We start from the raw sequence: 144,179 nt of genomic DNA, 5'->3' as shown, positions 1-144,179 counted from the left end.
TCCATACTTCTCCTTCTGTCATAGCACGGTTCCACTCTTCATCGTCTTCAATAAGTCCTAATGTTAAGCATGCACTTCGATAGGTATCATGTAATATTCCATTTATAGTTCTTAGATTCTCAAAACTTGTAGCTCCTTTGACTGTTATCAATAACAATCGAAGATGAAATAATTCTATTTGACTTGGGCTAGTTGAATACATTCTCCCAATTACATTAAATTGTTTTTGGCGTGGATGCCATGATATATTTTGTCCTGTGTTTTTAAAAACATAATATTCTGGAATTTCAGCATAAGTGTACATTTTCGCTGTTTGATCTCGTTGATTCCCTGGTAGAAATTCGACGTCGGGCCCGACTTAATATCGACATAACGTGTTTAACCTAAAAATTTTTCCCTATGCTTATACATGTTATCTCGATATTAAGTCGGGCCCGACGTCGATTTGACGGAGCATTTCTACCAGAGTTTAAAGAAAAATAATCCATAAGCATTGTTTGCTGATCCATAGCTGTGCGTAAAGACTCTTCTTCTGCTTCATCATTTATAGTCACAGTCTGCTGATTCGGTAAATGTACTGGCAAGCGTGCGATTGAATGACTTTTTTCTTGTAATGGTCTTCCATAAATTCTAACATGACTAACATATCTAGTTTCTATATGGTTACTGATTTCATCGTGATCAATACGATTGTTCACAGAATGAGTATCATCAGTAGAATTGGTAATTACAATTGAGGCTGCATCATGTCCTTTATATATATATTTATACAAATATTTAATAGCTTTTATACTTGATACTATGACAATTAAACATTAATAATAATATAGGATTATATGGAACCACATATTGGTTATCAATACTGCCTCCTGCTGGAGATTCAAAAACACCAGTTCTACGACGATAAGTAGGGTATCCATTTTCGTCTATTAATGTATCAGGTTGAAATTTTTTAAATAATTACATTTTTCATCTTTACACCAACTACCACATGGTCCATGATTCATGTTCTTCATTACAATATTGTAAATATTAATATTTCCAGTTTGATCTGGGATTTCTGCTGAAATATATTCATCAACAATAGTTGCTGTTGTTATTTTACTATTTTGTTTTAGAGTAAATAAAGCATGCACATGGAGTAAACCTCGTTTTTGATATTCTACAGCATAAACGTAGGCTTGTATTTCTCCAAAAAGATTTTCTTTAACTATTTTTTTTATCAGTTCATTTTTTTTTATTTCGAAAACCCGAGAAACTATGTCTGGCCTATCCGAAGCTGTTTGACCATCTAACAAATTTTCTTTTATTTCTCTCCAATTAGGGTTACACGTCATAGTTATGAATAGATCAGGTTTTCCAAATTTTCTTACAATAGCCATCGCATCTTGATAGTGTTGAAGCATATTACGTGGAGATCCTGTGAAAGTCGAAGGCAAAATTACAATTTTTCCAACACTACCATTTGTTTCATTTGCCTTATTTCGTAAATGATCAATTAATCCTTGATAAGTATCAGCTCGAATTTTTTTTTGGTTTAATCTACAAAAATTTATCCTATCTTTTTCAATTTTCACATAGTTATCAACCAACCATTGCTGAAATAATCTTCCAGCCAATAAAAATACATTATCATTCCTAGTTGCCATTCTATATTTAATATATGCTGTACGTGAAACTCTTTTCGATCTATTTACACATGGAATATCTTTATGCCATCCTCTTGTACCATAAGGATATAGTAGTGGATAAACCCATGGTTCTACGTTTGGATTCATAGTGCTCACAAATTCCAGTTTTTTTGTATTTTTATTATGTATTGACACATATGATTCTGGAATATCTCCGTTAGCAGTTGTAGAAAATATTGCTGCAACTTCATTAATTCTCTGCACATTGTAACGCCTGTCATCCATACCAGATTTTGTTGTGAATAATAATTGCATCTCTAGCTCTACTTCTTCATTATTAATTAACATTGCTTGTTGTAGTTCTTTATGCATCATTCTATATGACTGAGCAAATATATTAATCTCACGAAGGCAGTTACCCGAAGCACCAATAATCTCTCTATTCAAAGAAGAATAATTGTTAAATTTAGATCGTACATCAGTTGCTTCATTCTGATCAACAATAAAAAGTTGACCGAATGAAGGAACATCACCTTCACTTGGGTATAAAGATGTATTTATTTGATAGTAAATTTGACCTTGAACTTTGAAACAATATGGCCCAGCCCGATTATTAGAGCTAAATTCTACTAAATTAGCATTAAAAGATGCGAATCCCAAAACATTATTATTATTATATATTATACTATCGAATGCGTTCGAAAAAATTTCTAGAAAATTCATGAGAGCGATTGAATAAACTTTAAATTAAAAGTAGTGGATCAGGCAACGGATCAAGATACCCTTTCCCGTGGCTACAGCAGTCGTTAAATGAATTTATTTTTCTAGCTACTTCTTCAGCTTGAAAATGTTTTGCACCACAATGCTTACATATGATATTCATTTCTCCAATATAAAATTCTCGAACATCCTCAATATTGTATTTCGTAGAAGATAAAAGCAAAGCAATTTTTTGAGTGCGTTTCCTTTGGGCAACATTATTTCTTAAACGTTTTAGTGTTCGAAATTCTTGCTCATCTTCGATAGAACGTTTCACATCATTTGCAGGCATTTTTTCAAATTTCTTTAAATTAATTGAAAGCAGTATTATTTCAAAGCAATATATTCAATAACATCAAAATTAAAAATTAATTTCAAATAATTAAAAATGATCAATAATTAAATTCTCGACTTAATAATCTCATTCAAAAATCTGCAAAAAAATTTATATATCCCCAGGTAGAAATCTAATGTCTATTCGATGTCGGTTCGACGTCGTTTCAGACTTTTTTTTAAAATATTCACTTGTATTGAATTTTGATAGATGGCAGTAGAGTCAAGTTCTATATATATATAGATGGAGAAGGCAATTTTTTTATTAGCAATATCATTATAAGCGATAAATTAAAAAAAACATGCCATAACCTCAAATGTATTTTATTTATTTGTAAAAAATGAAAATGGCCAAGGAAAAGCAGCAGCTTCGGGGCTAGGGAATTAAGGTTTTAAAAAAATTATGTGTGAAGCAACATTATGTCCTTGAAACATAATTTTTTGGCAACCTCAATTCCTTAGATACATCTTTCCCTTAGCTGCTGCTTTTCCTTGACCATTTTTATTTTTTAAAAATACAATTCCATGTATTTTATTTATTAAAAAATAAAAATGGCCAAGGAGAAGCAGTAGCTAAGGAAAAGATGGGGCTAAGGAATTAAGGTTGTCAAAAAATTATTTTTAAAGCAACATTATGTCCTCGAAAAATAATTTTTTGGCAACCTTAATTCCTTAGCTACATCTTTTCCTTAGCTACTGCTTTCCCTTAGCCATTTTTATTTTTCAAAAATAAATAAAATACATGTAAATTTAAATAAATATGAAAGTAAATAAATCTGATGAAAATCACTCACTCTGCCATCTACTAAGCCCTATCATAAGTATTTTAATATTATATCCGTATGACACTGCGTGTCGAAAATCAACACTAAATTCTATCTGGGTCATATATTTCTTCCAAACATTTTTGAATAAATTATAGGCTAGTTGGTAAAAAATTAAACTGAAAATTGAAAAACACTGTCTTACAGCTGGTATATTTTGTGTTAATGTTATATTAATTACAGGCTAGCTTGTAACAAATTAAAAGAGAGGAATAAAGCTGTAAGTCAAGAATAAAGTTTGCCTTTGCTTACAGCCGATATATTTTATTTAAATTTCATATCTTACTGACAGGTTAGCTTGTAATAAATTAGAATAAAAAGAAAAGTTTTAAGTCGAGGACAGGTGAATTCCTCTATTTACAGCTAATATATTTTATTCAAATTTTATAAATCAGTTACATGCTAGCCTGTTATAAACTGAAGTCAATAAACAAAGCTGTCAGTCAAGAGTAGGTGTATTTGTGGATACTTTCCTCCACTTACAGCTAACATATGTTATTTCGATTTATGTTATTTTTTTTTATTAATAGCAGGCTAGCTGATTATAAAAAAAGGAAAGTAAAAAAAGTAAGCTGTCAGTCGAGGGTATGTCGATTCTTTAAGAATTTTCTCCGCTTACAGCTGACATATATTTTTTCAATTTTTTTTATATTTAAATATATTACTGGCGAGCTTGTAATTAATTCAAGTAATAAAAAAAGATCTGGTAACGTTTGTTGGGGCGTGTGGCCCGCGTTACCGTTGAAAATTAAAAATTTTCAATACTACGGCTAGGGCCGTGTTAAATTTTATCTCTCAAATGGTTTTTAAAAGTAACAATACAATAATAGTACATTTTTTTTTATTTTTCTGAAAATCGACTTTTTTTTTTTTTTTCGTTCAAGTTAAGGCAAGCTATAACTTCTGTTAGAATCAACGGAATGACTTCATATTAAGCTCAAAAAACGTGGTTTTTAAAACTCTATCGCCCCTCAAGGAGTTTATCCTGATTCCAATAGTCAATTTTTTTCTATTTTTGAAACAAAAGAGACAAAAATATTTCAAAAATTCTATTTTTTACTATTTTATGAAAACTATAATTTTTTTTGACAAAAGCTTCGACTAAAAGTTGTAGGATTTTATCACACATGCTTTTTAAGTCTTATACAAAGTATCTAGGACGATTTTCTCGAAAGTTAGAGCGTTTTTCAGAAATTACTCGAAAACTAGGAATGCGATAACTTTTGATAAAAATGTAGTAGAGACTTCGTATTAGGCTCAAACAACGCGTCTTTTGAAATTCCATCGCCCTCCATGAGAAAGAGCATTATCTGTTGAGTCACTTTTTTTTTTTTTTTAAAAAAATAAATTTAAAAAAAAAAAAAAAACGGTTTTTTTAAATTTTTATGAAAAATCTGATTCATAGATCAAAATTTTTTCAGAGAGGCGATAGAATTTTCGAATACGCATGTTTTAAGCCTAATATGAAGTCTCTAACACCATTTCATCATGAGTTATCGTTTGCCTAAAAAATGAAAACGACACAAGCTATAACTCAAAATAGAGTAGTCGCAAAGGTTTCATATTAGGCTTAAAATAATCGTTTTTCAAAATTCTATAACTTTTTCGAATAAATTTCTATCGTACAAATAGTATTTTTCGTGCAAAAAAAAAAAAAAAAAATGGCCGAATAGATAATGTTTTTTTTTCATTAGGGCGATAGAATTTCCAGAGCTGCTCCTTTTGAGCCAAATCCGAAGTCTTTACGACAATTAGTTCAGAAGTTATGAACGTTTTTTTTTTTGGGGGATAAATCCAATACTGCGGCTGAGCCTTTCGGCTCCTAGCCTCCGTAAAAAAAAAAAATTTAATTAAAACTCAAAGCTTACAAAAAAACTGCTTTTTTAAGAAGAGGTTACTATGTTTTCTCAAATCTCAGTTATGCTTCGTTATTTTTCATTCATAAAATTCAAATAGTTTGATTTAATGTGATTCTGTTATCATCAATTGTGTATCAAAATTTTTTGAAATCGTATTGTCTGGATAACAGTATTATTTATGTTCATGTAAAATTCGTTTAATGTAATAAAATTTAGGTAAAACAAATTATTTTTTCTTTTTCTGTTTCATTTGAAATTATTCAATTAAAAAAAAAAATATTAATAAACAAACATTGCTATGGCCACCAGATTTAAATTTTGTTGAAAAATAAAAATCAATTCAACACAATAACAATAAATTCCATTTATTTAATCAAAGTTCAATCTAAATATACATAAATCATTATTAATTATTTTTTTTTCTTTTAATAAAATTTTTTTTTCCACCATTTAATTTGGAAGATTCTCCTTTACAGTTTTTCACCTCCATTTTTTCTGAAACTTTTTATTATCATTATTATTATACAAAGTAAATTATTTACTGAATCATATTTAAATATATCAATATACCTTCAATCTCTGACGATTCATTTGTATCATTTTCTGTAAATAAAAAAATGAATTATTATTATTATTATTTTTATTATTATTATTATTATTATTATTATTATTTTTCTATGCTTTCAATTCTAAAATTAAAATCCTCTAAATACCTATCAGAGCCACTTGATTTTATTTTTTCCCTTATAAAAAACTTCTGTTCAATTCAATTTATGGTTCGTTTAGAATACTATTTCGGGTACGAATATTTGGATACCTGCTTAAAGAATTAACAATCAAACAACAAACAAATCTGATCTTGCTAAATTTTAAAAATAGTATAATTTACTGCATAATAAATTTACATCAGAATAGTTTCTGTTTATTTTAAATTCATCTATCACAAGTCAATTAATTTTTCTCATCTGGTTCTTAAAATTCTCTACATTAATGGTATTAAAATCATATAAATTTACAAGCAATTGTCTGTATGCAACTTCGTTGTATTTAGACCATAAAGATTACAAGGAATTAGTATGGGGGGATGATATTTATCACCCATCATAAGTCAGTCACACTCATGAGTTACAGCTGTATTAAAATTAACAGATACTAAATCAAGTAAACATTAATAACAATTTAGAATAATGTCAACTTGTTGAAGTTGAAGACCCAAAGCAAATATGATGGTATTTGATGTGTTAAGGTTGCTTACAAGGGACATAGTCGTACTATTATTTAGGCTTGGAGGACTCGTATACCACTACGTTTATTTTGTGGCCCCTCTTTAAAAATTGGAAGTGTCTATTGGCACGGAACCGCAGGCGGTGTAAACCCGCATGCGGTCTTAAATGACGGTACGATATGGTAATTAAAAAAAAACACCGTATACGGTATAGGAACGTACTCTTGTGAGAACAGTACTGTACTTCAGAACTGAGTACGGTACATAACACGTACGGTTACATTATATTTTATTTGCTAAATGCGTCATACGGCTTGACAGGTTATATGGTTGAAAATCATTAAACATGAACGACAACCAGTACATTTATAATAAAAAACAATTCAACAGCTATGAAGATGTGGAATATAACATGGAACAATATTAATATTATACAATTGTCAATAAGTGCAAGAAGTGTTTGCTAAACGTCGAACAAAGACAATTCCTAAATCAAATCTGGAAGTTTGGAATAAAGAGTTACGCTACACTGAAATTTTATACGTGTGTAAATTTGATGGAAAAAGCTATGAAGATAATAAAAAAAAGGGTGTTCGTTTAAATACAAGGTAATTATATTTGATTCAGAAAATTATTTTTATTTCTTCATTGCATATTTTATTTACTCTCATTCGTTAAGACAATTATAATAATTGTATTTTTTGGGTTATTTTTTGATAGGACTCGTAAAGTTGAGTGTCCAGCATTTATCAAATTTTGTATTTCATCTTGCAAAAAATTCTTGGTCATTACGGAATATCAACCTAATCATCAGAGTCATGAGCATTCAAAGGTATTCATTTTCATATATAAAAAAGTTCAAACATATAATCTAGACTTTTTGATTATAAGATTAATAGTTTATTACATGATACGAGAAACCGCTTACGGTGTATATACTCCGTAAACGGTATACCCAGTCACTTCATTGACGGGTAGATACCGTAAACGGTTTTGATAGTTTTAAAATTTGCTAAACCGTATATACCGTACACGGTGTATGTGCTCCATTTTTTTAAATTAAAATAAGGTTCTTAAAAATTGAAACAACATTTAAATATTATTGTTGAGAAATTGATTAATTAATAATGAAAATTTGATTTAAAGATTGTTTGCTTAAAAAATAAAACAAAAAGTCGAATAATTGAACTGTTGGCGGTATATACCGTACACGGTGTATCAGTAGAAAAATGGATTGAATTTTTTACTAGAATTTATGATAAATAAAAAAAAGAAAGGAAAAAAGAGAAAATATATAATTTAAAAAATTAAAAAAATAAAACCGCTTGCGGTATATACCGTGCACGGTGTGCTTGCTGTAATTTTTTTATATTTTTTTTAAAAATATTCAATGAAGTTTATGAAAGTTTAAACAACATTCAAATATAATTGTTGAATAATCAATCAATTACTGATAAAAATTTAATTTAAAGATATTGTTCGTTTAAAAAATAAAACAAAGAGTCGAGTAATTAAACCGTCTGCGGTATACACTGTAAAAAATTTTTAGCTGCAGCAACGAGCTGGATAGCTGTCTCTCCTATCCACGGCTAACTAACCTTTGGATAGTTAGCAGAGGATTGTTATTTTGGCAATCCACATTTGACAGCTTACGATTCTTGTGAAAACAGCGTGCCTACTCGTTACATTAGCTACACTTTGGATAGCTGTGGTAGCTATCCAAAGCCTGACAAGCTGGTATCGCTGTAGTAGCTATTTAGGCTATTTAGGATTGCGTATATGCATAACTCTAAGTATATAGACATACGAAGTACAAACAATATATTAATGTACATTTACTAATTTTTAAAATTATTATCTAATTAATTTTATACTAAATTTGATGCACCAAATAAACGCCAACTTGAATACAAAATCTTATGCTAAATTTTTAATAACTATATGGATTATTTTAGTCATTGTTAATAATAATTTGGTGCATCTGTCAAAAAAGAGAGGTTATGAACACAACAGCTGTTGACATTGAGATTATGTCGAACCTGACGAGTTGGTTAGCCACGCTAGCTACCCAGTCGGCTGGAATAACTAACCGATTGTCTTTTTAATATATCGGGCTTGATTATTCAATCAACTATCCTTTTTTAACTATCCAAACGCCTCGTGACTGCAGCTAAAAATTTTTTTCCGTGTATACCGCGCACGGTGTATCAGTAGAAAAATAAATCGAATTTTTTACCATTGTTTGTAATAAATTAAAAAAAGAAAGAAAACATAATTAAAAAAGTTATAAAAATAAAACCGCTTGCGGTATATATATTGTGCACGGTGTCCTTGCTTTACACTTCTTTGAATATTTTTTTTAAATATAAAATAAGGTTTTTATAAATTTGTATATGTACTGTGGATGATGCACCCAGTCTATTGATTGACAAGTAGATACCGTGAACGCTTTTAGATTTTTATTAAGTAAAAAATGTATTCTTTTTTTCAGAATTTTTTTGAATATCTGCGCAGACTATCTTTGGACGAAAAGAATGAAGTAATTAAATTGCTAAAGTTACAATGTAACCACAAACTTTTACAAAAACACATTCTTGATGAATTTGGTAAAAATGTAACACTTAAAGATATAACAAATTTACAAAGTATTTTACATCGATCTGAGAATCTACAAGAAGCAACCCAATTGTTGAAAGCAAAAGGTATACTCTTTTTATCCATTAATAAAACGATTGTCAAAAATGATTTTATTTTCTATAAGTAGATATTTATTATGGAAAACTATTTTATTATCTTGAACAATTTTTTAGGTGCTTATACACAAATTCGGGCCATCAATAATCAATTGAAAGCAGTGTATTTTCCTACACCAGATATGAAGTCGAAATTCAGTGCTTGGCCGGATATACTATTCATCGATTGTACATATAAATTACTCAAGTCTGACTTATCAGTGTTATTAATAGCCGTTGAAGATTCAGTTGGGGCCACTGAAATTGTAGGTGTTGGTCTTCTTGCTGGTGAAGATGCTGACAATTTTGAATGGTGTTTTAATTGTTTTAAAAATGATAATTTGTCAGCATGTTCACGAATCAATTGTATTATGACAGATAAAGACATGACCATGAGAGCTGCTCTTGGTGTAGTTTTTCAAGAAATACCGTTATATTTGTGCTCATTTCATACACTTCAAACGTTTTCTCGTGAAATTACATGTGAAAAAAGAAAAATATCAAAACAAATCAAAACCAAATGCTTAGAATATATGCAGAAAATGACCTATAGTAAAAGTGAAAATGAATATCAAAGACTATATGAAGAGTTTATAAATTTCGCTCCTTTATCTGTCAAATCATATTTTGACAAATGTTGGCATCCAATTAAAGATCAGTGGACATATTCACTTATAAGTGGACTATTACTTATAAGTTATTAGTAATCTATAAATTGCTTAACGATAATATTCAAATGTTGTTTCAACTATGAAAGACATTATTTGAAAAAAAACCATAGAACAAGCATACCGTGTAAGGTATATATATATATATATATATCCAGTGGTGGTTTCGGGGACATTTTTTTTTTTTGCGATTTTATTCAGTAATTGAACTTTGTACATCAATGTACATTCATGTATAAGACGATTTTATTGTATACACCAAAATAAAAAAATTTTCATCGATTGGTACTTTTGAGGACTATCGTTATGACACTGTTTCAACCCTTCACTTACCTTATTTATTCGAATCCTTTGTATTTTAGTATTGTGTTGGCATGAATTTAGAAGGTACAAAAAATAGAAGTAGTAAATTTTACATTTTTAATACATAAAATTTAAGATTTGACACAAGTCCTCAAAACAACCGATGCATCAAGAATTTATCTATGTAATGGTGGTTTCGAGGACTTTTCTTTTCAAATTTTAAATATCCTTTTAATATAACCCAATGACTGTTTTTACGGTGGCAATAGTCCTTATATCTATTGATTAATACTTATATTGAATATCAATTCACAAAATGTATCAGGGACATATGATAAGACTTTTTTGTTATCGTTTTAACTTGATGTCCCCAAAACCTCCGATAGATTTTTTTAAAAAACTATGTAATGGAGGTTTCAAGGACTTTTCTTTTAAAAATTCACTTATCTTCTTAAAATAACTCAATGACGGTTTAACGGCAGCAAAAGTCCTTATATCTATTGATTAATACTTATATTGAATAATGATTCATAAAATGTATCAGAGCCATATGATAGGACTTCTTCATTATCATTTTAACTTGATGTCCCCAAAACCTCCGATAGATTTTTTTGAAAAAACTATGTAATGGAGGTTTCAAGGACTTTTTTTTAAAAAATTCACTTATCTTTTTAAAATAACTCAATGACTGTTTTGACGGTGGCAATAGTCCTTATATCTATTGATTAATACTTATATTGAATGACAATTCACAAAATGTATCAGGGACATATGATAAGACTCCTTTGTTATCGTTTTAACTTTATGTCCCCAAAACCTCCGATAGATTTTTTTAAAAAACTATGTAATGGAGGTTTCAAGGACTTTCCTTTTAAAAATTTACTTATCTCCTTAAAATAACTCAATGACGGCTTAACGGCGGCAAAAGTCCTTATATCTATTGATTAATACTTATATTGAATAATGATTCATAAAATGTATCAGAGCCATATGATAGGACTTCTTTATTATCATTTTAACTTGATGTCCCCAAAACCTCCGATAGATTTTTTTAAAAAAACTATGTAATGGAGGTTTCAAGGACTTTTCTTTCAAAAATTCAATTATCACTTTAATTCAACCCAATGACTGCCTTGACGGTTGCAATATTTCTTATATATGTTGATTATTACTTATATTGAATGACAATTTATAAAATGTGTTAGGGCCATATGATAGGACTTGAAAATAAAACACTATTTATTATCTTACATGATGTCCTCGAACCCTTTTATTATATTTTTTTATCCGGATTATGTTGGTCGTTCTGAAGACTTTTCATAGAACTTAAACGATTTAATGATAGAAAATAGAGTACAGAGTTATGACTGTTTGGAATACGTGTATAACATCATCTATTTCTACGAAGTGGACTGAATCCGAGAAACTGGAAAAATATCAGAGAAAAACGGAAAAAGATCATAGAATAAAAGAAATATTAGAAGAAAAATTTTTGAACTTGCAATTAAAGAGTTCTGAGAGTAAACATACAATGCGGCCATTTTTTAAGACATACTTAACGATTGTATGAATTTCAGTATGGGCTTCATGTTCCTAAAAGCACTAACGGAAGAAGTTTATGGTTTGGTACGTTCCGTAGACACCAAGAAAAATCAAGTAGAACTTGTAACAAAGACAACAGACTTTCTCTAAATACCTACTGTCTATAACAAATAGTTTCAGTTATTGCTATCGAAAATAATTCAGTTTCGGTTTTCCCGAAGGTATCTAAGAATTTCTAATGCGACTAAATTAAGGCGGTATCTCGTTGTTCAGGCTACTGGTTCAAAGTAATCAATCATTTCTAAGGTTCCGGAAAACCGGAAAAAATGGTCTCAACTTTCTATGTTAAAAGAATACAAAACGACCGTCTTCCAAATCAACGCGATTTTCGTCGGAGAATTTCCTTATATTTTGGTTTTATGTGATAGTCCTTATGATTTGATTCGTCGAATAAATTATTAAAACTATAATAAATTACAGTGTAGAAGAATGGCCTTATTTCGAGTTTGAAATATTTATTTTATAATTTCCGGTATAGGCTGCAAGTCCCTAAAACCACCGTTCTACGAATAAAAAACTTTCGCAGTATGGTGGTTTTGAGGACGTCTCAAAATTACGTCGTTAATTCCGTTTTGATTCAAGTATGGTTTAAGATTATCAGAAAAGTTCTACTCTAAAATTTCCAAATCCGCACGTTTCGTGGACACCAAGAAAAATTACGTAGAACTTGTAACAAAGACAACGGTCTTTCTCTAAATACCTACTGTCTAACAAATAGATTGCTATCGACACGAATTCAGATTCGGTTTTCCTGAAGGTATCTAAGAATTTTTGATGCTATTCAATCAAGGCGGTATCTCGTTGTTCAGGCTATTGTTTCGAGGTGATTAATCATTTCGGAGGTTCTGGAAAACCGGAAATAATGGTCTCAACTTTCCATGTTAAAAGAATACAGAACGACCGTCTTTCCAGTCAACGCGTTTTTCGTCGGAGCATTTCCTTATATTTTGGTTTTATGTGATTGTCCTTATGATTCGATTCGTTCAATAAATTATTAAAACTATGATAAATTACAGTGTAGAAGAATGGCCTTATTTCAAGTTTGAAATATTTATTTTATACTTTCCGATATAGGCTGCAAGTCCCTAAAACCACCGTTCTACGAATAAAAAACTTTCGCAGTATGGTGGTTTTGAGGACGTCTCAAAATTACGTCGTTAATTCCGTTTTGATTCAAGTATGGTTTAAGATTATCAGAAAGGTTCTACTATGAAATTTCCAAATCCGCACGTTTCGTGGACACCAAGAAAAATTACGTAGAACTTGTAACAAAGACAACGGTCTTTCTCTAAATACCTACTGTCTAACAAATAGATTCAGTTATTGCTATCGAAACGAATTCAGTTTCGGTTTTCCCGAAGGTATCTAAGAATTTCTAATGCGACTAAATTAAGGCGGTATCTCGTTGTTCAGGCTACTGGTTCAAAGTAATCAATCATTTCTAAGATCCTGAAACCCGGAAAAAATTGTCTAAACTTTCCATGTTAAAAGAATACAGAACGACCGTCTTTTCAGTCAACGCGTTTTTCGTCGGAGGATTTCCTTATCTTTTGGTTTTATGTGATTGTCCTTATGATTCGATTCGTCCAAAAAATAATTAAAACTATAATAAATTACAGTGTAGAAGAATGGCCTCATTTCAAGTTTCAAAGATTTATTTTATAATTTTCGGTATAAACTGCAAGTCCTCAAAACTACCGTTCTATGGATAAAAAACTTTCGTAGTATGGTGGTTTTGAGGACGTCCCAAAATTACGTCGTTAATTCCGTTTTGATTCAAGTATGGTTTGAGATTATCAGAAAACTTCCATGAAATTTCCAAATCCGCTTGTTCCGTGGACACCAAGAAAAATTTAGTAGAACTTGTAAAGAAGAAAACGGTCTTTCTCTGAATACCTACTGTCTAACAAATAGTTTCAGTTTTTGCTATCGAAAATAATTCAGTTTCGGTTTTCCCGAAGGTATCTAAGAATTTCTAATGCTACTAAATTAAGGCGGTATCTCGTTGCTAAGGCTACTGGTTCAAAGTGATCAATCATTTCTAAGATCCTGAAACCCGGAAAAAATTGTCTCAACTTTCCATGTTAAAAGAATCCAGAACGACCAGTCAACGCGTTTTTCGTTGGAGAATTTCCTTATATTTTTGTTTCATGTGATATTCCTTATGATTAAATTCGTCCAATAAATTATTAAAACTATAACAAATTATAGTGCAGAAGAATGGCCTCATTTCAAGTTTCAAAGATTCATTTTATAATTTTCGGTATAGGCTGCAAGTCCTCAAAACCACCGTTCTACGAATAAAAAACTTTCGTAGTATGGTGGTTTTGAGGACGTCTCAAAATTACGTCGTTGATTCCGTTTTGATTTGAGTATGGTTTGAGATTGTCAGAAAGGTTCTATGAAATTTCCAAACCCGCACGTTCTGTCGACACCAAGAAAGTTTAAGTAGAACTTGTAACATAGACAACGGTCTTTCTCTAAATCTTACTGTCTAACAAATAGTTTCAGTTATTGTTATCAAAACGAATTAAGTTTCGGTTTTCCCGACGGTATCTAAGAATTTCTAATGCTACTAAATTAAGGCGGTATCTCGTTGTTCAGGCTACTGATTCAAGGTGATCAATCATTTCTGAGGTTTCGGAAAACCGGTAAAAATTGTCTCAACTTTCCATGTCGAAAAAATACAGAACGACCGTCTTTGCAGTCAACGCGTTTTTCGTCGGAGAATTTCCTTATATTCTGGTCTCGTGTGATAGTCTTTAGGATTTGATTTGTCAAATAAATTATGAAAACTATAACAAGTTACAGTGTAGAAGAATGGCTCCATTTTAAGTTTGTAAGATTAATTTTATAATTTCCGGTATAGGCTGCAAGTCCTCAAAACCACCGTTCTACGACTAAAAAAATTTTGTAGTATGGTGGTTTTGAGGACGTTTTGAAAATACGTCGTTAATTCCGTTTATATTTGAGTACACGGAGAAAAAAAAACGACAAATATTGTTGAGAAAACAGGACAAAAATTGTCGTGCCGCACAACAAAGTAGAGGCGAAGTTGAAACTCTATAATATTTGTTCTGCCGGTAGTACAGTTTTTGTTCATCTGGCAGAGTAATAATTACCGTGCTGTTCAACAAAATTTGTCATGCTCCAAACAAAAATTGATAGACATACAACAAAATTTATTATGCTTCAAACAAAAACTGTTGAACATACAACAATTTTTGTATTTAGTTTAATAATTTTTATTTTTCCACATAACAAAAATTCTAAAACCATATTAAATTTTTTTTTTTTTCAAAATTACGAAATAAATTTTCATTATGATAATTAATAAGAAGGATGAAAACAATTAAGGAACAAATTAATTCAAATTAATGCTTTGATTTATTTTTCATATTTATAATTATTAAAGATTAAAATAAAAAATCTCTGCATTAAAATGACAGATGCAGGTTATATTTGTCATTTTCATATAATTTCATACTTTATTGTTAATGTGATTTGTTAAATATCAAGTTTGGTTATTTATCTAGTTGCTCACAAATATTTTAGTTTATAATTCAATGATTAAAATGTTATTAAAACTTGACATCTTGGGATTAATTAATTTATTTTTAAAACGTCAGTCACACCAAAGCTGATCTCAACTTAGACTGACTTAGAAAATTCCACACCATGCCATGTAGATATACCGAGGCACACAAACAAGACCGAGTCTTACCGATAACACCCGAAAATCAAATTGTTGTGCAGCACGGTAATATTTGCCTTGAAACTGGACAATATTTATTGAGCAGCCGAACAAATATTATCAAGCAACACAACAAATATTATTGGATGGTAAAAATTGTTGTGCAGCTAAATAAAATTTGTTCAACGATACAATAAAATTTGTTGTAGCACAACAAATTTTGTTTAACGATAGAACAATTTTTGTTGCAGCACAACAAAAAGCGACAGGATAGGATTTCGCCTCTAGTTTGTTGTGCTCTCACAACAATTTTTGTGGTTTTTTTTTCTCAGTGTATCGTTTGAGATTATCAGAAAGGTTCTATGAAATTTCTAAACCTCTACGTTCTGTGGACACAAAGAAAGCTTCAGTAGAACTCGTAACAAATATAATATCTTTTTATTATTCAAATTTTAGCATATGTCCTCGAAACAACCATTCCACAATTTCAAAAATTGTATGTCACGGTGCTTTCGAGGACTTTCAACAATTATTTGATGAACAATTTTTTTTTTGTGTTTTCCGAAAAAACTTGTTGTTATGTCTTATAGATTACAGATATCCGTAAAGATTCTTAAAAACGAGTACACTATTCCTGCGTATTCCTGTGCATTTTCTATTTTTACAGAATGTCTTCAAAACTGCCAATAGCTGGAGATACGAAATCCGTAAAATGGTGGTTTTGGGGACATTTAGATTAAAGTAGAATCGAAAGTTATTATCCAGTCGACTGCAATTTCAACGATGAATTTCATGAAAAGGGAAGAATCTTATTGAGAACTGCCAGAAAATTCATATCGAAATTCATAAATTCGACTGTTCCATCGAATTGAGGTTCCAAAAATTAAGTCCTCAAAACTGCCTCTGTGTGAAAAAAAAGGTAGTTATTGGTGGTTTCGGGGACATGCAATATTAAAACAGATATAATTATGTTAAATGTTATTATAAAGCATAGTGATATTTTCTTTATACTGAAAGTTCACTGAGAACATGTTTGTAGTTTGAATTGAATCGTAAAAATGCATTTAGCGCAGTAATGTTGCTTTTTTATCAAAAGTCCTTGAAACCTCCAGTAGATCGAAAAATGATGTTCTTGGAATGGAGGTTTCAGGGACACACGAAAAAATTCTTATTTTGGTAAATAATTGAATTTTTTCATCGAATCATTACTATTTATAGTTTAAGATGGAATCAATTGAAGATAAATCGGTCGTAATACCTACTTCACATTTCAATTTATGAAAATTATACCTGGTAAAATAAAAAGTCCTCAAAACCAGCAAAGCATATTTTTCAAATGGGGTTTTGAGGACCGTCCTCAAAACCACCATTAACTGAGATGTTGTTTTGGGGACCGTCCTCAAAACCACCAAATGTCCTCAAAACCACCATTGTATATATGAAGTAGTCCCCGAAACCACCACTGTATGTATAAATATATATAAATATATATAAATATATATATAACGTGAAAAATTAAAGATGGATATGGAACAAGAAGACTACCGTGAAGTTCTTGGCGTAGGTAGAAGGTTCAACTCTCTCGAACAATTTCAGATTAAGCTCGATAAATATGTCACAGAATATGACTTGAAATTAAACAAAAAAAAACACAAAAAAACTTGCGACGTTTTATTCAAATGGTAAAACTGTCGATTTAATAAGAACTAAAGGCTATAATCCAGAATTAGAATATAAAAAAATACAATATAGCTGAAAATTATGCAATGAAAAGTAAGTACATATTATTTCAATTATTGAAACGAATAAATTAATAAGTTATAATCAATCAAAAAAGAATAACTATAAATAAATTGATAGATGTGTTTAATTAATGTAATAATGAATTTTTGATTAACATATTGCTGATTTAAAAAAAAGCAGTCTGATAAGTAGAAAAACCGTTAGCAAATACACCGTGCACGGTGTATTCACTCTACTTTTTTTCTAACATTTTTCTAGTATCAAATACAACTTTTCAAACTTATTTTATAAAAAATATCTAATGATAGAATTTTCAAAATTTATTATTTAATATCATATATCATTGAACTACATTTTTATATTATATACCGTGCACGGTGTTCTTTCTCTATTTTTTTGATTTTTTTAATTTTTTATTATTAAATATTAATGTAAAAAGTTTAAAAATTTTTTGATTGTTAATGTTAAGTAAATGATTATTTATTAATAACTGTTTGAATAATATATTATTCAATTAAAAGATACAACAGTCCGTCGAGTAGTTAAACCGCTCGCGGTATATATACCGTGCACGGTGTGCTTGCTTTGTATTTTTTTTTTTTAAATATTTTTTTCAAATGTTCAATGAGGTTTATGAAAGTTTAAACAACATTTAAATATTTTTCTTAAATAATTTATTATATAGTAATGAATGTTTATTCGATATTTTGTTTATTTAAAAAATAAAACAGTCCAAAAAATAGTTTAACCATTGGCGGTATACACCGTTTACGGTGTACTTGCTGTACTTTTTTTATATTTTTTTAAAATATTCAATGAAGTTTATGAAAGTTTAAACAACATTCAAATATAATTGTTGAATAATCAATCAATTACTGATAAAAATTTAATTTAGAGATATTGTTCGTTTGAAAAATAAAACAAAGAGTCGAGTAATTAAACCGTCTGCGGTATATACCGTGCACGGTGTATCAGTAGAAAAATAAATCGAATTTTTTACCATTGTTTATAATAAATTAAAAAAAGAAAGAAAACATAATGTTACTGTCAAGTAAATGATTATATATTAATAATTGTTTGATCAATATTCAGTATTAATATACAATATTATTAATATTCAGTTAAAAAGTAAAACAGCCCGACGAGTATAGCTATACCGTTGGTGGTATATACCGTACACGGTGTATCAGTAGAAAAATGGAGTGAATTTTTCACTAGAATTTATGATAAATAAAAAAAAGAAAGAAAGAAAGAGAAAATATATAATTAAAAAAATTAAAAAAACAAAACCGCTTGCGGTATATACCGTGCACGGTGTGCTTGCTGTAATTTTTTTATATTTTTTTTTAAATATTCAATGAGGTTTATGAAAGTTTAAACAACATTCAAATATCATCGTTGAATAATCAATCAATTACTGATAAAAATTTAATTTAGAGATATTGTTTGTTTGAAAAATAAAACAAAGAGTCGAGTAATTAAACCGTCTGCGGTATATACCGTACACGGTGTATCAGTAGAAAAATAAATCGAATTTTTTACCATTGTTTATAATAAATTAAAAAAGAAAGAAAACATAATGTTAATGTCAAGTAAATGATTATATATTAATAAATGTTTGATCAATATTCAGTATTAATATACAATATTATTAATATTCAGTTAAAAAGTAAAACAGCCCGACGAGTAGCTATACCGTTGGTGTACTCGCTTTATTTTTATATTTTTTTATATTTCTTCTCAATACCAAAAAAGTAATTAATATTAATTAATAACTATACATATTACTAATACATATTAATATTATTAAGATTTACGATAGTTTAAACAGCATTTATTTTTGTTTATAGTTCGGGTCAACCTTGTCCTTTCCGAATAAAACTAGTGGCCAAACTTGAAGATGAAGAGGGTGAAAAAAGATCATGGCTAGAAGTAACTCACCATAGTGACCATGATGCTCACAATCACCTTATATTGGGAATCAACATTCGTGATGACGTAGATTTGAATGCTGAAGGTTAGCAACTACATTTTTTTGATTGTGTTTAAAATAAAAAATTTAGGCGTCATTTATTCTAATTTTTTTTTTATTTTTCAGATAATTTACAGAAAGAATTTAAAAATAAAAAAAAGATAGTTGATAGTATGATGAAAAAATATTCGCAACATTTTGAATCAATAATATACACAAATTTTGAATCAAAATTTGAAATCCTGGAAATTGTGATGAATTATTGGGAAAAGAATCAACACCAAAATATTTTAGAATTGTTGAGGACATATAAATCACCAAATGCTGATGTTGTTAATGATAATAATGATGATAATGTTGATAATAGAAACAGTGAGTTTGATGATGAAAACATTGATGAATCCACGTTATCAAATAACACCAGTTTATCTTTGGATACTGAAGATCAACAAGTATCAACTAAATTACTTATTTTAGAAAAACCAAATGATAATAAAGATGATAATGTAAATTCAATTTTGTCATCAAATGAATCTGGTGAAAATGGAAAATTAAAGAGTAATAAAAACAGAAAAATGAGTATGTCTTGTGAAGATCTTCGATCACTCGAACCAAAGACGAAAAAAAGTAGAAATAGCATTTCTATGGAAGACATTTCAAAAATTATTTTGCCCAATAAATTTAAAAATAAAGGTCGACCAAAAAACACAACATTAAAAAATGTAATTGGTCTGAATAAAAAACTTCCAGAAGTTTCAAAGCAAAAATTTATTGATAAAAACGAAAAAAACCAAGTACAAGATATGTTCAGATGGTTGAACGTGCCACAAGTTATCATCAATAAAGTGATGAGAGGCACAATATGATTCCATATGCTTACCTGAATTGTCAGATGCATTTGACAATGAGGTCGTGAATACAAAATTATTAAAGAACTACATGACTTCCCAGACATACAAAAATTTTCTCAAGCAATTAACAAAATTAAAGAAAAAAAAAAATAATACATGTGTCATTTGTCATAATAATGAAAAAGACATGATGACATTATGTGATGGATGCTTGATATGGTATCATTTAAAATGTGTCGGTCTGATTACACCACCAGCCGAAAAATTAGATTGGTTTTGTTACCAGTGCTTGTTATAGATTAAAGAAGCACAGAATACGAAGTAATTTGAAAAAAAATATAAAAATAAAACCGATGGCGGATTACACCGTGCACGGTGTGCGTGCTCTATTTTTTTATTTTTTTTTCAATTCGAAATAACGTGCTTAAAAGTTAAAACAACATTTATATATCATTGTTAAGTAATTTATAAATTACTAATAACAATTTAATTTATCGGTTGTTTATTTAAAAAATAAAACAATGAGATCAGTAATTAAACCGTTGGCGGTATACACCGTACACGGTGTACTTGCTCTATTTTTTTTTATTATTATATATGTTTTTTTATAAAATATTGGTATAAAAGGTTAAACAAATATTTAATTATCAATGTTATGTAAATGATTATATATTAATAACTGATCGATTAATATAATGTTCATTTAAAAAAAAAAACACGTCAGACTAGAAGTTGAATCGTTGGTGGTAAATACCGTTCACGGTGTGCGTGTTCTATTATTATTTTATTTTTTTTTTATATTATTTTTCTATTATTATTAAATAATTTATTAATCAGAAATAACAATTAAATTCAAAGGTGTGTTTACTAAATGTCATCAATGGATGTTTAACTGATATATTGTTCAATAAAAAAAAAGCAGTCTGATGAGTGAGTAAACCGTCGGCGGTATATACCGTACACGGTGTGCTTACTCTAATTTTTTTAACAATTAATGAGATTTTTCAATGTTTAAACATATTGACGTATTATTGTTAAGTAATTTATTATATAGTCATGACTGCTCATTTGATATGTTGCTTTTTCAAAAAATAAAACAGTCCGACAAGTAATTAAACCGTTGGTGGTATATACCGTATACGGTGTGCCTGCTCGATTTTTATTTTATTTTTTTTATATTATTTTTTAATTTCAAATAAGGTTCTTGAAGGCTAAAACAATATTTAAATATTATTGTTAAGTAATTTATAGATTAATAATTATAATCCAATCAATATACTGTTGATTGAAAAAAAAGCACTCCGAAAACAAAAGAAAAAAAAAACCGTTTGTGTATACACCGTGTACGGTGTATTTGCTCTTTTTTTATTTCTGATATTTTTTTCATATCAAGAAAAGTTTGAAAATTTTCTTATATAAAAAATATTTGATGATAAAATTTCTAAAATTTATCATTTAATATTATATATCATTTAAATACTTTCTTATGCGATCAACCGTGCACGGTGTGCTTGCTCAATTTTTGTTCTATTTAATTTTTTTAAATATTTAATGAGGTTTCTGAATGTTTAAACAACATCAATAAACACTGTGCATTTCTTTGTTTTGTTTTTTTTACTTAATGATAATTTTTGAAATTTGTCAGTTGTTTAAAATTTAAAAATAATTCAAGAATAAAACTATCAGATTAATAGAAATGTTGTGAAATTACTATAAAATTATTTGACCTCTATTTAAAATTGTTTGTGTTTTTATTAATTAAATAAAAAAAACTTTTATACCGTAGATGGAGCCACTAGTTATCGCATTGAGCAACTAATATATAAAGTAACCGTACGTGTTCTGTACCGTACTCAGTTCTGAAGTACAGTACTGTTTTCACAAGAGTACGTTCCTATACCGTATACGGTGTTTTTTTCAAATTACCATATCGTACCGTCATTTAAGACCGCATGCGGGTTTACACCGCCTGCAGTTCCGTGCCAATAGACACTTCCTTAAAAATTTTGTTACGCCTTTGTCTTAAAAATCGTAGTGTGTGTGTAAACAGATAGGCACCAACACTATTCCAGCAAGCAAAGTGGAAATCGGGAGACACTGTATTTTTTTATATACTACTACTACTACAACGCATCATTGTGTATGTCACGTTGGTGTATAACGCCCCGCTCGGCAAGTGAAAAGTAAACAAGGAGAAGAGAGCAGTGTTGCCGGATCGCAATTCTCTCATGTCCTCTCGTTGCGAGAAAGACGAAAATTTCAAAATTTAACATTAAATATCTTTAAAAATCAACGTCAGAAAAAATTCAAATTTTTTTATCGTATTCGTCTTGCCAAGCACTACAATTTGATAGTAACTTGAAAATTTTTTAGTGAAAAATGAACTCGTTAAAAATAAAAATGTACGGTATATCAACTTATAGTCCTATCTTCGCGTATAAAAGTTGTCAACTTTAACATTAATTATCTCAAAAAAACGACGTCAGAAAAAATGGAAAAAAATTGAGAGCATAGATATTTATTTCATTTGAAAAATGAGCCAAAAAAAAAAAAATTGAGTGACGATTTAATTATTTATAAGCAACCTTATTATAAAGTACATGATCCCGGTTGTTTAAAAAGTGAGAGATATTAAAATCACCTGTTATTATACTATTTAAAAGGTATGTTCCAAGATAATTGAATAAGTCAGTAAATATTTTATTGTTGCTATTGACAACTGATGGTAGTAATCAAATGACAAATATTTGAATAAAAACATTATGTACAACGTAATGTGTGCAATCAAATTCAGATGATAGAGATGAAGTAAGCAATTGCTGTTGTTTATTATTGTTAACACTTCTTGCATTTTGATGATATATAAAACTTTTTGTTATGTTGTACAGCTGATGCTTTTATCAAATTACCTGAAAAATGAGAAGTATTGTTATTTTGTACTATATTATTATTGTTGTGAACAGAAAAACTAGCTGGTATCTTACTAATTGTGTTTGCAGATTGATTAATAGGAGTTGTAGTAGAGTTGAATAATATAACAGTTGTCATAGATGATTGGTGATAAATAAATGGCAGTAGTGAGTTTGATGTTATTGGCTTTGCTGTTGCTGTTGTTGATTTTGACTGTTGAGTGATCGTTTTAGGACTATCTTGAATTTTCCACGAATTAGTTCGACAACCTTAGTGCTGTCTCGTGAAGCACGAAGTTGTTGTAATAACTCTTTCCTCTGCTGTTGTTGGTATGTCGTGAGATTTTCGTCTTGTTCAACCAGCTAGTTTTTTCATCTCGAGAGCCAAATATAAATTCTGTTCAACAATATCAAAAGCATTTATACTATTAAAATACATTTTTATTATTCTTGGCTTATTAGTACTATTGCTATTATCATTGTTAATATTATTGTGATTATTATTACTATTATTGTTAACAGTAATAATGATCTACTAAATGTAAAATCGACTTTTTTACATTTAGGACTGTTGAAGGAGATAATATTCAAGAATTCTTTAATCTCACCAACACCATTGTTCTTACTGTCACCAATTGAAACATTTGGACCACCAAATTCAGACAATCCAGAGATAATTTAGTAAGACATACAATTTAGTCTTCCATTTAATTCCTTCTTTATAGTGCTGACATGTTGTTTATCTAAATTATCAAGACTATCTATTCTTGATGTGACATTTTGTAAATTAGTGTCATATCTATTAATACTATTTTTACACGCTTCAAGTCTAGAAATCAATGTGTTTGAGATATCATTGATGTGCTCATGAAATTGCCCTATTTTATCTTCAATCATCACATTCAATTCATCTTTTAATTCATCACGTTTCATGTTTCGAACACTTTATTCATCATCAATTAATTTCATCATCTTATCTCGTAATTGATTATAATTTTCAGCTTGCACATTCAGTTTATCATTAATTAATTTCTTTAATTTATTTTGCTCACTTATGTAAGGTTATACTGACTGTCAAGTGACCCCTTCTGCTGAAGTGAGTATCGACTATATACAGCCATGCACATAATTAAAGCGAGTTGTAATTCATTCGATCCTCTAAATACTCTTCATTATACAAATTAAAATAGTTATCGGCACTGTTGCAATAGACGTCATTACCCGCATTGTTGTCTTGTATAGTTGAAGGTGCAGTTTTATACTACAAATTTCATTCCTTTTGATTAAGAATCATCATATATATCATTATAATTATAAATTTTATAATACTTTTAATGATTCGAATAACAGATGTTTTATTTATTACACAAAAACGCGAGGTTGGTCACATTTGTATCTGGTAGATTTTTATTTCAATAAATTTCATGCTGTAAAATAGTTTAAATTTCGAATAAAAACAATACCTAAGTAACACAATGCCATCTAAAAAATATCTGAACAATATCTGTAAAAAGATACTGATATTTGAAAGATATCTACAAAGTCAGCTAAAAGATGAATTAAAGCTGTTCAACGTTCAGCCAAAAGATATCTTCCAAAGATAACACTTGAATATAACGAAATAATTAATACTACTATATTACTAACGTCCTATGTTCTCAATAAGTGGTTTAGACGAATAGGCAAGAGTACAGACGATATCGTCGTTCCTTTCGCTCTTTGTCCAAAAACAACGTGCGGATCTGGTACTTGAAGTAATTGGGAGACACTCACGCTATTGCAAAGTTTATTTAAGGAATTCGAATATATTAAATTTATAAAAAATATATGAGTTCATGAAAAATAGTAATTTAAAAACAAAAATAGAATATATTAATTATGTAATGAATAAAAAAAATATAATCATTTCTAATTTAAAATCACATTTATATTTTTGATCACATGTAATTAAAAGTGTTTATAAATCAAAATGTGATCAATAAATAAATAACATAGTGTGATCATAAATATAAATGTGATTTTAAATTAAAAATGATTATTTTGTTATGATTAGTGTGAGTGCTGTGTGTGAGAGTTTGCAGCATTCATCCAGCGAATTTATGATTGAGCTACATTTTCCGTTTGAATTTTGAATTATTAAAAAAAACAAAAACATCTTAATCCATGGCGCGTAAACACACACGTGGATTCAGATTTCAGACGCCATGATAATAATAATTTTTGACGCTCGATTCTGATTGGTCAACTTAAAACGTTAATAACTCAGGCCAAAACCGTCGTAGACTCAAAATTTAAAAACATTTACTATTTAAAATTTCACGTACAATCTCGTGGTATACCTACTGTTCGCTACTTACGCTTCATCCTGTATAGATGGGTTTTTCTGATAATTGTTTAGCTACATCAAATAATTTAATATTCAAATATGAATCAATAATGTAATTGATCAATTGCTTACGCTAATTATCAATTATATCTTGAGTCGAAATATGTTCATTCATGATTGCATTATCAAATGAAAAAACCGCCCGACGAAAAATTTTAACTGCTCAAATATTTTCGATATTATTCTTTAAACTATTGCGATCATTTTCACGTACAATGCTTTCAGAGAGTTTACAGATCAAACGAACGTCTTCAGATGGGTTTATATAAGGGCCTTTTTTTTCAATTGTGATAAAGACGGCTTTTTTTCTTCAACTAAATGATTTTGACGAAATTCACAATCAATAACTGACTTAAGAAGTTTGTACGATACATAGCCAGCAATATGAAGGACAGTGTCCTCAACAAACGGTGATAACCGAATTTGTCGTAAAATATAGTAATGATCGAATTCAATGTCAGATAGCAATTAATCGTAATCACCAAGGGGGTACTTGGTATGCTTCTTTCTTGATAAAACATCTAAGATACTGACATTATCGAAAATACAAGTACAATTTTCAAATTCTTTTAACTCATGCCTTACTTATAAACGTTTATAAGCAGTTTCGAATTGCAGAGCATTTGGATTATTAATAAATCCACCATGACTTCTTATAGCTGGAAAAAATGTTTCAATATAATCTTGAGGTAGTTTAAAAGTTAATAGATAAGACAGGCCTAAAGCTTTTAATTTTTCAAACAGTGAGAAATTATAAATCAAATCAATAATAAGACCTAGAAAACCAATTTTTCTTCTTGATTATGAAATAGGATTTCCAGATTCATCCTTTAAACTTTCAATATATTTTATAAAAAATATGGCATGTTTTTTTAATCATATATAATTCTCGTCATTTAAAGGGCAGTCAAATTCTTGTTTAGAGAAAGATTTTTGCAGTTAAGTATATCAGCAATATCATTAAAATTTCAACAAAAAATTGCTGTGGCTGTGCAGTAACGAAATTTTGCTTAAATCAATAGATCTCGATGATCTCGTACATAAAACAAAGATTTGCTCACACTGCAACTGAGTGTTTGCACAGCTAATGCTACATTCATTTTATTATATGAGTAATTCATGTGTTATCTTCGTAATTTATTAGCAGCTCCTATTTTTTTTTCGCACTGTAGCTCATGTAAATGTTTGATAAATAGTTAACCAATCGTGTCCCCCTTCATTGTTTTAAGAATTTTCTTGTCACCTAACGTAGTCACAATTAATTTGTTATCGTGGCAAAAACCGCTAAAAACATAACATAATTCTTTTGTAACTGAATGTTTAAAATAAAGCTGTAAGTATGGTGTACCATATTCAAAATAAACTCCCAGTTCTTCGCACAAAGAGTAATTAGTTCAAGACCTGTCATAAGTAACCAGACCAGAAAGTAACAGGAAAAACATTGCACTTATGTTCATGTAATAGTATTAATGCGGTTTGTAGTGAATTTGATCGATTAATACCAGTTACCCCATTCACTAGAAAATAACCAACTGGAATTTTCCAATTTTCCGTCATAGATTCAGCCATAAATCATAATGCATTTTCTGGTAGTTCTGGATCACCTTCTTCACTAGTAAGCTTGATGTGTAGGCTGATGTGTAGGCTTTCTAAAGTACCAAAATCAATACCCACGGAAAACTGACCAGAATGTTTGTCAAAATTTACTTCTTCTTTCAAAGAAATTCCATGATTAATTACATTAATTATCACTGGCTCAATTGCTACTCGTAATTTAAGAGTAGCTAGAGCTTCTTTTGTAAAATCAGGTGATCCATCAATTACCTCATACCATTTCCTAATAGTTGATGCATGTGGAAGTTTATTATTAAATATTCTTCGAACAGAATTATAAGCTTTTGGAGAGTAAAAATGCAATGTAAATGCAAAGTTTCGAATATTATTTTTGCATAGACTTTTATTTTCACAAAAATCTAAAATGATAATTAAAAAAAAAAAAAAATAATATTTTTGAATGGGGGTAGAAAATATTACCAATAACAGTAGAAACAAGTAAAGAACTAGAATATTCGTATGAGCCACGTGTTACTCATGTCCAGGTTGTAAATTTGGCTTGCTCATTTGTCATCACCAATGTCATAGCTTTATTTAGTGCTTCCGGTACAGTTTTACCTCCTTGGATTATTATTTTTTTACCCAATCAGCTGTTTAAATACAACATAGCCATTAGATACAACAATATAGCCATTGAAAATAAATTAATAAAAATAAAAATTGTAGAGGAATTTAAGAATTTGAGATTCACCAGGTTGTGGATTTTGTGCAAGATTATCTTGAGCTTTATTAGTATATATTAAATAATGACGATTATGTTAAGCAATTAATGATGGAGTTTGTACAAATGATTTTTAAAATGTCTGCTTATTCAAAACCAAGCACATCAACAGGTGCAGGAGTATTAATGGTACCTGTTCCAGGAGTAAACGGTGATAGATGGATAGGAGAATCGAGTGATAACATATTTGTCCAGCTTGGACTTGACAGTGAGCATGTTAATTTATTTTTTACTGAGAAGCGTTTACTATAAACTATCATTTATTAACAGTGTATATAATTTTTTTTATAGATTATCAATGGTTACCTTTCACACTAGCATTGAAGAATATGTTTTTTCCTAAATTGAATATTTTTACCTTGATCAAGTTCTGATCCAGAATGGATCAGGCTATCTCTTTTAAGGATGTAATAAGGCTAGCTGGATCCAAAATGGATAAATAGAAGAGTATCAAATTGACTTCTTTAAATTTTACAAATTGCCTGATCAGGATAGCATCAGGCTATCTGTATTTTATCCTTAATAGGGATAGCCTGATTTATTCTGGATAAAGACTGGATCAAGAAAAGGATATTGAATTTATTTTTTTTTCAAATAATTTTTTCTTGATCCAGTCTTGTTTCAGAATAAATCAGGCTATCCCTATTAAGGATAAAATAGAGATGGCCTGATGCTATCCTGACCAGGCAATTTGTAGAACCTATGAGGACAAAAAGTTAGTACGAATTATCGAATGCCTCAATGGCCGAGTGTGTCAAGTACTAGCGTTGTAACCCCGGTCGTAGCAATAATTAGTTAGGTAAATTATCAGTTAGGTCAGTTTGTAATTATGAGTAATAAAAGTTTATCCGTATTCTGTTAAGCGTTAGTTTTCAAATTAAAAAAAAAAATAAATTTGAAATTGATCGTGACTTATCGTTGGATCTCTCGTTAAGGCTCTCTCGGTATCAGAAGTTAAGTCCTGGTGAAACTCTGTCCGAATTTCCAATGACAGACTAATACTAATGATCACGCTATATGGTTCTCTTATTATAATAATAACAATCATTATATTCTCACTACGCAATGTGTATGTGATGGTTAGACCATCATCACTCATAACTGTGTATGTGTGAGTTCACGAATGGATCGCTATAAATAATAACAAAAATAATAATATTGAGATATATTATTATTGCAATGGCAACGTATGTGTAAGACCTGGTCACGATCGATCGCTGTATGGTTCCCTGAACAGAATACTCATTTCATGTGTAGAATATTTGCTCCCACACTTGTGATACTTGTGACGTCAGTATTTTCCTATAGTATAGTCGCAATGTAATATAGGCGTATGTAACACACTATACTTCGTTCACGTTTCATAATCCAATCAGGTTGACCGCGCCCCTCTACCATTTCTAAGACTGAGTTAGGTTCCCGTTTTGTTCTCGTGACTCCCACGGTTATTGGCTTACGAGATAACCAACATGGCTCCACCCCTCCCCCCGGTAATTATGAGGAGGATGGTGAGAAATCCTCGTTGCTAACCTTGGGCCTTGGCCAATAGCTTTCGCCGTGCAGGTCAGAAAATCGCTTACAATATACATACCTTTGATATTCTTTGAACAAATTTTATTTTTCTGGCAAAATTTCACAATCATAAATATTGTTTTTATTATTTAAAAAAAAACAAGACTATGATTCGTACTATCATTTATGTGTCACTATGTTAATTTATATATGTCAGGATTAAGTTAACACTAACTCCGGCCAATACGAACAGATGGTGTGACAGTTTGGAGTTAACTTAACCCTCGTAACTCTAAGCACGCTGAATTGCCATTACGAACGGACCCCTGGTGTAACTACGAAAAAGCTATCGGAAAGTAGTGTTGCTGCGATAGATGATAATCACGATAGATAATACGATAATGCAGACTTTTATCGTGACGATATGACGATACGATACGACAATTCCCTCACGATATTTACCATACTGCGCTAATATCTTAAAAAAATTAATTTTTTCTTCAATTTTAGAAATTTCAATGAAAAAATATTAATATTATTAGACCCATACTTTCGAAGAGCTATTATGTGTCACTGATTTTCATTATTTTCTTAACAGAGTGCTATCTACTAGTTTAAAATAACTTGAGCTACAACAAATCATGTTTATATTTTAATTTATTTGAAAGTAAACAAAAAAAACAGTGTTTTGTAATTGACAATCCAAACAGATTAAATCAAATAAAAAATTTTGACGATAATATTTATATGTATTTATATTCAAAAATTTATTTATAGTTATGTCCAGCAGGATAAATTCCAGCACTATGACGACAAAATGAATATTATATTATTGAATAAATATAATATTATAATTAATTAATTCTATAAAATATAATATTAAATTATCCAAAAGAATATTGTCATATTTACGATTTTTTCGTAATATTAACAAAAAAATCGCCATATCCACGATAATTCCGTATTATTGACAAAAATATCGTCGATATTATCGACGATAATTTCGACAATAGTCACGACATTGACGATCAAGAGGCACGGTAGTGCCTCGCGTCAAGTATGAGAAAAAAAAAAAAAGTGGGAGAAACGAGATTTAACTACCGTGTCTATATATTATCGACACAAAGCTAACCCTAACCCTCCAATTTCTCGGGAAATTATTTTAAAATATGATTGATCAGATAAATATATTATGTCTTCTGATCATTTTATTAAATCAATATCACACTTTTTTATAAAAAAAAAACAGATTTTTTAGATGTATACTTTTCTTTTAAACTTCAAAATCATTTTCAGAAATTGCGCTTTTCTTGAATTTCTTATAAAACCTTACCGCACTCTGACAAACATTATAAAACCAAAATCAGATCAAAGCATTATGGCTGCCAAGTCCAGAGCAATTCACAACCTTATAAAATAAAAATTGAGCAATAATAGTAGAATGGTGTGAAAGAACCTTTATTTATATCATATACAGTATTCAATATCGCATCGTTGGTGCTACAGTATTCAATATCGCAGCGATGGTGCGCGCGCCATATGCCATTGGGATATGGGCGCGAATCCTGCTCATCAGGTGTGCTAATGTACTAATATACAACATACACATGCTTGCTGATAAACGTAACCTTTTATTTATACATCCTTTTGTCTTTATCGTGCCTTTGTTTCTTGTGCCTTTTGTAATATATTATTTGATTGATGTGAAAAATATTCTGTCTTCTGATCATCTTATAAATTAATTGAAACTTTTTAATAAAAATAAAAACAGATTTTTAAGATGTATACTTTTTTTAAAAACTTTAAAATCATTTTCAGAAATTGCGTTTTTCTTGAAGATTATTTAAAACCTTACTGCACTCTGACAAACATTATAAAACCAAATCATAGAAAGCAATATGGTTTCCAAATCCAGAGCAATTTGACAACATCATAAAAATAAAATTGTGCGAGGTAATAGTAGATGGTGTGGGAAACCTTTATATTTACTTCAGTATCCAATATCGCATCTATGGCGCAAATTGAATAATGATACTTTAAGCTATGTTTCCAAGTCACATGTTATTGTTTATTTCTCTTTCCATCAAGTTTAATGAGTTTTTTTTGTTACATCATATGTGAACTAAAATATAAAATTATAAATTCAATACACACATCTGCGTGTAGGCTAGCACTAGGTGCTTTTAGAAGCAGCCCTAACGTCACTGTCTTAACAGAAGCTGGACAATTACCTCTTGATCTAAGAAAAATAAAAATAAACTTGAAATATTTAGCTTCTCTAAAAAATACACCAACCTCCATTATAAAACTAAATGACCTACCTAGGCTTCCTAATGAAACACACTTCAACAAAAAATCCAACCTTCCTCTACCTTACCTCATACGATCAAAAAAAAACCTACTGGCACTCAACACTATCACAGACATCAACAGCACTTATATATATCTCAAAAACATACTTCTACTTCCCCCATGGCAAACAATATCCATCACAGTCAACTTATCAATTTATAACCAAACATCCTCAAAAAGACACACTCCTTCCTCCACTTACAAAGCATTATATCTGGAAATGATCAATAATTACACAGACTGTACTAAAATTTTTACTGATGGATCTAAATTTGATGGTAACAGTGGGTGTGCGATAACCATTAATGATGAAGTCTACCAATTTAAACTTCCATCAACCTACTCAGCATTTTCTTGTGAAGCATTTGCCATACTTGAAGCAATAAAAACATTTCAAACCCTACCCGAACACTCTGCAATCATTTTCACTGACTCACTCTCTACACTCTCAGCACTCATTAATTACAAACACACTCACCCGATCATTCACAATATCCTCATGGAAATAAACCACACACAACTCATACAAAAAAAAAACATCACCTTGGCTTGGATCCCGTCTCACCAAGGAATAAAAGGCAACGAAACTGTAGACTCTAAAGCTAAAGAAGCAGCAACACATGGTACCTACTACCCACAAGCACCACTGTCACTAGACGATTACAAACTAACTATCTACAAGGCAATCACAACAAAATGGAATACAATCTGGAAAAATAACAAAACAAAACTCAATGAAATACGAGACAACATATGGGATCATCCAGAACTACCAAGGTCTCGTCATGAACAAACGACCATAACGAGACTCAGGATTGGGCACACCAGACTAACCCATGAATACCTCATGGCTGGCAACGCAACACCACCGCTATGTAACCAATGCAACACCAACTTGACTGCTAAACACCTGCTCAACGACTGTCTTAAACTTCAAAGCTCCAGGGTGGACTGTGGACTCCCTGACAACATCAAAGATACTCTCAATGGCTCAACCGACTGGAAAAAAATTATATGCTTCCTAAAAAACAACAAACTCGATAATCGTATTTAAAAAACAAAGAAAAAAATTGTACTCAAGTAAAGTTAATAGTTAAAACTTAAAAAAAAAAAAAAAAAAAAAATCAAATGTAAATATCTCTTAAAACCAACGTAGTCGCTCATGACCTTGTTGTTAATGCGACGCTAAATAAATTAAAAAAAAAAAAAAAAAAAAAAAAAAAAAATATAAAATATTTTTATTTACGAAAGGATTTATTTTTGAATTTTTAAATCATCTGCCAGAAGCATCGGTCTATAGAGCAAGAAAGCTAACATATTTAGATGGTGTGAAAAAATCTTTGTATATGTCAGTATAGTATTCAATATCGCATCGATGGTGCGCGCGCCATATGTTGTTGGGATATAGGCGCGAATCTCAGGTCTGTAAAGTTAGCACATACATTAGAGCACATGCCAGTCATGCTAATTATGGTAATATATACAACATACACATGTTTGCTGATGAACGTAACCTGTTGTTTATATAGCTTTCCGTTTTTATTGTGCTTTTGGGAATATATATATATATATATATAATTATATATATGTTCCTTATATAAAAAGGACAGTTGTCATCGATCTTCCTAAGATTTGATTGGTTATTTGGTTCTCTTTGTCATTCTCATGTCATTTGTCATTCTGTCTTTGTCGGTTGTTAATGAAATAAATAAACAAATTTTCTTTCTCAGTCACTCACATTTTTTTTTTTTTTCCTGTCGTTAAGGTAATCAATAAATTTATTTGTTTATATATTTTGAAATCAAAATTTGACAGATCGCTTGAACAAAAAATAGTCTTTAAATTATAATAACTGTTTTTATTGATAATAAATGAACTGATTTATATATAACTTTATTAATATGATGATGGAAAAATCAATAGGCTTATGTACAAGAAAATAAAAGTATGTATCTATATAATATCCACATACATTCTATTTAGAAAGAAAAAAAAAAAAAAAAAGGGAATCATTTTATTCACAATTTTATTGACAATTGAGAATGTAATCATTCTATTTTGACAAAAAAGTAGAATATATATACATATATACATGTCTCTTTAAGTAAAAAAACTGATTATTTCAGTATAACTATTGATAAATATATGACTGTTATAATTTATTGATGGAACTGGTCATGTTGATATGATTAATGGCATAGGTGTTCATTTTTATAATTTCTTCTTTCACATCTTATAAATAATTCACGAAAATGAGTAATGTCACACTTTGTTTAGAAGTTGTGGTGAATTATGTAATGAAAAGAAATTGAAACAAATAAAATGAGGATTCGAAACTTTAAAGGTAATAATATGTTGGTGTTGTCTTGATATTAGTCATGATCTCACTAAAATTTCATTGGAAAATGTTTATTAGTCTTACAAGATTTTTATGTATCTAAGCTAAGCAATTTTTTTGAAGAAGTTCTTTGAGAGAAGTTAAGGTTTTCTTCATCAATTCTTGATCAGGCTGGCCTTATTAAGGATAAGTTAAGGTTTTCTCGATCAATTCTTGATCAGGCTGGCCTTATTAAGGATGAGTTAAGGGTTCCTTGATCCAATCTTGATCGAGTTATTCTTAATCAAGCATCTTGATCAAATATTGATCAAATTTCGATCAGGCTTCCAGTGTTAAGGGAACATTGATCAAGTCTCAATCAAGACTTGAAGTCAAATCGGGCTAGCCTGACCAGATTTCCACTCGGGATCATATTTATAAAGAAGAATTTTTTTTTTTAAAAATACTTAAGAACATAATAATTCGCTCTGTGTGAATGAATGATTAATTAATCAAAAATATACATACCCCTGAAAACGGTATAGTAAAATAGAAAATGTTTGAAGTAAGCACAAAAATGTTATAAAGAAATGGATTTTTTTTCGACAAAGGTTGCCGGAAATTTCATTGTTTTATAAATTATATATTATTAGTGAAAATATAATGTCGAAATTTTTTTGAAAATTAATAATCAACATAAATGAAAAATAATTGAAAAAGAAGATTTTAGAATAGGCGCATGATTTTTCAGATCTTTAGTTTATGATTTGACAAATGGCTCAAGAAAAACGAAATATTAGCCACTTTTTGAATTTATTTTATCTACAAGTCGTGGTAAATATAAAACTGCATAAAATAAAGAGTTATAATCATTTCATGAAATTGTTTGGAGATTTTTATTGAGGGTGAGTTTGAAGTCTCAGATTCATAGTTTCACAAAAATTCTATTTAAAAATATATGTTTTATGTACATGACTTGAAGCAGGAAACGTCGTATTTCGTGTACAAGTTATAGCAAATATAAAAAAGAGTCAAAATTGATTTTAAAATTTTTTAGGATAGAAGTACTGCACGGACAAAAATGAAAATGAAAATTTATCATAAAAAAATTGTATAATTAATATTTTACGGAGGAAAAGAAGAATCTAAGGACAAAATCAAATAAAAATTACCTATTAATAAAATGAAAAAACGGAGACGTGTTTTTATATTTTTTTAATATGAATTTTACAATTTAAAAAAATAAAACACAAGCTTAACCATATTAATTTATAAAATTTACATTTTTTCTTTCCTGTAGTTTTTTTCATGAGGTGTTTTTTGAATATAGGAATCATGATTTCAGGAAAATTCTATTTAGAAATATTTTATTATGAACAAGAGTAATTTTGAAATGAATGTTTAATTAATTAATTGGGAATTGCATCACAGAAATAAAAGAATCGAAAATAAAGTGATCGAGACTTTGATGAATAAAGTATTATCGGTAAATTATGAGAAGGGTTTTTTAAAAGATATAAGAAAACATAATTATAGTTTGCTCTTTTTGTAACTGAATGATTAAGTTATCAAAAATACTCAGCCATGAAAAACTGAATAGTAAAATAAAAAATATTCGAACTAAACATCCACAAAAATGTCATAAAGAAATGAGTTTTGCTTCAACAGTGGCTGTACGAATTTGTTTAAACTCTATCTTTTTTAAAAATTGTCTTTTATTCGTGTGAACAGAGTGTTGTTTTTTTTTTAAAATGATTACTAAATAACAATGAAAATAATTGAAACATAAATGTGAATTACTATTTTTACAAAATAGCTCAATGAATAATGACATCAAGAGAAAGTATGATTGTGATAATATTTTTTAAAAAACTATCTTCTCATTTTTATAAGAAAAACAGGCGCGCGAAACGCGCCCAGTGATCTCGTATTATATAAAAAATATTCATAATTATATATTTATTTGGTTTAAATTTGGATATTAATTGTGAAGGTAATCAATATTATAATAATACAATAAATAAATAAAATCAATATAGATTGATGCATATAGTAATTAAGTATTGTGTGCAATTGTGTGATATTTTGGAGACAATTCATTTTCATTTACAAATGAAAAACAATAGAAGAAAAGAATGAAATTAAATGTAACCAGTGCAATAAAATTTTTAGTGAAAAAAGTAGTCTTTATGCTTATACGAGTTGAATTCATAAAATTGAGCTGGTTAAGACAATAACTGAAAACGAAACTTGTGTATACTGTGATGAAAAATATGCAAATAAAACAAACTTGTATTATCTCTATTCACATTTTCATCAAGTCTCAGATTATCAAACTATGAATTGTCCATTCGTAGGTTGTGATGAATCTGTAAATATATAAGTATACTTATTCAAAACTGAGAAAACGCATTTGAAACAAGCATCATTATCCAGTGAAGATGGAAGAATTCGCTTTTCTTAATGATGATAGTGATTACAATGTTATTTGTTCATTAATTCATTTAATTAATAATAATTAGTGTGATATTTTCTAATATAAATTATATTTATTCATTGTAAAATATATTATTTATACAGATTTCATGGATTGGAAGGGTATAGAGTTGAAACTAAAAAGGCTGCACCTTTATAATAAAAGATACGAAGAGCAGAGTTTTGGGTACTTCCAACACCAAAAGACAATACATCTGCAATTGCAACTTTAAAAAAATTCAAAACCACTGTATGTCCATCTATGATGGATGTTACAAGTGTTAAAGATCCTGACAATAATAATCAAAGTAAGGGTGCGAACTCACGACAAGCTAAAATTTCCGATTATAAACATGGCGGCTATAAAAATAACTAAAAAGTAACTAAATTCACTAAATTATCACTGAATTAAGTACTATCTACTGAAGCAACTGCACACCCGTGGCGTCTCTCCGTGACTGCAGAAAAGCTTGACACCACCAAGCTTGTTCTAAAATCACGGATTCGCGATAAATTTAGTAAATTTAGTTACTTTTTTGGTGATTTTTATAACTGCCATTTTTGCAAGCGGAAATTTTAGCTTGTCGTGAGTTCGCACCCTAAAATTGATGTCAAGTATTGGTTATTTGATTGTAGAAAACCTTAAATTTTCCAAAAAAAAATTTAAATCTTTTAATACCAAATAAAAATAACACATTCATTTTACAAGAACTTATTGATCAATCACTATCATTGTGGCACAAAGGGGTTTAATACATGTGTCGATTGTTTTAGATCAACGAAAATTCTAAGAAAGATTGAGGTCCTCAAAATTAATGATATCATTGTTTTAGACCAATAAATTTAAATGGTCAAGTAAAAATGATAATTGCTTAATCAAAGTAATACCCACTTCTAAAATTCTCATTTGTGGTTCTACCAAGGCGGCTAGAAAGAAGGAGAGTCAACTCCGTACATTGGAAATGGGACAAAATATGTCCTGTACCTCGAGCTTCTCAAATTTGCCAATTTGGCGCTGATTGGGTTCTACGTATAAAGTTAGTTATTTCGTCAGTTATTTCCGCAAGAATACTAGCTGGATAAAAATTGATAATTTGTTCGTTGCTAGCAAAAACATATACTTTTTAATATTATCGTTTTTTCTATCGAATGATTAAAGGACTTTACAAAAAGATGTGATATCTAAACAAAAAAAGAAACACAGTTTTTTTTACAAAAAGGAGCGTCAAGTATTCGAAATCCCCACTAATTATGTGATTATAGTAATTTTATTTTATATTGATATTTATTAATTTTTAAGATACAAAAAGATATAATACCAAAATAAGTCAAGAAGGAAATATTAAACGCATATAATTAAGTCTTAATCTTTGACAAAATTTTATACTTGACCCCGCCCGGTTCTTCCCAAATAAAATTTAAAGACTTTAACACCAATGCAGATCTACTGAAATTTAGTAGTCGTTCTACATAAATGTATGCGCAGTCACAACCTCGCGACTTTATTATAGTAGTTTCATATACAAGAGACAAGAATAGAGCGTGACAAGTGTGATTTTTTTGAAAATCTATGAAAAGTATTTGAATTATATTAAATTAATGTCTTAGAGCTCAAACGCACGACAAGCTAACTTTTGCATGTAAACATGGCTTACGTAATTCTGAGTGATCTAAGCATGCGCAACACGTAAAATTACTAGAAAAACCACGATGGCTGGGGACATATTACTAGTTTTATGGGACTTAGGACGGCCATGTTTACAAGTTCGACACAACCCAACTCGTTGCGCGTGCTCAGTGCGCTTTACAAGCAAACGTTAGCTTGTCGTGAGTTAAAGCTCTAACTTGTTACACATGCTAGTGCGCTTTACAACCAAAACTAGGCTTATCGTGAGTTTATACCCTTAGCTTATTAGCATTGTAACTGAATTCAAGTATAATTTTTGGTGATATCTGGGAAAATTGCATAGTGGACACCACCTTTTACACTGTAAAATATATATTCGGCGCTCGTGTCATATTGTGTCATACGCATTCATTATTGAATTGTTGATTGACGAAAAAAGTATATACATTATACATGTATATATATATATATATATATATTTTTAAACATGCCGGAAAGTTAACAAGATTGTACGCTGCCAGTCCTAAGCCTAGATAAAATGTGAAGGGTACATATTTATAATAAAGAATAATTGGAAAATACCATTAACTCTGTTGTCGAGACGTGTGTAGGCTTTAAATTTTATTTGGGAAGAACCGGGCGGGGTCGAGTATAAAATTTTGTCAAAGATTAAGACTTAATTATATGCGTTTAATATTTCCTTCTTGACTTATTTTGGTATTATATCTTTTTGTATCTTAAAAATTAATAAATATCAATATAAAATAAAATTACTATAATCACATAATTAGTGGGGATTTCGAATACTTGACGCTCCTTTTTGTAAAAAAAACTGTGTTTCTTTTTTTGTTTAGATACTATAATGTCTAGATTATCTTATCGTATCGTATCGCGACAATACTAGCGGTAAGAGTATTAAAAATAAAAGAAAAGCAAAAAAAGATCAAAAAAGCGGAAGAAGACCTGATGGCTGGAAGGTATTTGAATACGTAGCGTATTTTGAACTGGAGTGCTATTCTTTATCCAATGTTGCGGGAACTGTTGCGGGCCCCACAACATCTATTCGCCGGCATGAATTTTCGCGGTGACATAGAAAAGTGAAGTCTTTTTAACATTTTCTATGTAAATCGAACAAATTTTGGTAGAATAGGTTGGGAAAATATGGAATATGATAAATTCACATGAAAAATATTGAGGAACGACTTTACTTTTCCATGTCACCGCAAAATTTTAAGTTTTTTGCCGCAAAATTTTAAGTTTTTTGCCGCAAAAACGGGCCTAGTTTTTTTTGGCAATCCATACACGGAGAAAAATTTTCACTCAATTTTACTATGGTGCCACATTACCATAGACCTATCTTTTGACTATAAAAAAATTTACTATCATTTTAACGAAAAAAAACAAATGTTGTCGTGAAAAATTAAAATATACCATATCAATTTTGTCATGTTTTTTTTTGCTATTTCCCGATGAAAAAATTACAACACATAAAGAAATGTTTACAGAAACCAAATTTAAACACACGTGGATTCAGACGCCGTAATGATAATGATTCTCGACGCTTGATTCTAATTGGTCAACTTGAAACGTTAATAACTCAGGCACAATCTTGTAGTATACCTACTGTTCGCGACTTACGAGTCACCCTGTATAATCGATACCTATAGTGTTTAGTTCAGTTAATATCAAGTCAATATCAAACGCCTGTTGCATCGATTTTATTAATATTACATCAGAAATCTACGTCATCAATCTTCTACTATCATCAACATCTGGCGCTAGTGCTGGCAATTTTACAAGTTGGTCAACATTATTTACTCTGCCACTTTACTGTATTCTACCTTACCAACACCACTCAACCATACCATCCCGAGATGAAATTTTGTCTGTGAAAACAGCCTCTAATAGTCTCTTCAAGCCTATAACTGTCTTCAACTAGTCTCTCTCTTACTGCGAACTCTGAAATTTTCTCTGCTTAATCTCTGTAGCCTCTACAAAAAATTTTTTCAGAGACAGTCAATTTGTGCAAGACTCTAGAACAGAGAGAGGTGTCTCTGCAATCTCTGACAATCTCTAATCTGTCTCTGAAAGTCTCTACAATTTTTAACTTTCAAAATAATTAATTTTTTTTCAAAGTTTAAAAATTACAGAGACTCGTAGAGGCAAGTTTCTCGAGCAAGGTAGCAACAACTTCAACTTTTAAAATCACAGAGCCTCCCAGAGACAAATAAGAGGGAAGAACTATATAAGCTAAATATAAATTAAACAGCCGTATCACCTAAAGTTCAAATAGCTGAGTGTGTTAAGGCCCTTGTTTAGTAATCGAAAGGCTGAGGGTTCGCGTCCGACTAGAGGTAATTAATTAGGTCTCGTTTTCTGTGTAATTCTTTCTTCCAATTCATTGAATCAGTCTCGCCAATATTTATAGTAATAATAAAATCGAGTCTAAAAAATTTTTTTAAAAAGTTTTTTTTTTTTTTTTAAATTTATAATAATATTTAATATTCCGTTATAGACCAAGCATAATGCTTAACTATGAATAGTTATTCTTTTTATATAGTCTAACAAAGTGACCACTGGCCAGGATTGAATCTAAAATAGGGACTCGATTGCAGAGGCAATCATCTCTGTATCACGCAGATAATATTTTAGAACTTTTCAGAGGCTATTATGTCTGATCGAGAGGCAGCCTCTGAACTTCCTCTAATTTGGCCACTTTAGAGACAGTGTTTAGAGGCTGCAGAGTTTTCAAAGGCTGTTTTCAGAGATAAAATTTCATCTCGGGTATACTACTGTTTTTTATAATTCTGTCAAACGACAGCTGTATACCACCATGGACACAAACATCAACAACAACAATGTCCAGTGTGGGCGATGCAAGTCAAAAATTGCGGGTAAAAATATCAAATGTGATAATAGTTTTTGCAGAACACCAATTCACCCTGGTTGTGCATCACGATCAATGAATAATGGATACACTGCATGACACGTCTGCAAATCATCCAGTGCCAACACAACACTGACACCAACAGCTTCTGATACGAATCAAACTCAATTTGAGTTTGATACTTCCAAGTATCAAATTGATTTTGACATAAAAATAAATGAGCTGACCAAGAATCTTGAGACCAAAATATTAGCCATGCGTGATGAAAATATAAAGATTGGCAACGACATCAAACAAATGTGTCAAACAGCCATGCGAGATAAAAGCATGAAGATTGGTAATAAAATCAAGCAAATGTGTGAGACACTCAATAGTACAGCTGCAGCAATGAATTCACACTGAGAAGCTATCGGTGACCTCCAGCAAAAAGTTGCTTACAACACCAATTACATCACAACGATTAAACAAGATCTTCAAAATACCTCAAGACTCACAATCTCAGAGATTGAAGACAGGCTTAATCGTAAAAACAACCTGCTAATCTTTAACCTCAATGAGTCTTTGGCTGCAACACCTGCTAAACGTCAAGCTGATGAAAATCACAACATTCTGCAGTTAATTCAATCTACTGGCTCTGAACCAATGATAGCCTCATCCAATAATATCAAGATTATAGGAATAGGAAAAATATAATAATCCTGGCAAACCCAGACCATTGAAAATCATTTGTAACAGTCCTGGAGAATGTGACATGTTGTTACAGGAGGTAATGCAACTGGAAATGATGCCACGAACGATGAACCAACTATCGAAAGCTATTTTCACCAAGAACAAAACTGTCATGCAGCAAAAAAACTACCAGCAGATAAAAATCTCGATGAGTCAACGTCTAGCTGCTGGAGAAACGAATCTTTGCATTAGAGAGGTAAAAGGGCTCTATGTCATCAAGCAAAACACGTTAGATCCAACTCATTACCCCGTCAACAACAAACTCAAAAACAATTACAACATCAACTTCAACAATCTCAGCACGATCCTCATAGCAGCGTCATTGATAATGAGGGCTGATACCGAACTCAGGCCCGAGCACCCCATGGTTCCTCCCGTGGCGGCTTATTGCAGATTATGGCCATTATGATCATCCGAATTTTTATTTTTTTTTTGACTCATTTCGTATAGTTTTGCCAAAATCGAAATAAGGGACTTAGTTTTTTTTCGTAAATTTTTTTTTTTTTTCCAAGTTTTTTGAAGTAAAAAATATAGCTAAGGGAAATAATGTAGATATTGATCGTTTGGCTATAATTAAAGCTAAGTAAAAAATTTAGCTAAGTGAAAAATCTAGCTAGGTTAAAAATTTTGCTAAGTAAAATAATGCAGATATTGATTGTTTGGCTAAAATTACAGCTAAGTAAAAAATCTAGCTAAGTAAAATAATGTAGATATTGATTGTGTGGCTAAAATTACAGCTAAGTAAAAAATCTAGCTAAGTAAAATAATGTAGATATTGATTGATTGGCTAGAATTACAGCTAAGTAAAAAATCTAGCTAAGTAAAAAATTTTGCTGGTAAAATAATGTAGATATCTAAGTTTTGTTTTTTGTAAAATTTAATTTTTTTTTCTAAGTCCATCATTTTCACTTGGCAAAACTAGACGAAACTAGGCAATAAATAAAAATGACAACGGACGGTCATGCAAGCCAGAATAAACGATAAGTCACGTTCCGCACCCCTGGAGCGCTTGGGCCTGAGTTCGGACGTTGCCATAATGAGCGTCAGCTGATCATATGACTGATTATATGACTGTCATCTACTCTTATATTCTATTTTTTTTTTCATTTTATATCTTGGATTATGAATCCATCTGTATACAATTATACTTTGTCACTTTATTCTAAATTGATTGTTAATTTACTTTATAATTCAATATTGCTAATCATACGTGGTTCTTATAATGAAATATCTGATTTTCCATCATCGTTTTGCATCACAGCGTCACACATACAATTTGTATATGTTTAAAATGAAGAAAGAAAAGAAAGTATAAAGAAAAATAATTAAAACTTTTTATTTTGTATCTCAATATTTATATATATTTTAATTAGTAATTTGTATATGTCGTATTTTGTATTTATTGTAAATTTTATATTTTATCAAGAACCATTTCTAATCAACATATATCTCACATTGCTTCATATATATTCAAACAATCACCTATAGTTCATCAAATCATGTATCTGTCATGTGCCACCATGAAGTGTGTCATATGCAATCACCTGAACTTCAATTTTATCTTATTCTGTATCACTCGAATGTCATGTGGATAATTGCTTTTGACAAAAAAAAATCAAATAATGAAACAAGAATTTTTTTTTTTTTTTTTTATCAAAAACTATTTCGCCTCGAGGGATAATTTTTCAATGCGGCTCTAGAATTTTTGAAAACGCTTTTTTTAAGTCTAAGATGACGTCTCTGCGATGATCCTATCGAGAGTTCCCGAATTTATAATTTTTGCAATATTTGGTTTTTACACGATATCGTCTCATTAACATAATCCTAGGGAGGTTATGGTAGGCCTATAAGAAACGTCTTTTAAATAGCTTTCACCCACCTACAAAATTACTTTTTATTTAGTTATATTTTTTTGTAAAAAAAAAAAAAACTAAAAATAAAAAAAAACGTTAATGAGTCAGGCACAAAGCGTCATAGACCCAAAATTTAAAAACATTTACTATTTAAAATTTCACGTACAATCTCGTAGTATACCTAATGTTCGCGACTTACGATACATCCTGTATAGATGAATTTAGATGTATTTATTTATTAATTTATGTATTATTATTATTATATACGAGACTGAGCGCCCATTTGAGCGGTCGTTTTTATTTAACTTGAATGTCGATGTCATATGTTTGAAAATAGTTAGGTTTTTCCGTATGTTTTTTTTTATATACATATGATAATTAGTAGCATAATAATTAATTGTATCCGTAGCTTTTTTCATTTAACTGTACATATATCGTCGCATTAAAAGATAAAGGGCGTAAGTGCCAAAAATGTCAATTTTAAAGGAAGAAGGGCGTAAGTGCAAATTTATTAATTTTTGGGTTTTTCATCTAATTTTAAGGCTTTAAAAAAAAAAAAAGAAAAAGGGCGTAACAACCTTTTATAAAGGATGAAAGGCGTATGTCCAGGGACTTACGCCTTTTGTCCATTATCAAAATGATTTTTGATAGAAGATGAAGGGCGTATGTCCAAGGATTTACGCCTTTTTTCCGTTATCAAAATAATTTTTGATAAAAGATGAAGGGCGTATTTCCAATTTTATTTTCAATTTATTCAAAGGTAGTGTTTTTAAATTATTGATTATTTATTCATAATTATCAATAAATAAATGACCAGTCTAAGTATAGCCTTTGAATAAATTGAAAATAAAATTGGAAATACGCCCTTCATCTTTTATCAAAAATTATTTTGATAACGGAAAGAAGGCGTAAATCCTTGTTGTTACACCCTTTTCCTTTTTTTTTTTTTTTAAGCTTTGAAATCACATGAAAAACCTAAAAATAAATAAATTTGTATTTACGCCCTTTTTCCTTGAATAAAAAAAAAAATTTCAAAAATGGCACTTACGCCCTTCATCCTTTTGCGACGATATATAAAAATGATTAAACAAAAATAAATATGATGAATATTCCAATATTCAGTGCGAATATTTTATAATATCATTTATACTAATTCTAAAAGAGTGACAGTTTTTTATCTTTCACTCAAATCATTAATATCTATATAAAGTTTTATTTCAATAAATAATTTCAATAATTTAATTTTAATTGAAATGGATCAACACTTATGATGTCATATATTAAAAAAATAGGCTCGAAGACACACCTTTCTTTTAAATTCATTTGTTTTCTAAATATCAAACTTTGCAATGAAAAGAATTATAAGTCGAACTAGTTGGAAGTATCATCTTAGTTGTCATCACATATAAATTCTAAATTCTTAAATTATAATAATCATCTCAACTTTTAACAGACTGTATTTTTATTATTTTTAATGTTGATATCTAACTTAATTAAATAAATTTTCGTATTTTTAATAGCATTATACGATCTGTATGTTGATAGTAAAACTTACCACCCGGGAAGTTCGAAAAACTTAATAAACAATTTTATTTTTAAATGTTACTATCATTGTATCGCACCACGTATCCAAATATACCACGATAATTTCACAAGGGTTGTAAGGCCTTATGTTTGATACAGGGTTATCAAAGGATGTGGAGGATAGGTTGTAACTTGAAATAATAGGAATAACACTTTAAATAAATCCAAACACTGTGGCTTAAATTCTATTAATATATTCACTTTATTATTTCACTAAAATTATAATTAATTGTATTGTATATTGTATATTGAGTTGACTCTAACAAGTGTTGTCATGGACAGACACTACTATTTTATATTGTGAGTATAAAGAAATCCCGTTGTACGCGAATCAATATTAATTAGAGATGTTACGTAAACGAGTGTTGAAGAGCAACTGATTTCTCAGTTTGTTGAAAATTGTTAAGTCCAAAAAATGGGTGTGTACTTAGTTAAAAAATTATTTTAATTGGTCAAAAATTAGTTCAAGAGAAGGTAAAAAACTAGGCGTAGGTGGTGAGATTTTTAGACATAAAATTGGGCCTTGTGTGGTCCAAAGGGTGACATAAAAAATACCATGTGTAAACAAAAAATATAGATTTTACGACCGGAAAGTCCAAGACGTTTTTCATGAATTTAGTTTATTTTAAAAGTTATAAATTTACTTTTTTATTGTCGATTTTACGATCATTCTGTGTATCGAAAATACGTTAGTGCAGTTGTTTGACAGATGTGAGATTTTCTCTAATCCTTGACGAATAATGTTTTTAAAAAATATGTTATAATAGTACCAAAGAGAAACTTGAGTTTATGGTTTTATTTGTTACGTGATTTTTACTCAAAAAATCTATGCATGAGTTGACCATGTGTGGGAATATTCGAGTTTGTAAAAAGCTATTAAAAAGTACATAAATTAAATCGTTGTTTAAAATATTTTAGAAAAAATATAAACCAAAATTGTTAGTCATATGTTATTTGAAATTGTATGATCTCGTGATCTAGCCATAAAAAACAGAGTAATGTTTAAAACTTATCAACTTATTGTATAGAGTTTAAAAAATAAAAAGAATAAAAATCTGGTCAGTCTGGGACCGACAGACATGTGGTTCGACCCGGAACAATCATTATCTTTGAAAACTGATTTTTCTGTGACATAAAATGTAGTTATATATCTTCATATATAATGATCCAGCTAGATAAAAATATCATCAATCTTTAACGTCTGGTTCTTTTTTTACTTTAGTCATTTTCATTTTCTTGGTCTTCATGGTCTTGAACGTTTGGTACTTCTCTAATTTGGTTTTTAATGTCTTGTTCAATCTCATCTTCATCACGATCAAGTCTATATATGATTTCTCGTGCATCAGGAGTACTAGATATATTTCCTATAATACCGATGGCTTCTGAATGTACTTGACTTGGTATTTCATACATCAAACTCTGAATAACACCCCAATGAACCTCACTTTCATAAGGGTATTTCATGTCTAGTGCATAGAAGGATTTAAAAACAACGTCCAATCTAGTCAAAAAATCTGGAAATTTCCATCTCACATTGTTGATGCAGCAAATGTATTCTTTCAAATGATTCCAATCAACACCAACGACAACCAAAATTGATTGTAAATCTTTGTTTATACTTTTTTAATATTGAGATCTTGCACTGATTGCTTCATCAACAGCATCAGCAGTCTACAAATATGATAAATTATTATGATTATTATTATGAGTATTGTTTTCAATTGTATGAAGTATTATTATAATTGTATCATTATGATACTCTATATTACCTGAACGTGAAAAATCATGCTTTTGTGCACATCGACAACTGTTGTTTTTTTTCCTGTTTGCTCTACCATGTGGTGGCATGAGAAAACTTAGCATTTTTATTTTTGATGCATTTTTTATGTCTACATTTTTTGTTCTTGAAATGATTGATTTTTTCAATTCATTTATATCTTGTGCCCATTTAAGTTGTTCGCTTTCATTTTTCTGTGATCTTATAACTTCTAGTTTGTGAATGAGCTGGTCTAGCTTTTCAATTGTAAAATTACAAGCATCAGGATACTAGGCATAAAAATCAAGCTTAATGAGTTGGTATCCAGATGGATATTTTAAGCTAGGCTTTTATTGAAAAAATCTTCTTCTGGAAGAAAATCACCTCCCTGGTGGAAATATTTCTCCGGAATTTCTCCGGATTGCTCCGGAATTGCTCCGGATTATTCCGGAATTGGCCCACTTAGAAAAAATTCGAAAAAATACGAAAAATCGGTTGCAATTCCAAAATACTCGAATTCCTGTGTAAAATGAAGGAAAAAAAATGACCGAAAAATTTTAATGGGCCAATTCCGGAATTTTACGGAGTATTTCCGGACTTTTACGGAGTGTTTCCGGACTTTTACGGAGTTTTTCGGAATTTTACGGAGTGTTTCCGGAATTTTACGGAGTTTTTCCGGAGTTTTACGGAGAAATTATTTCCACCAGGGCTGGCTTACGTTTTTCTCTTTTTTTAGGTAATTAATTTGATTGCAAATCTTTTTTACGTAGAAATCGTGTTACTGTTCAAGCTCTCTCAACTCGATCCCAAGGTTCACACGTATTTTCATCAATGAAGTTTTTATTTGATAGTACATCTTCATCTACAAGGAAAAAAAAAATACGAAGATAATAAATTTTAATTCTTGAGAATAAAAATATTCAGTTAGAATTACAGATAAAAATGAATTTAAAAATAATTACCAGGTTGTTCTTCAGCTATTATTGGTTCTATCGATTTCCTGATGTTTGATATCTCTTGCTTTTTATTTTCAACACAGTTCCATAAAGAACCAGAATAACCACCCTCAGGCGATTTTTGAAAGTAAGCTTCCGGCTTTTTATCAACAAATGTATCACAAATTTTTTTATACATCATGATTATATCAGTCACACTCAGTCTAAAATCCAAAATTAAAAAAAAAATTACTATGATATGAATAATAGCTGGTATTATATTAAAAATTAAAAATATTAATGTTAATTTCTTTTAATAGTATACTTCGTACTTGGGATTAATTTTTAATCCAGCATCAGCAACAGCTCTTGATATAAAAATTTGATCCCTGTGGTTCCTTGGGAACTGGTGTGGGGTGGAATTAGTGTAACTTTTAAAAATTGATTTTCCTAATGGTCCAGTTTCATTTATTACACTTTTTATATTCATAGCTTCAATGAAACTAACAGCCTCTGCACGTGAGTAATGTTATGCTTGTATGATTATTACATTTCCATTCTCTTCTAATTATTTTTTGACAATAAAAAAAATTAATTAAGATTTTTCATATTTAATACACCTGTGTTCAGTTGTTATTCTATAATTAAAAAAAAATACTAAATACTTGTACGACGTTCAATTATTTCAATTGACCTACTTATTATCATATCATAATATCAATAAATCAACATAAATTGTCTTTAACGTGTTAACTGTTGCTAGTAATTTAAATAAAATTAATTAACCACTTCCTTTGTTGGTTTACAGATAAATACGTTGAAACCACTGAAAAAATATCACTGGCAAATTCGTTGCTCAAGAAATTAAAATCAACATCACTGTTTCTTGTACTGGAGATATCAAAAGGCATCCATTTAACTATTTGATTTATTTTTTCAGTTTTTAAGTCAATATTTCCAACACAAATTCTCCATCGTTATTCAACTTATTTTTTACATTTTAATTTTAAATTCACAATCATGTACATTTGTCCAATATGTAAAGTTTCTTCGTGGTCCTCAAAAGACAGAATTGGTATTTTAGGACATGTCAAATCTTATCATAAAAAGTCTCCTGGATCCGGTGAGTGTCCATACGAAAATTGTATGCAAACGTACATATTCATACTTATTCAAGACTCGTTGAAAAAGTTCACGTCCCTAATCAATCAGCATCCAATCCACATGATACAAAACGTAAAATTATCCAAGATACAGTACCACCTGCCAAGAAAATCTGTTTGAATCATCCTGACATAGTAATTGAAAAACATTCAACAGGTCCACAGAACAAAGAACTTCTTCCATCAAATATTTTTCTTTTTCAAATTTTACTGATAAATCGTTGCCATTTAATACCGAGCTGTTAGATTTTAAATATAAATAATCCGAAAGAGCAGCCCACACTGGGAAAATTTTTAGTTAAAAATAAATAAGATTGTTCTTAATTTTAGCAGAAAACTGCTTGGCAAAAAGTGGTTTAAAATAAAAAAAAAAAGTAGCGTGTTGCGAGTACGCGCGGGGGAAGTGAAACTTCTTTCAGAGTAGTTTTATGTCACGCTGAATATTAATAATAATAATAATAATAATAATAATAATAATAATAATAATATTAATCCTGACAATAATATTCGAATATAAATATTATTAGTTAATAATAATTATTAGTATTTATATTTCGAATATTATTATTATAAATTTTATTATTTATATCGTCACATTAATGGAAGAAGGGCGTAAGTGCCATTTTTAGGAATTTTTTTTTTCTAAAAGAAAAAGAGCGTGAGTGCGAATTTATAAATTTTCGGGCTTTTCATCTAATTTTAAGGCTTAAAGAAAAAAAAAAAGTGCGTATGTTCAGGGACTTACGCCTTTTTTCCATTCTCAAAATCATTTTTAATAAAAGATGAAGATTTGTAATTATTTTTATGTTTTTCGTATTGATAATAAATTATGTATAATTATCAGTATACAATCAATAATTTAAAAAATCCTGCCATTAAATAAATTTCAAATAAAATTGAAAATATGCCTTTCGTCTTTTATCAAAAATTATTTTGATAACGGGAAAAAAGGCGTAAATCCTTGGACATACGCCCTTTATCCTTTATCAAAGGTTGTTACGACCATTTTCCCTTTTTTTTTAAGTATTAAAATTAGTCGAATAACCCGAAAATTTATAAATTTGCACTTACGCCCTTTTTCCTTTAAAATTGACGTTTTTGGCACTTCATTCTTTAATGCGACAATATAATTGATACCATCGATATTATTACTAATATTATATTGATATTATTGTTAACATAATATTATTGGAGTTATTATTATTTATAATAATATTATTCATATATAACCATAGTATAAATAAAATAATAATTTCAAAAATATCATCGATAATAATAATATCAATATAATATGAGTAATAATAACAATAATATTATCGATTTATAATAATATCAGTGATATTAATAATATAAATAATAACATTGACAATAACATTCATATATAAATATTGATAATTATTAGTATTTATATTCAAAATATTATTATTATAAATATTATTATTAATATCAATACTATTGTAAATAATTGGTAATATTATCAAAATTATTGTTGTTATAATTATCATTTATATATATTTATAATAATTTTATTGTTATTATAATAATGATTCTTTAAACCCGCGAGATAACTATTGCTTGATACGTTCAAATGAATTTTTTTTTAAAATCAATTATTTAAGTATTAAACTCAGTTGAACTGTTTAATAATATTTAAATAAATAAACAAACAAAAAGTCGCACACGCATACACACATAGCAGCTGACGCTCCGAGTTTATACGCTATATATAGTGCATGTATAGGGATCTGACCTATGGGCGGGGTTTGGTCGCTCACGCACACATTTATTGTGTAAAAGCTTATCTTTGAGGTAATATGGCGCATTCCAGACCGTTTTACTATAGTATGCTATCGTCAACAAACTATACCATAAAAAATTTTTTCATGTAGTTTCAATGGTCTGGAAATAGTTCACTGTGCGCCACCAGATGCCATGGTGAATAGGTCAGATCCCTATGCTTGCCGGCTTCCCTTCTCTTTATGTAATTCTCCTCTCTTTATCCGCTTGCGACCGAGCGTATAGCAGAAAGTATACGAGAGAACGTCTACAAGAGGAAGGGAGTATACGGGAGAATGTCTGCAAGAGAGTATACGCGAGAGTAAACGCGAGAGTAAACGCCAGAGTATACGCGAGCGCGTAACGCTAGCAGGGCCTCGAATTTTTTTGCTACCCTCCGTAAAGAAGTTTCACTTCAAAAAATTATTTATTTTAAACAAAAAATGATTTGTTTAGAAAAAAAAAAAATTATCGTTTAAAATAATAATTTGTTTATAACATTCAGACAGAGTCTTGTTAGAAACAATAAACGGTTTGAGTCGAGCAAAAAAACTGCTAAACGTGAACCCCACTACTCCTTGACACGAGCACTATTATGATTATTATATTCCATAAGGTTCTCGTTACGAACGACAGAGGGATTTTTTTAAGCAAAACCTGCTAAACGTAAACCCAGTACTCCTTGTCACGAACACTAATACGATTATTATAATAGAGTAGCGTCTCACTTTAAACGACAGAAAGATTTTTTTAAGGTAAACACCACATGGTATTTGATTTAAACAATGGCTATTTGTGAAAAGAAAATTGTCTTTTGTTAAAACGATATACTGTTTGTTTCAAATGACAGATGACTCAATAAAAACAATAAAAGTAATGAATTAAGAAAAATTAAATTTTGTTATAAACAAAAAGGGCTTTGAAAGAATCGATGTTTCGTTTGATACAAACAGTTTTATCTATTAATCAAACTAATATTCTGTTGGAAATGTGAAAAAAAAAATTTAATTTTTTTTATATTGAATTATTTATATTGAAACAACAAACAACATTGACGTTAAAAAAAAAGGGGAAAACGGTTTGGTTGAAATATTATACAAAAATAGAAACTGTTCCGATGGCCTGCGTTCTTGAAAATTATTTGGAATTACCGAACGTTTTCGGAATAGTCATGCAATCATTAAATAAATCTCCGGATAGTCAACGAGTATCCTCAGTGATTGATGGAACAGTTTTTCAAAAAAAAAAAAAAAAGAGTGTCCGCATGATATAGTGATTCCATTGAGTGTTTATTTCGACGATTTTGAAGTGAAAACACTTTGGGGTCACATTAAAAAAAAAATAGGGGCCATTTATTATAGACTCAGTTGTCTATAATATATCAATAGAAAATATATCTCTCGGGATAATAAAGTTTGGCACCTGTATATTCTGCTAAGAAAATTTTTTTTTCATAAGAATGGCCCCGAGTTTTACGCCACATGATATTACATTACTTAATGACCTGCTTGAAGAGCACCATAAATTGTATATAGATTTAAACTTTGTTCATTTAAAACCCAAGCATCACTTTCTGCTACATTATTCACGAGCTATGTTAATGTTAGGACCATTAAGATATAATTCAGCAATCCGGGGCGAAGCAGTCCACCGAAATAGTATTAGGTATTCTAAAGTTGCATTGTCAGGAACTAATACGTGCCATACTTTGGCTCTAAAATACCAATTGAATTTAGCATGCACATTTATTACTCAAAAAATTATGACCAACTATTCATCAGTAAAATTGAAACAAAATATCCATTTAAAAAATTTTGATGATTTTAGAAAATTGAGTAACGTGAGTCCAATATCTGAAAATGACGAAGTTAATTTGTTGTCTGAAGTTGACTATAATGGTACACTGTACAGAAAAGACATTTCTGTTATTACAGATATTGATAACAAAAATCCAGTATTTGCAGAAATCCAACATTTGATAGAATTCAATAATTCAATTTATTTTATTGTGAAAGGGTTGGAGACATATTTAGATGAGCATATCCAAGCCTATGTTGTACTGGACACGCAAAAATGGCTCATTGTCGAATACAAAAGTTTAACCGATTACATGCCTTATTACCCACAATTTATTGATTTAGCAATAGAAAGAAATGACAGAAATAAAATTACAAACGAAAACAATAATATAGTATTGGAAAAATAGTATATTGTGTAACAAGAGTGGTAAGGTGTGTTTTATGAAATGGTGTGCGCACGCACCATCTCATAACACACACACTTACCACTCGAGTTACACACGATATTTTATACCATGAATGCAATTGTAAACGAGATTTTACGTGCCACAAACCTAGACTTGTCACATGTTGTAAATGTTAGTTGTCATAATTGTAGTATGTTATTTGTCTTAAAAAAAAATAATAATAATAATAAAATTATTAAATATTAAAAAACAATAGATAAATTAACATACACGTCGTGGATCCCGAAGGGGGGGTCAGCATAAGAAAAAAACACATCCAATATAATTCAAATAAAAAGTATTTGAAGTTTAAAATATTTACTAAAATTAAAAATATATATCTGACCTGATATGATAGAAAATAAAACCATATTAAAACTATATTATATTTTAATTTAAATTATTTAGAATAAAAAAATTGATTAATTAATAATCAAACTGTAAAATAGAATTAAATTTGAATTAAAAATCAATAACAAGTAATAAGAAATACCATTAAAAAAAAAAAAACTTCAAGAATACAAACAGCCTGTCACAAATATACCACATTCTTAGGTTAGAAATATTAAACCAAAAAAGAAAATTGAAAAAAAATCAAAAAAATATTGTAATATTAAATATTATTATTAACAATTATTATTTTTACATATCTTGACACACAAATATTTATTATTAGGTGTATCATTTAAAATACAATTATCCATTGACGTAGATTATTCTGATTCTGTCATCTTGGACAATCTTGGATGACTTAAATTGAGTGTATGTGTTTTTTTTTTTTTGAAGTGAAACTTCTTTAGAATGGGCAGTAAAAAAAAAAACAAAAGATGGATGCAACGAAAGTAACGGTATGAAGGTAAGTAATTTTAAATTATTTTTTATCTTGTTTTATTTATTTATTTCCTTGACAACGATACAAAAAAATTTGTTTAAAATTTGTTTCAAAATTTTAGTTTCATGAAAGATTCAAGAGACAAAGGTGAATATTGAAGTTAAAACTTTTATTATATACAATATATAATTTATTATATTATTTTTTATTAAATAATGAGTATTTAAAATTAATCTGTTGAATGAACAAATAATACACAAGATAATGGTTATTCAAGTGCTTGAGATAATATGACAGCAACATCATAATCACAATACCGAACAACATTAAATAATATGTGGATGAAATGTGGTACCACGTGAACGTAAAGATAGTAAAGATGGTATTTCAGATTGGATAGGATTCCAAGAAACATTTAATGAAATTGAAATATTATCAGAAAAATGTGACAAATGTACTGGTAATCCTAAATCAGTAAAAATTAAAATACGACCAGGTGCTATACCAATGTCTGATAATTTTGATGAGACTTGTACTGGTGGTTATAATATTATTTTTAAACAAATAATGAGTATCTAAAATAAATCTGTTAAATAAACAATTAATACACAAGATAGTAGTTATTTAAGTGCTTGACATAATACAACAGTAACATCATAATCACAATACCAAACCACAATAAATAATATATGTGGATAAAATGTATGTAATATATGTGGATAAAATATATGTGGATAATATAGTAAAGATGGTATTTTAGATTTTATAGGAATTCAAGAAACAATTAATGACATTGAAATATTATCAGAAAAATGTGACAAATGTACTGGTAATCCTAAATCAGTAAAATTTAAAATAGGACCAGGTGCTATACCAATGTCTGGTAATTTTCATGAGACTTGTACTGGTAGTTGTAATAATATTTTAAATCAAATAATGAGTATTTGAAATGAATCTGTCCAATAATCAAATAATACACAAGATAGTGGTTATTCAAGTGCTTGTGCTTGTTATGATTGTGCTTGTCATGATCGAAATAAATTCAAGATCTTGAATGAATTTGTAAAGGACAAAAAAATGGAACGGATGATTAAATATTGAATCATTCAATGAAACAACAACAGGAGTAAATAATAATTTGATAAATGATGTACCAAGTGGAAATCAAAATAACAACAACAATATTGATCATATATAAACAACAGCAATCATAATAGAACAAATACACAGTGGTGGTGGTGGCGGCGATGATGCACCATCGTGTGTTTGTCGTTAATTCGCTCATAAAAAAGATGTTGAAAAAATCGATCAATATTTGACATTAAATTTTTTTAACATCAAATAGTTCGTTCTGTTTTTTTTTTTTTTTTTTATTCAAATATTGAGGAGATAGCTACTAAATTAAAATCAAATTTATTTCAATTATAATTTGTATTAATTTTATTTATAATTTTCAGGCTGTAACATGTCAGATTACGAGGCTGAAATTGACTCAATATTCAATAATATTGGAAGCTTAAGTCATCTAAAGTTGATATATCGGGAAAATATTAAAAGATATCATCTCGACAAAAATCCTGAAGATAAAAGAGCAACTGAAAAAACTCAGTATTTCATGAATATATATACATAAAATAAAAAGTATACATGAAATAGTAATAGAAGTGTTTGGCTGACTAGTTGTTCAATAAATAAATATTTATATAAAACTAGCTGATTAACCCGGCTTTGCTCGGGATTATTTTGACAATTTTTGAATGTCATCATTTGTTTAAAAAAAATTGGAGCTAGCTAGCTTGAAATAATATTCCCAACTTACGATTGAGAGTTGAATATATATTTCCCGTTATTCAATTTATGAGTTTTTGGTTGCAAATGAAAGCCGGAAAAATCATCTATTCCGATGAATTTTCCAGAATTTTCGTGCTCATTTTTTTTTTAGATAATTGATATCAAAACTGGAAACTTCAACACCTAGGAATAGGTACAGAACACATATTAACGCTTGTAGTTGAAAGAATTTTTATCAATTATTGCTGAGTCAACTATCAATTTGTTCTACTTAACAATACGGATTATTAAAGAAGTTATAGATCCCTTTTCTCCTAGGGATTCAGTGGACATATAATTTTGAATAGTGCTGTTCCTTGTTTCTTTGCTGTAGTAGTATGTGTGTGTCTATCCAGATAGATTACAGACACATATACTCCTAAGAACCTGCTAGTATAGTGGTTATACTTTGGACAGGGGGGCATTGAAAATATTTTCTATAACCATATGTAGAATACCCCTCTCGGACCAAAACTTTGTTAGACAATGGAATTTACTTTCAACCGTAATTATTTAAATAAAATTAACTTTTTTTGAATGAAATAATACGGTATAATGATAATTATTAAATAATTTCGCACTGCTAATTTTATTATCATTAAAGACAGAATTAATGGAAAATCTAAATCAAGGTTATCCATTAAATAAATTAGTACGTACTCACTGACTGAATTTTATTATTCTTAACGTTAAAAATATTTTTATTTTAATACACAGTTGATTTTATATTAACATAACACATTTCCTTTGAACCGAATATTTACCAAAGTTTTTAAGCTTGCCCTGGTAGAAATATTTTTCCAACTTTCTTCGCCTTTTTTCCAACTTTCTCCACTTTTTGTCCAACTTTCTCTACCTTTTTACAAAAATGACCCATGGTCCGAAAAAAGTTGGAAGAAAGTTGGAGAAATATTTCTACCAGGGAGCATCTTTATTTTGACCTACACTTCTATTAATCTATCGGCTTGATGATTTCTAAGCTAGTTGGTTTAAAAATATTATTGTTAATTTTTTTTCAATTTTTTGATTATGTTAAAAAGCAAATAGATAAATCATTTGGGACTATAGGGCGTTATCTCTCTTTTTTCAACTCTGTGATTGTATCTATAAGTGCATAGCAGCCACTACCGAAGCGCCGCTTGTTGACTTGGGTGCGTAACGGGCTATAATTAATAACTCGGTTGTTTATTAAGATAGGAAATTAAATAAACGCCTATAACGATCTGCGAGATAAGCTCTTTGATTTAAAAAAAAAATCACGATGATCGGTTGGGTAGTTGCTGAGATTATTTTTAATTTGGCTTTGCTTGGGATTATTTTTACAATTTCAGAGATGTTATCATTTGTTTAAAAGAATTAAAGACTTGCTAGCTCTAAATAATATTCCTATTCCAAACTTGAGGTTGAAAGTTAAATAAATTTTCCGTTATTTAATTTTCGATTTTTTGGTGGCAAATAAAAGTGTATTTTTTTTCAATTTTCCTGCTAGTTTTTTTTTTAGATAATGAATGTCAAAGTTGACGACTTCAAGTACACATAAGAATAGGGGCAGAATACATATTTACGCTTGTCATTAAAAAAATTTTTACTACTACTATTTTTTAATTATCAGTTTGTTTTTCTTTACAATGCGGATGACATACACTGAGAGAAAAAGTTGCTAAAATATAGAAAAATTTTGCTTGAAAGTTTTAGGCTTTGATTTAAAAAAAAAATGTATTAAATTGAGCATAATATTTTTTAATTAAAGCAATTTATTTGCTTTAATTTAAGACAGTTTTTTTTTTATTTAAAAGAAAACAGAATTAATTTAAGAGAAACTTTGCTAAAAAGGAAGCAAAAATATCCTTTAAATCAAGCGAATAAGCGGTCTAGTTAAGACAAAAGTTGCTAAAATTAAATGACATTTGATTTTATTTAATGGGTAAATCGTTTAATTTAAGGATAATATTGATTGAATTAATAGAAAATTGTTTTTATACAAATGATAAATGAATTAATTTAAAAAAATTATGAATCAATTCAAGACAAAAAGCGATCTAGTTAAGACACAAGTTGCTAAAATTAAGCGACATTTCATTTAATTTAATGGGTAAGTCGTTTAACTTGAGGAAATTATCGATTAATTTGAAAAAATTATGAATCAATTTAAAGCAGAAAAGCGTTCTAATCAAGACAAAAGTTGCTAAAATTGAGCGACATTTCTTTTAATTTAATGGTTAAGTCGTTTAATTTGAGGATAATATTGATTAAGTTAATAGAAAATTGTTTTTATACAAATAAAAAATGGATTAATTCAAAAAAATTATGAATCAATTTAAAACAAGAAGCGATCTAGTTAAGACACAAGTTGCTAAAATTAAGCAACATTTCATTTAATTTAATGGTTAAGTCGTTTAATTTAAGGAAGTTATAGATTAAATTAATAGAAAATTGTTTTTATTTTTGATTGAAAGAAATGAAAATAAAAAAAAAAATTATTTTTTTATTTTTTCTTTTTTTTCAGGACTTATTTTATTTTACACTCGAAGATTCAATTGTTTTTTTTTTTTTTTTTTTTGTCCTAACCAATCCTCGAACCTCTGCCTAATCTAAACCTATCTAAACCTATACTTTTAAAAGCCAGTGCGTTACCCCCTGAACCATCGCGCGTTAACGTATCAGAGACAAAATTATGAGGCCCTTGAATCAAAAGTTTCATCACATCCCGATAGGCTGGTTGGTTTTATTTTTTTAAAATTAATTCATTTATCATTTGTATAAAAACAATTTTCTATTAATTTAATCAATATTATCCTTAAATTAAACGATTTACCCATTAAATAAAATCAAATGTCATTTAATTTTAGCAACTTTTGTCTTAACTAGACCACTTATTCGCTTGATTTAAAGGATATTTTTGCTTCCTTTTTAGCAAAGTTTCTCTTAAATTAATTCTGTTTTCTTTTAAATAAAAAAAAAACTGTCTTAAATTAAAGCAAATAAATTGCTTTAATTAAAAAATATTATGCTCAATTTAATACATTTTTTTTTTAAATCAAAGCCTAAAACTTTCAAGCAAAATTTTGCTATATTTAAGCAACTTTTCTCTTAAATACAAACATTTTTTTTCTCAGTGTACTATTGGATCCAAACTTTGTTCGACGATGGGGTTTACTTTCAACCTTAATTATTTAAATGGAATTTTCTTTTTCAATTTTTTGAATGAATTAATAATGTATGATGATATCTATTAAATAATTTCGCGTTGTCATTTTCATTATCGTTCAAAACAGAATAGGAAATCTAAACCAAGGTTATCCAACAAAGAAATTATTATGTACTGACGGACTAAATTTCATTATTTTGAACGTTAACATTTTCATTTTATTACACATTTTCTATTGATAACACATATCATTTAAACCGAATATTTACCAAAATTCTTAAGCTTGTTGTGACCTACACTTATTTTTATTTATCGGCCTGATAATTCCTAAGCTAATATTATTGTTAATTTTTTTTCAATTTTTCGATTATGTTTAAATGCAAATATAGATAAATCATTTGGGACTATAGCGCGTTCTCTCTCTTTTTCCACCTCTGTGATTGTATGAGTGTAAAGCACCTACTACCAAAGCGCCGGCTGTTGCCTCTGCCGCGTAACAGGCTATTATTTATAATAAATAATAACTCGGTTGTTTATTAAGATATGAAATCGAATAAACGCCTATCACGATCTCCGCGATAAGCTCTTTGATTTGAAGAAAAAATCACAATGATCGGTTCGGTAGTTGCTGAGAACATTACCAACGAAGTTTTTCATTTTCACATTTATATATATAGATTACAATATTCTGTGTTGAGTTTTTGAATTAGAATTTCATTTACATAGAACCTTAATATTATAACTAATCAATAAATTCAAAAATTTCTATCATAATTGTTAATAGCTGAATGAACATAATAGTACACTCGGAAGGAGAGCGAAAAAGACAACTAGTCAAAAATATATTAATGCAACGAGAGATCTTCCAATTACTATTTATAAAAATTACTAAAGAAGTTTCACTTCCCTGTGCGTACAATAACACACATCTTTTTTTTTATATCATATGTGTATGTGTGTGATACTACGTCGTTGGAATCGAGGCTTAATACTGAACTAGATGCAAAAAATACCCGTTGAGGGCGCAAAAAACAGAGGCACTTTTCGGTTATTCCACGACTATTTCGGTTATTCCACGATCATTTCGGTTACTTCACGATCATTTCGGTTACTCCACGACTGTTTCAGTTACAATTCTATAAACGTCAATTTACCTCACCGTTAGGGCGCGTGTAAAATCGAGTTTACAATGCATGAGTGGTATAAAAAAAGTAATAGCTCGTAAATTTATATGAATTTAAAATTCCGCATAAATTTTGAAAAACACTAGAATAAAACAATTATTGAATTGTCTTTTAGTTTGTAATTTGTTGTTTTTTTATTTGCTAATTTTTACATCAAGATATGTGAAACATAATTGATGAGACTGTTCTAAATCTATACTTAAAATTATGACTTTTCTATCAATTAAATTGGTTATCAATAATAAAAATAGAAAAAGTACAATCAGTGTTTAATTTGTTTAAAAAAAACTGATAAAAATGTTATAAATTTAAACTCATGAATATTTAATGTTGGTTATGTGAGGGTAGATCATAAATAATAACAAGTAGAATTTAATATTATTGGTTACGTTTATTTAATTAGCAGTCAGAGAATATATAATGCGAGGCAAGAGTGTAAAGTGCACGGCGGCTGGAACTGGAATGAGTATATTATATAGGGGTGCATATAGTGTGTGTGTAGTGTATGGTTGTGTATGTTTGTTTAGTGTCAGCCTGTAAGTTAAGATTTGTGTCCGGTAGTGTAGCAGTTGTAAATATATTTAGTCAGGGACGTGTCATCAGACTTTGTATCTCCAACATTTAAAAATAAATATAATTTGACAAAACGTTAAAAAAAATTAAATTAACATACAAAATAACATACAATTAAAATACATAAAAATTTCAAGAAATAAGTTTAATTAGAAAAAAAAATATAGATATATAAGCTTGTTGTAAACAATAATAAAAGTGTATAAATGTTGAAAATAAAATTAAAAAATCATTAATTGCTTACCTGTTCTTTGTTGAAAATTGATTTAAAAATAAATGAAATATATAATTTAACTTGTATTTCTATACCACCTGTAGCCCTATTTTGGTAGCAATACTACTGGTCTTATACAAATGAATAAATGAATATACAAGAAAAAATATTTGAAAAAAAAAAAAAATATTACTCATATTAAATTATTGGTTTAATTTCAATTTAAAATACCGACTGTCCCATTTTAATTGGATAATGGATTTTTCTTGAAAAATATAGCTCAAATTGAAAAATGATTCAAGTAAAAGTTGTAGGGTTCGGAGGGGGACCTGAAAAAAAAAAAAAAAAAATTCAAAAAATTCAAAATGGCGGAGTTTTAGGTATGAGCATAGTTTTTTTAATGAACTTTTTTTTTTTTTTTTGCACCAAAATGTTTCTTACATCAAAACTAACACTTTTTATTTGAAAAATTTTTCGATAAAATCACTGTTTTTTTGGCCCGATTTTATCTGTCGATGGATTTTCCTCAAAAAAAAAATGGCTTTGATTTGAAAATGATATTTGGAAAAGTTGTAGCGTTTAGGAAGACAAACACGAAAAAAAAAAAATTTGGTGAAAAATTTAAAATGGCGGAGTGAGAAGCATGGATAAAAAAAATGGACTTAGCCAAAAAATTTTATTCAGAAAAGTGTTAATCTTGATGCGAACCATTTTTTAGTAAAAAAAAAATTACACCTAACCTCAAAAAAAAAGATGTTCATACTTTCAACTCCGCCATTTTGAACTTTTAAAAAAATTTTTTTTTCTTTTCGTGTTTGTCTTCCTGAACGCTACAACTTTTCTGAATATCATTTTTCAATTTGAGCCATATTTTTTGAGGAAAATCCATCAATAGACAAAATTGGGCCGAAAAAAAAAGTGATTTTATCGAAAAACTTTTCACGTAAAAAGTGTTAGTTTTGATGTAAAAATTATTTTGGTACAAAAAAAAAATATAGTATTCACTTGAAAAAACTTAGTTCATACCTGAAACTCCGCCATTTTGAATTTTTTGATTTTTTTTTTTTTTTTCCAAGTCCCCCGCCAAACCCTACAACTTTTACTTGAATCATTTTATGATTCGAGCCATATTTTTCGAGAAAAATCGATTATCCAATTAAAATGGGACAGTCTGTATAATCGTTTTTTTATTAAAAAGATAAATGAGAAAAAAAGCAATATAATATTATCAATACCTGTGACATTAAAAAAAAAAATGACCTCGTTTCTACTAGTAGATAAAAAAATTTTGTTAAATAGCACGGCAATTATTACTCTACCAGATGAACAAAAGCTGTACTATCGGCAGAACAAATATTGTAGAGTTTCAATTTCGCCTCTACTTTGCTGTGCAGCACAACAATTTTTTTCCTGTTCAATTCTTCTTCTTCTTCCGATGGCTTTGATTGAAGTATATAAGTGATTCAAAATTTTTTTTTTTTTGACTTGAATCAAGATTTGTAATAATCAAATTGAATCAAAGAAATATGTGATCGAGAATTTTTTTTTTTTATAACAAGATATATTATTATTTTCAAACAAACTGTTTTTAACTTTTTTCAAATGTTTTCTTTTCCAAGACAAATAAATATATTAAAAAGCATTTTTTGTCTTGATTTCGACAAAAAAAATTTTATAGTTGCTGAAAAAGACCATAAGAACTATGGATAAAAGCGAAAAGATCGTACATGAAATGAAGAAATACTTGACAAAATTTTATTTTAAATAAAATATGCATTGAGCGTCGTTTATGTTGGCTGGATACGTTAAATATGTTAGCTGTTAAACGTGTAAATGGTTATCATGAGATATCTGAAATCTTCTTGCTCATATGCAAAAGAAAAAAAATATCTAATTGTAAGGACCTTATATTTTACAGACATATCGAATCGAATCGTCTCTCCTACTCTCTGAAAAAATTTTTATTCGAAATCATGGGAGAATTTTTCTTGACAACAAAATGCTTGGGAATACGAAAAAAATTGTTTTCCATAAATACAAAGTATTTGTATCGAGAAACACATGAAGTCTCCATTTGAATACACTTTTGGTCAAATCAATCAAAAATTTGTTTATTTTAGACAAGACACTTGCATTGAGAAGAAAATTTCTCACAGAATATTGTGAAAATGAAAAGAAATCTGCATAATTTTAATTGAATATCAAGAATTATAATTTTTTAATCGATTTTAACAAATGTTTCATCAAATCAAGATTGTTGTGTTTATGAGAATTTTTTTTTTTCAATTTTAAGTTTTTGTTCCCACAGTACATTTTTCGAACAGCAAGAAGATAGTAATCTAGTATTTAAAAGTTTTATTAGCGCTTAGTTAAAAAATTTATTCTTGCTGATGAATAATTATCTACCTTGAGAAATAAGGATTTTGATCTAATACATTAACTACTTTGACTGTAAAGGGTATTAGTATATGGTCCACTGTAAATAGATGAACCGGTAGTGGAAACATTTTTATGTCGCCGTCTTGACAAAAGGATAACGATAACGACTATTACCACTGCCATCAGTATGAGTCCAGCAATGGCTATTCCAATCGCAAAACTCCGTTGGGAGATGCAAATACTATCATCATTGAGAGTCTAAAAAGAAAAAAAATTAGCTATTTATAATCAAACCCCGGTAGCTTTTAACTTACTCTTTCACGAGATACTTCATTATTTGAATCCGTTCTCCCACTTATATCAGATGCTTCGTTCACATATAATCCACTATAAACTTCAATCGTTGCTGGTGTACCATCAAGGCTGAGGCTATCTTTTGTTTCATCTAAGATTCGTTCACTTGTTTGTCTTCGTTTTCGAATTTCGTTACATGAAGGTAACTGGAAAACATGCATTTTTAAACACTTTTTCGACTGAAATATATTAGAGCGTTAAGCATTAAATAAAGACATACCACTTCTGAACAGCCACCATTATGATTTGTGCAAAGTTTTACATTGCATTGGTAATACACGCTTGCTGTATAAGGAAATTTGTGAGCTTGGAAATTTACTCTTGCTTCTGATTTGTCCTGACTGTAAGTGAATCGGCCCATGATTTCACTATCCACTGGGCAACTGTCATAAATAAATAAAAGAATAAATAAATAAAATGAACATATACAAATAAATCGAAAGAAGTTTTACCCTTCGTTATTGATTAGTTTTTGTTCACCCCATCCAAGACCATCCCGAACAATGCAATCGGAAACTTCTAATCCAAAGTTGTCTTGTTTGTCAATACTTATAACAAGGCTTAAAGGATCACCAATTTCTACATTCTCAGCAACATGATAACCTGTTGGATCACTCGAAAAGATTTTCATGGTGCAACCTGGCATTGGGGCAGTCGCCTATACACAGAAAGATAAACAATGATCCAACGATTTTTTATCATAAATTGTTATCAAAAAAGTCTTGGATTATTATATTATGAAATAACTAAAAAGACTAGGAATACACGGAAACCTGCCATATTTTGTTTGTTTCATAATGCAGATACACGGAGAAAAATTTTCAGTGGATTTTACTACGGTACCACATCACTGAAGGTATATCTTCTGACTATTGAAATATTTGCTATCATTCTAACGAGAAAAAACTATTCTTGTTTTAAAAAATTAAAAGATACTAATGCAATTTTATAATGTTTTTTTTTTTGCTATTTCCCGATGAAAAAATTACAACTCATAAAGAAACTTTAACAAAAGCCAAATTTAAAAGTTAAAATAATCTAGCTTAAAAATTGCATTACATCACAGCTAAAAAAAATTTTTTATTTTAAAACCTGGTTTAAAAACCTGGTTAATGTAGACAGAATTAAAATGATCCTCTTAAAATTAACCGTGTACTATAATTAAAATTTCATTTTCTTGGAAATCCTGTAGGTGTCACTGACAAATACAAAGCAACATGGTTGAAATTATAATGGGCCATAGCAAAAATTAATTAGGGACTCAGAAATATTAAGTGCCGTCATTTTTTAGTTGACTGAGCAGGCGTGACTTTGCTTATTCACAAATTGTTAATTTATAACGAACAAAATTTATTTCCCACATGCGATGTCGTGGCGCAGTGGATAACACGTTGAATTTCCATACGAAACACATGAGGTTCAAGTCTCGGTCAGGGTCAGTTTTAGATTAAAGTTTTTAATTTTCGTCACAAGTGATTTTTATTATTGTGGTCGTCCGAAAATTAGAAAAATATTGAAACGACGTCAAAATGCAACAAGATTTTATTTTTATCGAATTGAAAATTGTTTAACTGCTGTTTTTTAACATTTTTAAATTGTTTTCAAACAGAGCAAACATATAGCAGCTATATTTAGGTGTTTTTTGCTTGAAACACAAATCATATCAACGTTAATGAAAGGAAGCAAACTATCAATAACTGTTATGTAAAATTCAATCAATTTTTTATTTTAAATATTGCTATATTAATAAAAATTAATGAATTTCAGATATTCAAAAAATATGATAGTGCTCATCTTGAGAGCGACAAGTGATCTGATTTTCGTTCGATATCAGAAGATGCCCTGTGAGCTTAAATTGTTTTTAACATAATTTTCAAGGAATTTCAAAATCACTGTTGCCAGTAATAAATTCCGAACGATCATTTACACTTTACCCTTCAAACCACTCACACAGATTTTAGGCCTGAAAAAACTTAACGATTATATAAACGTTGAGATTAATGAAAATCTGCTTATAAAGTATGATTATATGAATGAGTATTTATCAAAATTTACCTGAAGAGGGAGTGACTGAAGCTTTGCGGCATGTGTTTGGTCATTTGAGATGAGTTTGTCGCGAGTCTGGTAACGACATCTAACATGAAAACCTTTTCCTTGATTCGTGATCAGCTTCAAATGAGGCTGCACGACAATTGTATTGAAATATTCAATACCTCCGTCTTCCTAAATAAAAGAAAAAACTGTCAATAAAGACGAAGTCAATTATTTTTATAAAAATAGTCGAAACTACGAAGTTCAGCTGTTATAAGTTGACCGTCATTAAAATAAAATTCAGTTTGTAGCGAGATAGAATATTTGATGTCTCCCACCACACTGGCATGTCATGTGACATAGTCAGTGAGGTGTTAGCTATGTATCTATGTATGGGTAGGAGAACCCTCACTCTGTTTTGTTGCGTGAGACTCTGCTCTCTTCGCTTCTAGTCCGGCCACCGAGCCAAACGGTGCGTCGGAACTATACTCATAAATTTGTATTGGTGATGTGGCTATGCCACCTCACAACCAGTAATATATATATTGTGTCTCGTTAAATTATTATAGTCTAATTGTTAAATAAATTGTTTCATTATTATTAATATTTAAATATAAATTTCGTGTCTATCTTTTAAATTATTGTTTGAATTTGAATTAAATGTAAAATAAGTAAAGTGAGGATCTACACTTTACAAGTTCATATTTATTAAGTGATACACGTGATCAATTTTTAAATCAAATCCTCAACCTTTTCATTACATCTACCCTCTCTTCAATACCACATTCCATTCTTGCTTAACAGTCCTTATGGCCTACATAACCGTTTTGCTCATCCCAGTAATTCTCTATCTTTTTTCCTGTTCTTACAAATCGATATAATCTCTCATAGTTATTTTAAATAATTCTCTTATTCATTTCTTTTCTTTTCTTTTCGATCCACTTACAGGTACATACCTTTTCTATTTTTGTTATTATTTCATCTTTGTCCTCTATTTTAATAGTATATTTCGTTACAAGTGCCCATTCAGAGAGTGTGCTCTCAACGAATTTGGGGGGGGCAAGCACGAGCCTTGGTGAGTGTTTCCCCTCCAAATGAGTTGTGAGCGGGCTCTCTGATTGGGCACATGTAACGAACTATATTTTATGTTACTAGGGACAGTGGTAATAATGTGTGAATTTCTAAAAAGCGCACTACCACTCTTACGCTTTGGAAATTCACACATTATTCCCACTGCCCTTGTAACATAAATATTATTTTGCATACTTCCATTCAATTCGTCTAACCCTCTAAAAAATTTTTTTCCCATTTGGTCGTACTATTATCTATGATCCATCCACACTCTCTTCTCAAACATGTTTTTGGTAATCTGCTGTCATCCATTTCTAGTATTTTCTTCTTATCATTTTTTCTTGTATCGTTTCAATAACCAATTGAACCAAGGCTAATTGCGAGCTCGATTCTATGTCGAAAAAAATAGATAAAAAATGCCTAAATTCAAAACTTTTTTGTTAAAAAAAATGATATTAAAAATAATAAGGCTAACAATACTTATAACTAAAAAAATAATAAATTGAATCATTTCTTAGGTGTTTTCTTGTTTAACCCGATTCAACCTCGATTCAACCTCGTTTCGACGTTGAATCGATGCTAAAACGAGTTACCAAAAAAAATAAACGAAAAATGCCTAGATTTTTCTATTTATTAAGTTAATAATAAGAGTTTCATTCAGAATGATTGCTACTGATAATTGTGACCAAAGTAATAATAATTTGTATCAATTTTCGGGTGTTATTATCTGACCCAATACATCCTCAATTCAACCTCGCGGAAAAAAATTAATGAAAAATACCATTGTATGTAAAAAATGTTTCGGAATGTGAAAATTAAAACAGCAACCATACAAACATAGTAAGTATTTTTCTTTATAATTATTAAAATCAACAAAAATAGAAAAAACCACATGATAAATAATTTTTTAAAAAAAAGTGTTGCCTGTTAATTTACTTAGCTGAAGAAAATAACTGGTAAGCAACATCTTTTCCTTAGACATTTGGCAATATAGCTTTTTATTTGTTTAAATAAATTAAAAGCTATAGAAAAAATGACTAAGGAATGGATGAAGCTTAGCAATTAAGGCAGAAGAAATCAATTCGTGAGCAACATTCTTTTCTTAGCCATTTTTCCTATAGCTTTTAATTTGTTTAAATACTCAAAAATCTATCAACAAACGGCTAAAGAAAGAGTGTTGCTTACCAATCAATTTTTAAAGAATTGATCTAGTTAAAGAAATTAACTGGCAAGTGACAGTTTAAAAGAAGTAACAGATTTACTTGTTTAAAGCAGTGATCCTGATTGATTCAAACGTGCTGTTACCTTTTTCTAGAAGTTTTTTTCTTGTTAAAAGCCACTTTGTCGCTTAAAACGAGAAGCTATTCCCTTATGATAATCATAATAGTGCTTGTGTCAAGAATTTATATGGTTTATAACTAGAAGTATTCTTCTTGACACAAACCAATTATAGCATGAAACAAGAAACTATCTGAATGATTTAATGTTGTTTCAAACAAGAACTTTATCTTTCTCCATACGAACACATTTTTTCGTAATTCAAACCATATTTTTTTTTTTTTAACCAACTTTTTGCCAAGAAGTATTCTTCTGTCGACAAGAAAATTTTTTCTTGACTTTAGAAAAAAATTCTTTCAATGTAACTTCTTTTTCAAGAAGCAAAAGATGTAAAATAAGAAATATAAATCAAAAAAATTAAGGCGTTTTCCTACGATAGTTTGTAAATTCAATTCTGTAGTTGTGATAAAACTGCCTCACTTTTTTTTTTTTATTCATATTTTTGGCCTCTTGAAAATGGCCTTTAAAAAAAGGTCATTTTTTTTTGGCCTCTTAAAAATGGCTTTTAGATAAAAGCCATTTTTTTTGGTTGCTTAAAAATGGCCTTGTATTTTTGACCTAAAGAAATTCTCTCATGTTGTTGGCTTCTTGAAAAATGGCTTCACGTTTTTTGCCCAAGAAATTATTTATTTAAAGGCCATTTTCAAGAAGCCAAAAAAAATATCTTCTATTTGAAGGCCATTTTCAAGAGACCATTTTAAAGAGGCCATTTTTTGAGGCCATTCTTCCGATGTACGAGGTTCAGATCGTCTTTTTTTCTAACTATAATTCACCATGTAGCCATGGTGCTTACGGCAATTTGAAATAACAGACGAACTTCCCGAGCCTATTTATTAATAACAATATATATCTAATTTATTTGAATGATTTTTGACAGACATGAAAGTTATTGTCAACTTACGAGCTCTGATGGCATGGTGTTGCAGGATCTCAGTGGAAGATGATATATTATTGGTGTTGGTTGATTCTGAAATTCTTGCAAACAGGAACTATTTTTTGATAATCCTCTGGGATATACAAGGCCATGGAAATCAGTGTTTCGTTCTGTTGATATGGAGACAACAATGAACTCACTTTCACACTGAATTTGAACCGTATTTGCTACAGCAAGTGGTGCTGGAATTTGATAAAACGATAGAATTAGAGTTGAACAATTTCGAGACTAAGATTTCAACAAATACAAAAATAAACATCATTAATACTTTAAGTAAATTTGTACGAATTTTTCAATTTGATTAGACATTTTTTTTTTTCTTCTAAGCACCTTTCTGTTTTCAAAAAACTAATGAATTTAAAATAAAATTTGCTGAATGGAAAGCAATCTTATCCGTCAAAGCAAGAGACATATGGATCGATTTCAATAAAGAATATGTCGATTTGGAACAAAATTGATTATCTTCGAATGGTACATGAATGAGTTTAAAAACAATTCAAAGAAATGAGTGTTTAAATAAAGATAAAAATTTGATAGAATGAAATGACATTTGATTTAACCTCAAAAATGAGTCGTGCGATTTAAGGAAGTTATACATCAATTTAAAAGAAAAATGATTGACTTCAAATCATCGATGATGTGAGCTGCCACTGCCACCATTTATACAGACTGTCCCATTTTAATTGGATAATGGATTTTTCTTGAAAATTATAGCTCAAATTGAAAAATGATTCAAGTAAAAGTTGTAGGGTTTGGAGGGGGACCCATAAAAAAAAACAAAAAAAATTCAAAAAATTCAAAATGGCGGAGTTTTAGGTATGAACATAGTTTTTTTTAATGGATACTGTATTTTTTTTTTGCACCAAAATGTTTCTTACATCAAAACTAACACTTTTTATTCGAAAAGTTTTTCGATAAAATCACTTTTTTTTTCGGCCCAATTTTGTCTGTTGATAGATTTTTCTCGAAAAATATGGCTCAAATTTAAAAATGATATTCAGAAAAGTTGTAGCGTTCAGGAAGACAAACACGAGAAGAAAAAAAAAATTTTCAAAAAGTTCAAAATGGCGGAGTTTAAAGTATGAACATCTTTTTTTTGAGGTTAGGTGTAATTTTTTTTTACAAAAATTGCTCCGCACTTCAAGTATTTTTGTCACTTTTTTCTAAATAAAATTTTTTGGCTAAGTCCATTTTTTTTATCCATGCTTCTCACTCCGCCATTTTGAATTTTTTACCAAATTTTTTTTTTTTTCCGTGTTTGTCTTCCTAAACGCTACAACTTTTCCAAATATCATTTTCAAATTAAAGCCATTTTTTTTTGAGGAAAATCTACAACAGATAAAATCGGGCCGAAAAAAAAGTGATTTTATCGAAAAATTTTTCAAATAAAAATTGTTAGTTTTGGAGTGTAATGTCCGGCGGTAAGTCGCACTAATTTTTTTATTATTTTCCTTTCTATTATTATAAATATTAAATATTCAGGGTACTTTTTAATACCCCTAGCTCCATCTTACAGATCGTCAAGTTACAATATTTAAGGGAGCTAGAGGTTTTGCACCCCCAACAAACCACTTGAGCCGGCACTATTGCCAAGCGCATCTACCGCCAATTTTATTTTGGAAAATTAAATATAAATTAATAAAATGAGTGATATCGACAGAATCCTAAAAATATAGGGATTCTCTCGGTACCACTCATGTCATAATTAGACAAGTAGAAGTAATTTTAATTAAAGTTGGAAAATCTTAAGATTTTCCTCAACCAATAGGAAATAGTCGACAGAAGGAAAGTGGAATTGGACCAAGGAGGAAAACCGAACATCCCCGAAGGATCCCCACCTACCCTTATGTTCTGAGGGCATCGAGCGAGATCGATCGCTAGATCTCGGTCACTCGGTCAGAGTTAGTTCCTTGACCTACACCAGCTCTTCCAGCTCTAACTAGCATAGGCACTTTGCCTCGTCGCATTTTAATTGCTCTAAAAAACTTAGAATATTTTCTACAAATCAGCACAACTGTAAGTTATACTTATTCGATATTTCATTGATTATTTTATCAATTTATTGTTTCAATAATATTTAAGTAACATTTGGTTACTTAAATCAGTAATTTAAATTCATTAAATCACTTACACATTTAACTTGAAATAAATTACGACCGCATGGTCTAAAATTTTCTTGCTTGAGTAAATTAAATTTAAAGCACGTATTGTGGTGCATTTTCTAATCAAATAAATATTGAATAGAATAAATTACATTTTTGCGATAATAAATAATCAATTATTTATTTAAAATAATTAAATATTTAATTATACAAATTTACGACCTCGTGGTCAGCCATTCAACAGTGAATACAATTTATAAAATACAGTAAAAAGTCTCGTATAATAATTTTATTTTAAATTCAAATAAAAGTAACATTTATTGTGATTTTATTGTAAAGTCAGTGCTACGTTCATGTCTACAATTTGACATAATTTAATCGTCGATCACATACAACCAACTTGTATAATTACATTGTACTACAATTAAATAAAATATATATATATATATATATATATTTTTGTACATCATTACTGGCGATATTGTAACCAAGCCAACCTGTCAATTTTGCGAGCGTCTCCGAGGTCAAGCCAAGGTACACGCCGTCACTAGATTGCTAGATTAAATCACCGACAATCAATGTAAGTACTTTTCTTTAAATAAATTTTGTTCAGTGTTTGTTCTGTGAATTTATGACAAGTGTAAAAATATTAATATTGTAAAAGCCAAGCGTCATCGTAGCGTCAATGTAGAGTCAGTGATTTGATTAATTAATTGACTGGATTGCTTCTCAATCCCGTCGCTTGTATTTCGGCCGTCGTAATTTGAATATTAACCGGGCCATTCGCAATTTTAATATTTCTCTGTCTCTGACTCCGTCACGACCGCATGGCTTTAGGTTCTCTCTTTTCGACGCGACGCGCGAGTAAAATTTAATTGGGTTACATATTTTTATAATTGTTTTTGTATCGTATTTTCATGTAATAGCAACAGGGTAATTTACAAATAAATTGTGCTCCGAATTTTTACCGAATTTACAAGTGTTATTTAAAATTATTTCTACCGCATTATTGTGTTATATTTTCGCGTATTTTTCAGGTTCCTTTTTACCTCTCCCTACATTACGCATTTCCGTCTCCCTACCATTCTTATGCGCCATTGTTGCGCAGGAAAAACAGGGTTAATTAAATTACATATCTAGTTGGATTATTTTACAGGGCAATACTGATTGTCTAATAAATGATCCGGCTACGATATTTCAGGAGTAAGAAACATTTTGGAGCAAAAAAAAAATACAGTATCCATTTTAAAAAAGTATGTTCATACCTGAAACTCCGCCATTTTGAATTTTTTGAATTTTTTTTTTTTTTTTTTATGGGTCCCCCTCCAAACCATACAACTTTTACTTGAATCATTTTTCAATTTGAGCTATATTTTTCAAGAAAAATTCATTATCTAATTAAAATGGGACAGTCTGTATGTTTGCATGCACAAGAGACTTGTATTTACAGTGACTAAAGACGGCGCATACGTTTGCTACGGACTTACGGTCGCAGTGGCAGCTCACAATTTGTTAATTGATTAATAACTTGGTTAATTATTGCTTAAAAAATTAAAAAATTTAAGAAAAACTTCTCGATAGATGAACAATGTTGCCACTGAGTGGCAATATTAAGGGTCTTCGATTCTTGGCGATTTTTTAAGTACTCGAGTACTGGATTGAGTCATATCGAGTACAAGTATCCGATTCTTTTCAGAGCCGCTTAATCGATTCACGATTTTTTTTCACCGAATGTCGCTAAAAGAATCGGTCTTGTCTTTCGCCCTTACGAAGCGCATTATTCTAGGTTTGTATAAACCTAGGCCATCTTTTGTATTTATTTTAAACTCTTTTTTAATATAAAATAAAAAAAGAAAAAAATTAGAAAGAAACAACAAAGTTCGTCGACACTTGATGATTGGGGATCGGCTTCTGACACTTCTCATATAAATAATAAATATTAATATTAAATAATACATATTAATATAAATATAAATATTAATATTATTTAAAATTTAATATTTAATAAATAATAATAATATTTAATTATTTATTATTAATATTTATAATATTCTCTTTTTTAACATCATATTTTTCATTCAATTTCATTCGTTTTTTTTTCTATTAATATTGTGTATACATAAAAAATAATGTATGATTAAAAAAATTAATAAAAAAATAATTATAATAACACGATTTTTTAATCGATTCTTTATGAATCGAGTACTTTTTGTGGCGATATATCGGCTACCCGATTTTTACAAAAAAAGAATCGATTCTCGAAGATCAAAGAACCCTATTATAGTATAACTGATGATATCAATATGATATTTATAATAATAATATCGATCATATTGCGATAATATCCAAAATATAAATACTGATAATATTATCAATATTATATCGTTATTGATATTATTATTATTATTATTGATACCATTGATATTATAAATTTTTGATATTATTAAAATTATTATCAATATTATTATTATTCATATAATTATCGTTATTATTATTATTCACACTATGAATATATATAAATGATAATAATAACAACAATAATTTTAATAATATTCATTTATTTATTTATTTATTTATTTTATTAAAACAGTAACTCAACAGGGTGAATATTATCAATTATTAACAATATCTATAATAATAATATTTAAAATATAAATACTAATAATTACTAATATTTATATTTGAATATTATTAACAGTACTATTATTATTTTCATTATTATAATTAATAATCTATATCGATATTAATAATATTAATATCAATGATTTTATTATTATCGATGATATATTATTGAAATTATATCCATAGCATGAATTAATATATATTAATGACAATTATTTCATGATATTATACAGAATAAAAATGTCAATAATCATTTTGATATCATTATAAATTAGGAATAATATCAATATATATTAGGCATGATATAAATGATATTAATTTTATTAATAATAACATTTATAATAATAATTGTTGAAATATGAATACTAATAATTATTAATATTTATACTTGAATATTAATGTCAGTATTGATCTTATCATTATCAATATTATATCGATATTATTATTATTATTAATATGATTCATACCATTGATATTAATACTAATATTATATTGATATTATTAAAATTATTGTTGTACTTTTTATTTATACTATCATTATAGATATCAATAATATTATTATAAATAATAATAATTTCAATAATATTATAAAAAATAATAATATCAATTTAATGATAGTAATAATATCATTGGTATTCATTATAGTCATAATAATAATATCGATATTAATAATAAAATAATAATTATAATAATAATATCAATAACATAAATATACTAATAATAATTTTCAATTGAGAATATGTATTCATTTATAATTTTTTGATTCATTATTTTCATAAGTGCTGCGAACCGATCAGCTACACTATTGGCAACGCACACACACACACACACACATTCATTCAAAGCATATCTCTTTTCTCGCTCGTAGCCACTCACTCACTCACTCTTATTAGTTATATGGGAAAACGCTTATATGCTTGCTCCGAGCATTACATGGCCGACACACTGTTTTTTATTTTCACTACCCTGCGTAAAGAAGTTTCACTTCAAAAAAATAACATAATGTTCATAGATGACTCTTTCAGAGCCTTCTCATTTCATTTCTTCAATGGACTATAATAAAAAAGTTGAAAAAATTCATCCTATTAATATTAATATATTATTAAAATTTATATTTAAATGAAGGAAAATGATTACTAAAACATTTAAAACACTTTATCAGTACTTAATTGCAATTATTTTTCCCTGTACGACCACTTTATTTATAAGCGTTCCGTAACTAGTACTTACACGGTCCGAAACTACGGCACCAGATTTTCAATCGTTCCGTAACTCGACCATTGTGCAAAAATCATTATAAAATCATAAACAAATCATTATAAATAATCCATTATATTTATTTACTACTTATATTTTTTTTTAATAACTTTAAAGACTATTTTAATGAAAAAAATAAATAAATATATAGAAATTTATTATTTTTGTAGTTTTATAAGTCGCTTTAAACAAGAATTTCCCTTAAGCGTTCCGAAACCTGGCCCGTGACCTAATTCGCGGCTCAGTGGAGAAATCGTTAGGTTCAAAATATCGTGGTTGCGTTGGTCAAGTTTGTTTGTAAAAGTCATAATCGAACAAATATTTGTATTCGGAGGGGTTCTCTGAGGCCTATGTTCTCAGAAAATGCTCAACCGATCATTATGATTTGTTTTTTAATCAAAAAGCTTATAACGGAGATGGTTCATGGCGTTTTTTCGACTTACTAAACAACCGAGTGAATTAATTATTATTAATAATAGCCTGTTACGCACCAGAGTCAACAGGCAGCGCTTTAGTAGTACACTCATACAATTACAGAGTTAGAAAAAGAGAGAAAACCCCCTGTGGTCCCAAATGATTCATCTATTAAGTATCAGCTTGAGTATCGGAATCGAATTCTCAGTCGTACAAGCCATTTTTTTCTATATTTTTAACTAGGTTACAACAATTAAGCCATTTTTTTATTAATACTCATCATACCAAACATTTTTATTCTTACGGCTTAACTATAAAAATGAGCCTTGAACAAACCATGTTTTTTTATGGTCAATCTGTATTGCTCATTTCAATAGTAAAGCGTTCAAATTAAGTATTTAATCAAGGCTTATTTTATTAGATAAATTTTAAATCTTGACGTTGAGTTTTCAATGCTTATTTTATACTCGATATTTTATTCCGGGTTTGCATTTAAACATAATCGAAAAATTGAAAATAAATTAACAAAAACATGTTTGAATGATTTTCTACTAAACCCTTTGAAATACGCGAAAAACCTTTGATAACTAAATTAAAGCTAATTTTTTTCCCTACATCTTTTATGAAAACTATTTTCCCCCCAACCTCGTAGTTTTTGCGATATTCCCAAAAAACAGCCATTTTTAACCCTTTTTATTTTTTTTTTTTTTACCTCTAAAAAAATTTTCACCCACTTTTTTTCCCGACCATTCAATTCCCCTGCAATTTCCGGCACCTACCCTATTTTTTTCGAAATCATAATCCAAAATCGCGAACCCAGACCTTTATTTCCTGGACTACGTGTTATTGGCAATTCCTACACGGGACTGTTGGTTTTCTCTATTGATGCAAAACGGATTATATTCTACATTTAACAAAATAACTTACGCGTTGAAATACCAGAGTGTCCTGTACGGATTTGAGCGCTGAACACGTTTGTGTTCATCCCCAGCATAGTTGCCATCTGGAAAAGATAAAATAAAAAACAAATATTAGAATAAACTATGAATTATCTCGTTTTAGATCTATGCGTGTATATTACATTACAGTTTGCATTTTGATTATTAGAAGTTTCAAAACAATGTATATATATAATTTTTCATACATATATACTAAAAAAAAAAAAACACCCTAATATATACATATATGTCTATACATATCCCGTGAGTTCCTCGATTGTCTATATCTACATCTCGTGAGTTCTCGAAAAATTCAAAAGCAGACCTCAAAGTCCTGAAACATCTCACAGAGTCCCCCAACGTCCTCAGATTTTTCAAAACATTAATTTTTTTATTTTTTTGGACTTAGAATATTTTTAACTACACTATTTTATCCAACTTTTCTAAGTCCAAGTTTGGACTTGGGAAATTTCGCCTACGTGCCATACAAACCAATAAAATAATGATTAAATGATGAATAAAATAATTATTAAAATAATTATTCATATAGAAAATATTGTTGAAGTTGTTAAAATTAATAATATTTAAAATGATTTTTTATAATCATAAGAATTATTAATATTTGAAATAATATTATATATAATAACTGCTTAAAAGTTTTTGTAACAAAATAATTTTGATTAAGTGAAAATGTTTTAATTATTTAAAAGAAATTTACCCGAAAAATAATAAAAATTTATTTTTAAATATATAAATAAAAAATAATAGAAATTTATTGAGATAATTTTTTTTTGTTTCTTTCCTTTGTTTAGCTTTCCTAAACAAATTAAACGGTTGTTTTTTTCTTTCAAAATTTCTAGATTTCACCGAGCTGAATTAAATTGCAAAAAAATTGGCAACGTGTTGAAGAAAAATTGAACAAGTAAATATTTTTCAAACTTATTTCTACTCGTTTTTTAAATTTTTTTCATCATAGAAGTGACTTCGCCCAGGTAAAAATTAATCTCGGAATACGACACTAAACCTCGTTTCGACGTTGAAGACTGAGCTTGATTCTATGTAGAAATGTTACCCCGAGATGAAATTTTTAATCTGAAAACAGCGCCTGAAAGCTCTGCAGCCTCTGAAAACTGTCTCTATCGTGGTTAAATTAGAGGTAGTTCAGAGGCTGCCTCTCGATCAGAGACAATACCCGAGATGAAATTTTTACTCGTCTTCAACGTCTTTATAAACCCTCCAAGTTCCTCAATCGTTCATATCAGTCCCCCTAAGTTCCCGTCATTTCCTCGATTGTCTATATCTATATCTCGTAAATTCTTCAACTGTTCTCGAAAAATTCAAAAGCAGACCTCAATATCTCTCAAAGTCCTGAAACATCTCACAGAGTCCCCCAACATCCTCAGAATTTTTAAAACATCAATTTTTTTTATTTTTTTGCACTTAAAATATTTTTAACTACACTATTGGCTACCTGACGAAATAAACAACGACAAAATACAAAATCTAAAATTAATAACGACAAAATTACAAAATCCAAAATCAATAACGACGAAATTACAAAATACAGAAAAACAAATTCATATATTAACATTCTATAGAATTAATTTATTTTTACATATAATTTATTGATTTTAATATAATAAAAAAATAAAGACTAAATGGAAATTGCTTTGGCAATATAACGTAAATGTTTTAGCATACGTCTGTTAGTCATACCCGCGTTGAAATATTTTAAGACTTCTTCAATTCCTTTGTTCTGAAATCGTCTTTTTACGTCCACTTTGCAGGACGATGCAGGACGCTTTTTTTTTAGATGGTTTTCTTTTATTTTTCGAACGATCGTCTTTCCTAGTCCTTCTTTCTTTAAAAAACGTTTCTCTTTGAAGAAAGCGGATCGGTTTAACGCTAGAAAGACGGTCGTCCTTATGAGTCCTCAAAATTTCTTTGTGAATCTGCTTCATAATTTAATTAATTAATTTATAGTAATGAATTAATTAATTAATTAATATAAATAAAATATCATTATTATAAATTTAACTGTACATGCATAAATTATAAATAAGGCTATTTATTTGAATATTATATTTATTGAACATAGAAAGGAAAAATAAATAATATAAATTAACAATATTTATTAATGATAATGATTCTAAATATAAAGTTATTATTATTTTCTTTTGATAAACTTATTTTTAATTAAATTTGTGTCAAATTAGAACTTTTAAATGATTCATCTGGTCGAGTTGGATCTTCCTGGCCAAATTAAATAGATGAAATGTAATTTTGTGATGCTGTTGGATTTACTAGATACTGAGGGGTATGATGAGTTTAATCGTTTTGATGGAAGTGATAATTATTGGACCAAGATTGTAATTGTGAGTTTTGTTGATAATGTGGAGCGTTAAAATGATAATTTTGTGGCACTGAAGGATGAACTGAATACTAAGGATTATGTTGAGTGTTCTAGCCTCTTTGGAATTGATTATTATTAATGCTCGGACCAGGATGACATTGTGACTGATTTTGAATATGTGTAGAGTTTAAATGATTATTTTGCGGTGCTGGTGAATGTACAGGATACTGAAAATTTGTCTGTTTTTGATCAGAATAAAAAGGGCGTTCTTGGATGTGAGCACTTGTTGGTCGTGCTGGTGGTTGTGAAATGATTTCTGTTTTCGACGCTAAGTCGTTAGCTATAGGTGTTGATGTTCTTATTTCATCAATTAATTTGCGAATTGATTTATTTGTCATAATTAATTATTTAGCTATTGGCAAATTTTTCTAAGGAAAGAAAGTTGCTAAATAAATAAATTCGTAGTGAAGATTTTTTTTACAGCAATAATTTGTATTAAAAAAAAATTCTCTTGTCAAATCGCTGTAAAAATATTCTACTCTGCGAATTTATTTATTTGGCAACTTTCTTTCCTTAGAAAAATTTGCCAATAGCTAAATAATTAATTTTGGCAAATGTTTTTAAGGAAATATAGCAACACAAATTTAGCAACACAATAACAATGATATTTCAAGAGACCAACACATCGCCATGAAACCAGTCCACTTGTTTTTTATTATATACGTATCCAGCATTGATTAATTGATAATGGCCTTTTTGGCTACGCAATAAATTTAATGGCATTGTAGAAACAAAACGGAAAAAAATTATGTTCGATTTTTTTTTTTTCTTTATGAAATGAACCACGTGTGATACTCGAGAATATTTTTTTTTCTTTCAGATTATTAAGTCAAGACTATTAGTATAGTATACATCAAAACGGTTTTGTCATAATATATTTTTGTTTTTGTAATTTCGTCGTTATATATTTTTGTTTGTCATTGTAAAAATTCATTGTATTTTTGTCCTTTGTTAAAATATCGCGTTACTACTCTATTTTATACAAATTTTTTAAGTCCAAGTTTGACTTAGAAAATTCCGCTACAGTGCTATATAACCCAATAAAATAATGATTAAATGATGAATAAATTAAAATTATTATTATTATTAAAAATATTGTTGAAGTTGTAAAAATTATTAATATTAAAAATAATATTATATAATAATTGCTTAGAAGTTTTTGTAACAAAATAATTTTGATTAAGCAAAAAAATGTTAATTATTTAATAAACATTTACCCTCAAATTAATGAAAATTTATTTTTAAATATATAAATAAAAAATAGAAATTTATTCAGATAATTTTTTTTTTTTTGTTTTATTATAAATTTCAATACTTATTTATTATAAATAAGTTAACAATGACAGCTAAAGAAAAAACATTGCAATATTTTATGTAATTATTTTTTTAATATATGACAATTAATTAACGAAAAATCTTATAAATTACCTGTACTCAACAATATTTGATTAAAAAAAAAATGATACTCTCTTTTCATCTGGGTTTTTTTTTCTAGCGTTATTTTTTCCCTTTTTTTGTCTTTATTCTTCGTGAACAAACAATATCAATAGCAATAATACAAAATATATGTTTGTTTTATGAGTATGCTTTTTTCAGGTTGATGACAGCCCAGTAGAAGCTGATTTAAATACTATACATAAAAATAAACAAAACAAAGACCAAAATGTAATGAAGAAAAAAAAAAAGTACTTCCAAAGCTTCAAGTCCATCATTAATTTTAAGAAGTCGATCAAGTTCACTGGATTATATGACCGATGAAACAGACGTAGAATCAATCACCGAGCATACAATAACTGAAACTGATTTACCTCAAATAAAACTTAGTTCACGTCAATCATAAATTATTACTAACGAGAAAGCTGTTGTTAAAGAAACACCATGTTCAATAACAGATTTTCTTATTTTAAAAAATACTTGTGAACCACCAGTTGACGATTCAAAAAATGTTAATAAATCGTCATTAAAAAATACTTGTGAACCACCAGTTGACGATTCGAAGAATGTTGATAAAACATCATCGAAAGAAACTTGTAAATTATCAGTTGACGATTCAAAAAATGTTGATAAATCATCATTAAAAAATACTTGTGAATCCCCAGTTGACGATTCAAAAAATGTTGATAAATCATCATTGAAAAATACTTGTGAACCACCAGTTGACGATTCAAAAAATGTTGATAAGTCATCATTAAAAAATACTTGTGAACCACCAGTTGACGATTCAAAAAATGTTGATAAAACATCATCAAAAGACACTTGTAAGTGACTGATCCTCACCCACCCCAAATTGATACACCGGATAAAACTGAACTAAAATCTCCCATGAATTCGCAGCTTCCAACAAACTCTTCTGTTACCACAAACCCATTTTCTTTTATATTAGCTTCTCCTGGTATCATTATTTCTTTATTATTTATTAATGAGTATTGTTCATTAACTTTTCTCACTGATTCTTCAGTGATCGTATATATTTTGTTTAACTTGAATGTTTAATAATTTATCATGTCAATAATTTTTTTTTGAAACCTTTTTGTTTTATACACATATTATTGATAACGGTACCTCAATCAATCGTCGATATTTATTCGCAGCTTTTTCAAAAAAAATATATCTTATTTTGTCACTTCCATCACATATATCCATCGTAAATTTTTTACCAGTTCCTCGTTCGTTTTTCCATTCCTTTATTTCACTTTTATGTATAATTCATGCCTGAATTGTATCACTGTATTGAATTTTTAATTTAATTTTTTATGTAAATTCTATTTATTTCTAATGAATGATATTTTCTATATTGATCGTACTTTTTTTCATATTCAGTAATTTTTCCTTGATATTTTCCTGATATTTTCCTATAATTAACGTATTTTTCTTTATTTTTAGTGATTCTTTCTTTATATTTACTGAGACTTTTCCATATTTATCTTATTGAGATTAAGGGATTCAGAAAATTTTTTAGTGGGGGGTGCCTTCAAATTTACTGATATTTTTTCATGATTATCGTATTTTTCTTTATATTCAGTGATTTTTCCTTCATATTTACTGTTATTTTCTACATTTATCGTACTTTTCTTTATATTCAGTAATTATTCCTTGATATTTTCCTATAAATTTCTATATTTTCCATTATATTCACCGATATCTTCCTGATATTTGCCTATAATTATCGTATTTTTCTTTATATTCAGTGACTATTCCTCTATATTTACTGATATTTTCCATATTTATTGTATTGAGATTAAGGGACTTAGAAAATTTTTAAGGGGGGGGGGGTGTCGACCATGGTTGGGGGGTTCCGGAAGAAAAGCGAAAACAATAGGAAATTAAAATTCCCTAAAAAAATAAATCGTTCAATTTACTTGTTTTTTAACTAAACAAATTTTTTTTAGAACCATTTTGTTTATTACTTTTATTTATAAAAATTTGTCCATGGTAGTTGTTTTTTTTTTCTTTTCAATAACATGATGATTTGAATAACTATTTTATCGATCAAGCAAATTATAACCACAACAAAGAAAGTTTTACGCATGCGCTTCAAACTCTTTTTTACAGAAAGAATGTTTAAAATAAAATCGGTAATTGTTTATATTTTGGATAACTTTTGAACAAATTAACATAAAAATGTTTTATTGAGCTCAAAAAATTTGATATTAAATTCCTGAGAGCCACCCTGCCTCGATAAAAATCTCTAAAATCACTCCTTCATTACTTTTTTTCAACTGTAACATAAAGGATGATAGTGATTGTTATAAACAATTGCTTATATCTAATTAACAAATGATGAAAGCAAATTTTATCAAGAGAGGGTGGCTCTCGGTATCGAAAAGACAATTAATTTGAGCCATAAAGAAAGCTTGTAAGTTAAAATTTTAAAGAGTTATGCAAAATATAAAAAAAGAGCAATTTTTTTTTTTTTTTTATTTATAATCTTCTAACGACATTTAAAACAATTTCCAACTCGATTATTATAAATTCTGTCATTACTAATATCCTGGCGAAAAATCACATCCATGATTTGTTTTTAGTTTTCTTATTATTTGACTTTGAAAATTATACGGTGATCGTTTTTTGTTAATAATAAATTAAGTAACAATTGAAATTACTTTTAGTAAGACCCCGGTTTTAGTATTTTCATAGACGAATAATTTGGTCCTAATATGATCCTTCTAACTTTATTACTTTGCAAAATATGATCATTTTTAAAAAAACGTGTCAAATCAAGTCTAATCAAGTCTTGGCAGGTCAAAAAATGATAAAACTATAAGCTTCGCCTATGTAATAAAATTATTATTTTGAGGAACTTGTAGAGACGCTCAGATCCTCTTGATTCTCTGATGGCGATCCCGAGATGAAATTTTTACTCGTCTTCAACGTCTTCATAAACCCTCAAAGTTCCTCAATCGTTCATATCAGTCCCCCTGAGTTCCCGTGAGTTCCTCGATTGTCTATATCTACATCTCGTGAGTTCTCGAAAAATTCAAAAGCAGACCTCAAAGTCCTGAAACATCTCACAGAGTCCCCCAACGTCCTCAGATTTTTTAAAACATTAATTTTTTTATTTTTTTGGACATAGAATATTTTCAACTACACTATTTTATCCAAATTTTCTAAGTCCAAGTTTGGACTTAGAAAATTTCGCTTACGTGCCATATAACCCAATAAAATAATGATTAAATGATGAATAAAATAATTATTAAAATAATTATTAATATTAAAGATATTGCTGAAGTTGTAAAAATTATTAATATTTAAAATGATTTTTTATAATCATAAGAATCATTAATATTTAAAATAATATTATATAATAGTTGCTCAAAAGTTTTTGTAACAAAATAATTTTGATTAAGTAAAAATGTATTAATTATTTAATAAAAATTTATTTTTAAATATATAAATAAGAAATAATAGTAGTTTATTGATAATTTTTTTATTTTTTTTTTGTTTCTTGCCTTTGTTCAGCTTTCTTAAACAAATTAAACGGTTGTTTTTTTACTTTCAAAATTTTCTTACATTAATTTCCAGATAACCACGTATTTCCAGTTTACATAACTGGTTTATTTCCGGTAATTTTCCGGTAATTTACCAGTAATGTTGATTGTAAATTTAGTAGAAAATTACTGGAAAACTTTTCTGGTAGTGCCTAATAATCAATTTCAGTGTAGGTAATATTGTAAAAACAGCATTATAATTGATTAAATTTTGGAAAGTTTTTTACCTAATTATAATATGATAATCACATTTTTTTTATTTCAAAGTAAGTGTTTATTAATAATACACAAATTTTGTTTTTTTTTATTTATTTATCTTTAGTTCTAAATAACGCAAACATATATATCTTTAAAACGAAAACAATATAATATATTAAATTTTATAATATTAAATTAATATATTAAATTATTTTCCTTAGCTATATACTGCTTGTCCTTGGACATTTTTATATATTGAATAAATAAAATACAAGTATTTTTAATTGAAAAAAAAAAATATGTCCAAGGAAAAGATGTAGCTAAGGAATTAATGTGACTAAGGAATTATTTGGTTGAAACATAATTTTTTGGCAGCCTCAATTCCTTAGCTACATCTTTTCCTTAGCAACTGCTTTTCCTTGGACATTTTTTATTTATTTTATAAATAAAATACATGTAAATTTAATTTTTTAAATATACAAATGTCCAAGGAAAAGCAGTAGCTAAGAAAAAGATGTAGCTAAGGAATTAATGTGACTAAGGAATTATTTCCTTGAAACATAATTTTTTGGCAGCCTCAATTCCTTAGCTACATCTTTTCCTTAGCTACTGCTTTTCCTTGGACATTTGTATTTTTAAAAAATTAAATTTACATGTATTTTATTTATAAAATAAATAAAAAATGTCCAAGGAAAAGCAGTAGCTAAGGAATTGAGGCTGCCAAAAAATTATGTTTCAAGGAAATAATTCCTTAGTCACATTAATTCCTTAGCTACATTAACACCTTCATTATAACGTACATACATAATATATATTTGCATTCAAATGATAACTTTTTTTTTTTTTTTATTTATCAATCATGAGATTTACAACAATACTATATTATTTTTATAATTATTATCACTCAAAACATCAAATACACTAACCATATAATAAAATATTGTTAAAAAATTCTGCATTAAAAGCCAAACAACAATATCAATAATGACCAAAAAATGTATTTTATAAATAAGTAAACAGTAACAGCTAAAGAAAAAATATTGACATGTATTAAAAAAAACATATCAATATTTTATGTGATTATTTTTTTAATATATGACAATTAATTAACAAAAAATTTTATAAATTACCAGTGCTCAACAATATTTGATTGAAAAAAAAATGATACTCTCTTTTCATCTGGGTTTTTTTTTCTAGCGTTATTTTTTCCCTTTTTTTGTCTTCATTCTTCGTGCTGAATTAATATTAATAGCAATAATACAAAATATACTTTTGTTTTATGCAAATATTATAGTTCACTCTTTTTTTATTGTGTTTATTGGTTCTATTATATATCGCCGATTTGGTGAATTTATTTGGATATAAAAACAAACGCAAACAATATTTCTCACGTCCACAGCTATTACACTGTCAGTTAGCCAACATTCATGTATTTGTGAAGAATTGAACTTGTTTGAAACAGCATATTCATCTGGAGACTTGAGCAAAGCTATGGATCTTACCATATGCTGACTGATTGTTATCATTGTATTTGACATATGATGAATTAGTTTTTGTCATTCGGAGGTAAGATTCCGATGTGTAAAGCACTCCAGATTTTATTAAACGACAAAAGACATTTAGGTTCAAGTTGTTCAAGTCCATTTCATCCAATGCCTCTAGAATAATATCTGGTATATCAACCTGTTTGTAAAAATACATTATTTAGGAAGATTTTTTTCGAAAATAATAGCGTGAAGGATAAATAGAGGTAAAAAATAATTGATTAATTTTTCAAGTACCATTCATAACACCCAAGACAATGCACCAAGTCTACCATCAATTCTAACACGTGAACACCAATGAAGAAAATTAATGTTTTTTTCGTGTCATTGATGGTGGATCAAGTGTATTGTTTTAGGTGCCTTTACTTGTTGGGGTAAAAGTTAATGTTTTATCAATAAATCAGTGTATAACTAGTTCAATTGATGTGCATAACACCCAAGACAATGCACTAGGTCGATTCAAAATATATATGGTTTATTTACCTGTTTTTGTACAGCACCAACAGCATATAATTGTTCTGATAATTTATGGGACTTGTATTTTTTTTTGACATTCATTAATTCATTCACGAAGCTCAAAATTATGCTTTCTGGTTGGATTTCATCTAGAAGACGTGGTATAGCCATGATATAGGCCAAGCCAGCGGAAATTTGAAGTCCTGAAAATCTTGTTCCAGTTACAAGCTTTGACAATTGGCCATTCATGTTCTCGAATTCAAAACAAGATGTCACAAAGAGTGGTCCATAATCTTTACAACCATCACACAAATGTAATAAATTGTGTAAATTAGAACTCATGAATTGGCGATCGTAAAGATCAGCAAATTCTCTAACAAATCGCTTGAGTAACTCTTCTGCTTGATTGATCATCTCGACAGAAATACTGAACTGGTTCAGTAAAGAAATTCCATTTACTAAGAGTTGATAATGTTGAAAATATATTCTTTTTTGATCTCTCATTACTGTTTCAAGAATTGGCAATGAAAAATAATAGAACCAAGCCTAATACTCATGTGCTTTCCAATACTTTCTATGCTTTTCAATTGAGCGTGGTAATCGTGTGATGAATGCTGGTGGTGTAATCAATGAAAGCAATGTATCAACGACAGATAGAAAATCTGAAATTGACTATTTACATTGTTTATATTTAGGGGAAAACCACAGTAACAGTAATAATTTAACTATGCCTAAATAGATACAATGCATGGAATCAACAACAGTATGTCGAATATAATCATTGTCAAATTCATTGATGACACTTAAGGCTTTTACACCAAACACGTGTTCATAATCTTTATCAACTGCCAATGTTCCAAATTCAACAGTTTCTCAATGTAAACGCATATGTAACTCTTCTTGATAATTGTAGACTGGTATGCGTGGGTTTTCAGGATAACGTTCAACATGTATCTTACATTTAGCACATCCGTACTCACCGTTAAATTGGAGCATATTTAAAAACAAAGATTTTGCAGGCAAATCACACGTAAGACATATTACATGCCCCTGAACATGTAATGGCCGGCCAATAGCTGCAACGTTAAAGTTGACTCCATTTTTTAATGAATTAAGTTCTTGTGACATGGGATATAAATAAGAAGTTGGAAGTGGCTTTTTAGGACCAAACCACAATCCAGCAAGAATTAAATTTTCTTTTTTCATTCGCAAATGAAGTGGAAGCTCATTGATGGCCAAGAATAGAGGCCAAATTTCGAAATTGGAGCTTTTAAACAGTGATACTCCATCAGTGTTCCATGTGAACGATATATTGTTTGGCTCATATAATAGACCACCTTGTGAACGTATTTTTTTATAAACATTTCCATCATAAATATCTTCCAAATTATTAACGTTCATTTTGATGCGGTTATATCTCCATTGTAAATCAGAGAAAAAATCATGACGGTTGTACATCTGTTGAAGTTGATCAATCACCGAAATTTCAATAAAATAAGTTGTACTTTGTTTTTCGTCCGGGCATAATTCACAAGTTGATAAAGAATTTGGCAAGGGAGAGAGACATCTTGAACAATAAAAATGGCGCTTGAGTGGAGCCTCAATTTTCGAGAAATATTTTTTAAATAAAAATGCTGTTTTTTTGCATTTATTTGGTGTCAAACAGTGCATTTCTACTAGCTTTAAAAGCCGAACGAGACCAACTCCTGTCAAGTTTTCACTTAAAAAAAAAGCTAAAATTGCTAATAAACTTTCACCTAACGTCAAACGTGATCCAGTATACAATTGTTCATCTCCATCATCAGTTTCAACATCATCCAAATCCATGTCATCACCAGAAATATCCTCTTGATAGTTAATATCATTTTCAAATTGCATATTCTCTTCTTCATTGTTACTATCATCAGAATGCTGTTGATCTGTGTAAACCAAATAATAAATTATATAAAATAAGAAATAGGACTGGTTGATGCTTTATAATTCTTTGGCCAAATTAATTTATTTAAAATTTATATTCAATCACATCCATTCCTTAGCCATTTGTTGATAGATTTTATTTATTGAAAAAAAATTATTAACTGCTGGCAAATAGGCTAAGGAATGAATGCGACTCAATATTAATTTCAAATAACTTAATTTGGCCAAATAAATTAACATTTAATTATTGTTGTATTGTTAAAAATCATATTCTTATGTTGCTGTTCATGGTGGACCTGATATATTGTCGCCAATGTGCAGCTTGTTACGTCACAAATAATCAATTAATTTTCAAGTAACATGCATAGCATCCAAGACAATGCACCGAGTCGATCACCAACAAGATGGATAAAAAATTATTTTATACACGTATTATATATTTTTTTGATGATAATCATGATTTTCATGATAATGTACCTGGTCCATCATTTATCAAAAACGTACAAGTAAACTTATTCAATACAAATAACATCTTGCTTACCCTGTGCACTATTTGTACTTTCCAAATCACTATCACTATCGTGGTGTTCATGATCAGATTCATTAGATTGTGTCTCAAAATCATCCGACACATTAAATAATTGGTGACAAATATCATTTGTGTCTTGAAAATCATCATTGGAACTCGAATTATTGTTATTTGCCATGTTCATTTGGTCTCTGGTGGTATTATAATTCATATAAAATTGATATCGAATTAGTAAATAATTAATAATTAATAATAATGTCGATAATAAATAATAAATTAATGATTATTTATTAATATATTATTACCTGGTGTCATCATCTTGCGTTATATTCTCTGTGACTGCTGGCTGTTCTTTTTCTTTAGATTTTTTATATGATTCCATGATTCGGTATTGACTTCGTCGACTGTATTGCTCGTACGATACCGGGTGAAATCCAGTATTGTTTTTTTGTTTATCCATTGTAAAGTCTAATTCTTAATTAAAAAAATCGATTATTTTAACATAAAATTAATCAAAAAAATTGAGGTAAAATAAATGTTATCAACTTACTGTCATTTATCACAAAAATAATAGAGTCAAGGAAAAAATTCAATACCCGATGATTTAATAACACACTATTTTATTTATGACACAGGGTAACAAAAAAAAAAAAAAAAAAAACAAAATAGGATAATCAATTGAATTATAAGTAAATCACTGAGACATTGATTGTTTTTTTTATACCATTAATTGTGATGTTTTTTTTTGGCTGGCTATTCCAAGATGTGAGCGCCAATACATCCAGTGGGCTGTAACTCAACTATCCGCGCTACCGTTAATTTTTTTTTTTTAGGGCGTTCAGGGGGTCAAGGGGAAGAAATTGAGAGCGGCTTACATGCCTACGCATATGTTTATCAAAGCTTACGGTTTTATTCATATACCCGGACGTTGGATCAAAAAAAAATTTGCGACGCATATTTAGTATCGTAATCAATTAATCATCATTCGTGTAGTGATAAAAAAATATTGTTTATATATTAATTTTGGTCAAACAGTTTTGATGACTATTTATCTCTAAATTTTCACATTTTAATTCGGCTGTTTCGATTTTGTTTGTTCCGGGAATTGAGGTTATATTGAAAAGTTGTTGATTCTCATGTTTACCTGTTGCCAATGATAATGGACCTGGTGCATTCAATTAATTTACTTATTTATTTGTTAAACAGCATTTATTTTCTCGATACGTTCTGCCTTAATATCCTCGTACAAGATGAACAAATTTTATATTTTTAATGTTCAAATTGTTTATATTTTTCATGATATTTTTAATATTTTTTTACTAATATTGACTCATATAAAATTGATAATGGTTATGATTTAATAGTCTAATTAAATTTTAGTAAATTTCAAATACAAAAAAAAAAGCATACTTATGCTGTTTAAATTATTAATTTGTAATTACATAGAAAATAGTTTTTTTTTAAATAAAATTTTAACACAATGTTTTTTTATAATATTAGCTTCTTTTAAAACATCACAATTACTATCAAAGTTTAATTAATTTTTTTTTATTCATTGACAATTGTTTTCAACTTTTAGACAATCAACTATCATCAAAATCATTATGAGTTAATTAATAATAATATCAATAATTATCATCATTGTTCTAATAAATCATCAATATTTGAAGTATTTTGTACCATCATTTTTTCCATATTTTTTTTTTCAGTGACTTCTGAAGTTGTTCGGGCATTCGAGGTGGTTTTATCACATTTAAGGGTAATTCTCAATGATAAAGAAAAAGAAACAGCTTCAGATGCATCAGCAGAAAGTTTTATTAAAGAAACACACCAAAAAAAAGATTACCAAATTCCAAAACCAGGATACGTAAGTGTAACTTCTATTACATTCTACAAATCTACATTTCATCAGTCAATACCACAATGACTCTTTTTTGATTATTAATTTTTCAAGGTGAGGCTCAGTGAAGGTTATCTGTGTTTCATTGACTGTGTTCTGGTGTCGACAATTACTAGAAATTGCAAAGACAATCCACGAGAAATGACGAGGCAATTGTTTAAAGCGATTATCGACAAGGAAACACTGGCAAAATCAAATGCAGAAGGTGGAGGACAAAATGAAGCAGTTGATCCAGATGTTAAAAATGCAATAAAAGGTTAAATAATTATATTTTATCAAAATAAAAATAAATATTTAAATAAACAGAAAATTAATCTTGTTAATTTTAATTATATAGTATAATAATTTTATATTAATTTATAATTAATTTCTTTCAGCATATGTACTGGCAAACGTAAGTCAACTAAAGATAACTGATAAGAGTAATTGGTTTAACGAAACAATCAACAAAATGAGTGCAAGCGTAGCAGCTAATCTACGTAAAAGGAAAGTTGATCCGAAAAAACCAGTTCAACTTGCCAACAAAAGACAGAAAATATTTAAGACTGATGAATCAACAACAAAAATAAAATCTAAATTCATTGAAAATAGTAGTGATGAAGAATCAACGCTGACAAAAAAACCAAGTGTAGCTCACAGTACCAGATCAAAGATTAATGAAAAACCTCAAGAAGAATTAAAACAAAAATCAAGAAGCGATAAAAAGGTAACTAAAAATTTAAATATTAAAAAAAATAATTATAACAAAACTAAAATGTCTAACAACAACAAAAATGAGTATTGATTAATATAGACATCAACATAAATCAAGCATAAAATATTATTGACTGTTTGATAACATAAGTAGATAATGAAAAAATTGTTAAACCATTGGTAAATTTAACATGGTTATATACTTTTTTCAGGTTGATAACACCCCAGTAGAAGCTGATTTGAATATTATACATGAAAATAAAGAAAACAAAGACCAAAATGTAATGAAGAAAAAAAAAAATACTTTAAAAGTTTCAAGTCCATCAATAATTTCAAGAAGTCGATCAAGTTCACTGGATTATATGACTGATGAAACAGATGTAGAATCAATCTCTGAACATACAATAACTGAAACTGATTTACCTCAAATAAAACTTAGTTCACGTCAATCACAAATTATTACTGAGAAGAAAGCTGTTGTTAAAGCAACACCATGTTCAAAAACAGATTCTCTTATTTTAAGAGATACTTGTGAACCACCAGTTGATGATTCAACAAAGGTTGATAAATCATCATTGAAAAATACTTGTGAACCACCAGTTGACGATTCAAAAAATGTTGATAAGTCATCATCAAAAATTACTTGTGAACCACCAGTTGACGATTCAAAAAATGTTGATAAATCATCATCAAAAGAAACTTGTATAGTAACAGATCCTCACCCATCCCAAATTGTTACAACGGTAAAAAATGAACTAAAATCTCCCATAAATTCCCAGCTTCCAACGAACTCTATTATTACTCCAAACCCATTGTCACAATCTTCTGCTCAAACTCATTCTATTAATACTAACCAATATTTCTCAGCTCAACCAACTAGCCATTTTTCAAATTTTCCACCACACAATTATCAACAATATCCAAACTTCGCACCAGCACCTTATGGCCAGCCTTACAGTAATTACGATCCATATTATTATCATCATCAACCACCTCAATCTTCCAACTTCTTTCATCATCAGCCAACACCTAGACCATCTCCATCTCCATCACCATATCAACCATATCATCAACCATATCAACAACCGTTTCAACAACCATTTTAACAACCATATCAACCAGCTGCTGGACCATATTATCACGAACTTCAAACACCAGCTGATAATGATTCTTCGTATAATCCATCAGAAATACAACAAGCTGGTCATACTGCTCCAAATTAAAATTACAATATGTATGTGTCATTTGAAACATTGTATGTGAGCTAATGAATAATGGCTTGAGTTTGAATAAATAAATTTTAGTTAATACTAAAAATATAAAAATTATTTAATTATATATTAATTATTAAATTTAAAATAAAATTATAATTTTATTATTATATTTTCTTGAAATCATAATAATAAATAAAATTATTTTTTTGAGGAACTTGTAGGGACGCTCAGATCCTCTTGATTCTCCGAGATAGATAGATGGATAGATAGATCGAGGGAATCCCTGTGCGAAGACCTGTATATACCCGGGTATATATATCTATTCACAGGACGTGTAGAGGGACTCCCTCGATTGTTCTTATTTTGGCACTGAGAAGAACTCATTCAAAGAACAGAAGAAAAGTTTGAGAGACTGTTAGGGCGTTGAAGACGAGTAAAAATTTCATCTCGGAGCTGAGATAAATAGATAGATAGATAGATAGATCGAGAAAGTCCCTGTGCGAAGACGTATATATAGACCGATCGGGTATATCAGTATATCATGAGACCCGGTAGGGTCTCTCGTTAAAGTTGTTCAAAAACGAGAGACTGCCGGGGATATATGTCTTTTAAGTTCGTGTGTGTGACGTCATTGATTTATAGTCAAGTCCATATCTTTTGATTGAGCAATCGAAAAAAAAAAATAACAACAGTTTGACTATATAAATCGAGGTTCCTCTTTCAAATGAGCCCATTATCCGATTTTCCGGTGCATTATTTAAAAAGATATAAATATATGATGAACCGGCCCCCCGTTTTTTAGTAAAAAATAAATTTCTGTCGATTTTGTCGATATTTGAAGTTTTTACCAAGTTGGCGTCCTGTATCTGATAAATTCGCCCGAGAATATTGGTTGGTCATCCTGCTCTATCTGATGAGCAGTCTTGTCATATGGCAGCGAAAGTTTAAAAATGGCGTAGTGATGCCGCGCGCACCATACCTTGTTTTTTATCATTTCCTGTGATTTCTAAGGCCTCTCATTATTTTTACTAATCAAAATAATAGTTGTATGAAACGACTCATGTTAAAGATTGTAAGTACATTAGTTAACAAATTAACATTGGCAAGCACAACTGTAGTTGCGTACGCTGGTACGTACAGGATTGTTTTGCCAATATTTTTGAATCTTTGCTGTGATCTGCGATACTGCAAGGCAGTATTAAACGTATGACATTATCAGATATTATCGTCAAACTATCCAACGCTGAACACTGCCTCGAAATATTGCGGGAAAACGTTTGGATATTGCTTTATATTTTATTGTTGTGTGTGTGCTACTACGAAGTTGCCATATTTTATTAAAGAAAAAAACCAATCAACGAATTTTGAACTCTTCAATTGTCAGTATTTGTAATCATTGTTGAAATAATACATATACAATAATAATACATAATACATAAATAACAGTATTTTATAAGAATATTATTGATACATAGTGTATTAGCTTTCAGTGTCTGTACTTTTTACCAAGTTGAACCCAGATGCGATCTGAAATACTTCCGCGAATCTCCAGTCAGTATTTCAGATCAGAGTGTGATAAAAATTATTCATCAATCATCTAGTCATTGAATTTGTAGCTATTGTTGAAATAATATTAATAAAATAATTATAAAATAATAATATTTATTGGTGATAGTAATATTTTAGCAAAAAGTTACTAATTATGACTTATATTTGAAGAAAATAAATAAAAATAATGAATAATTGATAAAAAAAAATATTATATTTATAACATACAATATGCATAGATGTATTTTGTATCAAAATATAGTATTTATTTTATTATATTATTATTTATTTTTGTTATTCCATCATTTATTATTGAATTTCTTATACTATATTATATATTGACCTTTATATTTACTCTATTTTACTCTACTACATATTTTAAAGAATATAAATGTACATATTGAATAATAAAAAATATTATATTTATGTATATCATATCAAAATATATAATATTTATAATATTAGATTATTATTTTTTATTTTATTTCATCTATTATTATTTATTTTTAAGCACTCAAAATAAATTATTTTATATTGACATTTATATTTTACTTTGACTTATATTTGAAAAACTATATTATATATATATATACAATATACATTCTATGTATATAAAACACATTTTTAAACATGCCTGCAATTTGCCGCAAATCCTAAGCCTGGAAAAAATGTGGAGGGAAATGTTGAGGGAGGGGGTATCTAAAACTAAAATAGGGGAAATCGCGATGGGAACGAACTCGGCTGCAATAGTACCGCCCCCGGGAACGAACTCGGATTTTTTTTTGGCCTTAATCCGGCTTGGGAACGAACTCGGTACCAGCCGCTAAAACTAGAAAGTTAAAACTGAATCTACCTGAGAACAGTGGAATAGCATAAACTGAGATAAGCCGTGACCCTCACCGCTGGGTGCCAAGAATCTGAATTTACCGTTTCCCTTCAATTCTGCTATTAATTATTCCAATTTCATCTAATAAAAAATCTATAATCGATTCAAAAACCTTCTTTGAGTGGCTGATACTGAAGGAGGAAAATTTGCTATACTCAGAAAAACAAATTATCTAATACATTATATTAACCAGATTGGTATCGGTGGCTATACTTACAATAACATAGATCATTACTAATCTGCAATACTCCATTCTGTCTGAAAAAGATAAATACATTATATGAATACTTTTATTTCGAAGTAAGCAATTCTTGTTGCATCTGAATAGAATAGAGTACCTGAATTACCTCAAATAACAAGACAGTGAAATAAATCATTAAAACATGCAAATATAGATCAATTATGATAACAAAGGAAACACACAAACCCCTTATGAAAAAATATATTTATATATATATGTATATATCCTGGATATACGCAATTCTGATATATCCTAGATTTTAAAGAAAATGCCAGTAGCTCCCCGAGATGGAATTTTTTTGTCTCTAGAACGTCTTTTTGGTCTTCGACAGTCTTTGAAACGTCTTTTTTAACATTTATAACCATTGTCGATCTCTGAATTATCTTCCGTCAAGAGACACACGTCTCGCTAAAATATTCAGAACTAAAAATACGTTATTTCAATCTCTGGTTAAGACTTTGAAAATTCGATGAACCCTTGAAATGTCTCTGCCATCTCGCTCAAAATTTTAGATTTTAGAAATTATCTCAATCTCTGGTCTAGAGACTGAATGTCTCTCAATGAAAAACCAGTACTTAGAAAAATTATTTGTTCCTCTGGTCTAGAGGCAAAACGTCTCTCAATGAAAGACTGGCAATTTAATGTTTAAATAAAGAAAATATTATACATTATTAATCATGTCTGTTGTGGTTAAGTAAGTTAGATTCCGGGATATCATGCAGGAGACCTGAGTTCAAGCCCAAGTAAAGTCAAGTATTTTCCGTAAGAATATGTTGTTTGTAATGTACTATCTTGTTAGTTATTAGAGCAGTGAAAATATATTAGTATTAAATGAATGCATTGCATTTTTTTTTCAATTTTTTTAATTAAATTACGTCATTTTTAAAAGCATAGCCATAAATAGCCTAAAAAATAGCCATGATTGGATGAATATTGGTGGCCAATGCTTGGCCCAACACTGGTAGCTACGCAATATTTTCTACTCCTGATTCGTCTCTGTACGAAAGACCATCATTTCTGTCAGCAAGACGATTTTCAGAGACGAATACTAGCGTCTCGCATCGAGAGACTAAAAAATTTCATCTCGGGGATCACTTTTAGATATATTGACGTCTTTCAATTATTAAAGGTATGACGAATAAATAAACAGCTAATATAAAATTGAGGCTCTCGGGGACATTATTCGTAAATTCATGTTTTGTTTTTATTCCACTCAAACTAATAATAATTTATATAAATTATATTTGTACAATTCTTCTATTTTAACTCAGGGACTACTTTATATATACAATAGTGGTTTCGAGGACGGTCCCCAAAACAACATCTCAGTTAAAGGTGGTTTTGAGGACTTTTTATTTTACCGGGTATAATTTTCATAAATTGAAATGTGAAGTAGGTATTAAGACCGTTTAATCTTCAATTGATTCCATCTTAAACTATAAATAGTAATGATTTGATAAAAAAATTCAATCAATGACCAAAATAAGAAATTTTTCGTGTGTCTCCGAAACCTCCATTCCAAGAACATCATTTCTCTATCTAATGGAGGTTTCGAGGACTTTTGATAAAAAAGCAACATGACTGCGCTAAAAGCATTTTTACGATTCAATTCAAACTGCAAACATGTGCTTAGTAAATTTTTAGTATAAAAAAAATATCATCATGCTTTATAATAACATTTAACAGTGTAATTATATCTGTTTTAATATTGCACGTCCCCGGAACCACCAATAAATTCCTTTTTCTTTTCACACAGAGGCAGTTTTGAGGACTCAATTTTTTAACCTCAATTTGATGGAACAGTTGAATTTATGAATTTCAATATGATTTTTCTGGCAGTTCTCAATAAGATTCTTTCCTTTTCATGAAATTAATCGCTGAAATTTCAGTCGACTAGATAATAACTGTCGATTCTACTTTAAACTAAATGTCCCCAAAACCACCGTTTAACGGATTTCATGTCTCCAGTTATTGGCAGTTTTGGAGACGATCTGTAAAACAAGATAATGCACAGAAATCTATTAGACATAACAAGAGTTTTTTTCGGAAAACACAAAAAAAAAGTTGTTCATCAAACAATTGTGAGATGTCCTCGAAAGCACCGTGACCTACAATTTTTATAATTGTGGAATGGTTGTTTTGAGGACATATGCTAAAATTTCGATAATAAAAAAATATTATATTTTTTACGAGTACTACTCAAACTTTCTTGGTATCCACGAAACGTGCAGGTTTGGAAATTTCATAGAACCTTTCTGATAATCTCAAACCACACTCAAATCGAACGTCATTAACGACGTCCCAGAAATCACCATGCTACGAAATTTTTTTAGTCGTAGAAGGGTGGTTTTGAGGACTTGCAGCCTATACCGGAAAATATAAAATTAATCTTTCAAACTCGAAATAAGGGCATTCTTCCACACTGTAATTTGTTATAGTTTTAATAATTTATTGGACAAATCGAATCATAACGACTATCACATAGGACCAGAATATAAGGAAATTCTGCGATGAAAAACGCGTTGATTGGAAAGACGGTGGTTCTGTATTTTTTTAACATGAAAAATTTAGACAATCTTTTCTAGTTTTCCGGAACCTCAGAAATGATTGATCACGTTGAACCAGTAGCCTGAACAACAAGATACAGCCTCAATTTAGTAGCATTAGAAATTCTTGGATACCTTCTGAAAAACCGAAACTGAGTTCGTTTCGATAGCAATAACTAAAACAATTTGTTGGACAATGAGTATTTGAAAAAAGCCCGTTTTCTTTATTCACGAGTTGTACTCCAACATTTTTGGTGTCCACGGAACGTGCAGGTTTGGAAATATCACAGAACCTTTCTGATAAACTCAAACCAGACTTAAATCAAAACGGAATAAACGACGTAATTTTAAAACGTCTTCAAAACCACTATACTATGAAATTTTTTTAGTCAAAGAACGGTGGTTTTGAGCACTTGCAACCTATACCCGAAATTATAAAATTAATCTTTCAAACTTGAAATAAGGGGAATCTTCTATAATGTAATTTGTTATAGATTTAATAATGTATTGGACGAATCGAATCATAACGACTATCACATAAGACCGGAATATAAAGAAATTCTCCGACGAAAAACGCGTTGATTAGAAAGACGGTCGTTCTGTATTTTATTAACATAGAAAATTTAGACAATCTTATAATAGATATAAAGACTATTGCCACTTCCACAACAGTCATTGAGCTATTTTAAAAAGATAAGTGAATTTTCAAAAGAAAAGTCCTCGAAACCTCCATTACATAGTTTTTAAAAAAATTTATTGGATCCAGATAGAAATCTAATGTCTATTCGACGTCGAATAGCGCTCGATTTTTGAGGCCCACACTCCGTTCGACGTCGAAATTCGAGCTCGAAACGATGTCGGAGGGTAACGCTATTCGATGTCGGATCGACGTCGTTTCGGAATTGTTCATAAAATAATCGCTTGCATTGAATTTTGATAGATGGCAGTAGAGTCAAGTTCTATATATAGGTAAAGAAGGCAATTTTTTTTATGAGCAATATGATTAAAGGCAATAAATTAAAAAAAAAATGCCTCATACGCAGGGATGGGCATCTGTGAGTTTTTGAGTTGCTTACAATTATCCATGAATGAAACTTACAATTATCCATGAAATTCAGCCATGGAAATTAACATGTAGACAACCTCCTTTCCATAGCTTTTTATTGATTTAAATCAATAAAAAGCTATAGGAAAAATAGTGGCTATGGGAAGGAAGTTGTCACATGTTAATTTATACAGAATTAATTGAGCCATCGAAATTAACATGTAGACAACCTCCATTCCATAGCTTTTTATTAATTTAAATAAATGAGAAGCAATAGGAAAAGGGATAGCTAAGGAAAAAAGGTTGCCACATGTTAATTTATACAGAATTAATTTAGCCATGGAAATTAAAATGTAGACAACTTCCTTTCCTTAGTTAAAATTTTTTTGATAGGTTTTTATTAATTTGAATAAATGAAAAGCTGTAGGAAAAATGGTAGCTAAGGAAAGGATGTAGTCACATGTTAATTTCTACGAAATTAATTTTGCCAAAGAAATTAACATGCAGACAACATCCTTTCCTTAGCTAATATTTTTCCCATAGCTTTTAATTTATTTAAATAAATAAAAAGCTATAGGAAAAATGGTAGCTATGGAAAGGATGTTGTCACATGTTAATTTATACGAAATTAATTTTGCCAAAGAAATTAACATGCAGGCAACATCTTTTCCTTAGCTACTGCTTTTCCTTGGACCTTTTTGATTTTTTTCATAAATAAAATACATGTAAATTTATTTTTAAATAATACAATCGTCAAAGGAAAGGTGTAGCTAAGGAATTAAGGTTGCCAAAAAATTATGTTTCAAGGGAATAATGTTGCTTAAAATATGATTCTTTGGCAACCTTAATTTTATTATCTTTTTTCTTATACTTAAGTCCTGGACATTTTTTCATTTATTTTATAAATAAAATACAAATTTATTTTTTAAAAATACAAATGTCCAAGAAAAAGCAGTAGCTAAGGAAAAGATGTAGCTAAGGAATTGAGGTTCCCAAAGAATTATGTTTCAAGGAAATAATTCTTTAGTCACATTAATTCCTCAGCTGCATCTTTTCCTTAGCCACTGCTTTTCTTTGGACAATTTTTATTTATTTAATATATAAAATACATGTAAATTTATTTTTTGAAAATACAAATGTCTAAGGAAAAGCAGTAGCTAAGGAAAAGATGTAGCTGCTAAATTTTAATGTCAGTTTTCAAAGAATTATGTTTCAAGGAAATAATGTTGCTTAAAATATAAATCTTTGGCAACCTTAATTCCTTAGCTACATCTTTTCCTCAGCTACTGCTTTTTCTTGGACATTTGTATTTTTAAAAAATAAATTCACATGTATTTTATTTATAAAATAAATAAAAAATGTCCAGGGAAAAGCAGTAGCTAAGGAAAAGATGGAGCTAAGGAATTTATGTGACCAAGGAATTATGTCCTTGAAACATAATTCTTCGGCAACCTCAATTTAGTTATTATTTTTCTTTAGTTACTGCTTTTTCTTGGACATTTGTATTTTTGAAAATAAATTTACATGCATTTTGTATTTTATAAAATAAATAAAAAATGAGGAAAGCAGTAGCTGAGAAAAGATGGAGCTAAGGAATCAATGTGACTAAGTAATTATTTCCTTGAAACATATTCTTTTGGCAACCTCAACCTTAGTTGCTATCTTTCTAGCTACTGCTTTCCTGGACATTTTTTATTTATTTTATAATAAAATACATGTAAATTTAGTTTTAAAAATACAAATGTCCAAGAAAAGCAGTAGCTAAGAGATGAGCTGCTGTTAGCTGAGTGTTTCAAGGAAATAATTCCTTAGTCACATTAATTCCTCAGCTGCATCTTTTCCTTAGCCACTGCTTTTCCTTGGACATTTTTTATTTATTTAATAAATAAAATACATGTAAATTTATTTTTTGAAAATACAAATGTCCAAGAAAAAGCAGTAGCTAAGGAAAAGATGTAGCTAAGGAATTGAGGTTGCCGAAGAATTATCTTTCAAGGAAATTATTCCTTAGTCACATAAATTCCTTAGCTCCATCTTTTCCTTAGCTACTGCTTTTTCTTGGACATTTGTATTTTCAAAAAATAAATTTACATGTATTTTATTTATAAAATAAATAAAAAATGTCCAAGGAAAAGCAGTAGCTAAGGAAAAGATGGAGCTAAGGAATTTATGTGACTAAGGAATTATTTCCTTGAAACATAATTCTTCGGCAACCTCAATTCCTTAGCTACATCTTTTCCTTAGCTACTGCTTTTCCTTGGACATTTGTATTTTTAAAAAATAAATTTACATGTATTTTATTTATAAAATAAATAAAAAATGTCCAAGGAAAAGCAGTAGCTTAGGAAAAGATGGAGCTAAGGAATCAATGTGACTAAGGGATTATTTCCTTGAAACATAATTCTTTGGCAACCTCAATTCCTTAGCTACGTCCTTTTCTTAGCTACATCTTTTCCTTTGACGATTGTATTATTTAAACATAAATTTACATGTATTTTATTTAGGAAAAAAATCAAAAAGGTCCAAGGAAAAGCAGTAGCTAAGGAAAAGATGTTGCCTGCATGTTAATTTCTTTGGCAAAATTAATTTCGTATAAATTAACATGTGACAACATCCTTTCCATAGCTACCATTTTTCCTATAGCTTTTTATTTATTTAAATAAATTAAAAGCTATGGGAAAAATATTAGCTAAGGAAAGGATGTTGTCTGCATGTTAATTTCTTTGGCAAAATTATTTCTGTATAAATTAACATGTGGCAACCTTTTTTCCTTAGCTATCCTTTTTCCTATTGCTTTTCATTTATTTAAATTAATAAAAAGCTATGGAATGGAGGTTGTCTACATGTTAATTTCGATGGCTAAATTTATTCTGTATAGATTAACATGTGACAACTTCCTTTTCATAGCCACCATTTTTCCTATAGCTTTTTATTGATTTAAATCAATAAAAAGCTATGGAAAGGAGGTTGTCTACATGTTAATTTCCATGGCTGAATTGATTCTGTATAAATTAACATGTGACAACTGAAAAATTTGAGCTATTGAGAGATCACGTGGGTTTTATCCGTTTTATCCTGTTTCAAACGTTTCATTCATGGATAATTGTAAGCAACTCAAAAACTCACAGATGCCCATCCCTGCGTATGAGGCATTTTTTCTTTAATTTATTGCTTTTAATCATATTGCTAATAAAAAAAATTGCCTTCTTTACCTATATATAGAACTTGACTCTACTGCCATCTATCAAAATTCAATGCAAGCGATTATTTTATGAACAAGTCCGAAACGACGTCGATCCGACATCGAATAGCGTCACCCTCCGACATCGTTTTGAGCTCGAATTTCGACGTCGAACGGAGTGTGGGCCTCGGAAATCGAGCGCTATTCGACGTCGAATAGACATTAGATTTCTACCTGGATCCAATAGATTTTTTTAAAAAACTATGTAATGGAGGTTTCGAGGACTTTTCTTTTGAAAATTCACTTATCTTTTCAAAATAGCTCAATGACTGTTGTGGAAGTAGCAATAGTCCTTATATCTATTATAAGATTGTCTAAATTTTCTATGTTAATAAAATACAGAACGACCGTCTTTCTAATCAACGCGTTTTTCGTCGGAGAATTTCTTTATATTCTGGTCTTATGTGATAGTCGTTATGATTCGATTCGTCCAATACATTATTAAATCTATAACAAATTACATTATAGAAGATTCCTCTTATTTCAAGTTTGAAAGATTAATTTTATAATTTCGGGTATAGGTTGCAAGTGCTCAAAACCACCGTTCTATGACTAAAAAAATTTCATAGTATAGTGGTTTTGAGGACGTTTTAAAATTACGTCGTTTATTCCGTTTTGATTTAAGTCTGGTTTGAGTTTATCAGAAAGGTTTTGTGATATTTCCAAACCTGCACGTTAATTTATTTTTTAAAAATACAAATGTCCAAGAAAAAGCAGTAGCTAAGGAAAAGATGTAGCTAAGGAATTGAGGTTGCCGAAGAATTATGTTCCAAGGAAATAATTCCTTAGTCACATTAATTCCTTAGCTACATCTTTTCCTTAGCTACTGCTTGTCCTTAGTCATTTATTTATTTAACAAATGAAATACATGTAATTTATCCTGTTTTAAACGTTTTATTTCTGGATAATTGTAAACAACTCAAAAACTCACGGTATGCCCATCCCTGCTCAAATTAATGATACGTCAATAAATCTGATGAAAATCACTCACTCTGCCATCTACTGAGCCCTATCATAAATATGTTAATATTATCACCGTATGACGCGCCACAGTCGGATCGACATCGGTTCGACGTCGAAAAACTTCACCTTTCGATGTCGTTTCGAGCTCGAATTTCGACGTCGAATGGACACTGCGTGTCGAAAATCGACACTAAATTCTACCTGGGGAGGATCTGGGGACATCAAGTTGAAACGATAACAAAGAAGTCCTATCATATATCCCTGATACATTTTATGAATTGTTATTCAATTTAAGTATTAATTAATAAATATCAGGATTATTGCCACCGTCAAAACAGTCATCGAGTTATATTAAAAAGATAAGTGAATTTTCAAAAAGAAAGTCCTTGAAACCTCCATTCCATAGTTTTTAAAAAAAATCTATCGGAAATTTTGGGGACATCAAGTTAAAACGATAACAAAGAAGTTCTATCATATGACCCTGATTAATTTCATGGATTGTTATTCAATATAAGTATTAATTAATAGATATAAGGACTATTGTCACCGTCAAAACAGTCGTTGGGTTATATTAAAGGGATAATTGAAATTTAAAAAGAAAAGTCCTCGAAACCTCCATTACATAGATAAATTTTTCATGCATTTGTTGTTTTGAGGACTTGTGTCAAATCTTAAATTTTATGTATTAAAAATGTAAAATTTACTACTCCTATTTTTTGTACCTTTTAAATTCATGCCAACACAATACTAAAATACAAAGGATTCGAATAAATAAGGTAAGTAAAGGGTTGAAACAGTGTGATAACGATGGTCCTTGAAAGTACCAATCGATGAAAATTTTTTTATTTTGGTGTATACAATAAAATCATCTATACATGAATGTACATTGATGTACAAAGTTCAATTACTGAATAAAATCGCAAAAAAAAAAAATGTCCCCGAAACCACCACTGTATATATATGTATAGCTAAGGGAAAATAAAAAAAAAACAAACTCTGCTGTACCATCAACGGTAAAATAACCAACACATCCTTCTGCATAAACACACGTATAAGCATGAAGATTTGATTTATTGGAAAGAGAGGCATCTATACATATATATATAATGGAACTATTTTTAGTTTTTTTTTCTAACTTTAATTAAGGAGGTGAAACAGAAATTAAAAATCGTGACGTCACAGATCGCTGACTCAAAATACTTATACGGTGAGGTTTCGCGCTGGGACAAAATTGAGGTGAGACTCTACTGAGTCTCTCGATGCTAAGGTATAAGTGATTATTTTTTAAATCGCTTTTTTGATCTCATTATTTTTTGGTTACATTATTATTTCATTAATCAATGCAAATATGTTTATGTTTTTAATTGTGATGATATGGGTAATAACTTTTGAAATCACTTTGTTGGACACTTTTTTATTTCAGTTAAAGTGATCACAAAGATAATATCATATAAAATCATAAATTGCGATCTGTAAAGCGATTAAAAAGTGATTGAAAGATAAGAATCAATCATTATAAACTCATCAAAAATGAATTAATGTATTTAAGTAAAATAGTTCACGACGTTTAAATCCGATTGGTCACAATTTGAAACGTTAATATCTCGGGCAAAAAGTGTCGTACATAAAAATTTCGAAACCGTTTACGACTCAGAATTAAATGTACAATCTTGTGGCTTGCGCGACTGACGAGATTTACGAGATACTTTGTATATCGGCAGCTATAACGCAGCTTATTAATAAGTTTCTGATTTAGATGAGATCAACCAAAGACCAACTTTTGGCCGTCCGAGAGTCAGCCGATGCTAGGCCAGTGATGGCAACCATGCAATGGCCATTTGGTGCTGTCAAAGCTTAGCCAATAACTGGCAACCAAGCTGGACCCATCTATGTCTCAGCCAATGCTTGGGCAATTAATGGTTGCTAATCATTGGTCATCTAACACTGACGAAAAATTCTTCTAACTATCAAAAGAAAACTTCTTGAATCTGATACTTGAAGTTTGCCATAATCGGTCATAACTAGAGCTGATAGTGTTTAGAATTATTTTTGATGTGTGAACATCTCTAGGCGCGGGTTGGGAATGAAGTAGAAGGAGAAAACATACTGTAAAAAAAAAATTCTATATCTGATAACAAAACTTCTTGAAAATAGAATTTTCGTTCTAGGAAATTTTTAGTTTTAAAAGAAGAAAAAAAGTTCTTGTTATGAATAGAAAACTTCTTGTTAAAAGACAAAAAAAATCTTGAAACATGACAGATTTAGATTTGAAATGAACCTAAAATAGATTTAAAAAAAGAAAAATTATCCTTGTAATGATAATAAAACTTCTTAAAATAAATGCTGAAAAGGTCTTGAGTTGAGACGCATACTTCTTAAAAAAAATCTTTTTGTTCTCACTTCATGAACAACATTTCTAAATTTTAGAACGAGGCTTCTTGGAAATAATCCAAAATGGCCTTGAATTTAGACGCATACTTCTTGAAAAAAATCTTTTTGTTCTCATTTCAAGAACAACAGTTCTAAATTTTAGAACAAGGCTTCTTGTAAATAATCAAGTTGTGTCTTGAATTGAGAACAAAAAGATTTCTATCAAGTCGAAATTAGATTCAATTCAAGGAGTAAATTACTACTGATTTGAATAAATAAAAAAATTATTTATTTAACATTACTTTTGGTACAGTGTCAACTTTTATTGTAAACCATTTTTCCTAAATTACTCGATGTATGAGAGGAACCGAACCCTTGACCGACGCAAACCACGATATCCCAAACCTAACGACTTTCCCACCGAGCCACGAGCGCATGTACATGACGGAACGAAAATTTCTGTTCTCATAAAGCACGACATTTAAGAAGAAAGATTACGTCATATTCAAATTGAAGTTAATTTTGTCAACAAGTCAAAAGGAAAATGTTTTGCTCATATTTTTTTATACATATATCATAAGACAACTTGTCAGACATAATAAAATATTCTTTTTCTATGTTTGTATTACTTTAATAATAATATGATAATAATATAAAAAATGAATACCGACTAAAGATTAGTTTTCTATCAAATTTTTTTTATATTAATTTTTTTATATCATTCAGTTTTATATATTTTTCGTAAGTATTTATTATCAAACTTGATTTTTTTAAATTGGAATATGATTTAATTTTTCTTCTTAAATGTCGTGCTTTATGAGAACAGAAATTTTCGTTCCGTCATGTACATGCGCTCGTGGCTCGGTGGGAAAGTCGTTAGGTTTGGGATATCGTGGTTTGCGTCGGTCAAGGGTTCGGTTCCTCTCATACGTAATTAGTTTAGGAAAAAAAAAAATGGTTTACAATGTAAAGTTGCACTGTACTTCTGGTAATTAACAAAAGTAATGTTAAATAAATAATTTTTTTATTTATTTAAATCAGTAGTAATTTACTTCTTGAATTGAATCTAATTTCGACTTGATAGAAATCTTTTTGTTCTCAATTCAAGACACAACTTGATTATTTACAAAAAGCCTTATTCTAAAATTTAGAACTGTTGTTCTTGAAATGAGAACAAAAAGATTTTTTTCAAGAAGTATGCGTCTAAATTCAAGGCCTTTTTAGCATTTATATCAAGAAGTTTTATTATCATTACAAGGATAATTTTTTTTTTTCAAATCTATTTTAGGTTCATTTCAAATCTAAATCTGTCATGTTTCAAGAATTTTTTTGTCTTTCAACAAGAAGTTTTCTATTCATAACAAGAACTTTTTTTGTTTATTCAAATCTAAAAATTTCTTTTCAATAGCTCAATTTCAAAATTTCATCATGGGATAACGATCATTTTTTTTTCATGAATCACTTTCAGGCAAGATCATATGCCCAAATAACAGGTTTTTTTTTTTGTTTCTTATAGGAAATTTTCTCACGATTACGGGAAAAATACGAAAAAAATTCCCACGCATGCGCAAAGTGATTAAAAATCAAGTTCAATTATCGAAAAAACGGCTATTTATCGGTTATATATTGTACAGCTTTGAAAATAACGATCAATTCTGAAATTTAATAATGGCGATCGATAAAACTCGTCAGAGAGAAAAACATGTCCTAATAGAAATTTCGATATCTCGAATAGTTTTCGAATTATCGATATTTTTTCAAAACATGTATACGATTTACTTAGCCGTTAGATTTTTAACTATAGCTGTAATTATAGCTAAACAATCAATATTTATTCGAGATGTTAAATTTTTATTATGAAACTTTTTTTTCCTTAACGAGTTTCATCAATCACTATTATTGAATTTTGGAATCAATCGTTATTTTAATAACTGTACGATATATAACCGATAAATAGCCGTTTTTTCGATAATCGAACTTGATTTTTAACCACTTTGCGCATGCGTGGGAATTTTTTTCGTATTTTTCCCGTAATCGTGAGAAAATTTCCTATAAAAAACAAAAAAAAAACCTGTTGTTTGGGCATATGATCTTGCCTGATTTTAGTAATTTTGTCATGGAAAAAAAAATTTTTTATGATGAACCCATCGTTATCCCATGATGAAATTTTGAAATTGAGCTAATCTGGTGCTCTACTATTCACAGTAAAAAAATCAGATTTTTAAAAAATGGCGAAATCGTAGTTTACTCTTGTGAAGGAGGTGTTTTTTGATTCTGGCTCGGCGGTTAATGATGGTAAAAATAAAAAAAAAAATCAGAGGTACATCTGAGTCGATGACTAACCCAAAAAAAATATCCGTTTTCAAATCTGAGAGGGTGAGGGAAAAAACCCTGTGAGTTGACATGGAATGCCCCATATGTATAATGTATAAATACATGCATGATAGTATTTTTCATTTACAAGATTAATATACCTATTACTATTGTTTATTCAAAATAATATTTCCTAAACTTAAAACATAAAATATTGAATCATTATACAATAATAATTAATTTGTAATATTGATTAAATTTATGTTTTAAATGAAGAGAAATAGATAATGATGTGTGAGTTTAAATACGAAAATTATTATTGTAATTGTACAATAATTTTACAATATAGATTATTTTTACTTTTTTAATCAAAGTAAAGAACGAATGGTGTACTTGATAAATATATATATATATATTTATTATTATTAAGTTTATTATAGTGTATTTAAAAAGATACTTTTTAGTTTGAAGAATAATTTTTGATTTAACGTACACAACGGAAAACGGTAAATTCAGATTTACAAGATGTGATTAGGCACACATCCAAAGGTATATAAACGATGGGAAAATAATGGCTCAGGGGCTAACCATGCACTGAGAGAATTTTTTTCTGAAGTAATATTATTGATTCTTTTTTTTTTCTTTTTCGTTGATCTTGTACATCAATTCCTTAAATCCATCTTTTTCTTAGCTACTGCTTGTCCTTGAGATTTTTATTTATTCAATAAATAAAATACGTGTTACTTTATTTTTTAAAAATAAAAATCCCAAGGACGATTTATAACTCGAGACTGGATTCATCACGTGAAATTATCTTTACAATTCCTGAATTTTATTGGAATGGTCTCTCGGCCCGTCGAAACTTAATCCATCAAGTGAAAATAAATGAATTTTAGAATAAAAATAACTTTTTTGTTCTCTCAGTGATAAAAAAAAAAATGAAAAAAATTTATTTATTTTTTATTACTTTATCAATAATTTTAATCAATTATTTTAATTGAAGGAACTAAGGTATACGGGCAGGATATATTTTCTTTTTCCTAAACGAACTCATAACGGATTTATTTTGTTTTTTGTCTAATGCGGGGTTTGAACTTGGGACCAACCGTGTAGGAAGCGAACGCATTATCAGATAATAGTAAAAATTACAACATAACTTTTGGAACTTATATATAAGGCACTTAAAATATTTTTGTAAGTGGAAAATCTTTTTAAATGTGAAAATTGAAACTGTAACCGTTCAAAACTAGTAAGTAATTTTTTTTATAATTAATAATATTAACAAAAATAAAATAAACCATATAATATATAATTTTTTGAAAAAAGTGTTACCTGTTTATTTTTTTGGCTGAATTAATTCTTAAAAAATTAACAGGTAACCCAAGTGGACATTGAATCCGGCTTGGCCAGATCCTGATCTGAATTGGATCCGGTATGGCTAAGGTAATCTGCATCTGGGTTTCCTGACTCTTTTCGGATCCGTTATGACTGAGGCTAACTGATGGCTGATCTAATTTTTCTTACTCTTTCTTGATCCGAATCGGATCCGGATTGCCGGACTTAAATCGAAATGTGACTTTTTTTTCAAAGTCAACATCCGGGTTCAGTCAGGTTTGGCTAAGGTCAGCCGGATCTGGGTTTCTTGACTCTTTTCGGATCCGAATCGGATCTGAGTAAACGGACTCAAATCGGATCCGGCTTTCCTTACTTTGTCGTGATGTGAATCGGATCCGGGACGCCGGACTTTAATCGTACTTAATTTTTTTTTCTAAGTTATTTTCGGATTCAGTCAGGTTTTGCTAAGGTAAGACGAATCCGGGTTACCTGACTCGTTTCGGATCCGGGACGTTGGACTTGAATCGGAGTTTATTTTTTTTTTTTAAAGTTATCTCTGGGTTCAGTCAGGTTTGACTAAGGTAAGCCGGATCCGGTTTCTTTTACTTTTTCCTGATCTGAATCGGATCAAGTATTGCTAAGATAAACTGGATCCATTTACCTTACTCTATTCATATTCAAATTGGATCCGGTTTTTCTGATTCAAAACGGATCCAACTTAGAAGTATTTGAAAAAAAAAAAAAAAAAATTAACTTCAAACTGTCATTTTATTTTTTGATAATATTAAATACATTGTTGCCTATGTATATTATCAATCATATTAAGCTTTTCTATTGTAATTTTTAAATAACTTTTTACGCTTGTAAATAACTTTTGATTTCAACGATTCCATGTACGCCGCCGTGGTCGATAGGATAGTCGACTTTGAACGGACAAGCCCCGAGATCAATCCCCGTAAGTTCCGGAATTTTAGTTTAGCTTAGGTTGAATTTTCTAAGATAGAAAAATTGTTAATAATGATTGTTAGAAAAAATAATTTAAAAAAGTACATATTTTTTTTGTGTTTTAAATCAAAATTCAGATCGGATTTAAGTATAAATTTGGATCCGGTTTGAGTATCAATTCGGATCCGGTTTAAGTATAAACTCGGATCCAGTTTAAGTATAAATGCGGATCCGGTTAATGTATCAATTCGGATCTTTGCTGGATATGCATTTGGCAATCCTATTTTGCTAAGGGGTTATTAGTATGACCGGATCCGTATTTCCTGATCCGATCCGGATCTCTACTGACGTTACATTCGGATCTGAATCGAAACTGGTAAACCGGGTCCAAATCGAACTTTATATCAGGTAAACCTGATCCGAATCGGATCAAAATTTCCACTCGGGAAGCTACATCTACTCCTTAGCTTTTAATTATAGCTTTTAATTTAACTCAGGAAAGGATGTAGCTTACCTGATAATTTTTTATCCAAATCAGAAACCTATTTATGAGCTTCGTTATAGCTGCCGTGGCGGAGTGGCAATCTTTCAGGATGTCACACAGGAGACCTGAGTTCAAATCCAGGTGAACCCAAATATCAGTATTGTTTAATCATAATTTCTCCAATTATAATCATTAATATTTTTTTCTAATAATGTAATTAATAAATGGTAGAAAACATCTTGCCATACTTTGTTTACCCTTGAGGGACTAACAGGCCATCAATGGCCGTTTATTGGCTTATGCTTGGTCAATCATCGGGCTAATTTTGAAAAACATTATTGTGTCATCCATGACAGCTGATATTAAACTACCGTAACGCTCCAGGCTTACCGCATTAATGGCCTATACATTTTCGCCAATTATTGGCAGAAGTTCGTTAAGCATTGGCTAATGCTTGGTCATGTTGTGTTTTCCTACACAAGTACCTTACAGTACCTCTTGCAGATGCAAAAAGATTTTTCTAGATTGGGACTCAGAAATATATCCAAAGTCTGTAATAGCTGTAAATTATTCATGAAGTCATATTATATTTCACGTGAATTCACTCCTAGTCACAGCTATTTTGACTATATTTTGACTGTATTTGTAGTTATGGTGTCACTGAATTGAGGGTTAAATTTTCACATTGAGGTTTTCATCTGCTTTCGCCTAATGGAAATCAGAATTTATTTTACCTGCAGGTGAAATAAATTCTGACCAATATTTGTATATATAATATACGTATACTTTTATACTTGTATACGGCTGCTTATTGTCTGTTTGGTGGGACGGAAACAGCCGTATACGACAGCCTTTTTTTTTTGTATATATAATATTTTTCATCTCGGGAGGTGTATTGTATAAAAGCTTATATATAGGGTTCTGACCTATTCACCATGGCATCTGGTGGCCGATTAGTAAACTATTTCTGGATACATAAATAGTGAGGTGGTAGTGAGTCGTAGCCAAGTGTCAAAATACGTGTATACAGATTTAATATTATAAATATTGATGAATAAATTGATTGTTAAAAAATGATTGTCAAGGCTAGTACAATTCTAGAGCGTATAAAAAAAAAAATAAATACATAGGTATATATATATATGTTCAGTAGAGAATTTTATCAGTCGTGCTAAAAATAATTTTAATTTAGAATTTCATATTTTTTGAGAGCCCAATAAGTGCCTAATTAAAAACAAAACCTTGAAAACAGTAGATAGTCTTTTAGTGTGGAAAAATTTATCAAGAATGATCAATAATAACATGATAAAAATATAACACTCAAATAATACTGTATTTGTTATTCAAATGACGCGCCAAAAAGGATCCGGAATGCGCCATATTGGCTCACGGACACGGTTAGTGTGTGTGCGTGCTACTATACCCCGCCCATAGGTCAGATTCCTATACTATATATATAAATTATATATAATTGTTGTATATAACTTTTATATTATTTTTTTATTTATTTTATAAAAAAAAATATACAATTTTTATAAAAAATTTTTACCGTATTTCGAATGTCAAAATGTTTGTTACAAACAATGATTGTTAAAATATTTAAATAATTGAAAAAAAAAAAATATATTAATTTTATTGTAGAGACCATACAGAAGTAATTAGCTTTTGTTAATTATTCCTAAATCTAAAAATGTCATTTAACGGGGATCGAACTGGGGTCTACCGGCTGATAGTCGGATAAGCTAACCATTGCGCCACGGGGTTGTACATGAGATAACAAATTCATTTTTCGTTCCTGGCGATTTTGAGAATGCAATGATTGAAATATTATTTTTTCATTTATAGAGATATTTGATTACTTAGAAAATCGTTAAGTTATTTCAGTTACTTTTCTATAATTTACTTTTAATAAAAAAAATAAGATACATTCTCAAAGTTCTCATGAACCAGAAATGAATTCATTATCTCATGTACAACCTCGTGGCGCAATGGTTAGCTTATCCGACTGTCATCCGGTAGACCCCAGTTCGATCCCCGCTCAGTGACATTGTTAGATTTAGGAAAAATTAAAAAAAGCTAATTAATTCTGTATGGTTATTTATACAATAACATGAATATTTTTTTTTCAATTATTTAATTATTTAAACAATCATTGTTTGTAACAAACATTTTGACATTCGAAATACGGTAAAAATTTTTTATAAAAATTATATATATTTTTTTTTATAAAATAAATATAAAAATAATATAAAAGTTATATACAACAATTATATATAATTTATATATATAGTATATATAAGCTTTTATACAATACACCTTATGCAAATTATATAAAAATTTCATACCATTTTTGGCCCAATTTTATATAAAATTTATACATGTATAAAATGTATATAAGAATTTTATAAAGTGATTATATATAATTTTTATTATGGGAACTACTATGAATAATTCTTAACAAGAATTTGTTTAAACACGAATACGTTTATTGAATACTTAAGTAAAATATTTAGAACATCTACTCTTTCAAATTCGGTTCTTTAAATTATAATAACGAAAAAAATAAAATAAAAGGTTTTCCAGCAGGCTGTTTTGATTTTTTTTTAAAAAAAAAACAGCATCGGAAAATCTCAACGACAGCGGTTCTTGACATTGAAGATACCCGAAACAAAGTTTGACAACGGAAGATTCAACATTTTGTGTATATTCAACAGAGCATATCTATAGTAGAGATATATTTATCGTATCACGGAAACTAAAGTATACTTACAGTACGTTTGTCTGATCTTCTATTTTTTTAGATTACTTTTACAGCTGGATGAAGTCGTAGTAATTTTAATTAATGTTTGAAAACAATTCTACATACAATAAAAACTTGAGACTCGTCGTAAAAATTTAACAATCCCTGACACTTTCTTAGTCATCTGTGCAAAATTTGCAAAATGAATATATTTTCAACTTGTATGCGTACTACAATAACAACATAAAAAATAAAAACCTGAATCTTCAAAAGATGGCTGCACTTCAAGTTTTATACTTTCGATGAGTCACTCATCGAAATAAAAATTAATATTATGGAAGAAATTGATCTCTGTAGAAACACGATGTAGAATAAGTAATAATTTCATTATCATGATTTTTTCAACGACCGTTTTTATACATTTCTTATACACTCGTTGTTTCTTTGTTGAAGGCAACTTTCTGATTATTTTCTATTTACTTATTAGTCATAGAAGTCATAAAAACTAGAAATAGAGTCACACAAAGAACCGATTCGCCCAAAATATCAAGATAAAAATAATCAAAACTTGACATTTAAAACATTTTATTTGACGAGACGAAGTTATAACAGAGTATACGGCCACAAAATCATAAACAATGATATTTTATCCAGGTGATGTTTACGTCGAGACTGTTACTGGCCTACGCTATACACCAACATGAAACCGGTTTATGCGATGACATTGACGTCTTTTACCTTACCATCATTGGCTAAGCTATTTTGTAAATACTTTCATATTTACTGGCACTATACTTGGACATGCAGTGCATCATATAGTTAGACGTTAGTCCCCATGTAAAAAAATTATACTCCATCATGATGGATTCCATTCTGAATTCATTATAATTATTCATCTAATCAAACAATCCTGACGTCATGATGACTTGGTAATGACGTCATGGTGAATTCAGGATGAATTTATTTATAATGATAAATAAAATCATTAAAAATGGTTAAAAATGATGTTTTATTATTCTATCTTTAAGTTATTATACTATGACTTGATATGTTACTTCAAATAATGTTCATGAAATTTTTTTTTTCGTTATTTTAAATAAGTTTATCCTCAACTCACATGAGGTCATCATCAAGTTATTAAAGAGTCAGGATTGTTCACTTAGACGAATAGTCATGGTGAATTCAGGATGAAGTACATTTTTTTTTATAATTGATAGAGTAATATTATGAGATATTTAACATTATTATGTAATATTATTATGACATGTATAATGACAGTGAATATATATCGGGGTTCCGATGTCAAGCTATGGAAAGATCGTAATTTGTAAGAATTTTGATCCCATTATATAAATATTATTTTTGGGCAACTTTGGAAATATAAAAAATCGGAAAGAGAACATATGACTACGAAAATAGTTTACAGCTATTTTACACTTTGAACTTGTTTATAGAACTATCTTTTTGTGTAGTCGAAGTGGCTGCGACTACAAGTGACTTCATAACTACGCTTGACTACATCGACAACATTTCAATAATCATTATACTTTATCCAAAAATAATATTTTTTTTTAAAGCAAACCAGTTTTATTTCTAAATTAAAAGTTTTTGGTTTATAAAAAACAACGTGTTGCCAAGAAGTTTTCTTCTAATTTAAAAGAAATATCATTTTATTTTTATCTAAAAATTTTCACAGTTTTTGATTAGTCTGAAGTGTACTTAAGTACTAGTTTTTCTTCCAAACAATGAGTTTTTTAAAGGACACAATTTTTCGTTTGAAACTATACTAGATTCATTGTACAATTTTTTTAGCATTGATTTTCCTTAACAAGACTGATTACGTGGAAATGATTGGTTATGATCCTTTTGAATGTATAACTAATTTTTTACGTAGTGTTGTACGTCACAGAGTCTGTACGGATCTCACACTATTTATACACTGAGCAAATTTTTGCATAAAAAAAAGAAGGGTTATTCTTGTCGGTAGATATAAACTTCTTTAACGAAATTCATTGAATTCATTTAGATAGCGTGTTGTGTCAAACGATAGATGGTTCACGTCAAGAAAAAAACTTCTAAACGTTAACCACGTTACTCCTTGACAAAAATATTATGATGATTGTTATAATAGACAGGCTTTTCGTTTCAAACAGTAGAGAGACAGCAACAAGAAACTTTTGAATTTCTGCAACTAGCTGTTCAATTCGAACAGTATGATGATTATTATGATAAATACGGTTTTTGCTTTGAACGATAGATAACTTTTAACAAGAATAAACTTCTAAAAATATACCTTTATATGTTTAATTCAAATAATGAAAAGTTGAATAAAGTGGAAACGAGGCTAAAACGAGACTAAACGGGGTACAAAAGAAAAAAGTGGGAAAAAACCAATAAAATGTTGATTTTCTATTGTTTCATACAAATTTATTGTAAATAAAGACAAAACTAATAATTATTATTAATAAAACAACGAAATTATTAAATTTTAAGGTATTTTCCTAACCAGTCTCGGCGTAACCTCTCGACATCGAAACGAGACTAAAACGAGGCTTAAAAAAAAAGGCAAAAAAAAATAAAAATTGTTATTATTTCATTAATTTATAATAGATTTTTTATAGATGAAGACAATAGTAAAGATTAATATTAATTAAATAACCAAATAGATAAATTTTGAAGTATTTTTCTATTCTGACTCGGCGTAACCGTTTTTTAGCCTCGATTCGATGTCAATACGAGACTAAAACGAAACTAGAAAGAGGTAAAGCAAAAAAAAATTGAAAAACACCTAAAATTGTAATTATTTTTTTAATTTATTATAGTTTTATTATGAATTATAAAAAAAAAAAATTATTATTATTCATTTAATAACAAAATACATGAATTTTATAATATTCTCCTATGCTAACTCGGTGTAGCCGCTTTTTAGCCTTGATTCGACGTTGAAACGAGACTAAAACGAGGCTTAAGGTGGGGCCACAAACTTGCGCTAATTCATATTGCGCATCTTATATACGTTAACTTTTTGACTCATTAATCACATCAATCTTATTTCTGAATAAATTAAAGTACCAAGGAAAAGCAGTACCTAAAAAAAAAATGTTGCATATCCCATAGTTCTTTTGGCTACATTAATTTCTCAGCTACATCTTTCCTTCAGCAACTGCTTTATCTTGAACATTTTTATTTTTCAAAGTATTTACATGTAATATATTGATAAAATAAATAATAATATCCAGTAAGAAGCAGTAGCTAATGAAAAGATGTAACTAAAGAATTAATGTTGCTAAAAAATTATGTTTTAAGGAATTGATGTTGCTTAAAACATAATTTTTTGGCAACCTTAATTTCTTAGCTACATCTTTTTCTTGGGATTTTCATTTATTTTATAAATAAAATACGGGTAAATTTATTTTTGAACAATAAAAATGTCCAAGGAAAAGCAGTAGCTAAGGAAAAGATGTAGCTAAGAATTAAGGTTGCCAGAATATTATGTCTTAGGAAATCAATGTTGCATAAAATATAATTTTTTGGCAACCTTCATTCCTGAGCTACATCTTTTCCTTAGTTACTGCTTTTCCTTGGACATATTTATCGTTTGAGAATGAATTTACATGTAATTATTTTGCAGCTAAGGGAAAAATGTAGCTAAGGAATTAGGGTTGCCAAAAAATTATGTTTCAGGCAACATTATTCCTTTAAAACATAATTTATTGGCAACCTTAAATCCTCAGCTACATCTTTTTCTTGCCACTGCTTTTCCCTGGACATTTTTATTGTTCATATATAAATTGACCTGTATTTTATTTATAAAATAAATAAAAATCCCAAAGAATATAGTAGCTAGGGAAAAGATGTAGCAAAGGAATTTAGGTTGCTAAAAAAATTATTTTTTAAAGGATTGTTGTTGCTTAGAACATGATTTTTTTACAACCTTAATTCCTTAGCTACTGCTTTTTCTCAGGAATTACATTTATTTTACAAATAAAATGAAGGTAAATTTATTCTTGAATAATAGAAATGTTCAAGGAAAAGCAGTAGCTGAGGAAAACATGTAGCTACGGAATTAAGGTTGCCAAAATATTATGTCTCAAGGAATTAATATTACTTGAAACATAATTTTTGGGCAGCCTTAATTCCTTAGTTACATCTTTTTCTTAGCTACTGCTTTTCCTTGGGATTTTTATTTATTTTATAAATAAACTGCATGTAAATTAATTTTTGAACAATGAATATATTTTATGTAACATTTATTTCTTAAGACATCATATTTTGGCAACCTTAATTCTTAGCTACTCCTTTCCTTCGGATTTACATTTATTTTACAAATAAAATGAAGGCAAGTTTGATTTTTAACAATAAATATGTTTAAAGAAAAGCATTAGCTGAAGAAAAGCAGTAGCTAAGGAATTAAGGTTGCCAAAAAATTATGTTTTAAACAACAATAATTCTTTGAAACATCCTTTCAGCAACCTTATTTTGTTCGCTACATCTTTCCCTTAGCTACTCTATTCCTTGGGATTTTTATTTATTTTATACATAAAATACAGGTCAATTTATTTCAAAACCAAAAATATGTCCAAGGAAAAGCAGTAGCTAAGGAAAAGACGTAGCTAAAGAATTTAGGTCGCCAAAAAATTATAAAAAAAAATGAATTGTTTAACGTGCTTCTTATTAGGAAGTTTCTTGCACGGTGCCTCTCCTTCTTTGAACATTTTCCAACCGTCAATTCCTACAACTCATTTTTGCGACAGACATGGATGTCGACTTTGTAATGCGTTCAAACTGTATCCAATTCCTATTATAGCCCAGGGAAACCATGGAAAACCCGGGCAGTACAGCCGGCTTGCGCCTACCACTCGATACATGGCGTCGGTGGTCGGGATCGAACTCGAGACTTCCTGTCACAAAGCCCTGTCACGTTACCACAGTGCCATATCGTTGGTCGCCAAAAAATTATATTTTATGTAACATTTATTTCCTAAGACATAATTTTTTGGCAACCTTAATTCCTTAGCTACTGCTTTTCCTTCGGATTTACATTTGTTTTACATATATATATAAAATAAAGGTAAATTTATTTTTTAACTATAAATATGTTTGAGGAAAAGCAGTTTCTGAGAAAAAACAGTAGCTAAGGAATTAAGCTTGCCAAAAAATTATGTTTTAAACAACAATAATTCTTTGAAACGTAACTTTTCGGCAACCTCAATTCCTTCGCTACATTTTTTCCTTGGCTACTCTATTCCTTGGGACTTTCATTTATTTTATAAATAAAATACAGGTATATTCATTTTTGAACCATAAAAATGTCTAGGGAAAAGCAGTAGCTAAGGAATTAAGGTTGCCAAAAAATTATATTTTATTTATGCAACATTCATTTCCTAAGGCATAATATTCTGGCAACTTTAATTCTGTAGCTACATCTCTTTCTATTCTACTACTACTTTTACTTGGACATTTTAATTTTTAAGAATAAATTACATGTATTTTTCTATGTATTATTCATTAAGGAAGTATAAATCTCTTATATATTTAAATAAATAAATTATTCAGTAATCCATTCAGCGATATCTGCCAAAATCAATTGAAATTTCGTCATATTATTTTCTTATCTATTTGCCATAATATGTAAATTAAAATATATTAATTGATGTAATAAATTTAATTCTATGTTACAAGGGCAGTGGGAATAATGTGTGAATTTCCAAAACGTAAGAGGGGTAGTGCGCTTTTTAGAAATTTACACATTATTACTACTGTCCCTAGTAATATAAAATATGGTTCGTTACATGTGCCCAATCAAAGAGCCCGCTCACAATTCATTTGGAGGGGAAACACTCGCCAAGGCTCGTGCTTGCCCCTCCAAATTCGTTGAGAGCACACTCTCTGAGTGGGCACTTGTAACGAAATATACTATTTCAATATTTTTAATTTCACGATCCTTATTCTTATATATTTATTTTTATCTATTTCAATTATCATTTAAAATCTTCTTTTATTTTGCATCAATCGAATGTCTTTCTTGATAAAGATTAAATTTTTTTTCTTTCACGTTAGCTCGTGACGGCTGAGGCGATGAGACACTGGCATTTAGAAAATAGATTTTCATAGGTTCAGATAGACGTAGGTTTCAATCTATGTATAATGTCAGGACATCTAGTTAGGAAAAAAAACATGGAAAAGATATAGCTACGGAATCAATGTTGCTAAAAAAATTTTGTTTTAAGCAACATTAATTCCTTAGCTACATTTTTTCCTTAGCTACTGCTTTTCTTGAGACATTTTTATCCTTAAGAGAGTTTTGAGTTAACAACAATAGAGCGCGCTCACGTTTGACACGCATATCGAAGGTTCTAATAAGGGTGATGGCAAGTCGCTGTTTTGTTGCGCGCGTAATAATTAATATTAACTCAATAACTTTTTTAATTATTAATTTAAATTTTTGAAATTTTAGAAATATATTCTACATATATAAATAAACATTTTTTACGCTGGAAGTTATTAAAATTTTCAAATTTCTTCGCTAAACGGTTGAGTCAAAGATAAGAAGATTCAATTTTCTATTGACACAAATTAAATAAATAATATAAATAAATAATATCATTATTTTCTAAAAATTTTTTTTTTTCATTATTCTTTGTTAATAAATATATATATATGTAAAATTTCAAGAGTTTTTATTGATAAACAAAAGAGATATACTTGTATTATTATTGAAAAATGAAAAAAATCAGAGATGGAATAATTTTCTTAATTAATTTTTTTCAATTAAAATAATTAAAAAAAAAAAAAAAACCATAAAAGCAATATATTTTTCTTTTAACTTTTCCTACATGCCTATATTTTTTAATTTTTTTTTTGACGTTTTTGAAAATTAAGAATTGTCCAAGCCATTGGACAATACTTCTACCGTTTTTCGAGCGTGCAGGTCGTTATTGCATCCGGACCCTCAATTGAAATATATATAATGTATTCATTATAAACTTATTACAAAGTGATAGTGCGTTATTTGTGTAAAATAAAAATTAACAATAATTCTAATATCTATATAAAATTATATAATAATATATAGTTTATTAGAAACCAATTGAACAATTATATTCAAAAATATATATATATATATACGTATACACATATATACCAGCAACAAATGCGCCCAACACAAGCCGAGCAAAAACTCAACTACGTGCTGACGCCAAACTGCAGCTATCCAGGTCCAAGGACTCATCAAACGGCAAGTCACTGAATTCTTTGTTACTGATTAGAATAATTGTGCGATACCATAAAAATAAAATCATTTAAATAATGAATATATATTCGTTTGAGATGATCAAAATTAAATAATATCAACTAAATTGAAATAAAAATTATCAAATTCGTTTGATAAGTAACACTCAATAACAATAGCATTTGAGCGCTATAATAATAATTAATTAAATAAAAAATTATCATAATCGTTTGATAAGTAACACCAAGCCATCAATAGCATTTGGGCGCTATAATAATAATAAATTGTTTAATTAATAAATTTAAACAGTAATAATAAATTGAAAAGTAAAAATATCAAAATTTTAGTGTCGATAAAATAAATATTGGGTCCAATCAATGACAGAATAAATAATATACATAATTAAATAATAAACTAAATAGAAGAAAAGAAAAAAAAAAAATTTAAATTGCTTTTTAACAATTGATTGAATAATTTATTAATTAATAAAACATAAAAATAAACAATTACGTAATTGCTTGAATAGAAATATAATTGACGAGTTATATTATCACCCATTTATTTAAATATCTAAATAAAGATTTCAAAGAACGGTTAATCGATAATCGATAGTCGAGAGAATCAATAATCGAAGCGATCGATAAATTATAACTATTGATAAATCGTAATAACGATTATTTATCGATTATCAAAGCAATCAGCAATTAGTGATCAAATTTTCAGTTTACTCGTTTATGCAAATTCATAGACTTACGTCTTTATATCATCAATTAACTCAATAATTTTATGCAATAAATTAAATTACCTAAACTCAAGATAGACACTTGAAATTATTTTAAAGTAAAAATTATAAAAAATGAATTATTATTGAAATAAATAAATAAAATTAAATTATTAAAGTCATTTCTTTTCTAATTAATGACAATTTAAATTTCAACAAAGCTTCAGAATTATATTTCATAAAAATTAATACAATCAAACTGAAACAAATGAAGCAAGATATTGTTTATATATTTCAACGTTTTTTAATCTTGTCTATATTAATTAACACAATTAACATCAGGCTATTGAGCATAGCGAGTGTATTGAATTGTCGCCTATTGATTGTTGTAGTTTCAAATAGATAATCATGGTATCTGTGAGGAATATTGTGCAACGAAGGACAACACTCAAAGCTTAAATTACAATACTTCAGAATTTAGTAGAGACCGACTCGGTCGAAGTAGCAAATATGCGGTTACGGCTGAACCGCATTACAAATTTATACAATGAATTCGAGTCATAATACGTGCACTCGAGCAACCTATCGTCCCAGCGCCCATTCAAAGAGAAAACAATCAAACAAAAATTAAAATTACCTCAAACGAAGGTTCCGACATTTGACGGAAATTTGGAAGAATGGTTATCTTTTAAAAATTCTTTCCAAGCTTTAATTACAGATTTTGGAAATATGATTTTATTTCTGTAGAATAAACAAGAAGTAATAATGAAACGAAATAAAGATTAAATTTATTTTTGTTTATGAGAATGAGATTGTGTGTATGTATGTGAGTATGGTGTGATCGGATGATGTTGATGCATGGTGTAACCGAAATATTTTTCTGGGAATAAATGACGAATGCTGGAAGTGAGATTAAGACAAAGGAATGAAGAATTAATATTATGTCGATATATAATTTTGTGAGTCAGTCTAATTGGGACTCTTGTCTGGTACACATAAGCATTGACACGATCTCCCTATACGTAGCTTTTGATTAAAGAAAATAATTATTCAATTTAAAGTCTACCTCATTTTATATACCTTAAATAATTCCTCTTATATTGTTCTTTATTTGATAAATAATTATTTAAATAAATAATAAAATATAAGCTATAAATTCTAACAGGTTATGGGCCCAGGGCTACGTGCCTTGGTTTACACCACCGCGTGTTTTAAAAATAAAAAAATAAAATAAAAATTTTGGTGAATAAATATTTTAGTGAATAGTTTATAATAATGAAACTATCAAGTGATTAATAACTTGAAAAATATAAGTGATGAGTGATACGACAAACTTTTAAAAATCAAACTCATTTTTTTATATAAATATAATTTTTTTTGTTTGTGACAAAGACACATAATTAAATAATGGATAATTATTCTGGTAACGTTATAGATATATAAGACTATAATTTCAGTCGAGTCAGTGGACAGTTTTACAAATTTTGTATTAAAATTTTTTTTCTCTTGAAATTAAAAATTTAATAAATTCAAGTTTTAACAAATAGAGGGTTGATAAATTTAATTAATAAAAAAAAAAAGTTAAAAATAAAAATTTAAAAATGGATTCAATGAATAAAAATATTAAACCATTAAATGGGGAAAATTATCCAATATGAAAATTACGTATCCGAGATTTATTAGCTAAAGAAAAATTGTTAACAATAATTGATGATGAAATACCAGAAAATCCAGATAACAGATGGATTAGAGAAGATACAAAAGCAAAAATAATAATTCGTTCTTATTTGAATGATGCACATGCTTTATCAATTAAAGAAGATGATAGAAGTAAAAATATTTTTACAGAATTAGATAAAATGTTTGAAGGCAAAAGTCCATTAAGACAAATGTATTTGAGAGAAAAATTAATGTCATTAAAAATAAAAGCTAATACAAATCTTACAGAACATTTCATGTTATTTGATAGCATTGTAACTGAATTAGTTAATACAGGTGTAGTTATGGGTGACACAGAAAAAATGCTTTACTTATTCAAATCATTGCCAAGTATATATGAACCAATAAGACTTTCAATTGATAATTTAAAAGAAACAGAAACAACTCTATATTTGATTAAAACAAAATTATTAGAATATGAAATGAGATTAACCATTGAATCACGTGATACAAGTACTAAAGCACTTAATACTCAAACTGATAAAAATATTTCTGATAATCAAAATTTAAATAATAAAAGCAATTTTAAAAATAAATTCAATCCACGATTTAAGGGTAAATTTAATAATTCAAGTAGACCGAACTTTAAATATCAAAAGAAATGTTTTCATTGTGGTAAATTAAATCATATTAAAAAGGATTGTTTCATACTTAAAAATCAAATAAATAATAATAATAACTTTAACAAGAATCGTTATAATAATTTTAACAACAACCGTAATAATAATTTTAATAATTATCGCAATAATAATAATTTCAATAATCAAGGTCATAATAATTTTTCAAATAGAAATACTGATAATAATAATAATAATAAATTCAACAATTATAACAACAATAATAATAATGAAAAATATGCACATCATGCACAAGCAAGTCATGTCAACTTCATGTAATTTCTTTGAGAGAACAGCCTTAATGATTGGAGATAGAGAATTTACAAATAATGATGAAGATAAAATCACATTTATATTGGACTCTGGAGCTACAGATCATTTTATCAACAGAAAAGACATTGCAGAAAATTTTAAAGTACTTGAAACACCAGTAAAAATATTTACAGCTGGAAATCATATTGAGGCAACAAAGCAAGGAAATATATATGCAATAACAGACATGGATATACCATGTGTCCTTGAAAATGTTTACTATTGTCCAGAGTTGCATCATAATTTATTGTCTGTTCACAAATTAGTGAAAAAGGGTATGGAAGTAATTTTCAAAAATGATAACCTTGAAGTAATCAAGGGAGGTAAGGTGTACATGAAGGGTGAGTCAAAAGAAAATTTGACTACAGCGGTTTTTAGAATTGAAAATGATATAAATATTCAGGCGTATAATATTAGTAAAAATAATAATTATAATTTATGGCATAGACGTTTGGGTCATATAAGTAAAGCGAAATTTTCAGAGATAATTAATAATAAAATGATAGAAGATTTAGATCAACTTTCAAATGTAAAACCGGTCGATATTTTGTGTGAGGTGTGTATTAAATGGGAAGCAGGCTAGATTGCCTTTTAATAAAAGTAAAAATAAAGAGCATGGAGGGCGTAATCTATTATTTATTGTTCATACAGATGTGGGAGGTGCAATTAATCCACTGACTATTGATGATAAAAATTTCTTTGTAATTTTTGTAGATGATTTTACACACTATTGCGTAACATATTTACTTAAAAATAAATCAGATGTATTTTCCGCGTTTAAAGATTTTGTTGCAAAGGGAGAAAGTCATTTTAATTTAAAAGTGGTAAATTTATATTGTGATAATGGGCGCGAATATTTATCTAATGAAATGAAAGAATTTTGCGTAGAAAGGGGTATACCTTATCATAGAACAGTCGCGTATACACCGTCGTTGAATGGGTTATCTGAAAGAATGATACGTACGATTACCGAGAAAGCACGTGCGATGTTATCTGACGCGAAATTAGATTTGATGTTTTGGGGTGAAGCCGTATTAACCGCGATTCAATTAATTGATATTATACCTACAAAAGCGCTAAAACAAAATAAAACTCCGTTTGAAATGTGGCATGGTAAAAAGCCGAATTATAAATTTTTAAAAGTATTTGGTTCGACAATGTACGTACATAATAAATTAAGAAAAAGAAAATTTGATGAAAAATCTATAAAAGGAATTATGGTTGGTTATGAACCTAATGGTTATAAAATTTTTTATGTTGATAATTGGAAATTCGATATCGTGAGAGATGTAATTGCAGATGAGACAAGTGTTAAAGAATTTAGGCCACTTACTGAAAATGAAAAATCAGTTAAAATAAATTATGATAATATTTTTGGGTCTCGTGAAATAAGCAATGGCACGCTTATGGATGCACCGACGGGTGGTCCGCAATTACATGAACTGTCACTGACGAGTGAGGTCAATATAAATAATAATAATAATGAAAATATAAATAATAATAAAAATGATGGTATTAATATGAATGATGATAATACTGGTAAAAATATAAATAATAATAATAATGATGGTAAAAATTTAATTAATGAAAATATAAATATTGGTAATAAAATTGATAAAAATGGTATTGATAAAAATTTAAGCGAAACAAATAATGAGCCTGACAATAATAATATTGATGAAAATAATTTAAGAAAAAGTAAACGTATTAAAAATTTAAATAGAGTAAATTATAATGAGAGTGACATGCCAGAATATTTAATTTATGCGCAATCAGCTATGACTAAAATACCGGAAAATTATCAGGAAATTATAAATAGAAAAGATAGACAAAAATGGGAAGAAGCGATGTGTGAGGAAATAAATTCTTTGAGAATGAATGATACCTGGTCTTTAGTTGATAAGCCCAAAGATAAAAATATTGTTGATTGTAAGTGGGTATTTACTATTAAACATGACGAACTTGGAAATCCTTATAAATATAAAGCTCGGCTTGTTGCTAGGGGTTTTAGCCAAGAATATTTAGTAGATTATAATGAGACATATGCCCCCGTAGCTCGTATCACAAGTTTTAGACTTATTTTAGCTTTTGCAAATCAAAATAATTTATTGATACACCATATGGATGTAAAAACAGCATTTTTAAATAGGAAGTTAAAAGAAAATATTTATATGAGGGTACCGGAGGGTATTGAATCAAGTAATAATCAAGTATGTAAATTAAATAAAGCATTGTATGGGTTGAAACAAGCAGCTAGATGTTGGTATGAAATATTTGAGCGGACACTTAGAGAAAAGGGTTTTAAAAATTCCGAGGTTGATCCTTGTATTTATATTTTAGACAGGGGGAATATTATGGAAAATATTTATTTAGTTTTATATGTTGATGATTTGGTAATTGTAACTTCACGTGACAACACAATGGCTAGTATCAAAAATTATTTAATGAATAAATTTCAAATGGTTGATATGAAGGAAATAAAATTATTTATTGGGATTCGCATAATTAGAACTGAGAATAAAATAATACTAGATCAAAGCACATACATAAAATCAATTTTAAGTAAATTCAATATGACTGATTGTCACCCCGCAAGTACTCCACTTGAAACAAAAATAGACCAAGAAGCTTTAAATAAAGATGAGAGTTATGATGCACCGTGTAGAAATTTATTGGGATGTTTAATGTATTGTTACATTTTAGGGTTAAAATAAATGATATCTCTCTTTTCTATTTAAATTAATAGATCTTTATTCATTTGCTGTTCTATTGCAACTGCAACTTAACTCTTTCTCTCATCTCTTTCTCGTTACTAAGGTCGTCATTTGTTATTAACTAATTCTATTGTCTGTCTCTGTCTATCATAAGGGAAGAGGGAGCGATTAACTCCATATTCGTAACACTATTTAATGGTTTGTACAAGACCTGATCTGAGTATATCAGTAAATATTTTGAGTAGATATTTAAATAAAAATAATAAGACATTATGGGATTCTTTAAAACGTATTTTAAGATATTTAAAAGGTACAATAGATATAAAATTAACATACACTCGAAATGATAATTATAATAATATATTAATTGGCTATGCTGATGCAGATTGGGGTGGTGATTTACATGAAAGAAAAAGTACGACAGGTTATATTTTTAAAATGTATGAAGAATGTACAATATCGTGGAATTCTCATAAACAAATGACAATAGCGACGTCATCAACCGAGGCTGAATATATGGGTTTATTTGAAGCGACAAAAGAAGCGATATGGTTAAGATCTTTAGCGAAAACAATTAATATAATTATTGATAAATGTATTTTATATGAAGATAATACAGGATTTATAAGTATTGCATCTAACTCTGTCGGTCATAAGAGAACTAAGCATATAGATATTAAGTATCATTTTATAAGGCAGCAAGTAATGAATAACCAACTAATATTAAAACATATTTCTACAGGTAAACAATTGGCTGATACTTTCACAAAACCTTTACCAGGGCCAAAATTTGCAGAGCTGCGCCTGGAATTGGGAATGCAGAAATATTAATTTGCCTTATGTATTCTTTTTAACAATAATAATTATGTTAATTTTTAATGAATAATTAATTTGAGATATTTATGGTCTGATTTGGGTTTTCTGAATTTCCCCATTTCCTATGCAGTGAATGCTGGACCATTGTAAGGTTAGCCCCAGTCGTATAACGGAGATTGCTAATTAGATTATAGATCTAAGTATAATAAATAATAATAGGAAATATAAGAGATAAGGTATATGGATAAATAATTAATTTTATGTGTGAGATATTTGAGAATATTTTTTATGATGTAATCTTTGAATGATTATTTTAATTTTGACTTTATTTTTTTTAATATTAATTTTGATAATAAATTTTATTTTATTTTTTTTATTTTATTTAAACTTGACTCTATGGAGTTTCATGATTACTTCTTGAGGGGGAATGTTGGAAATATGATTTTATTTCTGTAGAATAAACAAGAAGTAATAATGAAACGAAATAAAGATTAAATTTATTTTTGTTTATGAGAATGAGATTGTGTGTATGTATGTGAGTATGGTGTGATCGGATGATGTTGATGCATGGTGTAACCGAAATATTTTTCTGGGAATAAATGACGAATGCTGGAAGTGAGATTAAGACAAAGGAATAAAGAATTAATATTATGTCGATATATAATTTTGTGAGTCAGTCTAATTGGGACTCTTGTCTGGTACACATAAGCATTGACACGATCTCCCTATACGTAGCTTTTGATTAAAGAAAATAATTAATTAATTTAAAGTCTACCTCATTTTATACACCTTAAATAGTTCCTCTTATATTGTTCTTTATTTGATAAATAATTATTTAAATAAATAATAAAATATAAGCTATAAATTCTAACAACAGACCACCCAGAATTGAACAATATCGATAAATTTCGTCTTCTCGAATCGGCTATGGTTGGTGAGGCAAAAAAGAAACTTGTCAATTATCGTATTGCTGATTCCAGCTTTAAAAAAACTTGGGCCATGTTGGAACAAGATTTTGAAGTAGAAAGAATAATTATCGCAACTCATATAAATGCGATATTTAATTTACCGGCTTAAACCCAAGAATCTGCAGAAGGTTTGAGATCTCTTGTTGATAATTTGTGGCGTCATATTACTTGTCTTGAAACGTTAGGGGTAATACATTGTCCAGAAATACATACATCATGTCTAAATTTTGTTGACGAATTAAAATTTTTAAATAAGATTTGTTTCGATCGACATATTTATACAGACACTGGTTCTGACATACAAGTACACGGCTTTTGTGATGCCAGCAACATAGGTTATAGTGCATGTCTCTTTATAAGAGCGACATTGCCAGACCAATCTATACATTGTAGATTATTATGTGCTAAATCCAGAGTCACCCCCTTGAAACAAATAACGATACCTAGCTTTGAACTCTGTGGAGCGCAAGTATCAGCCCAATTATATAAAAAGGTTTTAAACTTTTTTAATTTTACACCTGCAAAACTAATATTTTGGTTTGACTCTACAGTCGTTTTTCATTGGCTAAAAAGACCTTCTAATTTATTGAATATATATGTAGCCAATCGAGTCTCTAATGTTCAAGAACTATCAGAAACAGTTCGTTGGAGACATGTTAAGTCAGAGGATAACCCAGCGGACGCTCTATCACGAGATCAGCTGCCTCGGGCCTTAATTGACAATCAACAATGGAGCTTTGGTCCCTCTTGGCTTCAAGAACCTGAAGTCAGAGCCCATTGAAATCCTTGATAAAACTGATTTAGAATATAAGAAAAATTGTTCGACAAACAATAGCTTATTATTATTGTATTTTATTATTAGTATGTATACTAATATTTATTAAAAGGGAGAAATGGTAGAGGGGCGTGGTCTACTATATCGGTTTCGAGACGTCACTCGGGTGCCAATATCAAAATGTATATTGTTTTTATTAACTCGCAGGCTTTGCCAAATATCCTCCTATTGCTTACCCACTCTAGTGCAACAAGTAGTCAAACATAAAGTCTATCCGCAGCCATGCTGGTCTTACGCCGGACCACTCTATGCATTCGACTACTCGATTATAGGTTAACCTGACAGTAAGTAACCACACTAGAGCGAGAGAGCGAGTGATATACAACGCCCTACCTATGCAGCGACATCGTAAATCACCCTCGGGAGCAGGCACTACGCATCAGGAGCTTTGTTGGACTCATCAATGATATCAACCAGTTTCACCCTAGGACCCAGTCAACGTCATTGTCTAAGTCAGCATGTCCGACTCCTTGGTGGAGTTGGCTGGTAACTTGGTCATGTCGACATGGTACTATGGAGGAGCTAGCTGATATCATTGGTGAAGCTGGCATGACTCCTTGGTGGAGTTAGCCGACTTAGGCAATGACGTTGACTGGGTCCTAGGGTGAAAGTAGTTGATGTCATTGATGAGTCCAACAAAGCTCCCGATGCGTAGTGCCTGCTCCCGCGGCAAACAAATTGCTCATCAAGTCAATAAAATAATAGATGATATTAAACCAATGTCTCTCACACGAGATGAAGAATTACAATTTTTGAATGCTAAAAAATGTCATATTTGTGATGAAAATTTCACGAAAAATGACGTAAGAGTAAGAGATCATTCGCATTGGACCTCAGAATACCGAGGTTCCGCCCATCAAATATGCAATATTAATTATCAAAAATTATGTATTATCCCAGTAGTATTTCATAACCTCACAGTCTATGATGCACATTTCATCATCAAAAAACTGAAAAACCAGTTCCGAGGTAAAATTGATATACTTGGAATCAACAAAGAAAGATATATTTCATTTACAAAACGTGTCAAGGCTACTAGAATAAGATTGAGATTCATTGACTCATATAGATTCATGGCTAGTTCCATCGATTTATTATCAGATAATTTAGATGATAATAAAAAAACAATAACAAAAAGTCTATGTTAAAATGTTGATGAATTCAATTTAATTACAAAGAAGGGAGTTTTTCCATATGATTATCTTGACAAATGGGAAAAATTTGATGATACAACACTTCCATCAAAAGATCAATTTTATTCAAAATTGAATGAAGAAAATATTTCTGATGAAGCATATGCACATGCTCTAAATGTTTTGCAAAAGTTTAATATAAAAACACTTGGGGAATATTCTGATTTATATTTACAAACTGATGTTGCCCTTTTAGCTGATGTTTTTGAAAGCTTCAGAGCTGATTGTTTGAATACATATAAGTTAGACCCAGCACATTATTATACACTACCTGGACTTAGTTTTAGTGCAATGTTGAGATATACTCAGATTGAACTAGAATTTTCAACAGATCCTGAAATGATGTTGTTTATTGAGCGAGGTATAAGAGGTGGCTTATCACAAGTCTCAAATCGATATGAAAGAGCTAATAATCGATATATGGGCAGTGAATATAATATTGAAGAAGAGTCATTTTTAATGTATTTTGATTTGAACAATATGTTTGGAGCTGCAATGAAGGAATATCTTCCAACATGTAAATTTCAATGGATTGATAACTTTGATATATCAACATTGAATTCAATTGCTGATAATTCAAAATGTGGATACATTCTTGAAGTTGATTCAGATTATCCTGCAAGTTTGCGAAAAACCACCTCTAGAAACCAGTAAAACTCCAAAACTACTGGCAACTCTAGACAATAAAAAAAATTATGTTATCCATCATAGGAACTTGAAACAATATTGTTCTTTGGGAATGATTATTACTAAAGTTCATCGTGTTTTAAAATTTGAACAAAGTGCATGGCTTAAACCATATATTGATCTTAACACAGAGATACGAAAACAAGCTCGTAATGCATTTAAAAAAGATCTTAGAAAATTATTCATCAATGCAATTTATGGTAAAACTCTTAAGTCTGTAAGAACTCGTAAAACTTGTACAAAAATATGGTGGTAGAGGTGGAGCAAGATTTTATATCTCAAAGACAAACTTCCATAGTCATTCAATTATTGATGATCTTGTTATAATTGAGATGAAACCAACAAGTATACTTTTTGATAAACCAATTTATCTTGGATTTTTTATTTAGGAAATGTCAAAAACATAAATGTATGATTTTCATTATAATTTTATAAAACCAGAATATGGAGATAAAGTCAAATATTTATATGGTGATACTGATTCTGCTGTTTACCACATATTTAGTCATAATCCTTACGATTTGATATGTAATAATCCTGATAAATTTGATACATCTGATTATCCAGAAAATAATCAATATGGAATTCCTTTAAAAAATAAAAAAGTTATTGGTATTATGAAAGATGAAAATAACGGAAAAATAATGAAGGAATTCATTGGTTTACGAAGTAAATTATACTCATATGTTATAGCAAATAAAAATAATTCATTAAAAAATCGTGTTCATATGAGAGCAAAGGGTGTAAAAAGATCAACTGTAAGGCAAATAACTTTTAATGATTATAAAAATTGTTTATTTAATCATGTTATTCTAAAAAAACAACAAAATATAATAAGATCTCATAAACATGAAGTAACAACAAGAAAAACTGAAAAAATTGCTCTCAGTTGGCAAGATGATAAACGACAGCTAATTGATGGTGAGACTGACACTTTGCCATGGGGTTATATACCTGTTGAACCTGTTGAGTCGTCCTTTCTTGACAGCATTTTCGAGCTCCTTAAATTCTTCATCATCTTGATGAAAGTGTTCAGCAAATCTTTTTGGTAGATATGCATAACTTTCATGGTTGATTTCAACTGTTAGCGCTGGACTATACTTTGATGTTGGAAATCTCGCTACTTTTGTAATTTTATAAACTACTTTCCCTTCAAATCTTTCAATGATTTGCGTTGGTTAGCTTTTTGAAGTTTTTTTGCTTTTGCAAAACCCATTTTTAATATTTGTAAATGGAAAAGTTATTTTTTTGTTAACAAAATAATTGAAAAACATTGATAGTATTAATAAGTTAATAAAAATTTATAAATATATGATAAAACTTACTTGTTGGTTTCTAAGACTGGGCGCACTACAGCTGATGAACTGAACGATGAGTGATGCTTAGTCTCTGTGCACGAGAATATATACTAAATCTCAGGTCCCCCACCAACGAAAAAGTTCCCTTTTCTCTTTTCACTAAGAGTGGGGGAACGTTGTGATTGGTTAATATTTTGTGGGAGAAGGAAAAACAGGTTATGCTTATCCCTACTATAATTTTTTTAGCAGTGGGGGAACTTTGTGATTGGTTAATATTTTGTGGAAGAAGGAAAAACAGGTTATGCTTATCCCTACTATAAATTTTTTTAAGAGTGGGGGAACGTTGTGATTGGTTGATATTTTGTGGGAGAATGAAAAACAGGTTATGCTTATCCCTACTAAAAAATTTTTTTCTGAGAAAATAGTCTTTACTTTATATTATTTTAATCTTTTAATCCTATAATCTTTTTTCGTGGAATGACTGATTAAACTTACAACAATAGATACAATAAATATTTTTTTCGAGAAAAGCAAATTATTCCTGTTTGAACTTGTTTTATAATATTTTCTAAAATTTAATCTTTTAATCCTGTATTGTAAGATGATTCCTCAATTTTTATAACAATGAAATCAAGGAAGTATTTTTTTCCAGGATGAACATGATGAAACATGTCGAAACTAGCTTCTATTTTTTTTATCTTATATTCTAAGGAAGGAAGGATAATTCTAAAGTAACAACTCAAGAAAAAAAATTAAGTTTTATTTCATTTATTCAAGAATAAAATCCAATTCGCCATTGTCAGTTGGTTCTTTACATTTAAAACAATCTTTTTCTAGTACATAATAAAATATTCCAACTTCATCTTCACAATCATTTTGTATTGGATGTTTTTTGCATCGTTTTAATTTTGAAATCGTTGGATTTAAACGTTGTTCTACAGATAATTTTTCCCAAATTTCATCAATTTGATGTGATGCAAATTTTATGATAGCCATCACTGGAAGTACAGCAATATCTTTTTGTGTCAATTCAGTTATATTTTCGACTGCACAAAAATGTAAAATGGATTTTTTTATGTTGGCTCTTGTTGAAGGGGGGGGGGGGTGTCCCAGAACTCTCCTATGTACACTACTCTCTAAAATTGTAGTTCCAATAATAACAGCAGATGCTCTGGCAAGAGCTGATTTTTCAAATATGCAAAGCCATAATGGCACCTCTGGATGCAATATTTGTGAATGAAAAAGACAGCTATAGAAATCGGTAGTTAATAAACGGCAAATATCCGTACTTGCTTATCATGAAGAATCAGCAAAGCGGAGAGATGATACTAGAATAATGAATCAAGCTGAAAAAGCTAAGCGAGCGAGACAATGTGACAAAGAAAACTCTAGAAAAATTGAGAAAATTCATTTCCGAGGAATTCGAGGGAATTCTATCATTTCATCATTTCGGCTTCTGCTGTGATCAACATGTGTTGTCTCAGAATACATGCATTCGGTCCTGTTAGGGGTAGTAAAACAATTAACAAATATATGGATGAACAAGAAAGGTATGTGGAATTTAGAACAATCGAAAGATGAAATTGAAAACTTTATCCGAACTAGTGGTCTTCGATTCTTGAAAAAAGTATCGGAATCGGAGTATCGATACTTTTTTTTTTAAGAATCGGAAAATCGATGCATCGGCCAAAAATAGTACTCGATACTTAAGTATCGAGTACTTTTTCTTTTTTTTTCCGAATGAATTATCATTTGATTATAATATTTTTATTTTTTTTCAACTATATATTCATGAGAATATTGAGAAAATTTAAAAAAAAAAAAAAATTTATTTATTTATACAACTATTTATTGATTTGTTAATTGAATTAAGGACTCTTTTTTGAAAAAATATAATAAGAATGTTCTGTAATTTTGTACACAAGTAGATCTTTTCATTCTGAATACAACGGTATAATTATTTTCTTATGTTGATCGGTTAAATTTTTTGTAATTAATTATTGAAAATAATATTTAACATTGGCTCTTATGGAGATTTCAACCATTTTTTTCGGATAGAAAAAATGATGAAAAAGTCTTGAAAAAAATCACACATATACTAGAAACCGAGTTTTATTAATTGCGCGAAAAATTTTCATATGTTGATCGGTCAATTAATGAGTAATTAATTATAAACTTTACAAAAATTAGATGTGGCAACGTATGGCATGTTCAAACACACACACATACCCGCAATCCCATATATTGTATATGGGGCGCAGGCGCTTTTCACTTTATTTTTTTACAGTGTAGTCGGATTTTAGTTTTGTCTGTGACGTCCGAAGCGCCCCGCAACACCCGCAATAAATTTGTGCATAACCTCCTTAAAAAAAATTCCATTTCACGGTAGGCCATACGTTTTTCGGTTGGTAAAGAAATCATCACTTTAGTGAAAAATGGTAAAAACACTATTTTTTTTTTTCTAATATAATAGAACCATGGTTTGCAAACAAATAAAAATAGAAAAAAAAATCCAAAATAAAAAAAATTAACCAAGTGATTTCATATTTTTTCTTGGCTCAGTACACCCGATTTTTTTTCCGATTCTTGAAAAAAAGTATCGAGAATCGATACATCGGCCCAAAAAAAGTATCGAGTAAAAGTACTCGATACTTTCCGATTTAAAATCGGCTTGTCGATACATCGGCAAAAATCGAAGACCACTAATCCGAACTATTGAACCTCTATCTGACTTTCATAGAATGCCGCGTTGTACTTTTTCTTTTCGTTTTTTCAAAGCTCATGAATTTCAAAACTGGCTTCTTTATTATTCAATTCTAACTCTTAAAAAATGTTCGGCGAAAAAATATCTCCAACATCGGATGCTTTTGGTAATTGCAGTGTTTATACTGATCCAAGAACGCATCACAACAGACTGAAATTTGTATACGATTATTTTCGGATATCGGAATATTGTACAATGATAGAGAATACACATACAATGTACATCAACTGCTGTATCTTGTGTTATGTGTAAGACGATAGAGACCGCTATGGACAACGTCAGCATTCCCATTTGAAAATTACAATGGGTTTCTCTCACACTGCGTACATGGATCTAAGAATCAAGCTATCTAAATGATCAAAAATCTCAGATTGGCACAAGCTGCAAGAGTATTGAAAGGATCTCGTATAGAGAAAAGAAATTCATACGCAACCAAGTCAAATATTACATTACTTGGTGCCCCTCAGAGTCGATTAGACTTCATTAAACTCAGTGAGTGATAAATTTTAAACTCGCTGAATATTAGAATCGATGATTCATCTTTTTATGCTCGAGCTCATGTGCAAAGGGAAACCTTTTCGTCTTAAAATTTATAAAGTTACTGAAACAAAGAACTTGTCTACGCAAGCTTCTCCAATGTATGTCGTCACAGCAATGCTCGTCTTACACCGTACGTTGCCGTAACTGTTGGAGACACTCGTCCATTATCGACAATCGTCGGCCAACTTCGACTCCAACATCCAGCAAGCGTCCAAGCAGCCAGCCGACCCTAGCGGTACGACCCAACCCGTTTCGTCAGTTGGAATCAGGTTATTTTGGGGTTAAGTTTTTCTAAGGTTTGTTCGTACCCTAACGGTACGATCCAACCCCTTATGAACCGTTATCAAACGGTTGTCTCAAGGTTGGAATGTGCGCAAAAAAAACCGAAAACAAACCCTTCTTAAACCTAAAAATAACCAAATGAGAACTAACTGTTAGTTAACTGTTGATAAACCTTGTTCAAACCCGAATATTTTGGATTCAAAAAATTAACCAAAAACTAACTCTTTTGGGTCACCATTTATGGTTTACTCATGGTTTATTTACGGTTTGTTGGTGGTTCATTGGCGGTTAATTCTTCGTAGTTGGTTAGCGGTTTGTTAACGGTAATTATCAAATTATATATACAGTAAATAAATGACTGTATAAACTCGTTTACATTGAAAATAATTTGGAACTATGCATAAATAACAAGGTTTCAATGATAATTTATTGTTTTAGTGATATGAATATAGTCACAATATACAATATTGTATAGAGACGATACAAATAAAAAATACATAGAAAAAACAGAAATAAATTATGCAATAGAAAATTTCTATCATTATGGATGTATATATTCAGAATCTCCAGAATCGATTTCAGAATCTTCCATAGATTGATTTCTCAAAGGTTCTTCTTCTTCCCGTCCGCTTCTAACTGGTGATTCACTCACTAGAACCACTTACATGTGGATAACATAATTTTATTAAACCACATGCTGATGTTCTTGATGTAAGCTCATCACCAGGCGTTCTATTCTTGGTCCCGTATTGCGGGAGTTATTGCGGGTCCCGCAATATCGATTCGCCGACAAGAAATTTTAGTTGCAATAGAAAAACATGAAAGCGCTTGTTGTTGCTTTCATGCGAAGCTGCCATAGTGTATGCAATTGCAAAAATTAGGTAAAATTAACATGAAAGCAACAAAAAGCGCCGGTCAACTGATGTGATGAAATTAATCAAAAAAAACCGCTGCAGTCGTAACCTCACTGTTACAAATACTTGCTGACTAAGATCGAGTTGTTTTTGTTTTTTTCAAATATAAAAAACTTATTGTAAATAATTATTGTACTTACTAGTTAATTTATAATTTAATTGGATTTCGGTTACTTCGAGGTTGCCGCAACGATATGACCCAATCAGTCTCGTGGGTTGGAATCAGGTTATTCTGAGGTTTGAACTTTTTATAAGGTTTGTTTGTGGTTGGATTACATCTACTAATGTCAGACGACCTATCCCAAGTAGAAATATTTCTCCGCCGTTACTCCGGCTTTCTCCGGCATTATTCCGTTATTGGCCCATTTTCGGAGATATTACTCCGGCATAAGATTGATGGCGGAGAAATTTTTCCGGCATGGGATCGATGACGGAGAAAATATAATAGTTGTTATTAATACATTATTTGTTTGACTATTTTTGAGGAGACAAACTAGAAGTCTTGTTTTCATCGGTTGAATATTTTCATGATATGACAATCTATGTATTCTTTTGTGTTCTTTTGGTTCATGGAGAACCACCTACAACCTCGCACATACACATGCTTAATTAAAAAAAAAAAAATTCTCAAGTTCACTCACACATTTATAATCAAACGCATTTTTGATCACCGCTTGTTATGGACATAGTTGTTCAAGGTTTCCTTCCGCGGCAGACGGCTGCCGAGAAATACCACCTCCATTGCTCACCATCACTACTTTCATATATGTGTGAGTGTACTATAGGAGTAGTGAGTAGTGACTATATAGTCGTGGTTAGTGACGGCGAGCAGTAGTAGAGTGGGTATAAGCAGAGTGAAGCCACAGAGGTCCCATTAGTCCGACATTTTGTGCTCGCCGTATGGAGTGGGTATAAGAGGTTTTCGTCACTTACGAGCTCACAGTATGGAGTGGGTATAAGGGGGTTCCGTCACTTCCGAGGTAAGAATCATCTATGGCTCCACTCTGCTTATACCCACTCTAAGCAGTAAAGGTAGTATTTCGCTGGCGGTCGTCCACTGTGAAAGAAAGCTCCCAACAATTGAGGGTCCGGATGCAATAACCGGCCGCACGCTCGAAGTCCAAGAAAACACGACGTTGCTCTAGGTGAAAAATCAAACATAAAAAATTCAAAAAAAAAAAAAAATACCATCATTCATAGAATTAAAAAATACATACTTTCCTTCAAATAAATTTTTTTGTTATGATTATTAGTTAACGAGTTAAAAATTAAAAACAAAATTATTTTTTTTGAAAAAAATACTTTTTTTTTAATATATAACTTGTGATAACTTTCTTAAAAATCAATAAATCAACAAGAAAATTTGACAGTAGCTTTTTAATAATCTAGCTATGCCAACAGCATTATGAAAAAAATTATTTATTTATATTGTTTAATTTTTTTTATTTATTGATTCATGTCCACGGAAAATTTCAATTTGCCTAACTTCAAACAATAAAAGAGTCGAAGAAATTCCAAAATTGAGTAACTTGTCAGCGACAATATTGTGTAGCAGTATATCAAGAAGTTTTATCCAAATTTTCACGTATTTTTATTAATTATTTACTGAGTTATTAATTTAACAACAAAATGCGCGTCTATCGTTTGTATTTTTATGAATATACAAACGCGCGAGCATACACGTTTACGAGAGAGGGGGTAACGATCAAGCATATATAGCTTCAACGGCGACTTGCAATTTGTCATATTTACATATATAAGATCGAGTTGTTTTTGTTTTTTTCAAATATAAAAAACTTTGGTAATATTTGAAAAATAATAATTATTGTACTTACTAGTAAATTTTTATTTTATAATTCATCTATTGAAACTGCAATTGGATGAAGACTGTCGTCCGTTGATGAGTCGGCTGCTGCCATTTTGCTCAACTACAAATTTATCCAAGCGGAATTCATTTATTCTCAGTGTTTTAGCATAAGCCTTGGGCACAATATTGCTTTTTTTATTATTTCATTTGTTTATTTATACGATTTTCTACTGCCTTATACACTGGGGCACAACCCTACAACTTTTTTCTTTTAACAAGATATTGTAAATGTATAAAAAAAATCGACGTTGCTACTACGAATTGAGGGTCCGGATGCAATAACCGGCCGCACGCTCGAAGCCCAAGAAAACACGACGTTGCTCTGGGTGAAAAATCAAACATAAAAAATTAAAAAAAAAAAAATACCATCATTTGTAGAATTAAAAAATACGTATTTTCCTATTTGTTTATTAAATAAATAAAAATATCCAAGGAAAAACAGTAGCTAAAGAAAAGATGGAGCTAAGGAATTACAGTTGACAAAGAAATTATTATTTATGCAACATAGCTACTGCTTTCCTTAGACATTTTTATTAATAAAAAATTAAATAACACGTACTTTATTCATCCAATAAATAAAAATCCCAAGGTCAACATTCATTTTTCAGCTACGTCTTTTTCTAAGCTCCTGCTTTTTCTATTTAACACTAAAAAATTAAAGTAGTTTTTTTTGTCATTTATTAAAATTAAAAAATCAACGCTTCAATGATAGTAAATATTAAAAAAAAGCTTTTGAAACGGTTTTTTATAAGTAACCGCAATATTGAAAGTAGGTTGAGAACCGTTAAACGCTGCTCCTATTCCGGTATTGTACGAACATCGTACAAGCATTGCTTACAACCCTTGTGCGAGAGTTGTACAATGCGTGTAACTTTCAACAAGTCTTGTGTGAGTCTTGTACAAGTATTATATACATAGCTTGTACATTGCTTGTACAAGCAGAATACACGGGAGTGATAAATGAAATCAAAAACCATTCTTGTACATACATTGTACAAGCCTTGTCACAACGTTCGTACAAGGCTTGAACGAGTATTGTAATCGATCTCAGCGATTCACTCCGTATACACAGCCTTGTATAAGCCTTGTATACAAGTATTGTTCCAACCACGTCTACAAGCCATGTATTTTTGGACAAAACAAGCCTTGAACACTTCTGTTTTAGACGAGACAATTCCGTCTGGGGTTGGATAACCAAATCGCAAGTGGCTTTCGACCCTAACGGTACGATCCAACCCCTCATAAACCGTTATTAAACGGTTGTCTCAAGGTTGGAATGTGCACAAAAAAAACCGAAAACAAACCCTTCTTAAACCTCAAAATAACCAAATGAGAACTAACTGTTAGTTAACTGTTGATGAACCTTGTTCAAACCCTTGTATACAAGTATCGTTCTAACCACGTCTACAAGGCTTGAATAAGCATTGTATTTTTGGACAAAACAAGCCTTGTATCGTTCCGTCAGGTTTGACAAAAATTACAGTGTGATGTGTATAGATACACACCAAGTATAACTTTTGGGTTAATTTCATTGAGAGTAAAAAGGTATACAGCCTTTTTACATAGTATTTTTTTACATAATATCATCCTCTTTTGTACATTTTTTCCCATTAAAAAAACGTAGTTATTTAACCACAAGTTTTTCATTTCCTGACACATTCATTTCATCCCTCAATACAGTCCACATCATAGCGTCAACATTTGGTCCTTCTCGAGCAAAAGTAGAGTCAATGTGTTCCCAAAATAGTGATATAAAACAAGTGAAATTCGAGTGTGTTTTTTTTTGAGTAATTGTGAGTGTGAATCTGAGCATCACGAGGCGAATTGCAAGTGTACGTTTAAGTAGCATCGTGGAGAATAAAAATAGCACATCGCCACGAGCTGGTGATGAAATGATATTTCATCTTGTTTCTAAAAAAAGGAACAAGTATTCAGAGTGGATAAATATCATTTTGATAATCGAGAGAAAGTTTCACTTCCCCTGCGCATACTGCTAACACACTCAATTTTTTTTCCACGGTTGTCTGCCTGTTTTTCAAAGGTTGAACGTGATGCTCACATGTGTAAAAATTCCAAACCATATCATCCAGTATATCCAACATCCAACTATTTTTGTCATTTTTTATGTGCGATCTTGAATGATAAGAAAATCAATAGTTGGGATGTATTAGTATATTGATAGTATCAGATTAGTAATTGTTTTTCAATATCTTAAAGGTCATGGAACATCAAAGTCAACCAGGACTATCAAATAAGGACGACACCGATGAGGTGAAGTCACTAATCTTTGAGACAGCTTTGTCTCCGGAGGAGCTCATGGCTAACCAACAGGCAGTCATCATCAAAAACTACCTCAATGACGCCTATGTCTTCCAGCAGGTCTTAAGCGACCGGTTGATCCGCATTTACAACTGGGTGACAAAAAGCGTGGCGGATGATAAACCTCCAGTGAGCTGTCAATCAGAGATTCTGTGGCCAACCGCATTTACCAGCAACACAGTGATGCCCACAAGACGTTGCAACAACAACTGGCTCGCCTCCCAAGAGAGGCACAACTAATTGAGCAAGGTAGAAGGTTTTATTGAGTGAATACCAAATACCTCACTGTTGAAGAGGGTTATTACGAGACCTCAGCTTTACTCAAGGAAAATTGGCTCTTTTGATGCCTATTCCCAGTGCCGAACCAGTTCACTCCACAAATGAGCTGCCGGCACTTGACGTACCAATATTTAATGGTGACTACACCACGTGGCTAAGTTTTGCTAACAATTTTGATCAGGTAGTAATACAAAAACCTGGGTTATCAGACATTTCAAAATTTAAACACCTACTCACGGCACTAGATGAGAGAACTAAGGAGAAGATCAGTGGCATCTCAGTCACTGATGACAACTTATCCTTAGCCTGGGAGTAGTTGAAGAAGGATTATTGTACTCCGAGGAGATTGGTGACAGCTGAACTATCCAACATGTTTGACCATTTAAAGATGACGGCATCAAGTGCTGAACAGTTGTCGCGAATAATCTCGAGTGTTGATCACTCGTCAGCGGCATCACGCAAATTGGGTCAGTCAATTATTGGAATGACGTCATTGTCTGGAGAATTCGCAGATTATTGCAATACTTCTTGGCAGCTTCTTGAGAGACGAACTTAGCAAACACAACTGAAACTTCAACCTGGACACTTCGCCAAAACTAGAGCTGTGAGTCGGTTAATAACAGGCGGTTAGAAATTTTTCGGTTTTTAACCGAAAAAGGAAGGAGCCTGCGCACGAAAAACTGCGCGTACTTCATACTGCGTATGTGTGTGCAAGGCTTAAAATATTATTTATTAATTTTTAACAATAAAAATATTAATTTATTATAACTAATATTAAATTTTTATTATAACATTATTAAATATTATTTATTCAATGCCAAAAAAATATGAATAATTAAATTATGTTGACAAAAATTCGATCGTAGTGTCAACTGAAAAATTTATGAATAAAAAAAGACAGCGAAAAAGGTAAGCATCGTAACAACTTTAATTTTTATTTAATTTAAACATTTTTCTAAAAAATAAAAATTATCAGTGATAAATTTTAGATAATTATATAACAATTAAAATTATAATTTGCAGTTGATGTGTATATCGTATTCAGTTCAGAGAGACTTAGTTATTGTAAAAAGAAAAAGTGAGGTTCAACCCAGAGTTGACAGTCTATATATCTGTTGTTGATATGTCATATATGTAAGTAAAAAAAGTAATTAAATTTAGTTCAACGAGATTTAATAACAGTCTATATATATTTCATAGATACTAATTTTAACAATGGGTCGTTCTGAATCTGAAGTTTAGAAACATTTTAATGTTGTTGCAAATCCTGAATGCAAATACAAGACAGGAAGTTGTAAATATTGTGGAAAAACATATGTTTCGAATGCTGGTAGAATGATGAAGCATCTTGCTCAAGAATGTCAAAATTGTGATGATGAAATTAAAACAAATTTTATGGAAATGATTGTGTCAAAAAATAAACCTGATGTCAGACAATCATCTGAGCAAGTTGTAGCACCAATTACAAAGAACAAAACGACTCAAAACAAAGGCTCAATAGACAAGTTTATTGATACTAAAATGTCTAAAGAAAATCATGATAAATTGGCTGCTTCTTTTGCACGAGCAGTATATGCCAGTTCTTGTCCATTGTCTTTATTTGATAATCCATACTGGATTAATTTCTTCAAAGAGTGTCATTCCTCATTTACACTACCATCACGTTTTAAATTGTCAAACTCTCTATTAAATAATGAAGCCAATAGAATAAAAAAGTTAGCACTGGAAAAAATACAGGCGTCAGACAGCTTGGCTTTAATGTCAGATGGCTGGATTAATGTGATTGGAGACTCTACCATAAATATTATTTTTTCAACTCCAACACCAGTGTTTTATTCATCAATAGCTCCTCAGGGTGAATCACATACTGCACAATTTATTGCTGGTGTTTTGGATGCAGCGATTGAAGAGGTTGGTGCAATAAAAGTTCATGGTGTTGTCACTGATAATGCTTCAAACATGAAACTTGCTTGGCAATATCTTCGTGAGAGATATCCTCACCTTTTAACATATGGATGTCTTGCTCATGGTTTAAATTTATTGCTATCAGATATTTGTAAAATTCCAGCAATCCAAAAATTATTGAAAAATGATGTTAACGAGTTGATAAATTTTTTTGAAAACCATGAAAAACCAAGAATAATTTTAAAAAATATTGCAAAAAAAAATGGTGTTAAAATAAAGGGACTAAAAACACCAGTACCAACACATTGGCAATCCCAAAGAGCATCTTTGCACAGTATTATTAAATTAAAGTATTCATTAAAAATGGCTGTAGCTCATGAAGATATTGAAAAAATAATTCCATTATCAATACAAAAAAATATTGAAGACAAAGAAAAGTATTTTTGGACAAATATTGAATGTATATACAAGGTGTTTGCACCAATCAGTTTGATGATAAAAAACATTGAAGGAAATCGTCCTAATCTATCATACTTTTCAACAAAGCTTCGTGATTTATTTGCATTTCTTGAAAAAAACGAAACAATATATTTTTTGAGTGTTGAAGATGAAGATTTATTTAAATCAATTCTTGATAAGCGTAAAATTTTTATGCATCATCCAGTGCAATATGCTGCACATCTTCTCAACGCAAAATTAAGAGAAAAACCATTAAAAGACACAGAAGAACAAGAAGCTTTAAGTTTTATTAATGAATATGCAAAAACACTTGGATTAGACACAGTTAAAATTTCTACAAATCTTGGTGAGTGTAAAAAAAATAAATAATCTTTCATTGTACACTAATTTATTTTATTTTTTTTTTTAGCTGAATACATTGGAAAATGTGGAATATGGTCAACTCAAAGCATTTGGGACTCTTGTGACAAAATGGATCCAATTCTTTGGTGGAAAGGTTTTTGTCAAAGACAACCACTTTCCAAGATAGCAATAATTTTGTTATCTTTACCATCAACATCTGCTGCTTGTGAAAGAAATTGGAAAGACTTTGCAAATATTCATACAAAAAAAAAAAACTCATTATTAAATGATCGTACTCAAAAACTTGTTAGTATCAAACACAATTTACCACTTGTTGAACCTTTTCGATCAACGAAATCATCAGTAGGAAAAAAATCATGATACGAGTTTTGAAGAATTTGCTGGAGAAATATCAGATGATGATGATGCTGAAGACGATGATGATGATGATGATGATGAAATATCTGATTGGGGAGATAAAGGTTAGGACGATTATTCTCTTTATGATGATAAAAGTAAAAATGAAATTTAATTGTGGACCAAAAAATTAATTAGTTTTTTAAAGTGAAGAGCTTAAATTATTATTCTTGTACTTTGTAACAAGTACTAACTTTTGAAGTTCAAAGTACA

The 144,179-nt window shown here is 29.5% G+C and overlaps 3 protein-coding genes and 1 long non-coding RNA gene across 4 annotated transcripts in view; 1 reads left to right on the top strand and 3 right to left on the bottom strand.

Annotated features, from left to right (window-relative positions):
- The window catches only part of LOC122850854, a 2,677-nt gene extending 671 nt beyond the window's left edge, over nucleotides 1-2,006 (bottom strand). The window contains exons 1-5 of the mRNA XM_044149913.1: nucleotides 1,600-2,006; nucleotides 980-1,542; nucleotides 864-926; nucleotides 464-751; nucleotides 1-255 (exon numbers count right to left, since the gene is read on the bottom strand). The exon at nucleotides 1-255 is cut by the window's left edge and continues 179 nt beyond it. Of these exons, the coding sequence (XP_044005848.1) occupies nucleotides 1-255; nucleotides 464-751; nucleotides 864-926; nucleotides 980-1,542; nucleotides 1,600-2,006 (1,576 nt within the window). The remainder of the gene's footprint in view (nucleotides 256-463; nucleotides 752-863; nucleotides 927-979; nucleotides 1,543-1,599) is intronic.
- A 4,791-nt stretch (nucleotides 2,007-6,797) lies between these two features.
- LOC122850853 lies at nucleotides 6,798-10,067 on the top strand. Its single transcript, XM_044149912.1, has 5 exons — nucleotides 6,798-6,813; nucleotides 7,080-7,239; nucleotides 7,352-7,463; nucleotides 9,123-9,333; nucleotides 9,442-10,067. Exons 1-5 carry the CDS (start codon nucleotides 6,798-6,800, stop codon nucleotides 10,065-10,067), a joined length of 1,125 nt encoding a protein of 374 aa, XP_044005847.1.
- A 35,992-nt stretch (nucleotides 10,068-46,059) lies between these two features.
- Nucleotides 46,060-48,599, bottom strand: LOC122851900. The gene is made up of 4 exons (XR_006373752.1): nucleotides 48,186-48,599; nucleotides 47,881-48,077; nucleotides 46,932-47,780; nucleotides 46,060-46,833 (listed from the first exon to the last, which is right to left on the bottom strand). It is a non-coding gene; the product is annotated as an uncharacterized LOC122851900 (long non-coding RNA).
- A 14,298-nt stretch (nucleotides 48,600-62,897) lies between these two features.
- LOC122851899 lies at nucleotides 62,898-113,470 on the bottom strand. The gene is made up of 9 exons (XM_044151397.1): nucleotides 112,798-113,470; nucleotides 94,762-94,802; nucleotides 76,248-76,323; nucleotides 68,893-69,107; nucleotides 65,607-65,774; nucleotides 64,004-64,209; nucleotides 63,772-63,934; nucleotides 63,512-63,697; nucleotides 62,898-63,455 (listed from the first exon to the last, which is right to left on the bottom strand). The coding sequence occupies exons 2-9, from the start codon at nucleotides 94,795-94,797 to the stop codon at nucleotides 63,255-63,257; spliced, it is 1,251 nt and encodes a 416-aa protein (XP_044007332.1). The 5' UTR covers nucleotides 94,798-94,802; nucleotides 112,798-113,470; the 3' UTR covers nucleotides 62,898-63,254.
- Between the last annotated feature and the right edge of the window lie 30,709 nt (nucleotides 113,471-144,179).

The sequence above is a fragment of the Aphidius gifuensis genome, linkage group LG3 (assembly GCF_014905175.1).
Source record: "Aphidius gifuensis isolate YNYX2018 linkage group LG3, ASM1490517v1, whole genome shotgun sequence".
In the NCBI taxonomy this organism is placed as follows: domain Eukaryota; kingdom Metazoa; phylum Arthropoda; class Insecta; order Hymenoptera; family Braconidae; genus Aphidius; species Aphidius gifuensis.
Note: the sequence above shows the minus strand (reverse complement) of the source record. Positions and strands in the feature narration are given on the sequence as shown.

Excerpts from the sequence above, each read along its gene's own strand:
- LOC122850853 (XM_044149912.1), top strand. Across the intron at positions 7,240-7,351 it reads GGTGTTCGTTTAAATACAAG|GACTCGTAAAGTTGAGTGTC; the intron begins GTAATTATATTT and ends ATTTTTTGATAG. Across the intron at positions 9,334-9,441 it reads CCAATTGTTGAAAGCAAAAG|GTGCTTATACACAAATTCGG; the intron begins GTATACTCTTTT and ends ACAATTTTTTAG.
- LOC122851899 (XM_044151397.1), bottom strand. The coding sequence starts at position 94,797 with ATGGAGTATTGCAGATTAGTAATGATCTATGTTATT. Across the intron at positions 64,210-65,606 it reads TTCAGTCACTCCCTCTTCAG|GCGACTGCCCCAATGCCAGG; the intron begins GTAAATTTTGAT and ends TTCTGTGTATAG. Across the intron at positions 63,698-63,771 it reads ATGGTGGCTGTTCAGAAGTG|TTACCTTCATGTAACGAAAT; the intron begins GTATGTCTTTAT and ends CATGTTTTCCAG.